The 143,235-nt window shown below is 47.1% G+C and overlaps 1 protein-coding gene across 6 annotated transcripts; it reads left to right on the top strand.

The window, feature by feature from the left end:
• Window positions 1-210: 210 nt before the first annotated feature.
• ADCK1 (aarF domain containing kinase 1) lies at window positions 211-82,220 on the top strand. Of its 6 annotated transcripts, XM_075711895.1 has the most exons (10): window positions 211-354; window positions 4,780-4,863; window positions 31,726-31,929; window positions 57,929-58,087; window positions 61,224-61,382; window positions 64,657-64,773; window positions 76,078-76,227; window positions 76,478-76,675; window positions 80,360-80,553; window positions 82,018-82,220. In XM_075711895.1, exons 1-10 carry the CDS (start codon window positions 229-231, stop codon window positions 82,187-82,189), a joined length of 1,563 nt encoding a protein of 520 aa, XP_075568010.1. In that variant the 5' UTR covers window positions 211-228; the 3' UTR covers window positions 82,190-82,220. The 6 variants fall into 6 exon arrangements, with proteins under 6 accessions (XP_075568010.1, XP_075568007.1, XP_075568004.1 ...); XM_075711892.1 differs by lacking the exon at window positions 76,478-76,675 and having other exon boundaries at window positions 229-354; XM_075711889.1 differs by lacking the exon at window positions 64,657-64,773 and having other exon boundaries at window positions 229-354.
• Window positions 82,221-143,235: the final 61,015 nt, after the last annotated feature.

The raw sequence follows: 143,235 nt of genomic DNA on the forward strand, positions 1-143,235 counted from the left end.
GCCTGTAGACACTGTTGAGTTAGGAGAAGCAATGGAGTCAGAACTTGCGTTTTGTTGCTGTGTGATTGCTTGAGCTCCTGGCTGCGGGCAGTGCTAGCAATGCATCATTAGCCAAGGAGCAATTTCAAACTTGGATTGTCAGGGGTCTTGGGGCTGTAGGCATTGGATCACTGTGTCCTTCTCAGATGTTACAGCTGATGTTTTGTGTCTCAGCAGGGTTCATCAGTCATGGCACGAAGGGCCTTGAAACTTGCCTCGTTGGCAGCAGCCACTTCTGGCATCTATCTGTATGGCAACAAGTTCCTGGATCCCAATGATTTTGGAGTTGTTCGTGTGGGCCGAGCCATTGCCACAGTAAGTTTCATCCTAGTAATGTGCAGGAAGATTCCTAGGTGGGTAAGGGAATTGGAGTTCACAAGAACTTGGGATTTCCTGCATTCCCTCTCTGCATTTCCACTTGGCAGCTGGCTCCAGGAGTCAGAGGTCAATAGGGAGCTCTTCCAGTTGTTGACACAGTGGGGAGAAAAGAGGTGAAAGCATAGAAGGAATAGAGCTGTCATTTGCACATTTTGAAGAAACAGAGATACTGGGCTGCAGAGAACTGTCTCTGCTTCCCTGGATAGGGTGGGACCTTCAGAGCAAGGGATCGCTTTGGGCCCATATCTTCATCAGCCACCCTTCAAGGCTAGTCACCTAGGTACAGTGTCCTGCTATCTTTCACAGTGACTTAGTTCAAACCATCTTGTCTGCATATGCCATTTTTTACATTGGAACATTTTGTTTTAAGGATCGTGGTTGTTGTATTGATATGCTACAGTAGCCATTGCCCTTTGACCGTTAGTATGAGAGATTTTGGGGAGAGGAGGGCAGGTGTTTTGAGGATCATTCTCAAAGCAACGGTAACGTGAGGATGGGAGATGATGTACTTCTGAGATTGGATTGGTTTCCAGATTCGTAAAATAAACTTTACATCTGCCTAGCATCACCGCTATTTCCACCCTTTGTGTTGATCACCGCTCCAGAAAACCTGAGAATGGAGACTGCCAGCCAAACAGGTTGCTGCCTTCTCCTTGAGGATATTCACTGATGAATCCATGAGCAGCCAGGAACAAGGAGAGCAGAGACTCTGGAGGCAGTATCAGTCTCCCTGTACCTCACTTGCATTATACATCTGTCACTTCAGGCCACGATCTCCATCATTTACAGATCCCCAGTGGTAAGCAGCTGTCTGTCTGCATATTCTATGACTTTTAAGCGCTTCATTAGTGAGTTTTGCAGGGAGTCAGCTCCTGAGGGCAGATGCAATGAGAAACAAGCTCTGAGAGTTGGCTCAGGTGGCGTGCTGTTCATATGTGCAAACTGCATCATGAACTATTGTGAAAAATTAGTGTTTATTTTGAAAGGGTGAGGGCAGAAATACAAACTGTAATCTTTCCTTCTTAGCAAATAAGTGCTAAGCTTCATGCTCTGTCCCTGACCATAAGGCAGTGCTGCGTCGTGGCAGGTAGCAGCTCTCTCCCTTCTGCACAGGAAACTGAGGCATGGAGAGGGAACACAGCTTACTGTGGCTGGAGAGAAATCTGCTATCCAGGCTGTTTGGGCTCTCCAATCTGCCCTTGAGTTCTGCCTGTTTGACCAGTGTTTCTCAATCTTACTTGACGCCAGTGTTTTTTGTGGCTATCTTATGTTTAAGACAAAAATAAGTGAGAACTTTGCAGTGATGAAGCTGTGCAGTTGGTCTGTGTTCTGAGTGATGGTTAGAGATTACTTTCCTGATTAATAGGAAGTAGGGGAAAGGAGGTTTTCTGTGCTTTAGATGCTGGCAAATCTAAAGACGTGCTTGACTTTCATGTCCTCTGCCTTCAGGGAAGTCACAAGTCAGGAGCTGTAAAGCACTTCACCGGCCCTGCTCTTAAATGCATTACAGGGTTCCGCACCCATAGCTGCAAGCAGTGACCCCCAAAACCATGCTGCCGATGTTCTGTGTTCTGTAGGTCATGGCAGCATGTGTTTGTATCTGTGTATCTGTATACTTTTCAAACACAAATTTTCTGTCTCTTTGAATTCTCTGTTCCCTCTACTATATAGGACTGCATATGGTTAGGTTGCTCCTTTAGTCCTGCTGCATCGGTGACCTCTGTCTTCCCAGCTTGGGGTCTGCTCCTTGTTGGAAAGGCAGAAGTCAGCTCTCATCTGAGCAGCTGAGACTGCTCTCATTCCTTAGCCATAAAGTGGGTGATGCCAATAGAGCAATTAGACATGTTCATTTCTAAGCTCAGCTTCTTGGGCTTACTCTTTTTGTAAATGAAAGCTGAGACTCTGTGGCAAGCAAGGCACTTTGGATATTGGTGGCATGTGTGTGGACCTAAAGCGTCTGCCCTTCAATCTAGCCCTGCCCAGGCTTCTTATCTGGATATGCTTGATTCAATCATTGGACCATAGCCAGGCAAAAGCAGGTTGTAATTAAGAGGCTGTAATCCTTAAAAGCTAAGTTCAGCAGCAGCAGACACAAAAATTCAAGACAAGTTATGGTGTGGCAAACAAAACAAAACAAAAGCCTGGAGAAAAGAGCACATGGAGGTCAAGAAACCTGACCTAGAACTACAGGACTCTGGACAGATGTCATCTGAGTTTGATTAGAGAGATTTGAGTCTGCTTGTATTTTAAGCATACTGGTTCAGTAGTCCTTTGCAGACTTTCCTAAGAAACTTCATGAAGTGCACTAGCAGAAAATGTCTTCTTGAGCCTCAGTTTAGGGAACTGACTCTTGCTTATGAGTGCGTAGACAACTATTCAGAGGGAACATTGTGCCATGACCTGGTGAGATCTGAGGATCGTCTCGGTGCGGTGGAATAGTGTAAGGTGTTGAGCATTCATTAATACAAAGTGGAAGTCCAAGTCTTTGGGACATTTAACACTGGACTGGATACAAGACCAGTTAAAGAAGTAATCTGGCATTTGTAAGGGGATGGACTGGCTGATCTTGTAGGTCTTTTTATGTCTCCAAGATTCAGTCTCACACATGAATGACAGCACTAGTCTTGGATGAGAATGAAGTCAGTGGTTTGGACAGCATCATGTTTCAGACAGTTTCTGTGTTCTGGTAAAATTAGAAACCTGCAGAGCAATTGTGCATTTGCCGTATTTCTTTGAGGGTATCCCAGTTGTTTTGGGTATATGGAAGGAACGTTCTGTGCAGTAGCTGGAATACATCTCAAGACACTAGCAGGGATTTGGCAATGTCAGGGTTGCCTATCAGGATCATCATAATACAAATTCAGTGTTTAAGATTATGATGTAATTAGCAACTGCTTTATTAATTCCCTCTTCCTCTGTAATACAGGCCAATCTGTTAGCTGCTTCTTTTCAAGTTGGAGGTGGTAATTATCCTCGTGGACGAGAGATAAAATAAGAACCAACTCAAGCCTTCATGCAAGGCTGATTTGAACCTCCCTCCACTTCAAAGTTGTTCTTTGAGGTTGGGAAGATGCTTTGAAAATTTTTCTTCTGAATGTGACTTTGTATAGCTGTGTGGCTCCTGAGTTCACCAGGGGCAAGAAAGCCTGAAAAAATCAATTTCCAGTCTGGAAAACAGGAAATGTGAGGAACCTAACCTCCACAAAGAAGGAGTGTGTCTGTCTGTAACTGATTCCCAAACTGATCCCCTCTTTGATGCATCTCTGAGATTTTGACTGTTTCCCTGTTGTCAGTTCCAGCAACTTTGTCTCAAACCAGATTTGATCCCCTTGCCTTCCTGGCTTTCACGTTACATCAACTGTGCTTTATGGCCTTACTAGGCGTATTTGCGGTGAAAGGGCGGGGATAGTATCCTGTCCCAGAATGGGATGCTACCTCTTCAGTAGGGGGGTTTGAGGAAATCTGGCTTTAGATCTGAGTTATGCAAATGGTTCTTTATGGCAAGGATCTTGACGTTCAAGTGACAGGTTAGTAGACATGTTCATCTAGGTATACATTCCCTTCTCTCCCCCTCAAGTAAACTTTGTGAATGTGACCTGTGTATTTCTGTTTTGTTTGCTTACTGTGGATAGAGAGGAACTTTAGTTGTACGATAAAATTGTGAAATACCCTAGATTCATTTTCAGAAATCATTAAGGCACTTAAGAGTCTAATTCCATTGTCTGTGGCTATGTCTGGCTAATAAGCTTTAGCTGGATCCCCATATTGTTTTGTAATTGGGTATCTGACCCTTCAGCCCTCTAGTCCTTTGTGCAGTTGAATAACCCCAAAAGTACTGCTGCTTGTGCTAATCGGTGAGCTTGTCTTCAGCTGCTCTGCTCCCTGCTGAACCATTTACCCAGACTGAGCTTACTGTGCACCAGTGTGCTTAGGCAGGTTGGAGGTGTGAAGATGAAGCATGGGATAACTGGTGGGGCACAAACAGGGTCTTTATGGCCTCTATTACTAGCTGCAGACCTTATTGTGGAAGCTGACAGAAAATGGGAGTCCATTGTGCAAAGTGCTGTACAGAGATTGTGAAAATGCTTTGAGCTTCTCAAATGGGAGATGATAGTATAGGAGTGCCAAGTGTTGGTTATTTTTAATAGCTATATGTCAATGAGGTCCCTGCACTGCTTTCTATAAATGTTCACTGAAATTTAAATCTTTTCATTTAATTTCTTATGAGTCTGTTACCGTAAACTCCACTGTGGAGCCAAAACTTTGGAACATAAGCTACATACATTCTCCATAACAGAAGGTTTGTTGTTGTGATCCAAGATAACTGCAGAGCTTGCTCAACGTTTCTGGTTTCATTTGCAGACAGCAGTTATTACCTATGACTACCTCACCTCCCTTCGGAGTGTCCCATACGGATCAGAGGAGTATGACTTCCTCAAATCCCAGGTAGGTGATAGCACTGGACTGTGTTCCTCGGAAACTGCAAGGCACGGGTGTGTTGCCAAAGCCATTGCTGTAAAGCAAACCATCAAGCTGTCGGCTTAATAATTCAATATGCCTTCTACCAAATTGGAAATGGCAGAGGCAAACCGTGCTGCATATTACATAAGATTCTTGCAGGACCTGCATCACCCAATGGAGAAGATCCCTCATCGAGAGTAGCTTCATGCAACCTGTGCTCACTTATATCCATTAGAGATTCAAGTTCTCAGTGTATGGGATAAGATGCGTTTGGGATCTGTCACCAGTTCTGTGCTGCCCAGACTGGTTATATGGAGGTCAGCTGCTGGGAGGGGACTGGTGGTGGTTTCTTAACCTGCTTATTGGTTGGTAATGGCCATAACATGAAGGCTGAGGGATTAAAGTAAAAGGAGTGTGTTGGAGGGGAAATAATACGGATGAATCAGGCTTGATCTCTGAAGAAATCAGAATTGGGCAAAGAAGGGTACATCTCATTGCAAAACATATTTTTGTGTTTTGATATTTAGTTAACTAATTAACATGAATAGAAAAAGCATTTCTAGTGAGAAGTAAGATAAGGACCCCTATTGCTCCTGTCAGTCCTGTGCTGCACCTTTCATTCCAGCCTACAGCCCTACAATAACTTGAGCTGTAAGTGACACTGAGTTTTAGCTGAGTGCATGTAGGGCCTCTTTGGAGTGAGAATAGCTTGTGCTGAATTAGGCCAGTCTGCATAGTGTGTTTGAAGTAAAGTCTTTAACCTCATTGTTCTTCATAGTGCATGTAGGATTTAGGCCACTGGTGTGGTTGTAATGCATGGGGTGGTGCTCTCCAGGGACTCTCAGGCTGGAGGGACTCTAAAGCTGGAAATGGCGTGGGCCATGTAGAAATCAGTGGCATTGGACTCCAGCATGCTTTAGTATTCCTCTGGCAGAAAATCCACATCATCATCAGTATGGTCTTAGAGAATAGAATAGAATCATTAAGGTTGGAAAAGACCTCTAAGATCATCCAGTCCGACAGGGTATTTGGGATAGTTTGCAGAGAGGCTTCCTTGGGTTTGTTCTCATCCTCTCTTGTCTAAAGATGCTAAGCTGTTCTGCTGTAGCTCCTCAGCCCAGGTGAGTGGCACTGATGCCCTGGCATAAACTGAAGATTGATGTGTTGGAGTCTGGAGCTTCACTTTCCATCTGCCCATGTCTCTGCTGCATGCCTTTGAAACCTGGTTTGCAGAAGGGCTGCTTGTAACTTTCTTGAGTGACACCCAAGTTATGGAGTTACCAGTGCTGTGGACAGCTTGTCATTTGGCAGCAGTTTGCAGCAGCCCTTGCAAATTCCTGACCTTTTGCCATGTCTCTCCATGGCTTCATTAACCTTGGTCATGCAGGTTTTGATGATTTGTCAATTCATGTCCCAGGCAGCCAGAAAGAGCCCTGTTTCCTGGTGCTGCACAGAGCTGTGCTCTCCCTGCTTGGCAGCCAAGACTAGCCGAGTCAACCTCTGTGTGTGGCAGAGGCAGTGGCAAGTGCATCTTGTCAGTGTGACACAAGAGGACTCCGTGGCATGGCCAGCACTAGCCTTTGGCTGCATGAAGAGGAATGAGTTGGGAGATAGAGAGGAGGAAGTAGGTGCAGGCATTACATGAATTAGCAAAACTTATTGGCCTGTGGAGGCCTGTCCTGCTGTTTGCAGGTGTTATGGAGGGCCACCACTGAGCCTGACAGTGACAGCCTTTGTGGGTTCCTCAGCAACATCCCTGCAGTGCTTGTGCTAGCAAAGCAGCAGCTTGGCAGGGGAGAATTTTTTGGGCCTGGGCAATTGCACACCAAATGCTTTATCTATTTATTGTATCAGAAATAGCGTGGCCAGCAGGGCTAGGAAAGTGATTGTCCCCCTGTACTTAGCACTGGTGAGGCTGCGCCTTGAATGCTGTGTTCAGTTTTGGGCCCCTCACTGCAAGAAAGACATTGAGGTGCTGGAGCATGTCCAAAGAAGAGCAGCGAAGCTGGTGAAGGGTCTAGAGCACAAGTCTTATGAGGAGCAGCTGGGGGAACTGGGGTTGTTTAGCCTGGAGAAAAGGAGGCCGAGGGGAGACCTTATTGCTCGCTACAACTACCTGAAAGGAGGTTGTAACGAGGTGGGTGTCAGTCTCTTTTCCCAAGTAACAAGCAATAGGGTGAGAGGAAATGGGCTCAAGTTGCACCAGGGGAGGTTTAGATTGGATATTAGGAAAAATTTCTTTACGGAAAGGGTTGTCAAGCATTGGAACCAGCTGCCCAGGGAAGTGGTTGAGTCGCCATGCCTGGAGGTATTTAAAAGACGTGTAGATGTGGTGCTTAGGGACATGGTTTAGTGGTGGACTTGGCAGTGTTAGGTTAATGGTTGGACTTGATGCTCTTAAAGGTCTTTTCCAACCTAAATGATTCTATGATTCTATCTCAGTGCAGCTCTAAGTGGATGGCAACCAAGGCTTTACCACCTTGCAGATCTTTTAACACTGTGGGAGCTGATTTTGTTGGTCTTGGACTAGCTCAGAATGACTTTTAAGAAGTTCCCTCGCTGGAGTTGGTACTAAAGGTTAGTCACTGGACAGGGCCAAGAGGATGTGAATGCCCCTCCCAAGTAAGTGTTGTGTGTGAAGGATACTTATCCAGATGTTCCTTCTACTTGCCTCTGTCCTGGATAGATCTCTGGTGCTCTCAGCTGTTCATTGTACCCTCTTGGCTTTCTGTCCTTTGAGTGAGGCCAGCTTAACCTCCTCTTCATATGCTGAGAGTTTGGAACTTTCTTTTAAGCATACGTATGCATTGGTTACTGATTTCCAGCCTCACTTTTGGTGCTGTGCTTAGAACAGAGATTCTGTGAGGCAGGGTTTTGGTGACCCTGGGACTGCAGATAGTGCCAGCAGATCTGGGTGCAGCTGCTGTGCCTCTGTCTCGGGTGAGGGGGTGCAGCTGCATGTGTGTCTGGGACAGGCTTGCAGCTGGGAGTAGAAAAACACTTTTTCTGTGCATCTCCTCCTGGTACTCAGCATATTGGTGGGTGCTACTCCAGTTGAAATGATAATGCTTAACTCGTTCTCCACGGATTCCCGGTCAGGCATTAAACGGGAGCCTCTGAATTACCCACAGCCTCAGATGAGAGATGGGAAGCCTCAGTGGCAGCACCAGTCCCTGAGCCTGTTGGGGCCAAACAGGGACATAGTCATTAGGAAACAATTAAATGCAAAGCAGATTAGGAAGGAAATGCGTTCCCTGGGGACTTTTAGCCAGGTTCCCACTTAGCTCCAAGGAATTCTCTTCAATCTTACTCTGCTTTTCTGTCTCTCATGGGCCACTTTTGATGCTAATGCTCTCAGCCACTCAGTTCTCAGCACCTTTTTATGGCCAGCAGTTGGGGGTGTATTTACTACTCTCCACGAGGCAGGAAGCAGTAGCTGGAAATTCACTGTGTGTCCCTGGGGTTGGTTTGCCTCTCTCTGGTTCTCCCATCATCCTGGCGATACAAGAATCCACCTTCCTGATGGCACTCACAGCCCTTCCTCAGCAGCAGTCAAGAGAAAAGATGTCTTACCTTTTCTATTCCTGCCCTTGCCTGTAGCAGGGATAAACCTGCTTAAGTGGTCAGGCTTTATGTCCATCCCTGTGGTTGCTTCATTTCACCACTGGTGACTGGACCACATAGGTAACTTGATCTTTTTCCTCAGTTAAGAGTCCTTTCCTGGGGTGTCTGCCCTTTTCCTGCCTATGATGATAATGCCAGTGTACTGATGTCAAGACCAGTGGTAGCCATGGTTAGCCCCAGCATATTAGTTGTCTGTAGGTCTAGTGTCAGGAGCATTAGGGGAGATACGAGCTTTCTTCACTTCATGTCTATTTCATTAAATGATTCTGGCCATCTTTGCACATTTAGGCTTTGGCATTTCTTCCTGTTTCTGCCCCTGCTTGTACTGGGTCAGAGGAGGAAGGAAGGCAGCCTGCTCAGTGCATTTCCTTATCTATTGCTTTCCCAAGAAACCATTTTATTCTCTAGAGGGCTGCATTTCTCTGACATTCTTCTGCCTCCTTGAGTGTTTGCCTCCTTGAGTGTTTGTCTCCTCAGTCTCAAGTCAGCCTACCCTGTGACATTTCCAGTGTGCCTCTCATCCTAGCATGGATGTCTTGGTTGACACTTCATATATTGCTGGCATCAATTTCTGTTGATCCTGCTGTCAGTCAGGAGGTATTTCACAACATGCAGTTTGTTTAAGGGCTGGCATCAATGGGCTTCTGAGCTATTGTCAGTGTACTAAGAGGATTGCAATGGGTTGGTCATCTTGCAGATTGCAATGGGTTGGTCATCTTGCAGATTTCAGCACTAGGTGGCCACAGTTGAAAATCTTGAGCAGAGCGTTTTTTTGTTGTTTTCCTGTGTAAGACAAAAAATTACTGCTGTGAATGTGGATACAGGTATTTTTTTAATAGAGAGGAGATAGCAAGGAGAGAAAGGATCTATGGTCAAGGTGTCTTGGGAGACAGTGGGAATCCATTCTTGAATTAACTTTGTTGGCTACAGAATTACTTTGTCAGGGAAAAGCCATTTGGGGAGGTTAATTAACTTTCCTCCTTTTGAGAGCAGAATGAGGATGTTCTCATTCAAACTCCTGGTTATTGGGCTGTCAGTATGTGGGCAAATATTTGGAAGGCATAACCTTGTGCCATCATTATACAGAATACGATTTCTTGCTCCTTGGAGGCTGTTCCTGGCATTTGTTGTGTTTGCTTCTCACAGTGAGGTGGGTGTTTTCAAAACCAGCTGTGTCTCATAGTGAAGTTGCCCAGCTGAAAGATCCTGGAAAGAAAATAAGAGGGTGTACAGGTGTGTGTGTTTTTAAAAAATAACCTACAGTTTCTGGATAGTTCAGACCAACAAAATAGCCTGTGTCTTTGGACTTCCCGCTTGATTCAGTAACACTGTGTGCCTTAAATAATAGGAAGTGATGTCCTAAAATAGTTTCTTTGTGGTGGAGGTGGACTGCATCTGCAGAGAGAAATCCCCAGGAGCTCTCCATGGCATTCCTTCAAAAAGGCAACTATGAATGGGGACTGTGGGCTGTTCTACACCACAGCCAGTGCATGTGGCTGTGGCTCTCTTTGCCTGTGCTTCAACCTGTGGTGAACTGGGATGAGAAGAAGCAAATGAACTTCCCTTGGAGGCACGGAATAGCCATTAGGTGGCAGTGACTTTCTGTCACCAAACTAAATGGGAACCAGTAATAGAGGTGAAGAGCTTCACAGCCCATCCACAGTCCCTGAGCTGATCATGTTAGGTTGCCCTATTATGTGCTCCCCAGGATATCTCTTAATCTAAAAGGCATGGTCGACACTAATGCAGTCTAAAAAAGCTACTAGCAGGGCCAGCTGGTGGCTTGATGACTCTACATTTGAGCACTGCTGTCTAGCAAACTTCCTGCCAACACATAAAGCATGAAAGCTTTGCGCTGAAAACACATAACAAGCTGTAAAATAAATCTTATAATTATAAGACACTTCCTTTTCCTCCTTCTGCCTTCTAGAGTGGTGTCAGCTGAACATTATGGCCACAGCATCTCTAGGTTTTAATTTTGTAACATTAGGAAGGTCCCTTTTTTTGGGGATGTGTGCCTATGAAACAGGATGTTCTTCAGTCCTCTGCAGTGATTTATTCAGAGAGATGGGCCATCTCACTGTGACATTTTTGGAGGAGAAAGGAGGAGAGAAGTGAGGGGAAAGAGGCAGTGCCTCATTTATTGCACTTTTTTCCTGGCTGTGCACCCTTGTCCCTGAAGTGCTCCACTCCAGGAGCATGAGCGTGAGGTATCAGGCACACCACTTGTCTAAGTGGTCCTGCATCTTTGTTGCACCTCCCCAGCAGGAGTGAAAGTGTGTGCCTTGGGACCATTTAGCCTTCTCTCCTCCAGGTGGGGCTATCTCTTTTCATTTGAATCCCTGAAGACCTCAATGCTTTGCTTCCTTGTAGCTGCTGAAGAGGTATGTTAACAGCCAGAGGAATATCTGAGGAACATCTCAACTGGTACAGTGAGGAAACCATTAGGAAGCCCTTGAAGGATGTAGGCTGCAAGGAGCCTGCACCATGAGGAGCACTATAAAAAGAGCAAATGGAAAGTGAAGAAATAATAATCTTGTTTTATTTAGTGTTTGGACTATGCCTTGAGTCCCAATGTGAAATGAACACTCAGCAGTGCAAAGTCAAGAGATGTAGCAAGAGATGGTGTCCTCTTTGAAGAGCTCAGGGTTGAGATTTATTTATTTGGCTGGATTTTCACCCTAGATGTGGGTGGTGCAAATAGATATGCGCATAGGATTTCTCAGAGGGTTGAAGGCCTGTGTGAAGAGGGAAGGAAACAAAAAGAAAGCAGGAATTACTTAGGATGCCACTGTAAGTAACTTAAGGCTGGTCCCATTGACTTTGGATCAGGCCCTAAGTACGGATGTTTTCTTAATGAAGGACTGTGTAGCCTTGAATTACTGGCCAGCTTATATGACTTGGTTGTTGGAGGCCACCTGTAAAATCAGTAGAGCTGACAGGTAGCCAGTGCTTTACCTATTTTAAAAATAGGAAGACAGCTGGCTTGAAAATGTAAATAATCTTATCTGAGACTAGGAAAAACAGATACCTAAAAGATTAATTTGGGGATAGACACACATCAGTACTTGCAATGGCAAACTGGGCTTCTCAAATGTTGTTTTGTTTGTCCTTTGAGTCCTTAGCAAGACCCATATTGTGGATTCTGTTCCCCTTTCTAAGGTTACTGTAGTCAGCTTGCAATGAAACACCAGCTTGAAGGACCCCAAATTAGGAGTACAGAGATTTAAAAACAGGAGTGAGAAGACTGGTGTGGCGTGCAGAGGATATTTCACATATCAGGCCAGGCTGGAATTTCAGAGCAGGACTGAATACTGTAGATTTGCTCTGCTAAACCAGTGACCTTATCACATTCTCCCCAAAGTGTATCTGATAAAAGAATATGCTGGAGGGTAGCACATGATTGTCTTACCTGTCAAGCCAGTGTCTTCATTTAGTCTGTTAAGTCAGTGTTGAGGGAACTGCTGTGGTGGTTGGTGTCTTGCAAACACTTCTCTGGACTTCTTGGCAACATTGAAGGTGTCTTAGTGGGTTCCAGGCAAAACCTTTTACCTATGTGGCGACCATCCTGTTTGCATCCTTGAGGGAAGGTGTCTCTGAAGGGAACTCTGCTGTGTTCCTCCACCTCCTGCCCCAGGGCCAGACAGGACTCTGCCAGGCTGAGGGGTCCCAAGCTGGGGACTAGGAAAAAAGGAAGCTATGTTTCTCCTGAGTTGGAGCAGTTGCTGATTTAGTCTAGGAACAAAACAAAATGTAAAGTTCAGAGCTAGGTTTGGAAGCTACTCTTTATTTTATTGACTAGCCCTGCCTAGAAATCTGCTGATGTAAGCACCTGTCTGCATTTTTGTACATCTGGACAGGCACATAGAATCATAGAATCGTTTAGGTTGGAAAAGACCTTTAAGATCATCCACTCCAACCATTAACCTAACATTATGAAGTCCACACTAAACCAATTAAGGGCAGACTAGTCTAAACCATGTCCCCAAGTGCCACATCTACCCATTTTTTGAACACTTCCAGGGATAGTGACTCCACCGCCTCTCTGGGCAGCCTGTTCCAATGCTTGGCTACTGCTTCCGTGAAGAAATTTTTCCTAATTTCTAGCCTAAACCTCCCCTGGCGCAACTTGAGCCCATTTCCTCTTGTCCTAGCGCTAACTACTTGGGAGAAGAGACTAGCACCCACCTCACTACAACCTCCTTTCAGGTAGTTGTAGAGAGCAATAAGGTCTCCCCTCAGCCTCCTCTTCTCCAGGCTAAACAACCCCAGTTCCCTCAGCCGCTCCTCATAAGGCCTGTGATCTAGACCCTTCACGAGCCTTGTTGCCCTTCTCTGAACATGCTCCAGCACCTCAATATCTTTCTTGTATTGAGGGGCCCAAAACTGGACACAGTATTCCAGGTGCGGCCTCACCAGCGCCAAGTACAGGGGCACAATCACCTCCCTGCTCCTGCTGGCCACACTATTCCTGACACAAGCCAGGATGCTGTTGGCCTTCTTGGCCACCAGGGCACACTGCTGGCTCATGTTCAGCCAGCTGTCAACCAGCACCCCCAGGTCCTTTTTGGCCAGGCAGCTTTCCAGCCACTCTTCCCCAAGCCTGTAGCATTGCATGGGGTTGTTGTGACCCAAGTGCAGGACCCGGCACTTGGCCTTGTTGAATCTCATACAGCTGGCCTCAGCCCATCGATCCAGCCTGTCCAGGTCCCTCTGCAGGGCCATCCTACCCTCCAGCAGATCAACACTCCCACCCAATTTGGTGTCATCTGCAAACTTACTGAGGGTGCACTCAATCCCCTCATGCAGATCATTGATAAAGATATTAAACAAGGCTGGCCCCAAAATGGAGCCCTGGGGAGCACCGCTTGTGACTGGCCGCCAACTGGACTTAACTCCATTCACCACTACTCTCTGGGCTTGGCTACCCAACCAGTTTTTTACCCAGTGAAGACTACGCCCATCCAAGCCATGAGCTGCCAGCTTCCCAAGGAGAATACTATGGGAGACTGTGTCAAAGGCTTTGCTGAAGTCCAGGTAAATGACATCCACAGCCTTTCCTTCATCCACCAGGCAGGTCACCTTGTCATAGAAGGAGATCAGGTTGGTCAAGCAGGACCTGTGTTTCATGAACCCATGCTGGCTGGGCCCGATCCCCCGGTTGACCTGCACATGCCTGTTGAGCACACTCAATATGAACTGCTCCATAATCTTTCCTGGCACTGAGGTCAGGCTGACAGGCCTGTAGTTCCCCGGGTCCTCCTTCCGGCCCTTCTTGTAGATGGGGGTCACATTGGCAAGCCTCCAGTCATCAGGGACCTCCCCTGTTAACCAGGACTGCTGATAGATGATGGAAAGAGGCTTGGCGAGCTCCTCTGCCAGCTCCCTCAATACTCTCGGATGGATCCCATCCAGCCCCATAGACTTGGGAGCATCCAGGTGGCATAGCAGGTCATTAACTGCTTCCTCCTGGATTATGGGGGTCCATTCTGCTCCCCATCCCTGTCTTGCAGCTCAGGGGTCTGAGTACCCTGGGGATGACTGGTCTGGCTATTAAACACAGAGGCAAAGGCGGCGTTAAGTACCTCAGCCTTTTCCTTGTCCTCGGTGACAATGTTCCCCGCCACATCCAGCAAAGGGTGGGGATTCTCCTTGGCTCTCCTTTTATTGTTGATGTACTTATAAAAACATTTTTTATTATCTTTTACAACAGTGGCCAGATTGAGTTCTAGCTGGGCTTTTGCTTTTCTAATTTCCTCCCTGCATGACCTAACAAGATCCCTGTACTCCTCCTGAGTTGCCCGCCCCTTCTTCCAAAGGTGGTAGACTCTCCTTTTTTCCCTGAGTTCCCGCAAAAGCTCCCTGTTCATCCAGGCCGGTCGTCTTCCCCGCCGGTTGGTCTTACGGCAGACGGGGACAGCCCGCTCCTGCGCCCTTAAGACTTCCTTCTTGAAGAATGCCCAGCCTTCCTGGACCCCTTTGCCTTTCAGGACTGCCTCCCAAGGGACTTTCCCAACCAGTGTCCTGAACAGGCCAAAGTCCTCCCTCTGGAAGTCCATGGTAATAGTTTTGCTGCCCCTCCTCTTTACATCACCAAGAATCGAGAACTCTATCATATCGTGGTTGCTAAGCCCAAGACGGCCTCCAACCACGACATCTCCCACAAGCCCTTCTCTGTTTGTAAACAGCAGGTCTGCCTGTAGACATGTGCCTGTGCGTTCAGATGTGAGTGCTTCTGTTGAAATAGCCGCTTCCAAGACAGAGTCAAAGGTTCAAAGATGGCTTTGGAGGAGTGAATCCAAGAAGGCAACTGCATTCACTGTTAAGCCTACTTCTGGTCCCATAGAATTGTGGGGGTTTTTGTTTGTTTTTCTTTTTTTTAACTTGAGAGTCCTGTCTCAGTGGCTGCAAATTCTGCTGGTGGTGCACCATTCAGAGCAGCTTGCTGCTCCTTCCTCTGCAGCAGCATCATCTTGGCAGGCCTGACACCAGTAACAACTTGTTTTTGTCAGTATACTGAGCTGATGTGACTTGGAAGGGGCCCACAGGGAGCAGATAAACATAGTGACAAGGGTCATCTTTATACAGCCTCCACTCTGTTCCTAGCTCCACTTTAACAATGAATCTGCATGTGAGCCTGTACATATACACACATGCACAGGGCTTTATGAAATGCCTCCTGCCAAGCCTGGATCCGTTCACTGTCTTGCCAGCTTTGCTGAATTTAGAAGTAAATTCACTGAAAAGGTCACTGGCAGAATTGCCTTTCAAAAAAAAACCCCAGGTCTTAAAATGTCTTTACTGCCCCTGCAGTCTCCGAAAATGTACTTGTTTTGAGTTGCCTGTGAACTCTGTAACTGTGCAGACTGTTTGTTATTGTAGGGTTGCTCTGAACACAAGCTGGTTTTTGCAGGATTGCTGAAGGGCAACAGGCTTTGCACTCCCATTTGTTTATTGTAGGACTGTTGTGTGAAGAGAAGTAGGGAAGATATACTTTCCTCCCTTAGGCCCTTTCTTCTGCGTTCACAGTCAGGCAGCACAGCTGGGCATTTCCAGAGCCCAGCAGGAGCTATTTCATTTCTGGAGTGCTCTGGTATCACCTGTTCTGTCTCTCCTCTTCCTCTGCAGGACAGCTTCCCTGCTTCTATTTCTTGCAGTAAGCCGAGGTTTTGCTGTGGCAGTCTGAATTGGGAGTTATTCACTGCCAATATATGGAGTGGTGATCCTTGACTGGGGAACATTGTTATAATGAAATGATGGCTCCTGAGCGATGGGGAGTGAGAAACAGCAAGGCTGTTAGCTGAAACTGTGCTTTCCTCGCCCTGAGCTGGTGCTTGTACTGGGCTGTGTGCTTGAAGACGAGAGCCGTCTGCAGCCTGATACATGTGAAGGGCTCCCAAGAGCTATATCAGCTCCTGCCTCTCTGACCGGCAGGGTTAGATCAGCTGCAACTTTCCTCGACCTCCACTGGCCCCAGAGGCCACAGGCTAGGGACTGAGTCTGTACCTGGAGTGAGGGCGATGTTTGATTCTTTTAAACCTGTGTTTTGATTTTAGGGTAGCAACTGCTTGGTAATGTGGCTCAGGACTGAGCAAAATGCATGCAGAAGCAGCTTCATGCATGCACCTCTGGTATATCCCCATCTGAATGCATGCAGCTTCCCTTGCTAGCCCTGCACAGCTGACCTCTCCGTTCACTTGTGCTCACATCCTGTACCAGGCCCGAATTAACTTTCTGCTCTCCTGATTCTCCTGAAGCCTGCCCCAGCTCTGCCCTTACCTCTCCCCACTGATGCCTCAGCCCTGGCTGCCACCTCCTTGGCCCCCACCGTGCCACTGTCAGGTTGGGTGCAGACTTACCTTACCAGGTCTTACATTCGTTAGCAACTCATGTGGCAAAGATTTGCCACAATCTTAGTTTTCTGAGAAAATCGAGACCCAGGCACTGGGTGGATTCATCACCAGCCCCAGGCAGGACAGCTCTCCCAGGCTGTGGCTTTGCACATCTGTGTCAATGGCAGCTGAGCCAACAGGTTTCCCCTTCCCAGTTCCTTTCTGGAGCAGGATTCCCAGCACTGGCAGAGCTTGGTCGTCACCTGGAGCGATGAGCTCCACACTATGCGTGCCTTAGCTTCGTTCCTGGAAATCTCACTCCAGAAACAGTCCGATGTCAGGTTCCATAATGTGCTGAAATCCGACAAGCTCACAGCCCAAGGAATTCTTCCATTTACAAACAGCCTGGAAAACCATTATATTTCATATTAGTATTGAAAGACTAATGCAAGCATGTGTTTTTTATTTGAAGGGGATGAAATTTAAATAAAGCAGCAACAAAGAAGTCAAGCTCTGTCTTTTTGCAAAATCTTTGAAATGGTGGGATGTGTAGCTGATGAAGAAATACTTTAAGTATTTTAAAAAAGTGTTCACGGCTTATAATTGTTGGATGTATGTGTAGTAAATTAAAGAAGCAGCAATGTATAGATAGGACCACTTTCCACACAACCCCCATCCTAGGGGCAGATGCCCCTCCTTCCACCTGTATTGCTCAACAAATTTCATCTCAAGAGGGGAAATGAATTCTCAATTGCAACATGCCTAGTAATTAACCGCACTGTAATTCTGATGTGCAGTGCTGTCACCCACCATCGGGTGGGAGTGGAAAGGCACTGCATTTTGTTGATGGTTGAACATTTGTTTTCCTCATCATTTTGACACCAGAGGTAATTGCCATTCCTGAAATATTCTCTTGCTACCATTACAAAGCAACTGTTAGGGACAAATTAATTATGAAGAATCTCATTATGACAGATTAATAGGCCAACAGAGGAGATTTCTTTTTCTTCTTTCAGGCAACTGAATAGTAAAATCTAACAGCTCACGTATGACTGCTAGAAACACGTGCTTCTCTGTAAGCCAGCACATATTTTGTTGGAGATGGGGGATTTGCAAAACTAGGACTACAGTATAAAGTGGGTTTCCAAGCTTGCTTTTACTGAGTTTTGGGTTCCCAATATCATGTGCCAAAATGAGCTTGAGTCTGGCCATTGCCATGTGGAGGGGAGGTCTTCATGGTTGGTATTGGACCAATGTCTTCTGTCTGGGTCATGGTTGAGCAGCATCATAAAGGCTTGGTAAGTGAGGAATGCTGGACTGGCGGATTTGATGGATTTTAGAACAAGACATAAAGTCATTATCCAGACTGCTTTATGGCCACTAAGGGTTGCCTATGTCAGGGAGGTCAGATCTGATGTGCTGGTTGAGTTCCAAGTGGCCAATGATGTTCTGCCTCCTTTTGTCCCCCTGGAAGTTGCAGACTACTCACCCCAAATTATTCCTGAGGGGTGCTCTTTGGGGACTGTTGTGATGTGGCCCATAGATGGCTGCCTTCCTGTAGTGCTGGTGATTGAGGCACCCTACCTCCCTGTGACTGAAGCGTTCTGTCAAAGCGCAGGGGAGGAGGAGTTTGAAATATCTGGATTGCTCATGGCTGTGTTTAGACGCTCACCAAACTTATGTGTAGTCAGGACAGCAATTTATGTAGACTTGGTAACTGTGCTTTCAAAGAGGCAGTTGGATATGTATCTCATAGTTGACTGGCTACTATGGGATGCTGGTGAATCCCAGGTGCTGGTGAGCACATGATTTAAAAGGAGTCTATTTTAGGCTCCAGAATAGGCATAATCTAGATTTAAATAAGCCTCCTGGAGGAGGCCTGTTCACGTTCTCAGCTTTACCTCCTCTGAAATCTCACTCAAGTTGTCAGGCAGACGTTTAAACAGAGTTTATCACCTCCAGTCAAGTGCTTGTACTTACAGCACTCTGTCCCTGCCCAGGAAAGGAACACATTTTTTGTGGTAATAAATGCCCAGCGCCCTTTTGTCCCATGATCTTCTTAAAGAGAGATTAGTGAAGTCCTGCTCTTTTCCAGAGACCAAACCAAGACCACATTTATCCCATCTTCCATCTTCCCCTACCTGCGGACATCAACTCCCTGTTTTACTGCGACTTCATCCTTCTTCATGGGATTTCTGTTTCTCTGTGTGGAGTATGTAAATGCTTTAATAAAATAATTATATGAGGCTAGAAGTCAGAGATAGTATTACTTTTGGATTACTAGCATCTGATTTCTTTTCATTGCTTTGCTTCACACCCATCTTGTGTAGTGCTAATTTTCTGTGGTCCTTTTTGGCGTGCAAATTTTGTTATTGGGACTGTCCACAGGGATTGTATTTTGCCAGTAAGGGCTGATTCTTTGGTGGGTCTTTGTCAATATTGTTTTTCTGTCAGGTTTTGTACTGATTGCCTTTGTGATAGGCCTTATGTCTTGACTTTACTATTTACCTTCTAGTCAACATTAGAAATTGGCTGTCTTTGACTAGTGTATTGGTGGAGACTCTCTTGCCTGTTATCTCTGCTACAGTGTCATCTTTTTTTTCTCTTGTCCAGTGTTAGCCTTTTACACCAGATTCTACCCCTTCTGACAAAGGAACCTTGACTCTTGCTCATGTGAGATTCAAACTGAAACCTCTGGATTCCTAGATGGTGCTTTCTTTTTTTAAAATGTGGCAAGCACTGCCCAATTTGTAGGGTTTTTTTTCTACAAAGAAGTTGTAACTGGGTAGTGATGGACCAGGCTTTCCTTACCCTGCCCCTTGGGGTAATTGCACAGGTAATCTGTGGTAATCAGCATCTCATATATCAAGAAAAAAATCCACCATAGATTTCCACCTGATAAAGCCCATTTCCTGCTATTTGTAGTTGCTTCTCTGGAAGGGTGGGGGATGAGGGTAGGGATATTCCTCCACAGGCAACTGAGCAGGAATCTATTTTATAATTTCCTAGGCCAAACCACTCTTAAAGACTATTGACAGGTCACTTTGATCCTGGATGGGGTAGGTAACCTGGAGGTGGAGGCTTTCTGCTCCTTTTCTTCTTGGCTGAACTCCCCATGCACTGATAATGTTTCCTGTTGCACCCAATTGCTTGTAAATAAAATAATGGGTGACAGTGAGTCTGGAGGTGGAAGGACACTCTGTTTTCTTAAAATTAGAATGAGCAAGGCATCCAACAGCTTTACTGATTATTTCACTTGAGGTTCTTATAATATGTTTGACATTTACAAATGCAGCATCCCTGCCTCATGGATGCTCATTCATCTCTTAGATGAGAGGGAAAACTCAACAACTGGCAATGGAAAGGGCGAATTGACTACGTAATTGTATATAAAGATGATCACAGTTTTATTCCCTTCACAACCTTGGTGAGCCGTAGCCAAGTGCAGGGGAGACACGTACAATGTTGTTCATTGTGATACCAGCTGCAATAAAGGCAATTGCCTCTGGTACTGCTGGGGGTAATTCCTTCTGCTTATTGTGGAGGCAAAAGTAATCTAGTCTGAATAATGAATAACCAACATGCGGCCTCACCTGGGCTCTCCTTTTGTTCATCTCAGTGTGGTGCCATGTCAAATATTCATATGTTTTACTTTATTAAACTGCTATCTCATGCTATTTTTAAGTGGCACCCTCAAAGCCAATAGATTCTCTCTGTTGTTTGTGTTCCTAGCAGCCGTAAAGATTCAGTAGATCAAATGCTACCTTCACTGGCACCCACATAAGCCCATTTTTTCTAAATTCTGCTTCCATTGGCACCTGCACAAACCTATTGTTTTCAGTGAGAAAGCAAAGGAGTGGCTGCAAAGAAGGATCTGACCTTCTAATTGCAGTTTAACAAGTCTATTGATTGTGCATGAATCAGAAGAGATACCAGCTCAGTCTCCCATAGTGGTGACATTGCTGGGATGCTAATAGACACCAGCTGCCTTTCTTGGTGTGGAGCTGTGTGGTGTTAACTGGATGAAAAAGCTGGAGTAATTTATATATATAGATATTTCACTGAAGTCAGCAACTCTGACTGATATCCAGAAGGGAACAGACCTGCTGAGTAACAAGGGGACATTTCTTCGTTTGTTGTGGTTTTTTTTTTTTTCTTCTCCACATAGGCACTTTTAAAAGTAGAACTGCACTTTGCCATTGATGATGACTTACTGGCACCACAGCTGCTCTGTATCTGTTGGATGTAGTGCTATGACAGTCACTGCAGTTTTTTGGAATTGACAGCATAATCCCATGGTTGTTATCTTTCCTGACTTCCTCGTCAATCCAATTTAATCACTTCTAGGTATTTAATGTGTTACTGTCTCTCTCCTCTTCAGGCATCCTGTTCCTATGGGAAGAGATCTGTACTTTAAAGGTCAGAGCTTCTCATATTAAAGAAGGGGAAAGGAATCTGCCTCTGTCAGTTTGGTAAGGGGATGTATTGAGATCTCTAGAGAGGCTGCAGTGGAAATCCTTCTTTCTGGGTTCTGTGACCAAGCTAAATGCTGGTGCCTGCCTGTGTGAATGTAAGAGGGGGAGCCTGCTTGCTCTGCTCCCCTGGCCATTGGAGTGACCTGCCAGGAGAGAAGTTGCATATGTACAAGGGGGAGAAGCTGCTGTTGCACGATTTAATCGCCTGACATTGACTCAGATAGGTCCTGACTGGAGGTCAGCTGTGACGTGCAGCTGGTAGGGTGGGATTCAACTGTTGGGAAGAGAAAAATGTCAGCCCAGATTCTTCGGCGTTGACAAAGTGAATGTGACGATTTCTTCCCTCCAGCTGCAACGGCTGCTTCTGTGCTACCTTCTTCCCTGCACACCCACACTAGGAGAGCAGACTGTGTGAAGCTACCCTGTCTTGACCCTTAGCTGCTGAACTAGATGAGATTTAGCTGAGCTTTCTCCATCTTTCTTTCTGTGCTTGGGCCATGCATCATGATAAACCTCACCTTTCAGTGTGTCTTTCAGTGTATCTTCTGTCTGTCAGTGCTTCCTGTGGACTCCTGGGCTTTTCCAGCTTCATTTTATTGCAGGATGGGGTGTGGGGACTAAGGGAGAAGACTATTAGATGACCATCCTCATCTCTGCTGCTAGGATCCTTCACTTTGCTTTGAAGGCCAGGAATATTCAGCACTGAACAGATTCCCTTGATACTCATTTCATCTCATCTTCCACCTCTTCACTAACCCTAGTAACACCCTGTATGTTTCCCTTCCCGTTTGGAGTGTCTGACCTCTTGAGTAGTTGGAAAATGTTACCAGGTCAGCCTTCTTGGCACCATCTAGTTTTATTATTGAGGACAAATCATGAAACTCTTTCTCATTTATACCATACTAGTTCACCTGTCTTGCAGTAGCTCCTGATGTACTTTTCCTTGTTTGTTTTGCTCTCTCTATCCGGGACTTTTTTTTAAGTGAAGAGACCATCTCTACAGCCCTCTCGCCGATGCAAAGCCTCCCTATGCATAGCCATAGCGGTTAACTGCATAAGCTTAAGTGACGGCTATTTACACCTATAGACATCACCTCCAGTGAACAAGGTTCTGCTCTTGAAGCTCTTTTACCCTGAGGGGAGCCCTCTCCAGAAGACAATACCTGTGTCTGCACAACAGGTCCTTCACACAGGCTCTCTTTTGGGACATGTACACTTATGTGAATGGTACTTACACATGAGGATAAGATCAGATCAATTCCTACTGTGGCCTTGGTTGAGCTCTTGCCCCCACTCTCCCCATGGCCCAGGACCAGCCCTCACTTCCCATGTTACTGCCTTCCCAGGTCTCCTTACATGGACATAGCTGTTTGGGGAGTGTTCTCCCTTCAGGTCATTTTTCTGCACAACATCACGTCTTGCTGTTCACTCAATAGTCTACGGTTTCTGTAGGGTGTGTCAGCAGCTCCTGTTTAGGGAACACTCCTGAACATAACACACATCTTGGTTGTTCTTGTTCCTTATAGCAACTGAAAATAGCAAATAAAACAGGGCTTAATATGACTGATGGCTGGGAGCCCCCACCACAGCTAAACACAAGATCATATAAGATGGTGTCTTTACAGCCCTCGGCTTGTTTTCACTGCCATCCCACGTGGTCTGATCCAAGCTGAGCTGAATTAATTTTGTTAGCAAGATTTTGAGAGATGCTGTGTCAAATTTATTATCATTTCACCTGCCTCCGTAACAGGAGCTGCAGGCACTGTGATCAATGGATCGAGACACGTGCCTAATTTCGCTGCTGCTTCTGTAAATGTCTCTCTGCCTTCTGTAGCCCTGCTGTTGAATGACTTCCTATCCTCCATGGGTGCTCTGCAACAAAGCACCCTCTTTGTATCTCTTTGTATACCAACCCTATCAGGACAACAAGGCACTGAGGGCACTTTGGGGAACCTGCTGACTTTGCAAGTGTTATACATCAGGGTATACATAGGTCTGGTCCTTCCTTCTCATGCAAATCTGATCTGATCTTATCCTCATGTGTAAGTACCATTCACATAAGTGTACATGTCCCAAAAGAGAGCCTGTGTGAAGGACCTGTTGTGCAGACACAGGTATTGTCTTCTGGAGAGGGCTCCCCTCAGGGTAAAAGAGCTTCAAGAGCAGAACCTTGTTCACTGGAGGTGATGTCTGTAGGTGTAAAGGACTCAGCTTGACTCTCAGATTCCATATTCAACAGTTTGATCTGAAACTGTTAGTGGGAGAGAATAGGCAGGTAATGCCATAGCCATAGAAGTGAAGTGCTATGTTGCAGTTATTTTAGCATGTTACTTTCCCCTTGCCTCTGACCATCCCTTCCCTGTGCTTCTTGTTCTCCCTGCTCAGGAGACTGAAACTGAATAGTACATTATAACACAGAGGTGTCTAGAGGGGAAACAGCTGCTCCCTTCTGATTTTCCTCCTGAACTGCCCCACAGATAACTAATTGCAGCTCAGTTGCTTCTATTAGCTATTTACCTAAAATTGAGCTGGCTAATGAAAATGTTTCTAATTAATACGAGGCAGATTAAAACTCATTACAGCAAGGTCGTCAGTAATGAGAGATAATCAGAGCACAAATGTCCGAGCTTGGAGCAAAATGAAGATGGAACACGGGCAGGCTATCGGCACTGGTTGTGCATGCACCAGCCAGCAAGGGCAGGGTTTAGCAAGGTGACTGCTGGTGCTCCACGCTGCCGTCGAGCAACACTGCTTCATCCTCTCAGAGCAGCTTAGGAAGTGAGTGGCTGAAGAGATGAGCCTCAGTCCAGCTGTTTCCCAAATCAAGTGGCATCTCAAACTAGGGGTTTGTTGCTAGGCCACCCCTTAGTCACCTGTACGGATTGTTAGGAACCATGTTGCGAATCAGGGTATCAGCGGGAAGAGCATGGGAGTATGTGTAGCGTAGGTGGGAGGTCAATGTCTGTGTGTGCTTGTGCGTGGAAATTCAGAGGCCTGATGGCTCAGAGGGCTGGAGCTTGCACATCTGTTCAGTGTGAAACGGGTTGGCCTACGTTTGGAAAAGTCCTTCCTCATCTCCAGAGAAGATTTGCACAAATCATGAAATGTGATTGCTTTAATTTCAGCTGCCTTAGCACTGGTGATACAAGGCCGCAGCACCAACACGAGATTTCAGCTGTCTGATGCAGGCTCACTGTGTATATTCTTCCATTTGTATAGAGTTCACTGGCCATCCTGCTAGTTGTGTGACTCCTCCTTCCCATGTTTGTGAAACTGAGAAGCTAAGAAATTGTCGCTTTAGCCTAGGGGATCATCTCTGTCCTTTATCCTTTGCAAGCTATAAAGCTCTCTTTCTCACTTTCTGGCTGCCCCCCTGGCAACCTACTGTTGTGCCAGAATTTCTGAAGGATTTTGGTATCTGCTAGGACTATTTTGAGCTGTGAAGTCAAAACTGAGAATTAGGGGGATGCCTTTTTAACCAGGGTTTACACCAAGGGGAACTAGCTAAAAAGTATAGGTCTGAAAAGGTAACAATGTACCTGACTCAGTGGGAACTTATGGAATGCCCTGCTTTCATATGGGGAGGCAGAGACCCATAGGTAAATGGGTCCTAGATTCTTTAGGAATGTTATACATAACGTACACAAATAATAAATTATTAGATAGTAGGGTACGTTGCTCCACAAGTTATTCCAATTCCAAAGACATGGATCTGTCTGTGATCAGCAGTGTGATCAGTTAGCATTGGTATAAGGAAGCATTTGAATGGGAAATATCTGACGTGCATAGGAACAAGATTTTGTAAAGGGTAGGCAGGAAAGATAGTACAAAAAGGAGGCAATAACAATTCCATTTAGAGTTGTGAGTCTCCTTGCAGCACCCCTGCTGTCAGCCAGTTTAATTACCATGCTGACAGTGTTAGTGAAGGCTATAGTAGTTTATATTAACTGTATGCTTATTCAGATTTGTTGAAAGAAGAGAAACAGTCCCTTGGATGCAACTACACTGTCATTGCAATGGGTTCTAGGTTTTCTATTGCTGTTTTTAAAGCACCCAAGTACCCTATTCACTTCACCAGTAGCTGTATCTTCCCTAAACATCTTCACAGATCTTTTGGCATGGCACTTGATTTCAGTCTCTCACTGTGTTAAATTGAGGTGGACATCCTTTCACTCCTCTCCAGTTTGTGATGTCCTGGGTCATCTAAAGCTGTTCCATAGTCTTACCAGTTGTGTGCATATGGCCCTGTCATTATCAAGGGTGGAAGAGAAAAGGTCTGTGGCCAGATGCCTTTCCTATCTTCTCTGACAAGTCTTTTCTTCCTCCCTGACTTACCATGTTTTGGGGATACCCACCACAGAGGTGTGATGACATCCTCACTTCCCTCTGTATGGAGTCCAAGGGACAGCCTGGCTCTTCCAGTCCAGTCTCCTGCTACTGCAGGCATCCCTGGAAGAGCTGTCTCGTCCAGGATGGCTGACAGCATATATGCCCAGGACACTCCCACACACTGTATGCCACAAGATACTTCCCAGCATCCCAGAGGCTTAATATGGAAGACCATGAGCAGTGATTCTGCTGTGCCATGGGAATAAAGCAAGAGTCCATCACCAATGTCTCGAGTCCTTGCAATGGCAGGTAATTTAGTAAATACAGAAGATCCTTGGAAGCAGGTTGAACCCCAGCAGAAGGGGTGGCCAATTTAACCGGAATGTGGGAGCTGGATACACCAAATAGGTTCTTTAAAGATTTTAATGATGCTGGGAGCATCAGTGCACCCTGTTTTCATTCTGTCTCTCACTGTTGCCAATCAATAGGGTAATTTTTGTCTTGATGCCTTGAGCAAGAGTGTTTAAAGCCCTTTAGACATTTTATTACACGTAATGTTCTTATGAGTCGGTAAAATGGGGGATAGCGATCCTGAGTTTTGTAAAGAGCTTTGTAAAAGCACTTTTAGAGATGAAAAGCTCCATATAAAATCAGGTATGGTTGTTTTATCATAAATGTCTAAAGCCTTTCTGAATTCCATTAAGCTCTTGGCTTCTCTATCCTCTGACAGTGAGTGCCACTGGTTAATGCTGTACTGTGCAAAATGGGATGTAAAAAAACTTTAAAAAGGTTGTTGCTTTGTGGAATGCCCTATTATTTGCTGTTTTGTGAGAGCTGGAAATAGGAATGGGAGATTTTCTTTTTATTATTTCATATAACACTTCTCTCTTATGCATCAACTCTCTCTAATCGAAACAGTCCCCTAACATTTCAGATCTCTTTTTTTTTATAGACTCTTTTCAAGTCCATGATCATTTTCCCCTGTCCTTCTCTGTCCTCTTCTTTTTCTTTTGTACCTCTTTTTATGATGGGATGTCCAGAATCCAAGGTGAGGTTGTGCTTTCAATTGATACAATGGCATTTTGGTATTTTTCATGTTTTTCTCTTTTCCTTTCTTAACACAGTCAAACAGCTTGTTTGGGTTTTCCTGACCCCCACTGTGCATTGAGCAGGTGCCTTCACTGAGCCGTCCACAACAATGTGATGCAAGTGTTGGGTGGTTACAGTTAATTTAGAGTCCATCAGTGTGTGTGGGCAGGATAAATTGCACCTTCCAATATGCGTAACCTTGCAGCCATCTATGTTGAGGGTGATCTGCCAGTCTATTGATTCTTCACCTGCCTTTAGTAGGGACTTGGCAGGGCTTATTTTTCCATAGTGGTGAATAATTTCTGTTGCATCTCACAGGATTTTTGTCACTGCACCATTCTCTCCTTTGCCAGATCACTAGCAGGGAAATCAACCCTTGGTGTAAGAATGGGTGTAATGGGACACTGCTGTTTGTTTTTGACAGTGATGTGGGTCAACCGATTTATAGTAGAGAGCCCCTTCTGCGTTGTGGGTGCTACCTGTACCTGTTTCCCTTTTCATCACATTTCTGAGTGTTTCCAGTGCTAGTTCAGCCTCACTGGAAGTAACAACATTGCAGGTGCTAATGTAGACAGGGCTTCTGCAGTATCACCTCGTCTGAAAGAATTCAGAGCAGGCTGACATGAAGCTGTGGTAAAAACATCACTAAATGTTGCAGCCTTGTCCTAACTAGAGAGTCCCCCACTGCTGCTGTCTGTAGTGCTGGGCTTGGTGTTCCAAAGAGGGAATTCTGAGCTGGGAATGGGATAAAATGAGCAAGTGTTGTAAAGGAGCATTCTTGCATCTTCTCCAAGAATTAGTCAGTTTTCTTTTCACTCTTTGTGAGGGAATTTATTGAAAGGCACTTGAAAGTCCCAATAAATATCTCCCTTTTCTCTTCTCTTGACCATTGCATTAATATGCTCAGAGTATTTTAGTGGACTGGTGAAGAATGATTTTTTTTCCTCTCAAAATCCCTGTTGGCTTTTTTCAATCATATCACATTTAGCTAGATGATTTTTAGTACTCTCTATAATTATTGTCTCAACTAATTTAGTTGATACAGAATAAAAGCTTGCAAGAATATAATTTCCCAGATTGCTCTGGATTTTTCTTAAATACAGGGCAATGTTTGTTCCCCTTCAGTCTTCTGGAAGCTAACGGTTTTAATGTGCAATCCCCTTTTTATTATGATTATTAGATCTCAGCTGCTTTTTGAATTAATCTGTAAGTTTTACATGATTGAAGTTTTCAAGGTATTTTCTGGAGACATCTTTCTTGAAATAATGTCCTGGAGAGCGTATCTCCATTGTAAGCAGTGTTGGGCAGGCTTCTCCTCAGCATCCTGCCCCATGCAGGGAATTGCCTGCAGCAGGAGAAGGCGCCTCCTTTCCCTTGCTCAGGTTGGGAGTAGGTGGGATGCGAGTGGGCACCACATAGCGTGGAGCTGTTCCTGCTCACCTGTACAAGAGTGCTCTCCGGTATGGAGGTGAGAGGAGGACCAGTCCTTCTAGCCCTGTCCTCTGGGCGCAATCCAGCCTGACGTCCTTGTGACATGTCTGTGTTCCCAGTGTTCCTGGAGGCAGCACTCATCACTAGGAATTTCTGGTGACTTGTTTGTTATGTCTTTGACTAATTGCATTTCAAATTTTCTCTCTGCATTCCTAATCCTCATTTCACATTTTGCCAGCTGTGAGTACGTCCTTCAGGGTTGGAATGACTTTTCTGAAGGATTTTTCATATGAGGAGTGGCTTCCACTACTTACCTTATGGTCTTTAGTGGCCTTTTTGAGCCCTTTTGTTACCAGGTCTGTCACCAGATACCAGATACCTAAGTTTTCACCAGTATATTTTAACTTTGGTATTTATTTTCTGCTAAATTAATTCCTGTATTTTTAAGACCAGATTGGCATCTGCAAATTTGTGATACCTTGCATGTCTGATGCTCTGAAGAGCAGTTCTTTGCCAAGGTCTCTGTGAGTAAAGGCTTCCTCAAAAGCATCAAAATTGCTTGAAAAGCCAGGTCTGCTTGTACATCGAGGGTAAATTAAAAAATGTCCTTTTGTAGCACTGCTTGCTGAGTGTGTGCTTCATCCCAGAGGTGCCTCCTTCTCCATACCTGACAGTTATTACTTCCATTATGGCCCATATGGACCAATTTTAATAATCAGTGTTAATACCAATCTACCCAGGGATTAAGTAAACCACAAGTCTGATAGCAATGCTGTGGGCCAATGGAGAATTTGTCACGCTGAAATTCGGGGAAGGGGTTTGAGTCAGAAAGAGATGCCCATGTGGACTGAGGAAAGAACCATATACATACTCAGCATTTGTGATCTGAAGTGCTTCCTGAGGGAGGCTTATTCTTGGTAATCCTTGGTACATGCAATACTTCCTTTCTCTGCAATGTGCTCCTAGGCATGATGCATACAAGCAGCTCCCTGTCTGACTAGCTGTTGTTCCCAGTTCTTTTCCCTGATAAGAAGAATCTTCAAGGTATTGCTTGTGCAACAAAGAGCAATATCTTGTGAGATTTCTCAGAGAAAAGCTCGGAGCCATTCTGGGGGTTTCCATTTACCCTGAAGTTTCTTCAAGGTGGGACAGAAATGTGGGTCAACAATATTGGACACAGTAGTAGGAATGTGGCACTCTTAGTTTGCCTATGCTTAGGAGAAGGTCATCTGTCAGAGAAACAAGTGCTGCATCTGGACTGTGACCTAGCTTGGGGAGATCCAGGCAATTAATAGGTAGTGTTATGAACATTTTTCTGCTAAAAATCCTGACCTGGTTGATAAGAAAAGAGAGCTTGGAAGCTGCATTCACAGACCTGCTTCATTCTCACTGTATTTCTGCCTCTAATGCAGACTGGAGTTTTGTAAAATGTAGGGCTACAGATAGATTTCCTTCTGAGACAAGTTGCCTGGTCGTCTTCTGTCTCTCTAGCAGGGGCAGGAGCTGGCATTCCCTGGTCCGGCCAGCCAGCCAGGGCAGCTGTCTCTTAGGAGTTTTAGCCAAGCCAGTTGTGAGAGCATGGTGGAGGTATGTTGTGCATGGGGGTTTTGTTCTGTAAGGATGCTTTCATCTCTCTTGGCCAGGACTGCTGTGTCTGTGAGGCCAGCCGGGTTCTCTACAGGGTGGGTAAGTTTCGGAGGGCCACGATTTCCTCTCTCCTCGTGCTAGAGGAGAGGGGCTATTTCTGCCTCCTTCTCAGCAGTTGACCGACATGAAGATACACCCAGTCTCCAAGTGTGTCTACAACCAGTTGCATTTTCAGCTACATGAGTTTTCCATCCTGTTTTTTCCATCTCCCTTGGCAATCAGGCAGGTGCATTGGAGCCAGCACCTCTACTCCGAGCTGGCTGCCGAGCCTCACGTCCAGCACTGTGCTACAGCCCCAGGGGTGCTGCTGCTCTGCCCTCAGCCGTGCTGCAGCCTGGAGTCATTTGATGGGCTCCTGCTGTGCCTGTGGGTGGTCGCAGGGCCCTGTGCTGGCCCATGCTCAGTGCTGGGGTTTTTGGAGCACATCTGCAAGGAGCCTTGCCACTGTTTCCCTCCTGTGGGGTGGGGAGTGGCTGGCTGGCCACTGCTCTGCTTTCCCTTTGCTGCTGGCAGGGGGTTTCCTCCACGGCTGGAGGCAGTGGGCAGAGGGCGATTATCGGAGCTGCATAAAAGCTGTTTCCCTGTAATGGGCTGCACTCCCAGTGCTGTGACAAACTACCCAGCTGCTCTGGCTCCCTCCCTCCCACTGCCTTTCTCTTTCATCCCATTACTCCCTCAGTGCTTTTCTTGCTCTCTTGTCCTCTTTCACAGCTTCCTTTCCTTGTCCCCTTTTGGCCTGCTTTTGCGCCTGCTGCACACAGGGAAGGAGAGGAGGGAAACAGCCAGGGCAGAGGCTTGCGTGTTACAGCACGAGCTTTAAAGCTGGTGTGTAAAATGCAGCACAATAACGTGGGAGACTTCAGGCATGCTTGTGAATGTTATTTTCTGCCCATGTATTTGTGAGTGCTTTTGAGCAGGCAATATGCTGGGGGAAACTCACTCTCCTAGCACAAGTTACGCTTGCCTGTGTGCGCCCACCTAGGAAAGTGTCTTTGTGTGTGTGTGCACGCATGTGTGCATCAAGCTATCACGTCTCACACGCTGAGTGTGAGACTTGCACATTAGGCTTTCTCCTCACACTCCCCTAGGCCTGTGTTTCGTGCACTTGCAGCTCAGCACCCAGTCTGTCCCTGATGGGTTCCCAAATGCGAGACACTCATCCTGTCCCGTGATGTGACACAGCACTGCTTTGCAAGGAGGGCAAAGATAGCCCCTAAATGGGGTGGGTGTGTGTGGTGTTCATACATGTTTGTGGTGTTCTTCCTTTCTGCCACGTACTTTGAGGCTTTTGGTGGAGTCCCTCACCACAGGATCTTGGGCAGATGAGGTCTGCAGACACAGGATTTGACCTTCAATGACTTCTGACAGAGAAGCCAGAGGAATTAGGAGCCTCCATGCAGATGGGTGTCAGGCATTAACAGGAGATGGGTGCAGAGTTATTTTTTGTCATTGATTTGCTTAGATATTATTAATGTATCAGGGTAAACTTATCTGAAGTTTATTAAAGAATATTGAGTATAGCTGTGTCCTTGGCAGGAGGCTTTTCTAGTGAGAGTAATAAAGGTAGAATAAATCATTGTCACTGAAGGATGTGCTGGCTGGTCTGTTCTTGAGAGACAGAATGAACCTCAGGAGCTGAAATCCAGACCAGGCAAGTGGTTGGTGATGGGTTTTGTCATTTGGTGGCTGCATTTTGGTCAGTGTGAGCAAAGCCGGCGAGTCTTCTAATTCTTAGTTTCTAAAACCACTGTCACTGCGGACTTTTTTGGCAACGTAAGCAGTAAGACCAAGACCTGGCTGGACTGGAGGGATGTAATTTCCCTTTGTGGTGTGTCAGAGTGAGCTGAGGAGGATGAAGGACTGCCCATGTACTGTCCTCCTCACTGCCAAATAGACATCTGTAGTTTTGATTTTTAACGGACTCTTCTTCCAAGTCCCTGGAAGTTTCTGGGATGGTACCTGTGGTTTTCTTTTCACTTTAATTCATTGCACTCACACTAAGAGTCTAACATACATGGTTGTGGTCCTGACTTCTGTCTTTTGACAAGGGGTTCCCAAACTGTGCGTCGTAGAGGTGGGTCACAGTGACAAACCAATGCTGGCCTATGGCTAGACATTTTATTCTGTGCACAGATGTAGCCCTGGACAGAGCCACAAGCTAATGTGCTGTCACTGATCATTGTGCCTGTGCAAACAAGTGTCGAAGCCCTTTGTACTCTGGAGCATCTTGTTCTGGTCTGGTTCAGGCCCTCTAAATCAAGCCAGAGTCCTAATACTTAGCTGACACATCAGATGATGATGCCCAACATCAAGAAGGGAAATTCCTGGTCTGTTTAAACACTGGACAAATAAAGGGTACGCGGGCTTGTGGATGTAACAGACAGCAAAAGGGCTTGGCTGATGTTCTGGTCTCTCTGCAGGTGCACCTGCGCTCTGCTGAGCGCCTCCGGGAGCTGTGCTGTGCCAACCGAGGCACATTCATCAAGGTGGGACAGCACCTGGGAGCACTTGACTACCTGTTGCCTGAGGAGTACACCCGCACCCTCAAAGTGCTGCACAGCCAGGCCCCGCAGAGCACCAGGCAGGAGATTGAGCAAGTCATCCGCGAGGATCTGGGCAAAGAGGTAGGGGTTGCCATAGTCTGTGTTGGCCTCTCAGGCCTCAACAAGACCTGAGCAGCTAAAAGAAGGAAAATGGAAGCAAGGGGGTCCCTGGTGGTTCTCAGTTGCAAGAGACACCAAGGGGACATATCTCCTCCTTGCCCTGGGAGAATGCCATGCGAATTATCCCTGTCCATTGATGGGCATTATTGGCAAGCTTAGGGAAGGAGAAGATAACAGAGGATTAAGGGTGTGAGGGCTCCCGGGTGGAAATGGCAGAGCTCAGCAGAGCAGTGTACCCCAGAGGTTATGCCAAGACTAACAGGGTTGCTGGAGGTCAGGATGGGGGCCAACTGCAACACTGAGGGGTGGGAACTGGAGATATTGATGTTCAGGATAAAGATATATTAGCAGGGCTCTGTGAGGGACGACTGCTCTCCCCTAGCTGCTCTAGACCAATTCCACCTCGCACTGACAGCCTTTTACTTTCTCGAGCCCCTAATTAACCCTCAAAGAAAATAATAGCATAAATCATTTCTGGTGCTTGCAGTCAGGTAATACAGTAGCCCAGGAGTCTGTGTCATCATTAACACTCAGCAGCCCACAGCACTGAGATCAGAGGTGGGTGCCTGTGTTCAGTAGATATAAGGGAAGTAAACGCAGCATTTAGAGAGGGCTTTCTGCTACTTTGCATCTTGCCCCTTAAAAGAAGAGGTCCCCTCACACTCCAGCCTAGGTTGAGGAGAGGCATTTCAAGGATCACAACTGACATGATGAGAGGGATGCAGGAGGCAACAGAGTACAAAGGCAATGGAAGAGAAGGTGGGTGTGAGGGGGAGGAAGACAGGAGGCTGAAGAATGGAAGCAGTGTGGATGTGTGTTTTGGGATGTTCTGGGATGTGTGACTGTGTGGTGAGGAGGTATGGGGGTAACATGATGGGGTAAGTGAAGTATTTGCACCTATATATTATGGGCAGATTCGGATGGGGTGGGTCTGCCTATGTATAGTTCTGGGGCCTAGGTATTGTCTAGTCAGGAATGACCACTAATATTTCCCTGCAGTTTCATGGCAGGGTTAATGTCAGCCCCTGACCTGCAAGATGCTCCCTCTCTCAGTGCTGCATCTTTGTAGCATGGTGGTACCAGCTGTGTTTCATAGCTCAGTGGATAGATGGAGCAGGGTAGGCTGGCTGCTCCCTGCAGACCCCTGCTGCTCCATGGGCCTCCATCCGGCAATCTCCCCTCTGCAGAAGCCATGGAAAGCCACCCTGAGGTTAGCCCCTGTTAAATGACCAGAGCCCTGGCTCAGTTTGTGTGGCATCTCTCAGGCTGAGCCAGGTGCTTGAAGGTCGGCCCTCTTCTTTTCTCTCAAGTGTATGTTCAGCTGCCACTGATACGCCCTGTTTTCTTTCAGCTTTTTGGGAGCTAGACGAGCCCTCCATACCTCATTGATTCCCAGCGAGGCAGCTCGAATCCAGTCTCCACAGCAGCCTTCCCTCTTAGCATTCACTTCACTCACATGGGCAGTGCTGGGCAATATTTAATTTTAAAGAGACAGAGAGAGGGAGGGGAAAAAGGTAGAAATGGGAAGAAAGGGATAGAGAGGAAATGCTAATGAGAGAAAGAGAGTGATGATAAAAGAAAAATGAAGAGAATGACATGTATAAAAATAAAGGAGCTGGTGAAACTGGGCAATATTAAAAGCAGACATAAATGCCCATTTCCATTAGTTATAAAGTACCAAATCAAGGTATTTAAAAGCAAAAAGGATTTGGGGAACCTAATGCACCAAAGTTGTCTTCTCTGGAGCTCAGAGGATTTAATAGGGTTACTTCAGGAACAAATTTAATTCCAGTGTAGCTACATCCTCAGTACATTTTAAATACAGTATACTTAGCTGAAATATAGATGGCAGAAGGACAAAGTGGAATGTCAGAGCAGAGGGGAGTGCAAAGGGGGATCCTGAAAACTTCCCCCTTGGGGCCAGCATCACACCTGGGAACTTGCAGATAAATTCAAATAGAAGAGAAAATGACAGTGAGGGAACCTTCCCAGGGGGCCTAGGCCTAACCCAGCTGCTCTCAAATTCAGTGGTAAGACTTCCAGTTCCCCCATCAGGCACAAGAGCAGGCTTCTTGGATGAATCTCAAGTGCAGGCAAGAAGTAATTACATACAGTTTGGATCAGTGCAGAACAAATGGGAGAAATAGCAACTGGAAATACAGAGATACCTAGGGAGGAATGTGAAAAGCTGACAAATTAGGCAAGAGCTTGCAAAAGGGCATGAAGATCAAAAAAAGTCAATTCGTTTATAGAAGCATTGTATCTTTAGTCAATTAGAAATAGTCTGTCTTCTGATGTGACCTACTCCCGAGAATCTTATAAGAGGCTTGGATGTTTGATAAATGGAGTGGTTTTATGGGAAAATGGCGTAAATGGTGAGCATGCCAGTGGGACTGATCTTTGATCTTTGTGAGGGGGGTTTACAGCAGTTCGACACGGCTCTGTTGTCACCACGCAGACTTGTGTGACCCCCTGCTGATGGGGGAGCTCCAATTCTAGGCCAGCATCATGGCTGGAGGCTGGGAGCTACAGCATGTAGCTCTGCTGCATGAGCTAATGGACTGATTTAAAGGCAAATGGTATGTGTGCTGATCTGACACAGAAGGAGAAACATCATATATGCTGACTAGTTGGTTGCCCTGTCAGACCTTGTTTTATGTCTAGGGTGAATCTGTGTACCTATCAGGGATCATTTGGGATAAAAATAATCAGTAGTGAGCAGATGCTGGCTTTCTAATCTCAGCCATAGTGGTTCGGCTGAGTGGTGGTGGGAGGTGATCATTCTCTTGAGTGTTGTATGCAAGAATGTATTGGGTCTGGCTGAGATGGAGTTAATCTTCCCCATAGCAGCCCTCATAGTGCTGTGCTTTGTATTGGTAGCTGGAAAGGTGTTGATAACACACCAGTGTTTTGGCTACTGCTGAGCAGTGCTCACACAGCATCAAGGCTGTCTCTCCAGTACTATCCCCCCCTCAGGAGTAGGCTGGGGGTGGGCAAGATCTTGGGAGGGGGAATAGCCAGGACAGCTGACCCAAACTGACCAAAGGGATATTCCATACCATATGACATCAGCTCAGCAATAAAAGCTAAGAGAAAGGAGGAGGAAGGGAGGGCATTCGTTATTTATGTTTGTCTTCCAGAGCAACCACTACACTTACGAAGCCCTGCTTCCCAGGAAGTGGCTGGACATGGCCTGCTGATGGGAAGTAGAAAATAAAATCTTTGTTTTCTTTTTGTGCTTCTGTGCACAGCCTTTGCTTTTGCTGTTTTATTAAACTGCCTTTATCTTAACCCATGAGGTTTTTTCCCATCTCATTTTCTGCCCACCTGTCCTGCTGAGGAGGGAAGTGATAGAGTGGCTTGGTGGCATCTGGCATCCAGTCAAGGTGAACCCACCACAAAGAGGTTGGGGTGGGAGTGGGATTCTTAGGACAACACGAGTAGTAGCAGTGGGAGAGGCTGCACAAACAAATCTTTACAGTGACTCCTGGAAATGCTCACCAGCAAGATCATAGAGTAAGAGTCTTTTGGGGAGACAGTGGAGATACCACAGGTAGGGCTTGTTCTGGATGTATTCCTTCGATCAGTTGGGAAAAGCTATGTGCATAAGAGTGGGTGAGGAGATATGAATCAAAGAGTCTCTCCTACCTCTATTCTCATCTTCCCGGCTTGAACAAGGTTCTGAAAGTGAAAAGGTGGCAGGCATGGAAAATGAATGCAAAATGAGCATGTTCCCTACCCCATAATTGTCTTTTTCTCTGCAGGGCTATTAATGACACAGGGAAAGATAGCTGGTTCAGCTAAGCTCTCTAACTCAACAAGGTGCATGCAGAGCCGAGCCAGGCAACTTCTTGTGAAATTTGAACACCAGACATTTAGGGAAAAAGACTGATGAGAGGCTCTGGAAGATGAATCTTTTGGAGTGACTGCACCTTAAAAGCGCAAAATTGTTGTGCTTAGAAACTAGAAATGATGGAAAAAATGTTTTGCCAGCACTGGGATTAGGGGCATTTCCTCCCTCTGGCAGGTCTGTTGGAAGAGACTGGCTTGTGGCCATGGGATATAGGGATACTGGGGAAGTGATGTCTGTTTGGTCCCAGAGCAGAGGTGAAGAACCCAGGGCATCTCTAAGTTTGGCCAAGCCAGTTCCACCTGACAGCCCTTCAGTGTCTGTCAGGAAGGCTTCCCGTAGGTCTTGTGTGATTTCCATGGACAAGGTGCTCAGAGATGCTTATTGCTCATTGCTAAGACTGATCGGACTATTGTGAAATGCTCCCGTTTCAAAAATAAATCTGCTTCTCTCTGCTCTGATCAACGCAATTCCAGAGCATCCCTCCTCATAGGACTGAGTGGCTGCAGAATGACTTGGCAGCTTTTACAACCCAGCTCTTCCAAATATCCTTGGTGTCTTTCTGTTGTCTGGCTCCAGTACTGTCTAGTGCAGACCCTAATACGGGTCTGTGGGTCTCATTCTCTGCCACTGTGCAGTAATAATGAGTTTCGATACTGTGACATCTCCTGACTTCACTGTGTACTCCTATCTATGCCAACACACTCTTACCTCTTTCTAGTCCTAAAATACCTCCTGGTTTGCAGTCACTCATCTGATCTGCACATCCCAGTAGGCCACAGCATAGCTCTACCCACTCAGCACCACTGTAATCCCTCTCCTGTGTACAGCAAGATGCCACTTTCCAGAGCCCATTGCTCATCAGCTTCCAGTCCATCCTCAGTCATCAGCATTTTATAATCAACTTTCTGACCTTTTCCCCAAGAGTCCTTATTCTCCCCCTCAGTGTGTGTCGTGGTTTAGCGACATACTAAATCCAAAACACAGCACTATGACTGCTACTAGGAAGAAAATTAACTATTCCAGCCAAAACCAGGACAGTATGTTTGTGTACTCTGTACTCTACCCAGGCTTTTACTCATGTTGGAGGTAATTTTTCTTGGTGGGAGACGTTCCCTCCCTACCCATCTCTCACCACTGTCCCTTCAGAAATATCCCAGTGCTCTTTATGGCATGTTCCTGTCAGGCTGGTCCTCTGGTCCCTGCTCCTATGTCTGGTCTGAGGTTGCGTGGTTGGGAGTTAGGGCAAGGATAAAGTTAGCACCCCCACAAGGCCAGCATCATCTCAGGTACAGTTTTTCCCATGCTGGTGGGGCTCCTGTGCTACACGGCTGCCCAGGTGCTCTGTGCCCAGGCTGCGTCTTTGTCTGCAAGGGTAGGGCACAGGGCCGGCCTCGCTTGTCGTGGGAGTGAGGGTCTCTCTTTCCTCCTTGCCCCTTGACTTACCCTCACATCTCTGGCCTCTTGCTAACAGTTCTTGAAGCTGTCACAGAGATGAGTGGAAATTTGTGAAGCTGAGTGGTCTCAGATGCTATTAAGAGAGGGGTCCCAAGCTCTCTGCTTGGACCCCAGGTATCCCCATCTGCACACACTCTTACACCATTGCTGGTGAGTTTGCTGCACTCCAGGAAGGCTAAGAGGCAAAACAGACTCCATAGGGAGAACATACCAGTGATTGGATGTATTGTTTCCAGTGCTTGCTTTGTTCAAAGCTGGGAGAAAGGTCTGGGGAGAGCCCAGAGGTCGAGGCTTGTCTCTGCTGAGCCAAATCGTATAAAGGGCTTAAACTGATGGAGACAGTCATTTGGAAGGATGTCAGTCCAGCTCTGCTTTGTGGGATTGCAGGTAATGGGAAGTAGTTTCTAATTGCTTGATTAGCCAGCACCTCCAAGGAGACCATCCTTTTCATCCACAGTTAATTGCAGCTTTTACCTGTTGTTCAAGGACTATTTTGCCATTTGCAAGAAGCCTCCTGCAGCCATACAATAATGGAGCTTGCTGATTGAGCAGGGCAGGATACATCAGCGAGTTGACTGTGATTTGTAAGCAAAACACATGTGGTAGAGGAACCTCCTGTGCTGTGGTTTGTGAAGCAGGATGCATTTTAACAGATAGCGATGCTTCGGGGACCCAGCCTTCTGTTAAGGGGCTTTGCTCTCCTTGGATTCCTACCCTTGTACGTGGCATGGCACCAGTGCTGTGCAGTAAGAAACAGATACTCCTCATCTAGAAGTCATTGTCCCTGCAGCAAAACTGTGGCTAAGAAGGATGCTGCCCTTTGTCCTTCTACCTTAAAATGCTCTCGAGGTTTCCAAAGTGTTTTCTAGGTTGGCTTTATTCATCCACTGTTGAAATGTACCCATATACACCTGGGACCATGGTCACTGCAATGATGTGCAGCAATGCCACATGGCCATTTGACAGGGAGGGACAAAAAATCGTATGCCCATGTGAACCTGCTGTGGGAAGGATTTAGAACGAGACCACCGCAAGGTGCTAACGCCCACAGCAAGAGACTTCCCTGCCCTCGAACTGTTGGAGTCTGAGAAAAGACAGAGGGAATAGAAGAGGCTCCTCTTCTTACTCCTATTTCTGTACGCACTCTTGGTACAGCATGGCAGCCTTTGCTGTGCCAGTGACAGGGAGAAGGATGGACTGATTCCTTTCCTTCTGGAACTGTTGATTAGCATTTTAAGCTCTGGCAAGACATATGCTTACTTCTGATTTGCAGAACTATTGAAGCAGTGCTCAGCCCTGTGGGAGAGGCAGCTAGGCCTTCAATAGGCTGTTGGGTGAAATCACTGCATGTCCTACAGCATCCAAGTTGTTCCCAAGGGAATATGAGCCACTTTCTGTAGCTGGCTCCATATGTTGCCCTAGAGAGGTTCATTTACCCTGCTAGATCGCAAGGTCTTCAGGTCACAATGCTGCAGATCCTGTTATGGCCCCAGGAAGCCTCTGCCCAGGCTGGCAGTGTTGTCTAACCCATCCAGGGTGCCAGGACACGTGCCTGCTTCCTCTGGTGGTGCACAGCCTTGTGGTTGAGTGTTCTGCCCGAAAGCACTGATGCGTGGCACAGTCAGTGCATGGTTGCTCTCATGGTTGCTTGGGGCTGTGGGACTGATGAAGAATGGCTCTGCTGAACACCCAGGTCTCCCTTAGCTTGTGAGTCTGATTCTGTCCTTAAGAACCCCGCTCCAGCAACCCACAGAGCCAGAGTGCTCTGTGAAGTTGGCCCTCGCGTACATCACTAACAGACATGGAGAAATTAGATTTAGGTCAGGAAGAGCCTCCTCTGCCTGCTGTGGGTGTTATGTCCATCACAGGAAATCTCGTCTTCCTGCATGATGTTACCCACCCTCCATCACCCACCAGAGTGGAGGCTGGGCTGTGGTGGCCATTACTCTGACAGTGTGAGGGGCTGGGAAGTGGGATGGGAGGATTTGGCCCTTCTCCCACCCCTCTGAGCCTCTCTCAGTAGGCCCGTCAGGGCTTCCAAGCAGCTGTCAATAAAAAACACATTTGTATTAAAACTATAATGAGGAATAAAAAAACTTCACATTTTTTTCAATAACTTGGGATATAAAAAAGAGATTTTTATCAATTATGAAAAGGATTTCGGCCATAAAAAGGTAATTTAAAGAGTCTGAGATGGATGGCGAATAGCATTAATGTCACCCAGAACAAATGGGCCCGCATTACTCAACTGAAAGGCAGGAGCGGCTGCCTGTGCGGGACCCGCTGCTGCTGCAGCCTCTGCTGTGCTCTCCCTGCCCTGTCCCTGGTAAGAGGCTGCGGTCGCTGGCAGATCTCAGTGCGGCTGCCTCTGCACCGAGCCCTCGTGTGGGCCACAGCTGTACAGAGCTGCTGCTCCACGGCCAAGTGCAGATGGGGAAAGCAAACAGGGAGCTTTGTGTCGCTTAGGTGCTCCACCTTGCTTTGTTCCTTGTGTCCCTGCTCGCTCCATTTGCAAGCTCCAGTGTTACTGACCCTTAGAGTCATGCCAAGGACAACCTGGTTATTGCTGGGGAGCTTTGGGACAGGGTACTCGCTCCTACCGTGGGTTTTCTCTCCACTCACAGCTCCTGGGAGAGGATCTGGTTGAGTCCTGCTCATGGCAGCCTCTTCCTGGGTGCTCTAAGCCTCATTGCCTAAGAGAGGGAAGGTTTTGTGGATAGATTAGAGGATAATCTCCTTTGGCTTCCTTCAAGTTAATAAGATTTACAATACAGGAGGTTGGACAGTGGATTTTCTGAAGGATTTTTTTGGGCAGGTCTTCTGCAAGGAAGTGAAAGATTTGAGATCAGAAAATGCAATGCGGAATGGCCTGGTAAGGAGTAGTTCTGATCTGCATGCTTAGTGACTTTTTTTTTCTTTAATTTACAAATTCTTTAGGTGCCTGGGGGTTAGTTTATGACATACCTGCATGGGATTTGTTGGCTCACAGTGTCTTGCGTGCAGATGGTATGCTCTCTTCAGTGTGGTTTTCTCAGAATTTTGATGACACCTGAAGTGTTGCTCTGATGCAAATAAATTTTGGCTGGGAATGGACACCACAGCTGTGTCGGACTGTCTGCAGTGTCCACGTTCTGCAGTGGTGGTGGATGTGCTGCACAGCAGTGCTCTAGCCATCGGCAGAAACCACCTCTCAGCACATCAGTAACCCTTCCAATTCCAAACAATCACTGGAAATTGCTATCTGTAACTGGGATTAATAGTCCTTATGTGGCCTCCTTGCATATGGAGCCTTTCTTTTCCAAACATGGTGTGTGTCTCATTTGCGCAGCAATCTCTCTACATTTATGACACAGCAGGATCTGGGCAGGGGCAGAAACACTGAGCTGCCATGTGGAGGGACTGGCTTCTGTTTCAAAGCCTGCTGCTGATACACAGAAATACTCCTACTTGATGCTCTGATCTAGACACAGGGTGGGTTTACTATGCCTGATTTTTCTCTGAGGGAGCAGGGAATCCTGTCATCTGCCTGCCCACTGATCTTTTAATAGCCTACTTGATTCTGCCTGGTTAGCGTCTCCTGTTTTCTTTCAGAATTTTATTTCTGCTCAGTTACTTGGCTTTTGACCCATCGGGAACATGAAAACATGATCGAGTGAGTCTGGCAACTTTCGGCAGTAAGTTATTTGTAGATGAAACAAATAACGTAAGATGAAATAAAGAGTCATAGGGCCCGACCTTGACATATCTGCATTTTCCTAACACACAGAATAGACATATAGCATTTTTATGCATTTTTAAGGTGTACATTGATCTAATAAGCTCTGTTTGGTGGCACTTCTGGGATCTGTCCGAGAGACAGCTCCTCATTCCATGGAAGGATGCTGAGTTATAAGCAGCACTTTAACCCTGCCTGCAGGTTTTCCTCCCTGTGAAAAAGCTGCTATGGGTGAGAACATTGGAAATTCTGATGGGAAGCCTCACACTCAACATGCTTTTGTGTTTTGAGAATTGAAGCAAAAATTGCGGTCTCGTGGGTCTCAAGGTTGTTCCACCATTAGTGAGCAAAGTGTGTCAGTCCCTAGTAGGCAGGCCAGCCTGAGAGAGAGGAAGTTTTCTCATGTTCCCTTTGGAAATCGAGTTATGTTTGTGAACATTAAGCACATTTTACACTTATGTTCTGTAAGCTTTGCAGTCTTTGGTTTTACAGGATGCATGGTTGAGAGCCAAACCTGTGAAGCTGTCTGTAACAACTGAAACAATAAACTCACATGACCTATTGCTTGTGCCAGGAGAGCTCAGCTGAAGCAAACCTGTGAGTTTCTCCCTTACAAAGCTCACATAAACCACTCCATCTCAAATTTGCAAGTTCTTGGAAGAGGCTGTTCAGCACCAACCCTTCCAAATTTCAAATAATTAGTAGAAAATATACAGTAGTTGTCTCATTTCAGATAATGAATGAAACTGAGGTGGTATCAGTTGTGAGTGGAGAACAAAGCTAGTTCTGCCAAACACCTTATTGGATGTAACTGATTGGTTCAGGTCTGTTAACTGTTATTCCCATTTATCAAGAAAGGCTAGAAGGAGGCTAGAGCAATGCAAATTACAAGGGCTTGTTAGGAGGGGTTATAATAAAGAAGCCTCTCCATGTAAGTTTTGCTGCCCTGTCCTTTGTGAACTGCTAGTGTCTTTGCTCTGGCTGCCAAGAAAGCTTCCAAGCCCACACCTCCTGTCCCAGTCTGTCTTTTGTCTTTTGGACTGTAACCTAATGTCTTCCTCCTCTTTTATTTTTTTTATTTTTGTTTGAAAGAGCTGTGAGGCTGGTTCTTAATGGGATATCCTGTCAAAGGCCTTTGCCAATCCCTTGCAATCATCAGGACCAGCTCAGGAATTACAGGTTGGCTGCTCCAAGCTAAACATGTGAGACACTGGGTGGTTCTCAGTGAGTGAGCAGGGAGGAAGGGAAGAGTATGGACTGTACTGGTTCTGCGGGCCTTATCTCTCCATTGACTACACAACTGTAGCACACTGATGACAGCGTGTCGGGTTTAGCATCTCCAGTGACTTAGGGTCCTGTACCTGATGAAGGAGGAGGTGGAACCTGACCAGCAGGCTCTGGGCTACTCTCTCCTGGCTCTGCTCTCCACGGGGCATGCCTGGAGTGGATCTGAATCCTCAGCCCTTCTTTGGTGAGGTGGCTCCCCAGGTTATGACGAGGTGTTTTTTGAGATGGGCGCCCCTGCTTACATTAGATACAATCCACCAAACTGCTTTACCTCATCCACAGGAGCACAATGATTTTGAACTATAGGAAACAGAGCTAGATACCAGTCAGTGTTTAGAGGCTCCCTGTCCTGTTCCTATTCCAGGGGCTAACTCTGTTGCTCCATCTGTTTTTGAGCTGCACCAGCCCTAGGGAGGGAAGTAGGGCAATTGGATTCTGGCTCTAGAACAGTGGGTTGCTGGATTGCTTGGAAATGCATGTGAATTAAACAAAATTAATCCCTACCTTTGTTTCCTTAGCACACTTTCCTCCTTGTAACAACCTCTAGCAGTACACCCTGGGGGTGCCAGAGGAGAACTTACATTTGAGGTGGAAGACAAACGAGCTGTTTCCCACTGCGCCCCGGACTGGCAGCCCTTCCCTTTGCAATGCTTGTCACCCTGCAGTGGCAACAGCAATGCTAGGCCTGTAAGTGTAGTTGATTTATGTTAACTGTTAAAACGATAATGTTTAATCTGTAAAGTGCTAATCTATTTTTTATGTTGATTATGAATAGGCCAGCTGTGCCTACTTTCCTATTCATAGAGTTTAGTGAACAAGCCCATTTCACAGGCTGGGTTTGGAGGGTGATTTACATGAGAGCAGACACTGCTTTAAGGAGAGCAAATCAGCTGAGTTACACCACTGAACCAGGGACCTGGCAGCCCAACAAGAAGATCTGGGGGCAAGGGAAAAAACATGGGAGGAAGAGGAGGAAGAGACAGATAATAAATAAACTGTAGAAGGAGCAGATGGATCAGAACAGAGACATGAAAATTAGGGGAAATATGGGCAGGAGAAGAAAGGAGAGGTTGATATTCAGAGGTGAGATTGATAAGAAGGAAGTGGAGATGACACGGCTGGCTTAGCATAGGACTTTACTCTCTGGATCAGCACAGAGAGCTCTGGGCTCCAGGGTTTGTATGACTGGTCATTAGGGGATGCACGGAACACCTTCCCCAGCATGGTGCCAGTGATGCTGTTGGCAGCATCAGTTGTGGATTTCATTTGCTGTGCAGTTGTCTCTCTTGAATGACTTTTCTGGATCTCTGTACACTTTTACTGTGAACAGGCTACAAACACCAGGGTCCCATCCAGATCTCTTTGTAAGTTATTCTACCTCAACTTCCTTTCAGTCCCTGCACTTTGTGGTTCGCACTGCTGTACAGCTCTGCCTCTTACATTGACTGGCCTGCCAGGTGTGCAGGCGTTTCAGTATCCCATCAAGGTACAGTCAGCACCAGTAACTGGTTTATGAGCCTGACATCTTCAGCAGGGCTTTACTACCTTTTTAGTATCTTTCTCCTAACGTAGCAACCTCATTATATCCCTTTCTTGATATGAATTCAATTCAGGCAGAGCTGCCCACATTTGCCAGGCTACATGTACTTCCATGTCCTGTTACTCTGGGGCAATGCTGTGCTTCAATAGAACTTTATCACACTTGCATCGATGTAATGATGACCAAAGCCTGAGGAAGGGATGTAGCTGGGCAGAATCTGGCTGGGACTGGGCTTTCCCCTCTGTGTGTTTTCATTGTACTGTGCCTGGTTCATCCTGGTGATAGGCAGCTGGATTATGCAATGCTGCTTCTGTCATTCCTGCTCTTTGTCCCAGGCCGAGAAACACTTTTCCCTCATCTCTTTCCGAGGAGACACATAAAAGCATTCCACATAGTACTCACAGGAGTATGCCTGCTTCTCACTGTTTTAGGAGCTGGGGTAGAAGGGTCCGTCAGTGTAGCATATACTCACACACATGCAGTGCTGTCCTGCCAGATAGAGAGTCATGGAATCACAGAATAGTTTGAGTTGGAAGGGACCTTTAAAGGTCATCTAGTCCAACCCCTCTGCAGTGAGCAGGGACATCTTCAACTAGATCAGGTTGCTCAGAGCCCTGTCCAGCCTGACCTTGAATGTTTCCAGGGATTGGTCATCCACAACCTCTCTGGGCAACCTGCTCCAGTGTTTTCACCACCCTCATTGTAAAAAATTTCTTCCTTATATCTAGTCTGAATCTATCCTCTTTTAGTTTAAAACAATTGCCCCTTGTCCTATCGCAACAGGCCCTGCTAAAATGTTTGTCCCCATCTTTCATATAAGCCCCCTTTAAGTACTGAAAGGCTTCCATAAGGTCTCCCCGGAGCCTTCTCTTCTCCAGGCTGAACAACCCCAACTCTCTCAGCCTGTCCCATAGGAGAGGTGCTCCATCCCTCTGATCATTTTTGTGGCCCTCCTCTGGATCTGCTCCAAGAGATCCATGTCTTTCCTGTGCTGAGGTCCCCAGAGCTGGACGCAGTACTCCAGGTGAGGTCTCAACAGAGCAGGGTAGAGGGGCAGAATCACCTCCCTCGACCTGCTGGCCACGCTGCTTTTGATGCAGCCCAGGATATGGTTGGCCTTCTGGGCTGCGAGTGTACATTGTAGACTCATGTCCAGCTTTTCATCCACCAGTACCCCCAAGTCCTTCTCCTCAGGGCTGTTCTCAATCCCTTGATGCCCCAGCCTGTATTGATACCAGGGTTTGCCCCGTCCCAGGTGCAGGACCTTGCATCTGGCCTTGTTGAACCTCATGAGGTTCACATGGGCCCACTTCTCAAGCTTGTCCAGGTCCCTCTGAATGGCATCCCATTCCCTCAGGTGTGTCAATGACACCATTCAGCTTGGTGCCATCTGCAAACTTGCTGAGGATGCACTCGATCCCACTGTCTATGTCATTGATGAATATAGATATTGAACAGTATTGGTCCCCATACAGACCCCTGAGGGACACCACTTGTCTCCCATCTCCATCTGGACATTGAGTCGTTGACCACTATCCTCTGGATGCGACTGTCTAACCAATTCCTCATCCACCAAACAGTACCCTGCAACGTATCCCTCCACTCCCCCTGCACACCCTGCCTCTGCACATACACACAAACACCTGTCCTGGCCCTGTTCTTCACTTGCCCCTCTGTGGATGGAGGATTTTGCCTACCATTTGCCACACAAGCTGTGCACACAAATGCACTGCCCCATGCCTTCTCCTTAACTCTCTGTGCAAGCCCTCGCACAGCTTTGCTTGCCGATCAGATGCCTGTAGCCCACCTCTTCCAAACATATACCCCCAGACATCCCCTCACCACAATTTGTACAGTCACATAAACTTGCCCATAGACATTCCCCCCCACACCCCTTCTCTCATACACTTCTCAAAGCCCCCAGGCTTTCAGAGCTGAATCAGAGGCATTTGAGATGAGGCACAGGTGATGTGTGTTCCCGAAGGTCCCTGTATATCCTCAGGCTCTGGCAGCTGGTTATTTCTCACAGGACTGCTGCTGTTGTGCAGGCTTACTGGTGACAGGGCCCTTGGGGTACCTCTGCAGTCCTTGGCAGAGCCTCCCTCTGCCTGGCTGTGACTAACATGGAGCCTGTTTGTTGTGGGTCCGTTGACCCTTTCCTACTCAGGTTTCAGCCAGTGCATGCCAGGGATGTGTTTATGCCTGGAGTCAAAATGGTCTTGGAAATTCATTTGCTTCTGGGTACTTTCTTAAATCTTACCTTCTTGCTTAATGTGTCAACTGGCCCTGTCTGTGTGGCATTTCTTCTGCTCTGTGATATAAGAAAGAAATTTTTTACACTCAGAACTATCAATCACAGAAACAACCTCCCCAGGGATGTGGTAGAATCCCCATCACTGGATGTTTTCAAGATGTGATAATCTCATCTAGGCTCCCTTTCCCATGAAAGGTTGGACCAGATGATCTTTTGAGGTCCCTTCCAACCTGGGCTGTTCTGTGATTTGACGTTTCTTTCCAAATGTGCTGTCTTTGCAGCAGGCTGCTGGCATCTGTAGGGATAATATGTCATTTGGGAATATGCCTGCAGGAATTCAATCAAGGGGTTCTGGGTACACTGGGGACCACCATGTGTCTTACTACGTGTGTGGCTCAAAAGAAGTGGGAACGTTGAGGGGGACAGGGAGAGAACAGTTGGATTGCTGTCACCTGTCACTTGCGAGCATTAGTACTTGATGTCTAGTAGTAGATTCAGAGCTGGCCTGGAAATGAGATCTGGAGGGAGGTCAATGTTCATGACAAGGCCAAGGCTGCAGGCATGCTTGACAGAATGTTGGTGATGTTGTCCATTGTGATGAGAAAGAAGACAGGAGGGATGGTTTGAATGAGAAGATTAGGAACCATGCTTTAGCTTTGTTGAATGTGAACAGAGAGATGACTATCTGAAAGAAGATGTCTGAGAGACAGGCTGAAACTTTAGTTTGGCTAGAAGCAGGCTGATCTAGGGTACATAGGTAGAACTACGAGTCACCAGAAAGGAGGTGGGAATTTTATGTGAGCTATTATCCAGATGTGCTGGGTGGGGTAGGGGCTGTGGGCAGAACGTCTCCAGAAAGCTGGGAAAGGGATAAGGAAGCTGCTCAGACACGCTAACAGAGCCGTTAGAAGAGAAGACGGCTGAGGAAACTGCTCACTTCCTTAGGAGCTATAAGGATGTTCCTGCTATGTTAGCACTTTCAGCTGTATTGCTTGGGAGCTGAAGAGCTGCAGAGAACACAGTAAGCCTCAAAGATCTCAGTAGAAAGGGGCCACTACTGCTGCTCCTGAACCATGGAGTAAGAGTCCCTTTGGGCAGGTGGGATGCAGAAGGAAGTTTATTGGCAGCAGAGAGTTGTCTTCTGCCCTGCTCTCACTGCACACTAGTATAAGAAGTCAGAGCCTCCTTTATTAGCAGGGGGAGAAAGAGAAGGAAAGAGAGAGAGTGCTTTCAATTAAAGCATAAAAAATAGCTGGGAGTGGAGAAGTTGTGTGCTCTTGAAGGACTGTGATTCCAATCTGTGTGAACGATTGACAAGTGTTGCTCCATCCTGACAGACAGGAGAGATGCAGGTGAACTAATATTTCTCCAAAAAGACAGAGAGAAAAGAGTGGATTTGAGCATTGTTCAAGTGGGAGACAGCTCAAGATGAAAGAGCAAATTAAGATAAAGGGAAGCATTTGTCTGTGCAAAGGGAGGATGGGGAACATGGGGCAGGTTGGAGCATCTGCCCCATAGCCTGCACTATTGGAGGGAATAAGTAGCTCCCAAGTCACTACTTTCTTTTTCAGCATGATGGAATGGAAGTGAACAGGAATATATATGTATGTAGAATCATAGAATCATAGAATCGTCTAGGTTGGAAAAGACCTTTAAGATCATCCAGTCCAACCATTAACCTACACTACCAAGCCCACCTAAACCAATCAAGGGTAGACTAGACTAAACCATATCCCGAAGTGCCACATCTACCTGTTTTTTGAACACTTCCAGGGATGGTGACTCCACCACCTCTCTGGGCAGCCTGTTCCAATGCTTGACCACCCTTTCCGTAAAGAAATTTTTCCTAATTTCCAGCCTAAACCTCCCCTGGCGCAGCTTGAGCCTATTTCCTCTTGTCCTATTGCTAGCTACTTGGGAGAAGAGACCAACACCCACCTCACTACTACCTCCTTTCAGGTAGTTGTAGAGAGCGATAAGGTCTCCCCTCAGCCTCCTCTTCTCCAGGCTAAACAACCCCAGTTCCCTCAGCCGCTCCTCATAAGACTTGTTCTCCAGACCCTTCACCAGCCTTGTTGCCCGTCTCTGAACACGCTCCAGCACCTCAATGTCTTTCTTGTATTGAGGGGCCCAAAACTGGACACAGTATTTGAGGTGCGGCCATGTATATACATGCCTCAGCTTTACTCTGCTTTGGTCTGTGCATTTTGCATAGACTATAAGACACTTATATCATGCAAAATAGAGTGCACAGTGACGCTATTTAGTGTGCACTTCGAGAGATTATCATTCCACCTTTTCTCTCTACACAAGCATAGTTGCTGGTAGACTGGCTGACTCTTTGGATCAGTAAACACTGGCTGCTGTTGGAGGCCAGTCACAGACAGACTGGGTTGTGGAAGTGGTTTAGGATAGCGGGAAGGTGACTAGCTGCACAAGATGTTTATTCTGAGGTGGAAAGAAGTGGGATGCTGAACAAGCCAGGTCATTGTGCCAATTAACTGCATCTGGAAACAGGAAATGAGCATTTTCCCAATGGCCACATCATGGTTAGAGGGACTGGTACTTTGTTATAACTCAGGGGGATCCTGAGGAAATAACTGATTTCAGTGGCGCAAGGTTCTTCCACCTTCCAGCTTCTCTATAGGGAAGTGAAATGGACTTACAGCTTAAAATTATGATGCAGCTTCCAACAGCAAAATCTTTCCTTTAGTAATGGACATTTTGGAAAGAAAGAGCTTCCTGGAATTTAATTCTAAGCATGGGATTACAGGCATGGGGGAAAGGTATCTGCATTGTCTGAAATGGAGTACTTTGACCAGGAGTAATGTTCACACCGGTGGATGGATTAGAGACTTGTTCTGAGACATCCCAGCTTTGCTGTTTCCTCTCTCTGGTCTGCCATATGTGCTTGTGCTACTGATGTTGTGCTAGTCCTGCAGGTAGTGTCTGGACTCTGCTTTCCTACTATCCAGCTTGATATCTGCCTTATGTCAGAAGTCTAATGTGCAGTCTCTCTGCTTTCAGAGTGCTTTGTGAAACCAGCACCTGGACAAAGAACAGCTGAATGAAGCTAAGTATGGAAGAGACTGTGGTGATGCTAGCAGAAAATGTGTAGGAACTCCAACTATTGAAAGCATTGACTCTCAGGGTGCTGAGCTAGTCTGTTAATCTTAGCATTCTGTGTCTCTGGAAGGTAGTAGGACAACCAATAGCTTAATTGACGGAAAACGTTTATCTCCTTGTGCCAGTCAGGACGGTGTTTCTGAGCCAGTTAGGTTCCAGTCTGGCCATGACAATCCTTGCTTTTATTGGACTGAATATTGTTTGTTTGCGGGAGCCATGGGTAAGTGGCTCACCTTTCAGAGAGATGAGGTCCACCTCACAGGTAGGGTCTCAGGAGACGTACATCTGCTCTGTTCGCTCCTTGCTGTTACTGCCTGTTGTAGGTGTTGCCACTGAGATTGGTTTCAATCTAGGATGAGTGATATTCTCAGACAGTTCTGCCTTGTCTTAAGGATCTGACTTTACTCAGGAAAATAAATGAAGCTACCATGTGTGTGTCTGAGCACAGACTATTAAGCAGGAGTCTTCAGGGATGGAATAAAAGGTGCAAGGTATGGTTCTATAATAATTAAAGGTACTATAGCAGGTAGACTGATATTGTTGATGTACAGCTCAGTGGATGGATGAGATGAAAGCAAGGGTGGCTTCATGTAGGCTTTCCCACTGCTTTTCTAGCCAGAAGAGACTACATAAAGAGGATGGTAGGTGAGCAGAATAGGGAATAGCCAGGATCCTAGGTACCAGGCAGTGAATGAGTGAGCCAACTTTGGTCTCCAGATGATGGGATCAAGGACTCCTCCTTTAGCAGAGTTCATTTTCTGTAACATTCATGTCTTGGTGACTGGGAAATGCTGTGGCAGGATCCCAGAGAAGATTCTCAGTGGTATAGCTGCTAGTGGGCTGCAGAGTACCAAAGTGGTACCAGGTAGAAATAACAAGAAGAGATGAACTTCATAACCCAGCTGGCTCACAGCCCTTTCCCAGAAGAAAGGCTGATGGTTGATGGACAGCCCTGGTTTTGTGCTATTGCAGTGCAATGTTAACAGTGATTAACCAAGCTAGCAGTGATCGGCATGCCAGGAGCAAATGTATACCATTGGCAGATGAAGTTACATGTCTGTGGCTGTGTGTGTAATAACTGCTGTATATGTATTATACAGACAGGTTTTTAGAAAGATATTAAAGTTACAAATTTGGTCCTGAGAAATTAGATAAGAGCAGATTTATAGCTGACTGGACAGCCCTAATTCTGCTCATCTATGCATGAACTCTGTGACATGGTGTGGTCCAGCATCACATGGGATATCAGGGAGAGCCAATGTTAGAGCTCAGCTCTTCCAAATTCTAGACAGGCACCTTAACGCACATCTCCCCTTGAAATGGATCACATTGCTGGGCCATCCTGTGCACTGAAAGATGCAGGGATTTTGTGTAACAAGCCATATGTAATTGTTTCAGTGCATCAGAATACACATATACCTTTTATGTGTATTCATCTGGATGCACTGTATACATCTATATTTGTGCATGCTTACATGTATATGTAATATGAACACCAGGGAATCCATTCAGAAGAAAACCACTATTCTGTATATATCTACAATATTATTAAAAATATTGAGTTAATAAATACATATTCTTGACAGATGCATTTAGGAACCATCAATTAGGCTTGGAATTCATTAAGTGGGGAGAAGTCCAATCAGATTTCACTGACTCAACAAAGCCACCTATAAATTGTGGGCTGTTTGTTCTGACGTTTGATGAATTATTCTTCATAATCCACTGTCTGCTGTGATAAATCTAATCTTTCAGTTTTTGCTGTCTTAATAATTCTCGGAGCAACACTGTGACATTTTGTTTTTGTAGAGGGGATAGAAAGGCTGGGACAATGGAAAAAACCCTCATTTGCTGTCTGGGAAGTAGATCGCTCTAGTCCAAGGTAACATTTTCTTGCGCCTAGAACTCTGGTCTTGCAGATTTGCAGGGATCAGTGAGTCCTTGGTGCCATGGAGAGTTACGTGTATGTTCTTGAAAAGACGACCAGCCTAGGGTGAGGTTTACATCCCTTAAACCTAGTCCAGGAAAGGCATTCAGACTTTTGAGAGCAATAGGATCCTAGCATCAATAAAGTGAATTCCAAAAGTTCTGGGAGCCACAAGCCTTACAAATGCCGTATCAGACAGAACTGAGTAACTCTTCAGCTGTTCTGCAATATGAAATAGAGGGACATTGTACTAGGCAGTATTAAGATGGCAGCTGCAGCCTCCAAAACTTCCCTGGGAAACCTGCTGTCTTCCCAGAGTTGTATTGTGTTGGTCTGTTTTCCAGCAAGCTCATGAATCCCATTATCAGAGTGCCCCGCGCTGTCTCGACTGGGAGGCTGCAGACAGCATGATCCCTGTGTAAATCTCAGAAAGCTCCTGCAGGCTGAGCTCACCTTAGCAAATTGCCATCCATGGAGCCATGATTAAGAGGGGACTGTTTGGTGCTGTCTCTGTCAGGAATGGAAAAAACAGATTAATTGAGTCACTTCGTCAAGGGAATTCCAGCTTGGAGAATCACAGCACAAGGAGGTGTGCAAAATTTACCTACCTTAATCACTTTCTTGCTGTCAGCTTCCACCATGGACCTGTGTCCCAACTGTATGATTCCTTTTGTCTTGAATGGATTTATACCACCATCCCCATGTGCATCTACCTGTGCTGCTGCATGGCATCAAAACGCCAGGAGACTGTGAGCTGCTCCTGGCCATCACAACACAATACTGTTGTTAATGGAGCTCTGTTGTATCATGGCCTGTGATGATGGAGGCAAGAAGTTCAAGTTAATCCCGTGTTGCCTAGTCAGCCCCTTCTGAAATAGCAGGACATCTTATAGATTGCTATCTCCAAATACAAAATGCAAGACTCAGGAGCAATTACAGTATGCTGTGATCAGAAGAGGAGATCTGCTGTGAAATTGTTGTTGAGGTTTTGAATGTTTCAGCTTGCATTGCTTTTTGGTGATAAGAGAATATCATCATCCCTCTTGCGCCCCTTTTTGTGAATTATTTTGAGAGGCGCCCCTTTTTGTGAATTATTTTGAGAGGCGCCCCTTTTTGTGAATTATTTTGAGAGGCTGTAATTGGTGAAGCTGTGGAGCACAGTGAAGTGTCTGGAGATGGCCTCTGTCTGAGATGGTCTCGGCTCCTACTGCATGTTCCCCAGATGTGCCAGACTCTGGCAGAGTCCCCTGACATGGGCATATTTACACTCAGTTCTGGCATATTTACTGTAATTTTAGTAACAGAAGCAACTTTATTGTCTGAAAGTTACCTGACAGACATTTCATGAGGATGCACTGTTACCAGAGCTCAGGCTTTAGCCTAGAGACTGGGCCATTTCCAGCTGTGGTTCCCTCATACCCTTTGCACTTGTGCTTGCAGAGTCTATCAGTAACTTTGTAGGCTGTCAAACAGCAGCTGAGTCCCAGGCTAGGAGCAGGTGAAACAACTCCTCCATTGTCCATCCTGCTATCATTGAGACTGGTCAGTCTGGTGGGAAGAGCTTCTGAAGAACATAAGGGTGACTGTACAGATCAGACCAAAAGCTGAAGCCCACCACTCTGCCTCCAACTGTAGCCAGTCTTGGCTAAGAGACAAAGGCTATAAAAGCATGGCAGGTATACAGCTAAACTTTACCTGGTATGATCTTCCTGCTTCCAGTAATCTGAGTTTTCCTGGGCCAGACATCATATCTTGGTGTTTAATAACTTGTGATGGTTTTTCTTCATTGACTTATCTACTCACCTGGACTTCTGGTATTCATATCATCCTGTGGCAGTGAGTTCCACAGCTTAATTGGTGTGGGGAAAAAATACTTCTTTTTGCTTGTTTCAATCCTGCCATCTGGTAATCTTGTGTGCTAGTCGGCAATTTGCTGCTCCCAAGTTCTTCTGTGGAGTGAACAAATGACAGAAATGATTTTACAGAGCTCTGTGACATTCCCTCCCCATTGTCTCTCTTTCCAGGCTGAAGAGTCCTTTGAAGTCCTGGGAAATATTTGAAGGCAGTTTTGAAATGCTTTGGTGAAGGAGTCGTTTCCCCTGGGAAATGCTGAGCATTTGAGAGTCTCCTCACTGACACCACCTGTACTGGACTGGTTCAGCTCTGGCAGAGCTGAGGAAAGGTTCCAAGTGGTTGTGGAAAACCAGAATTTTCAAAACTGTCCTGGGCTCTGCTGGAAACCTCCTGGATAGGACTTACAATGCAAAATATTCTCACTTAGGCCTCATAGTGGCCTCATTCTGGCTGCACCACGTACAGGGGTCTGGAGGACCATAGAATCATAGAATCATAGAATGCTTTGGGTTGGAAGGGACCTTTAGAGATCATCTAGCTCAACCCCCCTGCAGTGAGCAGGGACATCTTTAACTAGATCAGGTTGCTCAGAGCCCCATCCAACCTGACCTTGAAACCCACACCTAGAAGGGGTTCAGCCTACCAGCTAAACAGGGCTGGGCTCTTGAGACACCTTCTGTTAGTGATCCTGCATCCCACTGCACCCTAAATTTGCACCTGAACAGACTGCTGACACCTGGCCACCATTCATCTGCTGTGGTCACTATGGCAGAACAGAGCCGCCACATCCCTTTTTCAGGATGATGTTACATAGTGCTGGGCCAGGAAGGAGCTCCATGACTTCGGCTGCTGCTCCAGGGTACCATGTTAGCAGCCTTTGTCCACTCTGTGGAGTGGGCAAGTTGAAACCAGGTGGTAATATTTGAACATTTCCTGCAGCACATGGATATAAAAAGGTTGGGATTAAGAGGCAGTATATTTCAAAAGAAATTAGCTAGCAAGACATGCACATTCAGTGTTCATGGTTTGGAGATTAAGACATCAGGCTGGAACTTGGGATATCTGGGTTAAATCCCAGCTCTGTCGAAGACTTCTCAGAACATGCTGGGCAGGTCGTGTAAGGTAAGACTTTCAGAAAGGACTAAGGATTTGGGAGCTTAAATCCAATTGACTTCCAGTAACTTCCTAAGTGCTTAAGGACAGGATTCACAAAAAATACTGAGGCATTCTGATGCTCAGCATTGCGGCATCAGCTGCTGTGCGCCACAGACCTTGAGCAGAGCAGTGTGCGCTTTGGGAAGGCACTTCAGCATGTGAGGAGGCCTCTAGGTGACAACTGGGGGCTCCTGGAAAGTGTGAGTTTGTGCAGGGCCTGCGGCGGCTGTGCACCTCATACAGTGGCACTCTGGGCTTAATGATGGTCTCTAGGTGCAACCTCAGCACAAATACATACTAATAAGTGTCTAAGTAGATAGATCCTGTAAGAGCTTTTGTATCAGCTCCCTGAGGTGTGAATACTAATACCAACAGTCATGAAAAGATTTTGCATATTTAAAATTAAACGAGCTTTATTCTTTAGAATTAAACAGTCAGGGCTGTGTTTCCAGTCAGTGAAGTACAGTGACACATTCATTTGCTGGTTGAGCATGTGCCTGATGGGACCTGGCTGTGCAGAAGGCTAGTGAGGGAAACCACTGTGTGCAGGGACACCGCTCACATGTACAGCTGTAAACCTGCAGCTGGCTGTCCTGCTCCTTTGAAAGAGCAGCCCTAAAGGTCCTTTTCTCTTTTAAACCTTTATTAAGCCTGTCTGGAAACTATGCTTGTTTCATCTCCTGCCAGGATTACAGATGGTAACAGCCAGTTTGATAAGGCCCTTTGAGACCAGCTGTGGCCTGAAAGAAGCTCGAGAGTTCCTTAAGTACCATGTCAGGTGGGCTCTGAGACTGTCCCAGACCTTTGCTTGCTAATTATCCATCCTGGAAATGATGGTTAGAGTTTTTGCTAAGGGTGCTTATTAGCTGGGTGCTTGTGAGCAGTAAGAGCCTGCAGCCTGCTCCAAGAACTCCCTGCCTGCATGAAATGGGAGCAGCCGCCTTCCCTTGGGAAGGTCTCCGCTCTCCGGCAGGCAGTGTGGGAGCCTGGCTCACCTCTTCTCTGCTTCCATGTCATACAGCCTTGTGCTTGCTTTTGCCTGTCTGGGACACACAGCCTGCATCAGAGGCACTAGCTGCCTCCAGCGTGCTGCGAAAGGACAATTTCATAATGAATGAGGGTGATTTGCTAAGTGGGGGGTCCTGGAGCCCAGCCGTAATTGTGCTGCTGCTTTATCTCAGCCTCACACCTGCTCATGTAATGGCCTGGCTGTGATCCACTCCTCCCCCATGTGCATGCTCTACCCTTCTGCTCCTGGAGGAGCCATCAATTCTCTGGCCCTGTTGCAGTCCCTCGCCTTGCTGCCCTCGCCTGCAGCCTGTGGGTGCACACTAGTTCCGCCCTGAATTGCAGCAGGGCCACTGGGCTGGCTCTAATGGACATGACTGCTAACCTGGCTTTCATGTCCTAAATAACAAGTTTTTAAATCAAATCCTTCTGCCTAGAAGAACTCCTAGAGACAGCTTTCTTCAAATGATGTTTCCTTAGAAAACTTAGTCACACAAGAATATTGTATATATTATTCCTGCCAGAGGGAATATGTGCAGCCTTTTTTTTTTTCCCCTGCATGCATTCAATACTGGTGAAAATGGTTGGATTGACAGTGTAGGCAATTAAAAGTTTTTGAAATCCAGAGCAGATGGAATTTTATCCAATTTATGTATGGTCTTACTATAAATTTACCTTAGTGGATTCTGGCCACTGAACTCCCAATTCTGTGCTTTAACCTCTGGAGGATGTTACCACCCTTATGACAATTAGACTAGTAATATTGGCTGCTACTCTGTAAAGGGTACGTTCCTTTAATATGAGGATGTAGGGTAGTGAGAGAGGTGAAGAAAGCCTCAGCTCGACCTCATGTGAAAAGTTCTCTGTTTGCATTTTTTCCTTCCTTATGGGATCTTGTAGCCCAACATGCTCCTGGCCACTGTCAGTCTCTTCCCCTTAACAGGTTCTCTCTTCAGCTGATAGACAAACTTCACATAAAGGTAGAAGTTCCTGTGTCTTGAGCACATGTCCCCTGAGCCATCTGTTATCCTGTAGGTGCTTCTTTCTTTATACTAATCTGAAACGAGAATCTCAAAATCCAGAAGTGAGAGAGAAGAAATGGGGGCAGGGGGAAGAGAGAAAAACCTTTTTTCTCTTGAGACAGGAATGTCAATAGGTTTGAATTATGAACTTGCTGTAATTAAAAACACATAACTAGTTGTTTTTAAATGCAATTGTTTTACTTAATTGATTTTGCCTCCAGGACCAAAGGGAATTAATTAAATAAATAAAATGCACCTTCCTAGCGAATTACTGGCGGCAGCTGAGTCTCTGTTGGAATCTAATTGCTGCAAATGCTCCAGTTTGATGCTAGCAATAGTTCTGTGAAAGGGGCTGGGAGAGAAGGGATAGGGTGGGGGGTGGGGGGGCTCCTTCCCTGGCAGCTGCAGGAGGGAACAGGCTGCTCCTTGGATGGTATTTTTCTTCCTTGTCAGCAAAAAGAATATTCGTTTAACACTTTGCATGAAGACTTTGCTTAGAAGGTCTTTATTCACATATAATTACTAGCTCGCTGCAGCTCCCATCTTTAATTACCTTTTAAAAAGCAGGTTATAAAAATGCACTGACATTCTTTCTTTTGTGTTACTGCATAAATTACAGGCTTCTCAACTGCTCACCCGAAATCAGTCCAGCCTGCAGGAAGGGTGGGACAAGGTTCCCTTTGCTGACTTCTGGATACCTCAGACCTTGTCTGCACCTTGCTCTGCAGAGCGGGACAGAAACCCTTGACTAGTGTTACATGAACTAGCTCTGTGCCTGGAGCCACAAAAGCGCGTTGGCACTCCCTCTGAGCTAATTAACTGTGCAGAGGGGCCTGGCTAGTCAGGCAGGCTGATATCCCACTACCTTGGTAATAGTGTTTCCAGGGCCCAAGCTGCCTGGTGCTGCACTGAGGGTCTTCAGCAGGGTGCTGGGGCAGACGGGCCTTTGCCCATCTCCCATTGCCTCACCCATGTCTGTCTAGGATTTTGCTTCCTGGACATCCCCCTGGTGATTCTACTTCTTCATCTGCACCTTTCCTTACAGTCTAGTTCTGAGTTTCATACCCAGAGCTGCTAATACTTTTCTTTCAAGCCTGCATAGTGCTTTGCTGTCCCCACCTGGTGCTTTTTCTGAGCTGAGAGCACTGGTTACCTTTATTGGAGGCACGAGAAAGTCCATCACATAGAACATGTTTTCAGGCCAAGTTGTCAGAGGTGCAGACTACAATTTTTGTCCCCCTGCCCTGAATCGAGCCCTTACCACTGCTCCTGGTCATGTGCTGGTTTTCACCATGTAAGCTGGTTGATGCTGCTGTAATGCATGGGAACACACACTGTCAGGTTTCAGGGGGTGATGGTGGGTGGTATTAAATATCTGCAAAAGAATTACATGCAAAGGGATAGCTGTTGGCTTCTGCACCCAGTAATGGCCAAGGATGCTGACCGTAATTGCTCCAACCTGTTTTCAGGATAGCCTGGAGGGGTCACTCGCATGCTGTCTGGCCACTCCATGTCCTAGACAAAATGTGCTGCTGGGGCTCTGCTACACGTTTCCATAAGCAGAGTATCTCCAGGGCACTTTGGTACTTGGCAGGCTTCACTGGGAGGCCAAGTAGTGACAAGGCTCAGGCAGGAGACAGAGGAAGGATGAAAGCGCTGAGCCTGCCCAGCTTCGGCACATGCTGTCTCTGGCCTGTGGGCAGGGCTTTCCTTAGGATAGTCTCTGGCACCCCAAGCTGATGACTCTTTCTCTTCTCCTGGCAGATAAAAGAGCTCTTCGTGAGTTTTGAGGACACTCCCTTGGGAGCAGCATCACTAGCCCAGGTGCACAAGGCGGTGCTGCAGGATGGGAGAACGGTGGCAGTGAAAATTCAGCACCCAAAGGTCCAAGCTCAGAGCTCCAAGGATATTTTGCTCATGGAGGTAAAACTACCTGTTGACTTTGACTTACAGAGCAATTGCCATTGAAACATGTGGGGGCCACATTCACCCATGGTGTAAGCAGGTAGCTTTGAAACCTCCACAGAGATAGACGCTGCCTTACAGGAAGAATACGGAAAGTTGGTGAGGATTGCAACAACAACAATAATAATAGAATATACAAAGCAAGTGATGCACGATGCAATTGTTCACCACCCGCCAAGCAATGCCCAGCCAGTTCCCGAGCAGCAGTCACTGCCCCCTGGCCAATTCCCCCCAGTTTATATACTGGAGCATGATGTCATATGGTATGGAATAGCCGTTTGGCCAGTTTGGGTCAGCTGTCCTGGCTGTGCCCCCTCCCAGCTTCTTGTGCATCTGGCAGAGCATGGGAAGCTGAAAAGTCCTTGACAGTGTAAGCACTACATAGCAACAACTAAAACCTCTGTGTGTTATCAGCATTATTCTCATACCAAATCCAAAACACAGCCTAATTCCAGCTACTAGGAAGTAAATTAACTCTATTCCAGCCAAAACCAGGACAAGTGAAATCAATTTTTGGGTTCAATAAAGATATCCCAGTAAGATGGGATATGTCTGTTTCAGTGCTGGTTTGAGAACACAGAACTGTTTGAACTTGCTTTGGGTCCAGCTGTAGATCTGGATTTGGTTCAGGTGCTCTCCAGGACTGACTGCAGTGGTGTGCCTGATGAGTTTGCTTTTGTCAGTCATGACATGCACAGCAGTTCTCAGGGGCATCCTTCACTCCTACCCAGGACAGAATAGCAGAAACTAACCAGTCAAGGAAGAAGGATGTGCAAGGTAATGAAAGACTGTGAGACCAGGGCAATAAGAGGATTGTGTATGAATGAGCCAAGACCTAGATCCACCTTGGGACATTTGCCCTTTTAACAGTGGGTATAACAGAAAAAATTCCCCCTCACACTATTTTGCTGTGATTGCTGGTTATACTGGTAAGAGACATTTAAACAAACAATTTTAGAATGATTCCTGTCTTTTCTGTTTTTAGACTAATCCTCCTGGGAAACTTGAAACTAAAACAGTGTATTTCCTTTTGACTATTTAGTATTGTCCTTCCTCTACAGACAGTCTAGTTTGTCGTCCTCGAGATCTGTTGTGTACACACAGCTATGGAAAAGTAGCTCACGACATGACACATGCAGTTTTGTTTTTAAAGGGTCTCTTGTGGACTGTTGGCTTACACGCATCATCATATCCTTGTGTGGAACTGTTTTTGTGTAGGCTGCACTGAAAGCCAGATTATGTGCACTGAGGTTCTGATCCTTTAAGAATCAGTCATTGCAGCTAGGTAGGAGGTTGATTTAAATATTGATGGAGATGGTCTTATTTAGAGACTGATGCAAAGGAATCTGAATGGGAAAAGCTAGATGGCAAATTCCTAAATTCACTTGAGGTTTCATAGCATCAGTGCCGACTCTTTAAAAATCAGTACAGCATCTGATAAATCCAGAGAGAGATACCTCACTGCTCTTCTTATATCAATACCTGTTTCAAGACAATATGTTAGACAGATGTCAGAAAAGGGACAGGCCAAATACTTGTTAAGTATGTCCCTACTGATGGTTACGTTGGCAAGTTGATTCAAAAGAGCATTTAAAGAAAGCAAAAAACAATGCATTAATTTTCTCATATCAGGCACTGGTGAAATAATCCTGCAGTCCCTATAAAGTTTATGTACACATTCATGAAGATCGCTGGTTACATTTCATTTGGGTGACATAAATTTGAAAGGATTTATGCCTCTAGATATAACAGTAGAAAAATCATTCAATAGTGTCTGGAACCTGGTGATTACATTTTTAAAGGAACATTGAGTTTAGAACTGACATTTAGATAAGAGAAGTAGAGACAGGGTAGAGAACAAACGTTTTCACACAGCTGAACAGGAGCAGTTATGGTTCATAAATTTATTTTTTGTCATACATTTCAATGATGGCAGCTTTCTACGTGTGCTTTAAATGTTCATCCTGCAGTGCAGGAATTCCCACCTCAGTGGTGGAGATCTAGAAAGGGAAACTGTCCAGGAACACACACTGACAAATCTGTTTTCATTTTTAGATGGATGTACAGAACAAGTAAGATAAAGACAGCAAAATGGATTGCATTTGTATGTTTTATTCTTGTTTTATGACTCAAGTAGTTAAAAAAAGCCAAACAAATTATTTTCCATAAGACGTGGTCCAAATTGGCAGCTTGTGTAAATTTGTGACACTGGTTGAGAAACTGGCCCTTTGTTTGAACAGAAGTCATGACTGGCTGCTGTGCAGCTTTGATGATGCCATCAAATTGCATAATCTTGATTTTCTTCAGGAAGGATTGCCTATCACTCGCCCCTTAAATGTTGCTTTAAGCAAACATTTCCAGGAACTTTTTGGCTGCGCTTTTCAAGGCCCTATGCAGCTGAATACCTAAGCCCTTTAAGAAGAAGAGGATGCCAGGTGGTGGATATATGATACTTAGAAAACACCACCTCAGCATTGCTGAGGATGGCTGTGACTGACACTGAGGAGCATCTCGCCCTCTGACCCCCACCAGAAGTGTCCTTTAAAGATCTGTAGCCTAGTACTTGTATCCAGACTCCTCTGTATTCTCTGAACTGCCCAGTGGATTTTCTGTGCTAGCAAAATTCTTGCTCAGCAGTGGCAGAAGTAACACAGAGGTGACAAGTCTTACTTTAGATCTTCCTCTTCTGCATTATCTGAGGGCTGTTCAAATGAAGCCTAACAGTGACTTGTAGAATTATAGGACTCGGAAGAGTGACTACTCCCGGGCCATGCCCTTGGCGAGATCTGGCTCTTCTCCAGGGCTTTGTTCTCTTACTTCTAGGCAGCAAGCAGCTGGGCTTCCTTTGGTGTCTGTGCCATCATTTAACTCCTAGATGTGCCTGTGTGGAAGGGCAAGCCAAAATTTGTGTTGGATGACCAAGGCATGACACCATGTGTTGTGTTACGATACTGCAGAAACCCTACAGGCACTTGGGGTGCAGGGGTTTTTTTGTCTGTAAGTTACATCGTTCGATCCTGTCAAAACAGCGCTGTGTGCCGCTGCGTGGCTTTGGATCCAGGATGCAGCTGATTGTCTGTTTCCTTGTTCTCAGGTTCTCCTCTTGGTTGTGAAGAAGATCTTTCCAGATTTTGAGTTCATGTGGCTGGTGGAAGAAGCTAAGAAGAATCTGCCCTTGGAGCTGGATTTCCTCAATGAAGGCAGAAATGCTGAAAAGGTTGCTCATATGCTCAGGAACTTTGACTTCCTGAAGGTGAGGGAACACATATTTCCATGTATGTATGTGCATTAATAGTCTCACTTTATGCATCTTGTGCACCTCATTCACCACCTGGAGGAACCATACAGAGGGAGAATGGAGTTCAGTCCCTCTGCGTTGTTCATCCTAGACTGCTCTGCTGATATGGACGAGAAACTGCTCTGAGACATGCTTCCTCCTTGTCTGTTTCCTACTGTAGGCACCGTATATTGGATAAGGAGTGGTGGCTTGGGGCCAGCAGTCTCTGGAACCTGCTATTAATTTCCCCAAACACTGTTTCTGAACTTGTCCAGAGACCTGTGAATTTGCCATTCTTGCTGAGCCATCTGCTGGTACCCTTTCCTGGGCTTTATCTCAACTGAGGGCAAGAAATGGACATAAAACAGGAAAGCTAGACTGAAGCTGATGATGTCAAGTAGGATTTGGTACACTCTGTATCTCAGGAGGAAGCATTTTTCATACAAATCTTTCCTCCTGCAAAAAAGCACATTCTCACTCTGGAGTTGAGCATACATCTTGCATACACATCCATGACTAATGCCTTCATGTTACCTTCATACACAAACTCAGCTGCACCCATACTGTGCTCTTCCCCACTGACACTCTTACTCCACCTCCCCTGCTACACACTGACTGAAGTCACTGACAAATGTCTCAAGTACAACCAGACATGTACACAACCCCTTCTTTGTAGACATAAGCTCACATTTTCAAAGTAGCACGTGCACAAAACTTTTGCTGACGTACAAGAGACAGAAGCCTCCACTGTGTGCATTCTGGAAATACACAAGTATAGTCAAGCACACATAGTGCTGTGGGCACAGTCACTGATGTAACTGCATTTGCACATACACAAAGGCAGCAAAAAATGCACCCTCCTTTGAATCCCCTGCATACACACATCAAAATGAGGTTTTCGCCTCCTGCTTATGCAGAGATCCCAAGATGGAGGTGACAGATGTCTGAAACTAGGTGAGTTTTTGTTAGACTTTACAGGCTGATGCATCCATGTGTGATTTTCTCCTTGCTTCCTCCATGCAAGGGCTATAATTCCTTGTCACCTGACTCCAGTTTTGGGGCAGTCCTTTTGGAGCCCACTGGCAGCAGTGGCCTTCCCATTGGCACAGATAGCTAAAAGCCACCAGGGCTACAGAAGGCCAAAGGCCAATGATTTTGCTGAGTGGGCGCTTATCAGAAGTGATGCACCTTGGAGAGCTGTATCCGTTGCAGCTGTAACTAGGATACTGTGAACTAAATCCCCATGGAGACGGCCAATCACCTCCTCGCTGGGTTAAGGAGCTATCATGATATCAATATGTGTAACAATAACAAATGGCTTGAGATGGCTAAATAATGGATCTTCCCGTCTGACCTGCCAATTCAGAGACATGTTCATCACCCAAAGGCAACGGAAGAATTGGACTCCTGTATCATTAATTTTCCTAAACACGCTAGAAAGCTGAGAAGTAGATTTTGTGCTGTGAACCTGTTTGAGCTTTTAAAGCCAGAGATAAATTGTTTCCATGCACTAGCATTACAGCCAAACATCTGTGAGTAATTAAAAAAATCACTGAAGAATTTGGCTGTGAGTGAGAGAGGCATCTCCGAGAGCACAGATAGTGCTTTACAAGCCCACTGACTTGCCCCTGTAAATCTTGAGACAAGAATGAGTGTCATCTGAAATGACTGAAGGCAGCAGGGATCAGTGAGCTAGATGGGCTGGGGAACTGTTAGTTTTGGAGTTGGTTGCTTTCTCACCAATCTAACTGCAAAGAATGGACATCCAGATAAGCTGGAAAGGCTGTTGAGTAACTGAATCCCCGTTGCCCATAGTGGATCCCTGGCATCAAAGTCTATGCAAGGTTAATGTGCAAAGTACATCAGGAGTGTTGAACAGTGGGACTGAGGGACATTGGAATTGCTCAGCAAAGGAGTCTTTGATCTAAAGCGGCACACACGTGGTAACGTAGAAGTGGGTGACATTGGGAAAATGGTCTCTCTAGGACAGGAACAGTGGGGGAGGCAGACAGTTTGTGAGGGACTGAGACACTGTTAGTAGTTACAAGCAGAGTATAAAACAAATGCTGCTTGTTCAGGAGTTACGATGAGCTACAGTGGCCTGGATGGTTCCCCTGGCTTTGGTCGCATTAGATGGACAACACCTCTTAACTCTTCCCGTCCTGCCCCAAGGTGCCGGACCCTTGCAGTGTGCAAGTCTTGAGTCCATGGCCGAGTCAGGCAGGTGAGGAGAGGGCGCTGCACAGATGGCTCTCTTTACAGGATCCAAAATGTGTATCTCTGTATTGGGGCACAGTAATGGGAATCGGTGGAGTTCCCTTATATCTTTGGTAAAATGTACCTGTGTGGCTTCACCCACGTGCAAAGGCAAATCTGGAGAGCTTGGGAGATTGGTCAGCACAGTGACGTGAGCAATATCCAAAGGGAACTTCAGCAAAAGGACTCCTGACAGTAGGGGCTTCAGCATGGAAAGAATTTGGCTGGAGAGAGAGGCTGGAAAAGGGGGAGCCAGCCTGAGCAACGCCTTCGTCACTGCCTCCCTGGGTGACACCGGGCCTCTTACTGGTACCTCACTCAGCTTGATTTACTGCAGATTGAATGAGAAGTGCTTTGACATTTTACACTTGTTACTGTGTCATGTTGGCAATAAGATAGTTAAGAGTCTCCCAGGGTTTCTGTGACAAGCCCCTTATTTGTGACACTTGATTTTTCTCCCAGTTCAATTGCAGATGGCCTAAGTATGCAGGGTTTGTCAGCTCAAAGGCGTTTGTGTTCCAAGGGGCACTGCAGAGATACAATTTATGACGATGGCTTATCATTTTTAGAGCTGTATAAGTGGGCCCTGTGCGTAGCAAACAAGATGCAGTTCCTGTCTAAAGGAGCTGAGTGGATGATTCAGAAACTTGCAATAGGTGCTAGTTAAACAGCCCAGCTAGAGGAGCTGCAGAGCAGATAAGAAAGCTCTCAGACATCAGTGGGAGTGGGAGGTGGTCAAAATCTTGTAGAACGTGGCCAGAAATGTTGCAGGAGGACAGATCCTGCTGCTGTTGAATTGGTGTGTTGTCCTTGCACACATTGCTGCTGTCCTGGGGAAGAGACTGGAGATGGATTTACCTCCCTTGTGCTCAGGAAAAAAACAAGTCCTCACTTCAGCCTCTTCCATTTTTACTCCTTTTCTGGGTTGTGTGTGATATATTCTCCTTGCTTTCCCAGCCTGTTGTTTCACCTAACCCATCTGTTCCTGTTTCAGGTCCCAAGGATCTACTGGGAGCTCTCAACAAGGCGTGTCCTTCTCATGGAGTTTATGGAAGGGGGACAGGTGAATGACAGGGCCTACATGGAGAGGAATGGCATCAATGTCAATGAGGTAGTTTCTCAGCCATCTCTGAATTGGGCATGGTGGGCAATGCAAAACTGAAGTTGACATCAGCTGAGGTTAATACAAAATGGAGGCTGACAGGACAGGAGAAGGCAGAAAAGGGAGCACATACAGATGTGAACAGAGCAATCAATCAGAGAGATCTCAGTTCTTGTGCTTCTGGGGAAAGTACATAACCGCTTTTGGGGAACACTCTCCTGTAGGCTGCACAGCTAGAGAGATCTTCAGGGAGACAGATAGTGAAAGATGACCGTGCTTTTACATTACATACACCCATGGTTCGTTCTAAGATGGCAGTTCCTGTTATCCTAAAGGAACAACTTCAGCTTCTGATTCTTTTTGTCTCTCTTCTTTCCCTCTCTTTCTTCTGCATTAACTTTCTCCTGGACAAATGCATGGGATGTAAGCTTTTATATCCCAACAGCTATCACCTTGTACAGGAGATATAAATCATAGGTCTTACATGATCACAGTTATTAGAGTGCTGGAGCCTCGGCCATGGTGATTTGCATGATATTCTGACATGGGTTGTTTTCTTCTGCTTTCCAAAATCTCCCTTTTTCTTCTGGATGCAACAGTTTTCTTCTTTGCTTCCTGCTCCTGCATTATGGTGTAGTTTTGCAGTCCTTCATTAAACAGGTGACAGATTTCATCCCTACAGAGGGGCTACATTTCCCCGACAAGTGAAATAGTTCGTGTGGCACGAAGTTGGGAGAGCACTTTGGATTCTCTGTGGCTGAGAGATTCTTGAGGAAAGGAAGGTATTACTTCCCAGGAGGGCTGAGAAGATGCCATGGGAAAGGGTTTTGAGCCATTGGACAGTGTGTAAAGCCACCCCTCCCAGTCAGTGAGTGCTGATTGAGATACTGCTGCTTGCCTTTCCCCTTGTGCTCTATGGATGAGCCTCCAAGCTGCACTTGGTTGACTGGCTATCAAAGAGCTACGACATAAAATCAATTGTACTTAATCTGTCTGTCCACTTACCTCCAAAATCTGAAAACTTCCTCTCTCTCTGCTCTTCCTCCTCTCTGCTCCTTTTCTATCCATGGCAAAGTTCATGTGGCATCAGTTAGAGACATGCCAAAGACCTCTCAAGGGAGGGGAAATGTGAGTTTGGTATGCCCCACAAGGAGAGAATGTTAAGCATATCTCCTCAGCTGCCTCCCTAAGTCAGCATGCAGCTCTTTCTCTGCCTAAACTGCTCAGGCAAGGTACAGGTGGAGGACTGAGTAACATGCCCATTTCTCTGCCTGTTTCTCTTCACCTCTTCCTCTTGCACCCTGCAGAAGTCAATGAGATATTTTCTAGTAACGTCTGCAGGCAGAAAGGCAGGCACCTTTTCATGGGTTTCTCCACTGAAATACAGGAAAAGAAGCTCTGAGGTTAAAGTAGATTTTGAGACTGTCTTTCCATTGTAATTGTGACAAACAAGCCAAGGTCAATGGGTAATAGTGAATGATGCTTTCTTCCCTGCAAGAAGTCTGGTCCATTTTCATTCAAGGGACTCCTGAAATCAATACAACCTCACCCACAGATAGTGCAGTCTCTCTCCTTTCACATCTCTGTCAGGAAGAATTTGGAGCATTTGGGTCACTGGTTTTCCTCCTTGCTCTCATCAGGGCATCAGAGGTCATTGTCAGCTCATCAGAGATAGACACAATTCCTTCTCTGTGTCCATTTTGTGCTGATGATCTTTCTTTGTATTTACCAACATTAAGTGCCTCAGCGATGCATCTGGTCTGCAAAGAGCACCACAGTGTGACTCTTGAGAACATGGTAGCTCAGGGACTTTGCTATCAAGAGAGGTTTTAAAAGCCTTGTCCATGGCAGAACATGCAAGTCAGCTCCATTCACCTGGACAAGTCAACTGGTCAAAAGCGAGAGAGTCGTTTCTTTGAGTGATTTTATCCTATCCTTTTCTTCTGCTCTAAAGGCAGAGCTCAAATCTAGCCCACAGTGCTCAGATACAACAGTGAATATTCCTCATCTTGAAAAAATAGTCAGTCAGAAAGGCTTGTTTGGATGCATTAGCAGGAGGACTCTTGAGCAATATGTACATTCAGATTTTGAGCTGGGCTTCCTCACAGTTCTTGGACAGCAGATCCATTCTGAGATGGAGGTAGCTCCCTGGGACTTTGGTTGCTTCCTTGAATTTTCTCAAACTGCTGGAGATAGCAAAGTTGTCTGGAGAAGCCTAGGGAAAAACATTCTTTGCAAACTTCCATAGCTTTCTCCAGCCAGTCAGGGTGGAAAATTCAATGACTTCAGCCTTTCAAGTGGGATATTTTGCTGCCAGTATGTGCCAAAATAAAGTAGAGAAGCAGCTAATTTAATTTTTTTCTAACTTGCAGAGGCTTTTGCTTGTGATAGGAGAGATTTAGGGTGAAAATTCAGCTCATTTTTTTGTTCATCCATGCCTTTGGGAAGGTCAATTTGTGACGTCTTGGCACAATAGGTTCCATGCAGCAATGAAACAACATATTTTGCTGATTCTGAGCTGGTCTCTAAACGATGGCTAAGAAGTTAATTTTAAAAAAGTTGTCAACAGACTTCTACTACTGCAAAGTATAAGCCTCAGAGGTTTCTGGCAATCTGTCAGCTATAGGACGTTACTCAGCTCAGTGGCAGGACTGAGTTTCTGCAAACAGTGCCTGTGCTGAACTGTTATTTCTTACTTTTCTCTCTCCACCCCCCGAAATTAATGATTAACTTTTACTAATTGCTGAAAAAAGCCACAGTAGAAAGGAGGGAATACCAAGCCTGTCAGAATCATGTGATGGGGAATGAGGTCTGTTATTATGGCCGCAGTAAGATGAGGTAGGAGCAGTGCACACCCCAGACCTCTCCTCTGGCAAGGTGCGGCAGATGGGGACAAATATGACCAAGGTCCATTGTCAGCTGCTGCTGTTGATGCCCTGGGTAAAGAACTGCATGGCATGGTGGTGAAGTGAGCAAAAGGCAGCAGACACTGAAAGGAACATGAGGAGGGAGTGGCAACCCAGGTTTCAAAACTATGACATGGCTTATAATATACAGCAGTTCTGGCTTTCAAGAGATGCATTAGCTCCCTATAAATCACCTCAATCTATCTATTTATCAACCCCTCCATCATCTTACTCCATTTTGTTTTACTGGGCGGAGGAAGAGGAGTCTTCACTAAGCAGGATTTCTCTTGTGTGACAATGCAGCCTTGAAAAGCAGGCTGAGCCTCTCTCCTCTAAATGGAAAGGATCCCTGAGGTGAAAGCTCCCTTCAAACCAGGTTACTGACATTTACTTAATACCGTCTGTAGCAGGATTATCATTAAAGCTGCCCAAAAGCACATTAATCTCTCTGGATCCTTCCAAGCGCTGGATTGTAATGGCATTTAATCAGAGAAGGCTTTGATTTCTAAAGACAAGTGCAAACACTGAAATATCTGCCTGTGGAACAGTTACTTATTCATGTGCAAGTGTAGCTGAGGATGCGCATGCAGCTAGGATATTGACAGTGGGAGGGAAGCTTGGAGAGGGGAGTTATCAAGAAATGAGCTGGCATGAATTTTAAGGGAAGACCAGGCCATGGCAGGGTTACGAAGGGGACCGTGTGGGAACTGAGCTGTTCCTGTTCCAGGACACATGAGCATTTACAGTCTTGGTTGGGAAGATACATTTGGAAGAGTTCGGTCGAGTGGGGAAGGGAGGAAAAAGGCTGAGGGGCTCACAAGATGTTTGTAGCATACCATATACAGGAGGGAAGGAAGGACAGCAAGGCTACTTAGAGCATGGACTTTTAAAGAAGATCCCAAATGGCACAAATGCTCCTTTTGCACCCATTATGACTTCACCTGATTAATTTAGAGAGATCTTGTCTGTATACAAATCTTAACATTATCTCTGATCATCTGCATGGGTCCTCCCTGTCCCTCCTTGTGGATGCTCTGCCTGTCTCTGCAGAGGCTGCTGCATCGGCAGGCTGTGGGAGCTGTGGAGCTTACAGAGGCACTTGTGGCATATGCTGTATTGCTTCCAACTAACCAGCCAGCTCAGGTAGCCAAGTGGAGAGTCCCCCATGATCACCTTTGGTTTGGACTTGACTCAGGGAAAGGAAACCATGCCATATACTTCAGCTCACTAAGAGCCTGGTCATGAGCCGTGAATGATTCAGAAGTCAGGAAGGTGTTTTGTCCAGCTGAGAAGTGAAAGCAAACAGCTAAGGTACTTAAGATGAGCTACTGTGCACAATTATTGCCATCTGTCACCCCATCCTACTGTGGCTTTTTGCTTCCTTCTGTTACTAAATGGGTTCTGCACTGGAACGGTATCTCTTAGCTCGATAAAGAGCCCAGCTACCTTCTCATGTTTGACAGATTTGCAACTTGAAATATGCTTTCAGCGTGGGATTTACCCTTCTGCCAAGAGTCAGGAGCTGCTGCCTTGTAGCTGCTAAAATTTAAGTGGGATTTCCCAGGGTGGGATCCCTTTGTCAGCGCAAGTGTGGAAACCTCTCATGTCTCAAGTATTTGTGCTTGTAACACTCAAGTGTTAGATGAAATGGAGCATGGAGAAGAACACTGTTTCTGGGGAAAATGGCTAGTCTTGGTCTTGCACCTGCTGATTTAGTCTGGGGAGATGTTTCCTTGCAGCTTGTCCTACATTTCCTCTTGTCTGAAGCTTAATGAATATTCACAAGGCACTGGTAAGCAAGGACAGTGACCTCCATCATTTCCAGCTTTTGAACTGTGCAAAGACACGAGGTGAAAGAGTTAAATTACACATGAACCTGTTTCTTACTGAACTTCAGTCTCAAGCATCGTTGCCAATCAATTGCATAAGTCTCAGCAAGATGCTTTAGATTAAATCCAAAGAAATATGACTATATTTAAAGCCAAGGGAAAACGATCCCCGTGGCCACTTTGGGTCTGACAGAGATGCAAGAAACAATTAAATAAACAATGACTGGTCTTTACCTGAGTCCTTTTAAGAACCTGTAGAAACTTATCAGGTTAGTCCCTCAGTTCCCTGGGTGGATGAGGCAGAATATTTCTCCCCACTTAAATGCTGTGGCAGATGGGGCATTGAGCAGGAAAATAATTTCCTCCGTCCCCAGCAGAGAGTATGGGGCATGCTAGGGGTACATGCCAGGAGTCCTGAAAACTATTCCTGTATCTTAATGACATCATGTGTGTCCAGACATCGCCTTGCTGTGACGTGAGATCAGTGCATAGTGATAGTACTGCATTACCGAGCACTGTGTTTTGATCCTCACAACCGGATCACAGAGGGTAGAGTGTGAAATCGGATCTCTTGTGTGTGACCATCCTAATCTGCTATGGACAAGAGCCGTTTCAGAGCAGAGACACAGAGCAGGCTCCAAACTGTGGCTCTTCTCCATCCACACCCTTTGCTAATTTGACACCAGGTTAATTGGGCAGGATTGCCCTCGCAGGATTAAGCAAACCCTTAGATGATGTCTGTAATAACAACAACGAAAGAAAGCAAAAACCCAATACACTCTTCAATCCAATTAACCTTCGATTAAGGTTCCAAAATCAATGCTATTATTTTGGCCTGAGGAGGTAATATTGAGCCCTGAGAAATGAGCTGCGCAACGACCTTTACTTTTAATGAGATCAATAGAAGTTAGTGTCGCCATCTCTTAAAATAATTGGCAAATATTACAGCCAAATTAAGGCCAGAGACTAGTATCTGCTCCTGATCTAAAGACACAGTCACAGATGGAGGTGGGACAGGAAGGGATGGTGCCCTATCAGGCAGTTTCATCTGGGACTGACCAGGGGCAGGCGGTGAGATGAGCTCTACAGGGCCATGTCACAGGACTTTTTTCTTTGCCTTTCTTCTTCATGTCAGTTGGAGGCATGGAGCCAGGACCACTCCAGCTTGTTCACAAGGCCAGGAAAGTATCAGTGACTTTCCCTGGATAACCCAGACTGGTTTGTTACATTGCAGCTACCCATGAACATGATATATTGCTGTCTTTTTACTGCAGGGGTATTCATGGGCTCAAATTTGCATTCATTCTTTCCTTTCTGAGAGGTTTCTTGCTAACTATTGCATATTGGTGTTTCTGCAAATACTCATTTGTGATGGACTTTCCAGTATTTTGTTTTTGTCAGGTTGTTCTGTCAGCTGGGTGTGCTGATTAGTTAAGAGGAGAGTTGCATACAGGAGCTGGTGTGTGCCCAGGAGTTTGCTGCTACGGGGCTTTATGCAAGGGAATGTCATAACGGGTTCATCAAAAGCAGCTCCTGGTGGATCATGCAAGGGTAACAGGTTGTGTAGGCTTTCAGAATTAATGGCAGCAACAGTTTGCAGCTGTGTACGTACAAGAAGAAATATGTCACTGCTGCTACCCATACTACAGCTGGGGATCCTCTGAATTAGATGACAGAAATGCAGTAGGTGTACTTGGTAAAATACTTGCTACACTGGATATGAGTCGGTTAACTAGAAAAGGTGGGTATTAGTAGGGAAATTGCAAAGTAGGTGAGAAACTGATAGAGGCAATGGTGGAGAGAAACTACCGTAGTGGAGTTTTGTGAGGTTTGCTCTTCAAACTGTTCTTATTTAATAAATTCAGTGATGACCTCGACACAAACAGAACTGTGTGAAGGAGGTGGTTGATGACACCAAGCTGGGAGGTTCTGTCATTGTAGAGGAGGACCAGAGTAGCAATAGCGCTTGGTGGCCTTGAGGACTGAAGTGACAGAAAGGGATAAAAATGAGCAATACCAAGTGAAAAGCCATGCACCTAAAAACTAATAAGAAGAGTTTCTTAAATATGCTGGGAGTTTATCAGAGGGAAGTGACATATTAGAATTAACTTTGGGATATTAGTCAATCGCAGGGTAAGTGTGTATTTCCAGTGCAGTGCGACTGTGTAAAAGGCAGGTTGACTCCTAGGACACATCAGATAAAGGAGCATCCTGTAGAAATGGGGCAGTATTTATGCTGATAATTATCTTACTGGTGAACACATTGGAGTAGTAAATAGTGGAGAGGGAAGGAAGTAGTTAAACTCTAGGATTATGTTAGCTAAGGAAATGATTTAAACTGGACTTCATTAAAATTAGGCTGGGATTTAGGGGAAAGGTTCTGACCATCTAAAGAGTGAATTTTTGGAACAGCCTCAAGTCATGCTTTCTGTCTTACTTATTTCCACTGAACTTGACCAGTTTATAGAGAGACTGTGTGATAATGTACAATAACAATCCTTAATGTCTACACTGCATTCTTATTTTCTTCTGTATTGGCTTGTGACTCACATAGGATAGTTTGTGACATGTAGCATCCGTGCCATATTGAGTGCATAAAATGAACTTCATGTGCTTAGTTTGATGAAGAGTTACTCCAAGTCTGGCTGTTATACATGTATCTGTCACTCCATTGTTTTTGCCCAGGCTGCTGATTCTCCATTTTGTCATCTGCAATCTGCTTATTCCTCAGCTACATTTTTTTCAAAATGAAAACGTTGGGCTGAAAATGTGCGGTTTGCCTGACACAGTGTCATGGTCATGTCACGTAATGTGGCAATGGCAGGTTGCTATTTGCATTGACTGGTGAGGCCACAGGCTCACTTGGTGACTGTAGTCATCATGTTCTGCTGCAGCACAGACAAATTGAACTTCTTCTAGGCAATAACAGACCTTCTGGCAATAGGCAAGGACATGCCTCTGGCCAGAGCCAGAGTCTGGTGTCATCCTAACATATCAAGCTCAGCTCTGTTTGCTGACTACCATAGGTTTTTTTCTTATGTGTTACGCCTAAATTATGCCATTCTTGATCACACCCCCTTCTGCCTAGTTGTATTTCTTGCAGCACATCCAGTGCTACAAGTGCTTCTGCTTCCTTGCTAATTCAAGCCTTCTAACATCGGTAGACTGCCCCTCCTCTGCCATTCCTTAGCCAGCTTCGGAATCTTCAGCTCTTTTAATCTTTTTCTCAAGTAAATTCCTCCTGCATCCTGCTCATTTATTTGCTTTCTCTGAACTCACTCTGTGTAGTCTGCATCTCTCTGTTAATGAGGTGTCTGGAAGAGAACGCAGGATTCCAAGGGTGATTATTATTTTTTTACGATGTGCAGCAGAACAATGCTGGGGGACCCTTGTAATGATAAGGACCTTGTTGTGTTGGATGATAAACAGGGAAGGGAATGATGACCTCTCCATGTCCTAACAAAATGCCTGTGTGTTTACTTTGGTCTTTGCTTCCGTTAACCACTGCAACCTTTTGTCTAATTTGCGATGCACCTTCACCCCGAGGTCTTACACAGCCTAAATGCATGCTGAATTCCTCCGTTCTCCTAAGTAGAGGTTTTCACATGTTTGTTCTCTCATTTCACCTAACTGCATTCTTCCAAAGTGAATTCTGTATATGTTATTTCTACAGTGGCCTTCTCAATAAGGGTGGAATAAAGGCCCATACTGATGGGGCACAGTACTGGAGAGTTAATGTATATAAAGGTTTCATGTTCTTTTCCTAATCTTTTTCTCTGGAAACATGAACTACTTCTGTCTGAATTATGATAGGTCGCTATTCACATATTACACGCTAAGCCCTAGAAATATAACCTTCCTTTTTTGTTTAGAATTCAACAGTATTGTTGAATCTGTCTAACTTTCTATCTTAGTTTAATTTTTATCCTATTTTAGAGGTATGTCAACAGACAAAAAAATGTGAAAATACTTCAGTGTGCAGCACAGCTCCATCTCTTACACTGGGTAATTTTTTTTTTCCAAAAGTAAAGACTGTTTATATGCTTATATCATAAATCCCTGTAACATATCTTCCATATGCTAACTAAATTATACAGAACGCATTCCTCTTTCTTAAAGAAGCCATGAAGTCTAGTTTCAGTGAAATAACTACTTCAGATACTCAAGGTTGCATGCTGGAGAAGAGGTAAATATAAGTACAGCAGGGAAGGGACAGAGGATGGGGATCTTGCAGTGAAGATTGTCTTGTACCCATGACCCAGCCTGTGGGCCTGACCAGGTCTGTGACCCCTCTGTTTTCATGGTAAGACAGGAAGATGAATAGGAGCTTGTTTTGTGTTGCATTGTGGGCTGCAAAGGGCTATGACCACAGATCTGTTAGTAACCTGTCTGCTGATGGTGACTCAGGAGGGGAGACCTTCCCTGCACCTGGAACCTACCGCCATACCGTAAGATGCTGTTACAAGGCTGGTGTGGATAACTTGGTGAGAGGTGTTTTTGTAGGATCCTAGGATGTTTGAGATTGGAAGGGACCTCAGGAGGGCTCCTATCAAACCTCCTGCTAAGGCAGGGTCAGCTAACGAAGTCAGACCAGCTTACTCAGGGTGTTATCCAGTCAGGTCTTTAAAACCTCCAAGGGTGGAGATTGCACAACCTCTGTAGGCAACTTGTTTCACTGCTTGACTTTACCAACCTATGCCATTACTGCAGCACAGAAGGAGAATCTGTTCTCTTTGAAACAGCCCATACTCCAGTGCCCCAAATTAATAGCTTTCCAGGCTTTAGCCATGGCCAACCAACAGGTTTGCAGAACTGCTAGCCCCTATCTGGACTTGAGTTTAATGGGTATGAGGCATCCTGTTGTGCCCCAGATTGTCCCCAAGTCCTCATCTTCAATAATTCTGTGCTCTTCCAGGTCCCTGGAGGGCAAACAGCTGAGGCAGAGAGGGCAAAATGCTCTTTGCTTAGTGTAGCACAGGTGTCGTGGTTGATGCTATGATCAGTCATGATGTCCAAGTCCATTCCTCCTGGTGTGCTGGTCCCTGTGAGGCTGTGTGAATGAGTGACTGGCTTAAAACAGACTATCTGGCACGTCCTTGGACTGTCAGCAAGTGCTACTCAGCTCTTCTAGGAGGTCACAGCACCTGGTACTTTGGTCCTATCCAATTTTAGAGCTTGTTGATCTAGGAGGCCTATAAGGGTCACTTCATTGCTCCAGTGATCTCTGCTGCTGATTCAGAAGGGAAACATCATTCCCCTCAGCCAGTACTTACAGTAACACCAGTGTGGCATTAGGGGAACTGCACTACAGAGGACTGCAGGGCTGTGCTATGCCACCTGCGTGGGTGATTCGGCATGGAGGCAGCATTCTCCATGGTTCAGCAGTGGCTCCAGGTCCCACTTGAGGGATGGAGGGTTGTCCCACCTGGTCCTACAGCTGTCCATGCTGGTGTGCTGCAGGAAGGATTCCTGTTCTTTCTTCTCATTTGTAGTTACTTGGGCACTATTCATAATGAATGCTCTTCTCAGAGGTGGCCGCATTTCAGAGGTGGGTAAAGCAAGCCCTTCCCTGGCTGGCTGTTTTTCTGCAGGACGAGCTGTCGTTAGTATCCGCGCTACCTCTTCTACCACCTCTGCTTATAGGGACAGCTGCCTGTTTGCTGCTTATGTGGTGTGTCTGGGGACATGCTTGGAATCATTTATAACGATTGTCTTTTAATTGCTTGTTCAGCACTCTGCTGTGGAGCACCGTGCCAATCTCTGATGGCAGGGAGGGCCTGCGGTGGGATGTCAGGGTGAGGCTGCGGTGTTAGTGCATGGCGAGGGATTGATCCCAGGCCCTGGGAATGTTTGCTTGCTCCTAGGAGGTTTTTAACTTTAATAACATCTCTTGGTGATAAGGAACAGCAGCATGGAGGGACACAGCAGTGACAGGATGATTTAAATAGTCTTTCTGTGCTGCTTCATCTTCACAGACATTGCAAATGAGATTAGCATGGGTCTGAGGAAAGGAAGGGGGAAAGTGGGGGACAGTGTGATGGAGGGAGGGGAGGGGGAACCCATGTTCATTCTGGTAAGCAGAAGGACAGGCTGAGTCTCCCCACACCCCTTCTCCGCTGGGTCCCACTGCCATCCATGGATGGAAACACCTGAGTCTTCCTCCAAGCCGTCTCTCACCCACCCCAGCAGCTCTTTCTGCGCCATCTCTGTGAATGTCTGTCTGCCCCTATCCACTGTCTCACTTTCCTCCTCATTACTAGAAACCCCATTCCTACCCACAGGTATTTTCTCTTTTTTATGCCAGGCAAGTGTCCTTAAATAACCCCTGACCCCACAAATGCCTTCATGGTGCGCCCTGCATGGATCCTTCCTTGAAAGCCCTGGGTCACCCCGTGGTAGATGCCAGCAGCTGCCCTGTGCGTTTGTCAGTGTGAGGAGCTGCAAGAGGTCTGCATGGGGACATCGGCACGTACCAGACCCTCGCTCCCCGCAGTGTTGGCATGCGGGGGCTGCCTCTCCTCCCCAGCAGGCACCCTGCTGTGAGTGGCAGTGTGTGACCATCTCCTGTCTCCTCACAGATCTCTCGCAACCTAGGGAAGCTCTACAGCGAAATGATCTTTGTGAACGGCTTTGTGCACTGTGACCCGCACCCAGGCAACGTGCTAGTGAAGAAATGCCCAGCCTCTGGCAAGGCCCACATTATCCTCCTGGACCATGGGCTCTACCAGGTACATAGCTGTGGGGGGCTTCCAGGGCCTTGTGAGGCTGCCTGTGGGCGTCGGGCTGAAAGAGCACACCCAGCTGCAGCCTTGGCCCCCCTAAGCCCGTATGAATACATTTTTCCTATTACTCCCATAACCCTCCAAGGATATTTCCTGGCTCTGAAATGGAGGGTAGGGCAAAGCTAGGGGGCACAAGGCTTTCCCCCTCAGTTCCCTGTCCTCCGTGGGCCTCTGGGGGCCGTGTCTTCTTCCCCAGGTGCTGAGCGAGTCGTTCCGCATGGACTACTGCCGCCTTTGGCAGGCCCTCATCAAGGCCGATATGAAGAGGGTGCAGAAGTACAGCCAGCGGCTTGGGGCAGGGGATTTGTACCCTCTCTTCGCCTGCATGCTGACCGCCAGGTCCTGGGAGTCTGTCAACAGGGGCATTGACCGGTCTCCAGTCTCAGCCAGTGAGGTAGGTCCTGTGTGCCCTTCCCTATCGTGTGCTCTTCCTTCTCCTTGGGTACCTTTCTTTGTTGTAACCACTTGCACCACTGATACTGCAGCAATGCTGGGCAAGCCCTGGCAGCCCTGTAGCAAATTCTGCATTCATAGCTGAGCTAGAAAAAGCCAGGACTCCTTCTGCAATGTGTTTTATAGTGGCTAAACTTAATTTCCCAGTTTCATATGTCATGGTCTGCTTAAATTTTGTATAATATTTTAATGGCTAAGTGTTCACCAGTTCTGGCAGGGGAAACATTTGTAGATCAGCCTTTTCTTAAAAAAGTGTTGAATGCAGCTGTGCAGGGAACCATCAAGGAGGATAGGTTAAGGTAGAGGAGACATAAAGGCTTAGTGGGAAGACATGAGAAAGATAATGCATTATCACTATTCATGTAAATGACTATCAGCACTGATACAAACTCCTAAAAACCCTTGGAAATTACCTCCCAATCAGAAACCCTATTAACTTGGAGTCAGGGTTGCTTAACTGCAGATCCTGTCAACTCAATCACTACAAATCTAGGAAATTGCCACTTACATCCTCCATCCTTTCCTATCCACACATGCTGGGATCCTTCTCACGCCTCCGCGCACTCCTGACACGCACACACCGCCTTAAGAATAGTAGCAGCCCCTGCCAACTGTGCTGTTTTTAGAGATGAGCATATAGTGATGTGATTTCAGCCAATGGACTAGTGTCTGTAGGTAGAAACATGTTGTATCCTATGGTTTGGTTTTATCTGCACATATTTGTAGTAGAGAGGATGAAATTCATTTAAGTAGCGTTATAATATTGTCCTGTGAAATTCTCTTCTGGAAATTCCTTCGGGTTGGTGTTTCATTTTGATGGATGTGGCAGAATTTGCTGCACTGGCTTGCCATTATCCATAGCAATGAGTATGTCAGATACCTTGGGTAATGGACCCCCCCGCCCAGTAATTTGATTGCTTCCTACCTGAGTTAATTTTCTGCATATCAGAAATAATACAGTGACTGTCTAGCAGATCTGTGCTTGATCTGGTGAGTTCTTGAGCGGTAGCTCCAGAAAAAAATTCAGAGGCACCAAAGCAAATTGACACAGAGCTGGCTCTAGTACTGCAAGGCCAGTGTTGAATCTGAGCACTGTTTATGCTAAACTGGCTTGTGAAGGTTATGCCAGAGGTGTAACTGCAGCTGCATGGTGCCTTGTGTGGGCTAATGAACTTTGTCATTGAGTTGAATTGCGTGTATGGAGCCAGCTCTGTTGTCTTTGCCTACATGACACAATTAATGCTGAAACTGGATAATCCTGCAGCAGATAATGGGGAGCTGAGCAGATTTGCTGTGGCATTAGGAAATGAGCTGCTGCTTGCCCTTAGTTTAGAGGTGAATTTGAAAGATTGTATCAGCAGCAAGAGCCAAGCACTGTGTAGGCAGGTACCATCAGCACAGAACTCCAGAGAGTGTGCTTGAGGATGTATTGACATGAGAGTAGCCTGTGAGAAAAGGAAGCAACCCTCCTGAAACAAAATCTTAACTGTAATGCTGTGTCCAGTCTGGGGCACTGCATCTTGAGAAAGGTTTGATGAAACTCAGGTGAGTCCAGTAGGAAGCTACAAGGACTAGTGGTCAAGCAGATGCTACCCATGAGGTAAGTCTGAGCAAGTTAGGGCAGAAAAAGTCTAGAAAAGCGCGGGTCGAGAAGAACTGTGGTAGTGATTTTCAAATCTGTTAAAGACTCCTGCAAACAGGACAAGAAGTGATGGGTTTAAATTCAGCTAAGGAGATTGGGGTTAAACATGAGAAAAGCCGGATCTAATGGCAAGGCTGGTGAAATCCTGGTGCAGATGGTGTGGGGAGGCTGTGAGTCACATCACTGGAGAGTTTTAGGAGCAGGCGAGGCAAATGTGTGAGGATTGCTGTAGTTGTAGTTGTTCCTGCCTTAAGCCAAGGCCAGGCAGCTGACCGCTCAGGGTGGCCGCTAGCCTCAACTCATCTGATTTTATGATTGTGTTTTGCTGCATCCTGCAGCAGCCTCAGAGATTGCAGCCAAGGGACTTTTCTCAGGTCCTGTGGCATAGCTCATTTCTTCTTCTGCGCACAGGCTTCACCCTTGACAGAAAATGACAGTTCTGATGACAGATCATGTGGTTGTTTTGTGATGTGGACAAGCAGCTGGAGCTAAAAATAAAAAGAAAAGAAATAGAAAAGAAAACCTATGTGTAGAAAATAAAGTAGGCTCTGCAGTGATGCTGGCTAGGATAAAGGATAAAAGATAATCAGGGAGGAATTTTCTGCCAACAAATAATGGAACAAAACATTTAACATTTAGGAGAGCTAAGCGTCTTCTTGCTGAAGCTTTGTGTATTTGGTCAGTGACGGAGGCAGGAGGACACAAAGATTCCTTTGTCAGCAGCAAAGCAACCATGGTGGTTTGTGAGCTGTGTACATCTCTGACCATCACGACCTGCACACTTGATTTGTGCAGGTCTGGTCCTTTATAATAAGTCTGAAGTCCACCAAGAGTGAGTGTGAGATCCTATATCATGAAATTTAGACCGGCTGTCCCTCATTCCAGAGAAGAGAAGGTTTTCGAGCTGAACTTTCCCTTTCCCACAAAGGAGCCTCCTTCCTGTAAGTCATTTATTGCCCTCTGCATGTGTCCTCCTAGATTCTGGAGATTTCAGATGTTCCAGGGACTTCTATTTGGATTTGCTGATTCATGTTATGGCCTCTATAGGAAGAGGTAGGGACATGTTTATGGATATGGGAGCACCTCCACACCACACTGTCCTACATTTACTGGGATGGTAGGGGAACTTGCAGATCTAAACAGAGGCAGAAGGGTGGGGGCTGGCTGTCTTGCATGCTATAGTGGCTCATGTTTGGAGGGGAGCCCATCTTAAGTGGCTCAGGCTGCAGCCCATCAGTTATCACTGGGATCTTACCGTGGGCAGTGTATTTGTTGGAAGCTGGGGAATCAAGAACATGAAGGATCATTCTATGCCTGCCTTGGTCTTACGCTCTTTCCTTAAGTGTCTGCTACTGGCTGCTGCCAGACAGGATATGGGTCTAGATAGACCCTTAGTCTGACAGATGACAGTTTTTGATCTTTTGGGTTAGCATGATGCTTATCTGCATAATGCTTTCTCACATCTGCTGAGTTGTGTTGAGGACAGAGGACTAAACTAGGCCTCGGAAACAGCTTCATCAGTGTAGCATAAAGCCATCAGTTACATGGTACAGCAAGACAAGGAGCAGCGTGGTTGTCCTTGCAGCATGCCTCCACCTTCCTTAGCAGTCCTGTGCTACCTGCAGCTCTGCCAGCTCTGGGGCTGGTGAGGTGAGACACAGTCAGAAGGCTGCAAGGGCAGTAATGAGACACGGTTGCTGTGGGCTGCCTGGGGCCGAGAACCAAGATAGCAGCAAGTGCCCTGTTCTCCTGAGGGGCAGGTGGGGTATGGCAAGAGTGATCTGTGACTGTGCTGTGAGTGCTTGAGACAGCTAGGTGTCTGCAGGAAAGCAGGACAAGGAGCTCTTTAGCTTCTGGCCTAGAGTCATGGTCTAGAAAAACACTGTCTCCTCCTGCCAAATCTCAGCTGCATCTGGACCTGGGTTTCCCAAGCACTCTCAACTTCTCTCTCCTTTTTCTCTGACATGACCCGTCTGGCTGCAGGATGTGGAGATCCGGTCCAACGCTGCTGCTTACCTACCCCAGATCACCCAGCTCCTCAACAACGTCCCCCGGCAGATGCTGCTGCTGCTGAAGACCAATGACTTGTTAAGGGGGATCGAGTCAGCCCTGCACACGCGGGCCAGTGCCAGCTCCTTCCTCAACATGTCTCGCTGCTGCATCAGAGCTGTTTCCACGTGAGTCTCTTCTCCAGGGACGAGAAGACGGACATGGAGCAGGAGGGGCTGGCTGTTCCTGGGGGCCAGGAGCCGGGGGGGGGAATCCCAGGGGGAGCAGGCCAGCCAGGGCCCAGTCCCACAGTAGTTGACCAAGGCGAGCAGGGCAGACCCTGAGATGGTGGTCAGGTCCAATTGAAAGTCCGTGTCAATGCAGCATCATGGTAACAGGGCAGGTCCAAGGCCAAACCAGAAAGTCAATCGGTAGATTGGGTCCAGCGGTTGTCAGGCAGGTCCATGGTGACGAGACAGGGCTGATGTCAAGCCAAGAGGTCAGTATGTGAGCTGAGGTACGGGTCAAGGGGCTTCACAGCAGACCATAAGCTGGGGACCATTACTCTTCCAGTGTAGCTCAGACAGGGACTGAAGGTGCAGGCCTGAGATTAACTGGAGCTCCTGGGCCTATAAGCAGAGGGTAGGGGGAGGTCCCAGGCTAGTCAGGGCCATTAAGTCCTATTAGAGCCCCCCACTCAGGGCCCTGACAATGCCTAACTTGACCTCTTCACCTCTTACTCTTAGCTGTGGACCTCTCCCCCTCATTAGCACATCTGCTGTGGTCCTGCCCCTGCTCAGTTACATGTTCCAGCTGTGTAACTGTCTGTGCTGCTCTCATGCCCATCAGCCTCTCCAGAGGACAGGTCTGTCAGGGACAGGGATGGAGTTGGAGCCCTTAGGGTAAGGGTTTAGGGTTTGGCCCTCCAAAGGAGAGGAAGGGGCTTCCTGCCCATTGCAGGCATCACCACTGGGAAGTATTTGTAGGTAGGAAAGATCTGCAAGCTCACTGCTGCTAGTTTCTGCAGCCTGATTGAGGGGCTAGGGCTGACTGTGAAGATCAGACTGATGTTTAAAAGCCAGGAACAGGAGTCGTGCAAGTGATTTCCATCTGTGAGTCTTATGAGTCAATGCACTTCTGCCTCAGATTCCTCCTCCTTGCAGAAGCAATAACAGTTATTGCTCTGGCTGATGAGGGACGTACGAAGCCCAGTTAACCTTTGCTTCTAAAGAAAGGTGGAGAATTACTTTTCCTGGAATCAGTATGTCAGGATTGCTGGACTCTTACAAATGTGCTACCAGGAAGGGCTGTAGGGGTGTGCACGTGTCCCTGTTAGTTGAAGTGAAGCTGGGCATAGAAGCAGAGGATGCCATGGCCCCAGGTCACTACACACAGCAGGGAGAGAACCGGTCTCACAAGGGAGCAGGCTGTCTCTTCTGCCAGATTCATGCTAGGAAGGCAGTCCCCAGCTCCTCAGGAACATTACTTGGAGAAAATCCCCACTCCTAGGGGTTCCCGCTGATGGTGATTCTCCAGAGGTGGGACGTTCCTCTCCCCTGGGAAGGGTCAGTCGTACTGAAGATGTAGGACAGGCCTCCTTCCTGCCTGGCTGCATCCTGCTGGATCTAATGCACCTGTTTCTTTCATTCCAGGTACCAGAGGAGCAAGAGTCACTCGCTTTACAGAAGGGCCCAGATCTCACTCACAGAAGCCCTGAGCCTGTGGCAGATCAACTTGTATGAACTCTTCCTGTGGCTGAAGGGGTCCCAGCTGGGGAACTGGGTCATTGCTCTCCTGAGCCGGATGCACCATTCCATGTACTGACATGAACTGGTGGGAGAGGCCTGGGTGCTCCCTCCCTTCCTTCTGCTCTCCACGGCACATTTGCCTTTCTGACTGTTTCTGTCTATTCTGTGGGCTATTTTTGGATCTTGTTCCATGTTACACGCTGTGTTGTCCTTGCCTGTTACAGCATTAGGTTTCTCTGTGGCACTGGGAGGTGGAGTTGGTACTGGAGCTCTGCTGTTTCATGGTTTAAGAAAAGGAGGTGTGGGATACTGTGTGTCAGGAAGGGCTGGGTACCTTTCCCCATCTGAGCAGGGGAAATTCCACTCAGATTCCAGTGGGACTGCACTGGAAGCAAAAGCCTCTCGTTGGCTCTTTCTTAAACAATCTTACAGAATTTAAGAGAATTCCAACCCTGCCTATAATGCCCCAAAACATTTCTCAGACGCTCAGAGAGAGTTGGTTAAGTCCCTTTAAAATGCAATAGGGTTTATATTAGTTTTTGCAGTCTCCTTAGTCTGTTTTCTGTTCAGGTGTGCAGAGAGTTTCTCAGAGGAGTGAGACCTTGTGGAGAGCTGGCACTAGGGCTTTCTCTCCCAGCACCAGGGAAAGGGGACCCTAATGGTGAGAGTGGTGGACTGGGAGTCCGGCTTTCTGAGGTTTGTCTCCAGTCCTGTCAGCAAGTGCCTCTGTGTATTTGGACTTTTCCTGGCCTGTTTCCTTGCAGGTGAAATGGGGGAAGGGGACAGTGGTCCTGCCTCTTTTCCGAAATTCAGGGAAGGCAGGAGGAATGACAACTCAGGGCTCTGAAACTGCTGGTAATGTATGTGTACTGTACAGTACTGCCACACAGCAAAATAAATGTGTTGTATCAAAGACCTTTAGGGGAGGGGTGCCTAGCTGTGTACTTAGGGTGACATCTGGGCCTCTAACCTCAGTCCTGTTTCCATTTCTCCACTGAGTGAGTCATGCCAGGCGGTGCTGTTAACTGCTTGCAAGCCAAATGAAATGGCCTCTTGGTCTTTTCTCTTCCCAAGAGGTTTGTTCCACATCTGGGTCCTCTGGTGCTGCGTCAGATGTGTTTTGGGATGGGATAGAGGAGGAGGCGTCGTTCTGCTGGGAGGATGCGCCACTCCTTGCCACCCAGATCCACGCTGAGCCTGCCTCCTCCCTGCCTGCGGGAGCACACCGCAGCACATCTGTGAGATGTCACCGTCTCCATGCGACACGCTGAGCATTTCTCCTCATTGCTGCCTGTGACATTTCACTGCTCCTGCCTCAGATGAAAACCTGCCACTTGCTCGGTGGTGCAAGTGACAGGTCTGATGGCTCTGATTCTGCAGCTATGGGAAGGCTACCAGGAAGTCTCACCCAGAGGCCTCCTTTATGGGAGATGTATTTGGGATCCTGGGAGACATCCCTGCTGCTTGTGAGGATTTCTGTAGCCACGAAGGGTAGATGGAGGTGACTGCTCAGATCATTTCAGCTTTGTCATAAACTGTCTTGGTGAAAGGGGAGAGGAAGGACAGGATGGCAGTGTTCCTCTACTGCCAGCAAGCTTGCTAAGCTGAGGGTCGTTACCTAGGTATGAGGCTGTGCCTGAGAGCAAGCCACAAGAAGGGCATGTGCTCTTCTGGTTGCATGCAGTTTCCCAGCTTGCACGGGTGCAAGACCCCACCTTGCAGTGAGTCCATTTGCATGGGAAGGGAAGCAGGAGGTAGAGTGTGGGTGAGTGCTTGTGTCAGTGCTTGAGGAACCGGCTCTCTTGCTGGCTGTGTGAGGGAGGGAAGGGATGTAATCCGGAAAAGGTACCTAACTTCAGGTGTGCTTGGGCACGATGAGTTAGTGACTATGGAAGTGTGGCTTATGACAGTGACTGCGTGTGTGCGCAAGCATGTAGGCACAGCTGGCTGGCTCAGGACTGTCAAGAAGCGGTGTGTGACTGGCAGAGTTATCGATGGGGAATTACTGAACGTGGGTTTTTGGTCTCCTGTGCAGTCAATCGCCTGACCCTGGCATTAGCGCTCTCAGCCCTTCCTACTGTGCAGACAGCAGCAGGAATGATGCGCTCTCCCATCCTTGCTAAGAGCAAAAAAAGAAACCCTGGTAAGACTGAATGTCCTTGCAAAGCTTGTCCCCAACCTGTGCAATGACAGCTCACAGATTCTCCTGACTTCTGCATTGTGTGATGGTGTCAGGGAATGGAGTGGTGGTAATTGTGGTGACGAGAATTCTGAGTCGACAAGGAGTCATAGGGCCCTGGAGTATTGGTCCTGCAGCCTGTACATGAGTAATCTTTGCTCACATGAGCAGTCTGGCTGAACCAGTGCCTTGCTTAGGCACTTATAGCTTGTAGGCTGACCAGTGTGGGTGGGCCTGTCTTGTTCTCTTCAGACGTAGAGCTCTGCTCAAAAAATTGGCCTCGTGCACCCAGTGAAGCCCAGGAGACCCTCTGGCAGTGGTCACTGACTGCACATCCTCCTCTTGTAGCTGCCCCTGCAAATGCCTTTGCCTATCCATGTCTGCATATACCGACCACAGCACTGTTTGGGTCTCACCAACATCTGTGTGTGAAAGCTCATCCCACAGCAAGACCCCGGTTGTATCCCTCACTTCCAGAGGATCCCGCATCATGAAGAGGCTCCCCACAGCTGACGTTCGCATTGACTGCCAAGCCCCCAGCCTGCTCTCAGCCACCATGCACGTTCTTTCACCCCTCCGTAATCCAGCCGTGCGACTGCTAGTCCCGCTGCCTGAGGAAGGTGCTGGCTCTAAAAGTAGTAGGGAACCCGCAGCCCCTCAGACTGTCGTTTTTGGCAGCGTGCAGCAGGCAGAGAGCAGGGTGTGTTTGGAAGAGCTTTTGTCTATTGACATTAGTCTCTGCTGGGAGGCTGCGTGCTTCAGTGTTGGCAGTGGGACTCCTCCGTCAGTGGTGCTCAGCTCTCACCCTTCCCACAGTCAATCAATGAGGGTTTGCCTGAGGAAAGAACAAGCAAACACCCCGAGTTTGACCCTTTAACATTCCTGCCTTGTCGTTTTGCTGAAAGCTCTCAAAGGTGAATGTGTTAAAAGGGTTTTGAAAAGACACTTTCTCATCCCAATTTATGGTTGTCAAACATGGGTAACCTGGATCAGCTCTGTGCACTTGGCCTCTCCTTCCAACCTGCATTTATTGGTGTTTTCACCACCAGCAAACACAGCCTCTGGTGCTCTGCCTGCAGTCGGCTCACGAGTTGCTGTCCACCCAGCTTCAGCTGCAAGCTAACTGGAGTTTGGTGCTAAATGTCGGCCTTGCAGCAGATTCCTCAGCCCACCGATTCTTTCTCAAGACTGACAAGGAGGGGGGTTAGAGCTGGGGCCAGAGATGCAAAACTGACAGGGAACTTTCAGCTCCCGTAATATGAAATACTGTGCTGGTAGCCTTGCAGCATCTTCCTTCCTGAAGGCTCTCGGTGCTTTCAGACATGCTGGGGAACCAGCAGTCATTTCATCTAGCATTTAAATGTACCATCATTAGGTTGGCTGGAGGTGGAAAATGGGGCAGTCAGGGTAAATGATGTTGCTGTGCAAGAATTTAGGGTATGAAGTGAACAGGCTTTTTTCATATCCAGCTGAAGAAAAAGCCAGAGAGCACATTAGTCCAGGCTAAACACCATAGCCTTTACCTAGCACATCCAGTGAACTTTAATGATGACAAGTGGGTGGCATATAGATTTGCAGATCAAGGCTGCATGGTGCCCTCTGCCATTTCACAGGGGCGTATGAACCTCGTGCAGTCGCGGCGTAGAAGCTTGCCAAATGAATCACTCCCTGCTTCCTATAGCAAATGAACCGTGACCAGCACGCAGCCTGGCCAGCGCCAAAGTCATTCCCCTCCCAAATGACTCCCCTTGGGTCACCGGCGCTGCCTTCCAAAGCGTCGCTTGGCCAGGCTCTCCCCCAACTCTGCTGCATCTCTCCATATCCCCCCATCACCGCTCTGCCTGCTGTACCCTGAGTCTGAAAGGGTGCAGGGAGGCTGCCGGGTCCTGGAGCATGCAAGGAGCCATCGCCCACGGCAGGCTGTGCCAGGACACCTGGCATTCAGGTGGGAGCAGAGAGAGGGATATCTGGAGGGGTACAGCCCTCAGGGCAGCCGGTGCCTTCCCCCTTCATTCCCTGACAACTGGATGGTAGAAAGGGGGTGTGTGCTGGGCTGACCCTGGCTGGATGTCAGCTGCCCACCAAAGCCACTGTCGCTCCCCTCCTCACCTGGACAGGGGAGAGAAAACAGAATGAAAGGCTCGTGGGTCAAGATAAGGACAGGGAGAGATCATTCACCAATTACTGTCACAGGCAAAACAAACTTGACTTCGGGGGGGAAAAAAAAAATTATTGCCAGTCAGATCAGAGTAGGATAATGAAAAATAAAAACTAAATTTTAAAAACATCTTCCCCCCGCCCCTCCCTTCCTCCACTCCCAAATTCTCTACCTCCTCATTGCAGTCGGTTCATCACACGGTGTCTCTGCTGCTCCTTCCTCCTCAAGGGAGGACTCCTCACACTCTTCCCCTGCTCCAGCGTGGGGTCCTCCCATGGGAGACAGTTCTCCACAAACTTCTCCAACATGAGTCCTTCCCACGGACTGCAGTTCTTCACGAACTGCTCCAGCGTGGGTCCCTTCCACGGGGTGCAGTCCTTCAGGAGCAGACTGCTCCAGCGTGGGTCCCGCACAGGGTCACAAGTCCTGCCAGCAAACCTGCTCCAGCGTGGGCTCCTCTCTCTCCACAGGTCCACAGGTCCTGCCAGGAGCCTGCTCCAGCATGGGCTTCCCACAGGGTCACAGCCTCCTTTGGGCAGATCCACCTGCTCTGGCGTGGGATCCTCCCCGGGCTGCAGGTGGATATCCGCTCCACCGTGGACCTCCATGGGCTGCAGGGGCACAGCTGCCTCACCATGGGCTTCACCACGGGCTGCAGGGGAATCCCTGCTCCGGTGCCTGGAGCACCTCCTCCCCCTCCTTCTTCACTGACCTTGGTGTCTGCACAGTCATTCCTCTCACATATTCTCACTCCTCTCCGGCTGCAGTTTGTTGCCAGGTTGGGTTTTTTCCCCGCTTCTTAACTATGCTATCCCAGAGGTTCTACCACTGTCACTGATGGACTCGGCCTTGGCAGCGACAGGTCCTTCTTGGAGCTGTCTTTGCTTCTGTTGGACATAGGGGAAGCTTCTAGCAGCTTCTCACAGAAGCCACCCCTGTAGCCCCCCCGCCCCCCACTACCAAAACCTGGCCATGCAAACCCAATACAGGGGGACAGAAATTTCCTTCTCCTTGGCTCCTCTCTCGAGGCAAGAGGCTGGGGCTGGCCCCTGCCACTGGGTGATGGCGAGAGGGGGAAGAGGGCTGAGGGAAGGGAAGGGGAAGGGGAAGGGGAAGGGGAAGGGGAAGGGGAAGGGGAAGGGGAAGGGGAAGGGGAAGGGAAAGGGGAAAGGGGAAAGGAGTGTCGGCGTCCCCCCCCCCCCCTTTTGGGAGTAAATACCAAAATCCATCATGGTTCTAAACAGACTTGTGATCTCTAAACGCTTCTGGACTGCACTGTTTGCTTTGTTTCGCAGGTCACCCAGATGCTGTGGCAGGCGAGCTGCTGTGGCTGACACAACGAAGGCTTCCCCCTTGCTCCCACCACGGGGCTCCCACTGGCGTGGGGCTGCCCCTCTGTCAGCCCCACCAAGGTGCCTGCAGGGTGGGGTCATTCTCCTTCCTCCAGCAGTTACTCAAGTTCTGTCCAGAACTGTAAAAGAGCTGGACAGTGAGAGATTTACATTTGTAATTAATTACCCTTCTGAGAAAAATGATCCTTTCCAAGCATCATACAGGTGATAGTGACATCCCCTAACATCTTACTCCATGAGGTATGACGAGGACCTTTCAGCTGAAAAGAAAATCTACTGGTGGAGTAGCAGCTCTGCTGAAAAGGAGCAGGAAGGGGTTATGGGGGATCCCAGGTAAATATGAGCTCGCAGCAGAAACCACGTTCTGGGCTACATCAGGAGGAGTGGCTGGCGAGGCTACACGTTCTCCTCCTCTGCTTGGTGCTGCTGAGTCCACACCTGAAAGAGTGTCCTCTTTTGCTTCTCTCAGTTCAAGAGGAATGCTGAAAAACTGGATTGGGTCCAGTGGAAGGCATGTGACATGGTCAGAACCTACTGCCCCTCGCCTGCAAGGGAGATGGGCTTGTTTAATCTGGCAAGGAAGAAGCAAAGGGGTGAGCTGGTAATGGCCGGCAACTCTTTGAGTTAGAGGCACAATAGAGCCAAACGCCTTCTGGCAGTGCCAGACAACTTAGCAAGGGCTGATGGCCGCAAGTTCCAGCTTGCATAGTTAGATTGGGCACAGGGATGAACTTCTTCACCAGGAGGGTGGTGCAGAGCTAGGATATGTCACCCAGAGAGGGTCTGCATCCCGGGGTGCTTCAAGCACCTGGCCAGCCAAAGCGTGGCTCAGCTGGTCTCCTGTTGCTGAGTCTCCCTCGGAGCAGGAGGGCAGGCAGAGACAGACGCCCCGCGGCCCCTTCCAGCCAGCCTGCCTGCGAAGCCGTAGAGCCACGGCGCGGAGCAGGCAGGGCGCTGGCTCACATCGCCGCCGAGTCAGCGCTGGGGGATGAGGTTGGCTCTGGGTTTCGCCCTTCCCAGCTCTCCCTCTGTGCCAATGTCTGTGCTCAGACACGAGGTAACGCCCCAGCCCGGGGTTCGTCTTTGCTCTGAAGCCCAGGCCAGAGCTCGCCGGCTGTTTTCGTTTGGTTCAGTGGTGGAGCCAGGGCTGTGAGCCTGCCTGTCCCAGCAAATGCCAGCCTGAGGAGCTCTCCTTGCGGTTTTAATCAGCCAGCCGCCCCTCAGGTCCTTCTTGGGCAAAACCCACACGTGGCGGTGCCTTCCTGAGATGAGGCAGTGTGCGCCTTCCCAGCGTCCTGCTGTGGCTACCTCAGGCTTTAAACCAGGAGCAAATTCTACTCACATCCAGCTGAAGGCTTCCGGAGCAGGCTGGAGGGGTGGTAGGTGACCTCTGCGTGATGGCAATCAGGGCCCACAGCGACAGTGCTGAGCGTTTCCCTGGCAGCGGGCAGTCAGCGCACCGGGTGGTGGGAGCTACACCTGGGTGAGAGCTCTTCCCCACGCCAGCTTGGAAAGCTGCCGCTGCTTCTCTGCGGGCTGGCGAGCTGCGTCTCTGTCCCTGTCAGGGATCCAGTCTTGCGTGCACCCACGGCTGTGCCTGAGGGAGCCCTGGGGAGGACGTGACCGGACACTGACTTGCACGCAGGGCCTCCCGCCGACCCTGCGATATATTCGGCAGCGCCGGCCTCCCCCAAGAGTCCCCGTGCAGCTCAAGGTGACCTTGTCAAAGGGTAACAGCCTTTCTGGTTGGCTTGTGTGACCTGGAGAGCATCCCTCTGCTTGCCGTCCTCTGTGGCTCTCCAAATCGGCCACGGTGTCAGATCACAGGCTGCTCTTTGCACAGCTTGCCTTTTGAGTTGCTTGCTGTAACCCAGGTACTTTGATTTCTGGTGGTCTGCTAAAAACTGGGTAAAAACCCAGATTGCATGAGCAGTATGGACTATGGAGGAGCTTTGGTATTTTACTATTTTTTTTTTTAATTTTATTTTATTTTACTTTATTTTACTTTATTTTTATTTTCATTCGATTCAGATTCTTTTTTGCGGAGGCTACTTTTCCCTACTCTGATGAATATGAGCATAAATAACACTCATAAAGCCTCTTCCTGTAACCAGAGCGCTGCAAAGAAGGGAACAAGAATTAGGTCTGACCTAGTAGGACGTGTCTGCATGTAAAATGCACGTTAGCTGCTGGTGGTTTGCAGCCCTGCAGCTCTGGGCTCAGCGTGGATGTAAGCGAGTGAGCAAGCATCTCCCCAGGGTGGCTGCCCCGTGAGCCCTGCTCTCCTCTCAGCCCACAGCCTAACAGCGCCTCTAACTTTAATAAAGCAAAGATAGAAGAGATTACTAAATGGTAGCTAATAAACAAAGCGACATGCATGAAGCCTGGTAATATCATATTGCTCTTAAAGAAAATATGAAAAATAGTAATCATGGCCATTGTTATTACTATCTTGTCCTTCACCATCCCTAAACTATCCATCATGCCGATAAGGCTGAAAGGAAAACCCAGCGATATAAGATGCATATATCACAGGGCAGCCAGTCCCGTGGCCGCCTGTGCTGCACCCAGTCTGTGCTGGAACTGTGGTTGCTCCTCGGCATCGTGGGACCATCAGATAAATCAGAGAAGAACCAAAGCAGGCAGATCCTGTCAGCATAGCCACCGGCAGCAGAAGGGCAGCACGGAAATAGCTGCTCTGCAACAGCCGGCATTGAGACCTCAGAAATGAGGTGATGTGGGCTGGGGATTTATTTTGGAGTATCAACGCACCTAAAATGCATTGGTGTGAGCCAGGTGGAGCCCCAGAGGAAGACGGAGGGAGGGAAGCAGATTGATGTGGGGTGTGAAGTCAGCCACAAGCGTAGTACTGCTGGTAACTGCACGGCAGGCTGAACAGTTCCATGGGAGAGTTTCGCCCTGGAGAAATTATACTCAACTGTTCAACTGTGTACCAGAGAATTAACTTAGTGAAGCTGGGGAAGGGACGGAGAGCTGTGCAGGCTGCGCGAGGTCGCCTGAGCAGCCCTTGCTGGCTGAGGGCTGCTCCCTGCAGTTTGCTCTCAGCCCTGGCCCTGCCTGGCTTACACAGTTCCTGCAGCTCCTTTAGTTTGGAGACTGCTCCATGGTCTTACTCTTGGGATCTCCATCCCAGGTCTTCTCCCCGAGGTTTCTTTTGGTTGCTGTGTTTGTACTCTTCACCAAGCAGTCCTGGACGAGGGACTGGACCTGGGGAGCTCCTGCGGGAGGCCACAGGGCTGCAAAGCTGCGCGGGTGCTCCTGTGCCATGTATCCTGTCCCTGGCAGCACCTGGCACCTGAATTTTGCTATGGGAGTGGGTGCTGTTATGGCCCCTCTCCCCGAGCCTCCCACCTCCTGGAGCCTCCCAGAGCCACCCCGATGATGTGGGTGGCTCTGGGTGCCCTGCATAAGCTGCCTCTGCAGCCCGTCTTCTGCTGGCAAGGTTTATTTGCCATATTGTGCTACTGAGGGAAAAATCATGACTACACGTGTAGCAAGCAGGTGGCAGAGCACAGTGCTGGTTGTTATTATGGGCAGTTACCCCCTTCACTTGCTTAGGGGGCCTACGGACATTGGAGTGTGGCTGCTGAAATGAAATGTTGTTAAACCTGGGATATAAATCACGGGCAGCCACGGAGCGCTGCGTGAAGGCTTCCCCTGGGCTTAGCTCGGCCTCATCATGCTGGCACTGTAGCAGGAATGGTCTTCTGCCTGGGCACCCCCCTGGTCTGGGTCATGCTCTGTGTCCTGGGTAGCCCCATGCAAATGTGTCCTGTGGCAGCGGCAGCTGAGCAGAGCCCACAAAATGGCTCTCCGTCTCTTTCCCTTCCCTGCCTCTTTCCCTCCAGGCTAGGCTCCTTCGCTGCCCTGCCATAGCTGCAGCCAGCCCCGTCTCTGGCTGTTGTGGGGGATTTCAGGAGGAGATGGGGCACCTCCTAGGAGAGAGGCGTTTTGGACTGCAGTGGTGCACATCGATAAAAACCAAGGAAAATGTAAAGAAAGGCCTTGAGAATGGCCCAAAGCAAACTGTTGCATCGCGGTGCCCCTCAGATGGTGGCACAACAGTGCTGGATGATGCCAGGGTCATGGTGGGCTTGCAACCAGGATGGTGCCTATCCCAGGGCACAGCCGAGATGCCCAGGTTGGTCAGGAGCACAATGCCATGGAGCTGCCTTCTGACCTGTGATCCAGGGCACGGGGATGGGGTGGCAAGCCAGGGCAGGAGAGGGTCTTGCCAGGCTGCCCAGCTCCAGAAATCAGCGGCACTGCTATCTCTGGGGCTGCCTGTCACGAAAAGGAACATCACAAATGCCAAAAGCTGGCGCTATCCCCGGACAGCTCAGGCCAGGTTGTTTGCTCACACTCCCCAGCCCTCGCGTGTCCCTGTGCCCCATTTGTCATCTTGCTCCCATTCCTATAAGCTCCCAGCAGGCCCGTGGAGCTGTGGCCACGCCACAGACACAGGGACCCCGCTGCTGTCTGCGCAGCCCCGGGCCCCTCGTGGGGAGCACCGTGCCCCGCCGGAGCTGTCCCCACCGGGGTAGGTCCCCATCAGCTGCCACCAGCCGGCTCGGTCCACGCCTTTCTTCCCCATGCAGCAGGCTTTCGGCGCTGGCCGCCCCGGGGACACCCAGCCGGTCCCCCCCAGGCAGTGACAAAGGCAATTACCTTGCCGCCAAGCGCAATGAGCCCCGCCGAGCTCCCCCGGCCGGCTGCCGAGACACTTACCTGAAATTAGCTGCGGCCGGCGCGTTGCAGAGGTGAACGCGGCTGCGATTATGAATGCACTTCTTGTTTGTCTTTTCAGTGCCGAAATCCTGTCAGCGAGGAGAAGCGATAATAACATGCTATTAAGTTCTTTCTGGATAATGTAATTCAGGAGTCAGGAGGCAGTTTGGTCATTTATGCCTTTGAAAAGCTCAGAATAATTTTCAGTGTCATTATCTTCCATTTTAAAGAGCCCGTTTCAAACATCAATACTGAGAGCCCCTCTCCTTGCCGCCTCACCCTTGCTTGTGTGGTTTTTCTCCCACCTTTTGTTCCTGTTTTCTCCGAGTTTTCAGGGATTTGGGATTTGTTTCCAGTCATTCGTACACCCTGAAACACACACCGCACCCAATGCTTTCTTGCTCCCTTTCTCTTTTTATAGTGGTTTTGGGAATTTGCTGATATTTTATTTAGCATCTGTAAGTCGCGGTTGGTGAAACAGCAGCTCACGAGGCTGGGAAACACCGCTCGGGCCTCGGTGGCAGCGGGAGAAGGGTGGATGTGATGTGGATTTGGGTCCCCAGGGAAGGAGCAGGACCGCGGGGGCTCTCGGCAGTGCGTGTCCCCCTGGGGCCAGCCGGCAGGTGGGGAGAGCTGCCCGGAAAGCCCTGTCACCCTCGGGAATGGGGCTGCGTAGGGCACCACACACGCTGGAGATTTCGGCTGCGTTGCGATGCCCCAGGAGCGAGCTGTGCCGCCCAGGCCGTGGCGCAGGCGTGGCACTGGGGAGCCCGTGCAGCCCGGCCACCACGGCACAAGCAGCCACCCTGCTCCGGACCACCACGGGCACGGCCGCAGCTGATGAGTTATATGTGGAGCTTGGTGCATCATTATGTTCTTTGCCCATGCTTTTGTCAAGTGTGTGCTTCAGTGTAAGTGGTTAATGGATATTTTTGCCCTGAAATAGCCCCCAGGATAGGGAGCAGAGAGGCTCCTTAGCAGATGCAACTTCAACACCAGCTTACACTGCGGGCATGAAAACAGACAGATGTCTCCGAGTGAATGCAGCAAAAATTACTATCCAGAACTGGGGCAGGAAAACAATCCAGCTCCTCTCCTGCATGCACAGAGCATGGCTGAAGAGGAGGATTTTATTCATTAAGTTAATTGGCAACAATCCCTGAAATGTCAGCCTTGGCCTTAAGTTTGTTTCTAGGCTTGGAAAGGATCCTAGCCCTTCTGGTTTTAAAAGAGGAAGGTATATGTCTCCTTCCATTTTTTATGTGCTGGCACTGCCAATGTTTCAGTGTGAATAGGAGGGATAATGCCCTTCCATTTGCTGCCTTCTTCCTTCAGAAAGGGAAATGGGATCTCCCAAGCAGAGTACAGAAAATCTGCAGGGAGCAGGCAAGAGTCGCATCCGTCATTAAGCCTAGTTCATATTGTTCAGCAGCTTCTGAAGGAACTGGCAGGCACTCACGTGCCAGCAAAGTCAGCGGTGGAGTCAGGCTATGACCTGGCATGAGCTTATTTGCGGAGAGGGTGTGGGAAGACTTGCACAGAGAGCAGGCTCATTGGCCTCACTCTGCCTAGAGGATGCCGGAGCATTAGCGGCACGGCGTGGCCTTCACTACAGAGCTGGCCCAGCATAGTTAGCGTAGAGGATACAGTCTCCTTGGGACAGGTGTGACGAGGCACGAGGATGCTCTTTCCTTTGTGAGAGATGGAGAGGCCTTTTAAACACCTTTGGCAGTTCCAGACATTAATGCACAGTTCAGCACTAGCCAATGATGCCAGCAAGGGAACCCGCACCATAGCAGACCGGCTGCGACGGATGCGTCCGCTCCCAGACAGCCGTGCCCTCCGTCCGCGCAGAGGCCACGGGAACAGAAACCTGCCGCTGATCCAGCCATGATGGGCTGTGCCTGCCTCCATCGCCTGCTGACTCCCTGCTCCGTGTCCAGCGGCAAGTGCCCTTCTGAGCGCGGAGGCAGATTAAATGTGTTTCCGTGGCCAGGGGTATTTACATGGTTTCTTCCATGAAGGTTTTCTGGTGCTTGGTGTTTTAGCTCACACTGCAATCTCTCCCGCGGTGGGGACGCTCAGAGTCCTCTCTCCTCTCTCCACCTTTAGATTTTCATTAAATCTAAAGGACTTTCATTATCTCTGGGATATCTGTACCTCGTTCTTGGTTGAAACTGGAGAAGGATTTGAATAAACGCCTGTCAGTAGGGAACTAGTGAAGGGTCAGACAGCCCAGTCCCTCCTCTCAGGGCAGCTTGATGGGATAAGCTGTCTGCCCTTAAAAAACTCATTAAGAAGGGAAACTTAAAGGAAAGAAGGGCAAGTAAAGACAGTGAAAAGCAAAGGAAACTGGACTTCTTAAATGGCTTGCTATATCAGCCAGATCTCCATTCACTCCACCAGCAGCCTGGCCAGCTTAGCCCCACTCCCAGCAAGGAGCCTGCATCTCGCTGTTCAGCCTCTCTTCTCACATATTTGTCCCTCTTGCGACTGGTTTCTCAGCCTGATTTTTCCCCAGTTTCTGCTGCACTGACAGCCCATGTGCTATCACCTCATGGCACATCTGGCCGGTGCTAGGGGCACAGCAAACGGGGCACAGGGAGGGACTGCCAGCTGGCACGGGGCACACAGCTTCCCTCCGGTCTGTGCTTCAGCCACGAGGCAGATGTTGCCCCATCTCAGCTGCACGAAGCTGTTAGGGCTGTGCCCAGCTGCCCGGAGCAGACTGTGTGGTGCATCCACATGCTGAGTCATTTCCCTCTTGCTTTTCTTGCTGGACGCTGCCTTCAAAACCCACTCTGCAGGGATGTTTCTGTCACTCTTGGTTCGCCTCTCCGAGACATCTTGGTGGGCTGCAGGAGGCCTGGCTGTGGTTTGGGCCATCTCGTAAAGATGCTGATGTTGCTTATCAATGGTCCTTATTGCAGAGGGATGTTGGGTGCATTTTACATCACTCCAAAGATCAATACTTTGGTCTTAAATAGTGGCGTAACTCAGACCTCAGCTCAGCCTGGGCGGGTGGCTGGGACAGACACAGTAGTTGGGCTGGAGGCGTTTTGGCAGGGCTATGTGGAAAGCCAGGTCTGTAGTGATGTCACCGGGCCAGGAGGTGCCATCCTACACTTCATGAGAGGCTGGCCTGGGCTCTCTGTGCAGAAGGGCTGTTAGCAGGGGAAAGGAGATGCTGTGCTAACCACGGCAGGCTGGAGCCCGTCGGCCAGTCTGCAGGAGCACCAGCTCTGGCAGGGAGGTCTGGCAGCACTGCAAGAACAGGGCTTAAGGCACCCTGTGTGCTCACGGCATGGGCATGATGTTCAGCTCCAGTTCACTTTCTCATTTGCTTCACATAATGACACTGTGCAGGGTCCATAAGTCATCTGAAAACCCTACCCAGCTCTTGGTAAGGAGACTTCCCCCTTCTGACTTAAAGGCAGGTCTCTGCAGTGTGAGAGCAGGCAAGATGTCTTCTGATGGCTAGTTCATTCCTGGGCTCTTCTTCTGGCCAGCTCCTGAGATTCAGGGCTGTGGAGCTGCTCGTATGAGAATGCATATGTGTGCTCATGTTGATGTGTGCCTGTGTGGGCTGGAACACTAAACTCCAGCCTGTGCTGGTTTTGCTCCTGGTGCACTGCCTTCTCCATGCTCCACCAGCCGTGCAGAGGGAAAGACCTTCCAGCATGAGTGCCAAAGGCCTGTGTCAGACCTCTGGGTGGCAAATGGCCATTTGGTTGATGGATTATCCACTCCGAACATGAGACAATAATCTTCAGAGGAACAGACCCAGAGAAAGTGGCAGAGTTAATCACTTTGAGCATGGACAGTGGTCAGAGAGGGAGACTGTGGGCAACTGTAAGAGACAGCAGTGTGGTTTGGAGGGGAAGAGGAAGCAAAAGGAAAAATAAAAGCATAGAGCAAAATGTCAAGGGCTCTGGCTTGGCTAGGAGGAACAGAAGAGGACTGGGTGTTTTACAGCAGGACAGGACTCAGCCTCCACCAGCACCCTCATTTTGTCATTGTTTTCTTATGTGTTCGATGGAAAACAGCTGCCCAGGATCCCTCCACAGTGTGACAGTGCAGCCTCTGCCCAGAAATACCAGCCACATGGTTACAAATGGGAGAAGTAGAGAGTGCTGTTTAATCTCTGTTCCCATTGTCTGTACTGGGAGGGCAATGAGAAGTGCTCAGGCAGGTATTTTATGCCTTACAGATTCAAACAACAGATTCTGCTGGAGACTATACTTAGAAGCAGGAGAATTTAACTTACAAAGGCAGCTCTGTGTTACTACAGTATTCACAGAAAGATGTTTTTGAACTCCACACTACATTACTCCAGGGAAGCCATTCTGGGCTTCACACCAAACCCACTGCATGTTGGGCAGAGGGTTTTGTCACTTTCCTGTACATCTTCACCTGGGTCAATGAGTATATTAACCACTATTACCAAAACTTAACAGGTTATCTCTAGGCTCCTACCAGCCTACACAGTATCTCTTTCCCACAGAAGTGCTTTGATATATATGGATTAAAAGTGTTACAAGTGCTGTGTGTTAATGCCTCAGTTAAAATATATGTAACTACTGTCAAGAGACAGGACATGTTTCTATTGTTAAGGCATGTTGCCAATAGATGATCCCACTACACATAGTCTTTCAAGTTATTTTTCTTATGTTTGGTCATGGAAGAATGTGATGTGGCACAGGGGTTTTGCAAATTTTGGGGCAGAACCAGGAGCCCTAAAGAGTGAGCCTTGTAAGCTCTACTGTTCTACTTTGGTCTTTTATTAATGTCAGTTCAAGGGGAAATCCACACTGGCCCCAGGCTGAGGTCCCCAACAGAGCCCTTGCAGGCTCGCCACCACCTCTGCTCCAGGGTTGCACGTGTAGAGAAAATGTATAGAATATTTCCAGACACAAATCTCCCAGTTCTCCTTTGCTGGAAGGAGAAACCACATGCCCTGAGCACCTGGCATCACACAGACTGAAGGGCAATGGTGATGTCTGAATGGAAAAAAGTAATTAAAATATTAACACCAGTCAAACTTAAAAGCCACTATTTCTAACATTAAACTGGAATCTTAATGGCCAAATTAGACCAATGCTCCACCTAGTCCATACTGCAACCTCCAAAAGTAGTTCATGCTGACTGGCCCAGCGGGAGGTGGAAAAGCCACACGAATGGACAATACTTAACACTTGCCAATTGAAGAAGTTTCTTCCTACTCCATACTTCTGTTTATAGCAGGCCTAAACTTTTAACAAGAAAGTTTCTGTCTCTTCTGTTAACATATATAAATATATATATATATGTATGTATTTGCATATAATCCAACTGTGCCTGTTTTCAATAATTACTGAGTACCTCGAAACCTTTATCTTTATAACCAGTGCAGGGCACAGTGACTAAACAATTGACCATGTCTATCTGGGCCCAGCCATTCCTTGTGACACAACAGTGGCAAAGACTGAGTCACAGTGGTCACTGGGGTGTCCTGTCCAAGCCCTTCTCGTCATATGAGTCACCTGGCTCCGTCACATCACCAGATCATCTTGGGCACTTGAGTTATGTGGGCTGGAGTTGAATCACCAAGACCACCTGAGGCATCTCAGTTCCCAAGATCAGTTCAGTCGCTCGAGTAAACTGCAGGTAAACTCCAAAGATGGTCTTTAAAAATACAGTAAAGGTATGTTCCATCTTTAATATCTAATCAAAGTAATTAGTGTTTGAGTTTGTTTTCTTCTGCCCAAACTGATACTGCCTGTGACTGTCACATCAGTGCATCACAATATTAGGTTGTGTTATAAGGTAAGCTGGGCTTACCTTAACCTTTACCTTAACCTTTTCTTCCCCTCCCACACCTTAGCCTGGTTTAGTCTGGGCTGTAGAAAGACCTGTTGGGAAGCCAGAGAAAAGACATTGCTGGTAACTATGGAAGAAGGAATAGCTTGATGAGATTTGCTGCTGGCTGTCACGGCTTTTGGAGAAAGATTCAAGAATGAAGGCTGCAAGGGTTTTGGCTGAAGAATTTGGAGGAGGCAGAGTGGAGGGCCTTGAGGTGGAGGCAAATGGACAGGTGATGAAAGTGGAGGATTCTTCCATGGTATAATGTTCCAGAAATCAGATGTGGGCCTGCTGTGCTGGGGGAACGTGGACACTACCGAGGGGCCGGGTCTTGTGGGGACATCTGTGGTCCCAAGCTGAAAACTCTCAATGTGATTCAGAGAGCAGCCTTGCAGATACGCCACAAGACCACTCTGCAGGGGTCCTCCTTGGGATGACGGGACATTCCCTATCCTGGCCTATCTGCCCTTCTCCTGAAGCTGCCAGTGGGGAAGACATCTGGGGGAAGTGTGGCAGCACCTGATCTGTGTTTCTACCTTGGGAAACCCCATCCCTGTGATTACCGTGCAGTATTGACTACACATGCTTTTGTAAATACATATTTTGCAGTTTTCCTCTGCCAGTGAGATCACCTGACAGTATCCATTGCTTGAGGGGGATGACTTTTTGATAGGTAGAATACAATGGAAAAAGAGCATCCTGTTTCCAAGCACTTGTTAAAGGGTCTTAAAACCCCCAACAACAGCAGCCCTTGGGGCACGACACGACTCAGTGTCTTTGGCTGGTGTCTTTGGTGACATTGCTGGTGACTAAAGTTTTTTCCCAAGCAGCAGAAAGCTTAAGCTTTGACTTACAACAAGGGCTGATACGTTAATACCAGTAGTATTTCTCTTTTGCTGTTGTCAGGGTGCAGTACAGATTGGTGAAGAGTGACTATACTTCTTCCTGCTGGGCTGAGGGGAAGAGATACTTGGGGGATGCTAGAAGCAGTCCTGCCATTACAGATGGGACAAAACGGGAGGCCAGCCAGCTTGCACTCATAAAAATCAGGAGCTTGTTAAGGATTCTAATCAGGCAGAAATATTTTCCCGTCAGCTCATTACAAACTGCAACGAGGTTGCAGCTCTGGGTCATGGCTGCTTTTTCTCTTGCTGGAGGTAACGAGTGCCTCTGCTGAAGGCTTTGTCGCTCGTTTGGTGTGACATGTGGGCGATGAAGAGAAGGAAGGGAAGAAAGGGACAAGGGGCAGAGGCAGGTGCAGTGAGGCTGCTCCAGGGAGAGGGATGTTTTGCCTGGTGATGTGGAGAAAGGCAACTATTTCCCTGCTTCTCTGTCTGGGAGAAAGCCAAGGGAATGGTGGCTAGGGAAAGTCCTGCTCCTGGAGATGGTGGTGGCTTTTGAATGTGTGATAGTGTATCTCTCCTTGGAATTCTTTGCAAGCCTGACAATGGGTATGTGAGGGGACCTTCATCCTATCTTGTGCATAGGTTGTGGGCCCGGTGTGTGATGGCACCTGAGGACAGGTGGGAGAAGATGTGAGAAAAGCAAAGCAGTGCTGAGGCTTTTGGAGGGTGCTGTGTTCTGTGGAGGTCTTCATCTGCCTGTTTTGCTCCTCACCCCATGTCAATGAGGGGAGTTTTGACTTTGTGCACCAATGCATTGCTCGCACAGCCTCAAAACATTGCTGTCTGCTGGCTCACCAGCACCTCTATTTTGCTCCCTCGACTTTGAAGGGATTTGGCCACGTGAGGAGAAGCTTGCAGTAGAAAAGTCTCTGGGAGATTCAAAACATAAACCATGTTTTATTAAGCAGGAATTGACACTTTTGCTGCAGCTAATACTAGGTCTTACTGACTGACCAAAGCTACCAAGCCTATTGACCCTGAGAGGCTGCTCTTAAATATGGAGATCTGTGGCAGGCTGTATTTATTACAAAGATAACCCATGCTCTTGTTAATCCCCCCCCATGTCAGCTACTCAATAACTTCACAGATGCCTCTGGATCTGCCAAGCCATCTATCTGCTGAGACAAACATCCTCCTCTCCTACCATCAGTGGCAAAGGTCGTCATCAAGGTGGAAGCAAGGAGCTTTCATGAAGTGACAGAAACTTGTGGTAAAACTGTTTTTGGGGGAAGATGTAGTTCTGTAAATACACCACCTGTTTTGCTATCAAGAAGCTAAATAACAGCTTTTGCTTGTGCAGATCCTTCAAAGCAGTCTTCAATTTTTCAGGTTCTGTAGAAAGCCCATGCTGTGTCCTTCCTTCCTTCCCTGGGCTCCTCTGTGCCTAAAGCTGTGTGGCCACAAGCTGGAGATGCTGCAACAAACGGGACAGATGTTTCTTTTAGCTGCAAGGACCCTCTAGAAACTTGAGGAACAAGAAATGACAGAGGGGCAATGTCCAAGATGGAAGCAGTATAACCAAGGCTAGGAGGCTGCTAGCCAAGAAGATTTTGTAAATAGAAAGGAAGTGTTGAAGATAAGGTAGAAAAGCACACTTGGGCTCTATGGCTAGCTCTCCCTTCCTGCAGAGTCAGGAAATGAACTCGAGAAGCATCTGCTGGATGCTGTTAACATACAGTGGTGCGTCTCTCTGGGCTGTATAACCCTCCCAGTAGCCTTTGTTGAAGGCTGGATAACTATAGCAGTAGACAGACAGGACTGAAGGCACATTCTCTGTCTCTTGCGCTATTTTTCTGTCTATCTTCCTAGTTCACAACATGTAAGACAAAAGCCACTTAGGAGTTAAAATAATGCTATTCTGATACAGTATCTAGGTACCGGCTAGCAGGAGAAGCTTTCAAGGAAAAAGACACTCGGAATCTGTTTGTGTTGGGGCATTAAATTAGATTTACTTTAATTTGGACAGAATAATGTTAAGTACAAAAATTAAAACACACAAGTAATTAGCATCTGAGGTAGCAGGAAGAAATTCATTTAGTAATTCCACAGTGAGCTTGCTGAGTTTAAGGTTCTTGGGTGTGTTCTTAGTTTTTTTTTTGCTTCTGGCAGTCTTCCAACTGCTATCCCTATGCTACATTGCTTCACACCTGGACTGACCTGCCTTTATAATGTGTCCTTGACATCCAGTCAAGGTGGTTTTGTAGCCGAAACACTTCTATTAAAATGCTGGTGGGAAACCTGAGGCTCTCTTTCTAGTGCTAGTAACAGTGAGTTCACTAATGTGGCTGTGCCTTTGTGCTCCCACCTGAGCTCCTTCAGAGTGCCTGGATGTGCACACCCTTTGTGGAGGTCCTTGTTTGCAATACTGGGTGCATGTGTTGGAGCAAATGCAGAGGAGAGGCTCTAACAGGGATGGTGTGCAGCCTGAGTCTGGTGAAGGGCCTGAAGACTAGGAACCAAACCAGACTTTCTGGTAGCAATCCTGCTGCTTACCCTTATTCTCAGGCTACGTTTTCCTGTGAACAGTGCCATTTCTCCCCCAAGTGCAAGGAGGTAAAGAGCTTGGTGTGGTGACAATGGAAGCCTTGTGCGTGCTCAGGGATTTAGCCAGGAAGCTCTCTGGTACTAGTATGAATTCCCCTCTGCCTCATCTGGAGGGTACCCAAGGAGTCATGCGTCCAAGCCATGCTGAGATGGCTGCGCAGTACAGCTCTTCCAGCAGGCAGCCTGCGCAGGCTGTGGAAAGGAGCATGATGAGTAATTATGTGCTGTGTTACAACACAGCTACACAGGGAGGTTTAAATGGCTCTTTCCAGCTATTGCCTGATTGCTGCTGTGTTAACAGGAGCAAGGATCTTCTCTCTTGGCATTCAAACTCCCTTCCCCCACATGCACACTACAGCATTTGTAGCAGAGACTTAAGCTTTGAGCTAATTTTGCTGCTATTTTTTCAGTCTTCTACCCTCACTGTCATCTCTATCCTTCCTTTCCAAAACAGTGTCATGCCTGGTATCCATCCACCTATCGCAGTCCCTTGCCTCCCGCTCAGGATGTTGGCATTGGGGCATTAAAAGGCAAGGGCATTGCCTGGCATGCACAGTTTTTATAGCAGCAGATACAACAAGAGAAAGACATAGAAAAGGCACATTGGCTCAGTTTCTTTAATGCACTTGGCTTTAGGAAAGATGAGACTTATCTTGAAGCAAATGGCCTAAATCAGGCTACAGAGACGCTTCAAATGCATGGAGATCTTCAGGCTTTTAATTTCAGAACAACTACTACTGTGGACTACTTTTTCTTTTTCTCCCCCCACCCCCCCTATGCTTTAGAATGGTCACCAAAAGGGACTTGAAGGAAAAGCTAGGGTTTCACTTTGGACTGTAACCATCTCCCACCAATGTACTCAGTGCTTCCTTTCACTTCTGTATCAGCTGGGAAAAGGGGGGGGGGCAGGGGGGGGAATGGAGTAAGTTGGTAAGATAGCCTGGTTTGGTTTCTACATCAAGATCCTCTGTTTACTGAAGTATTACAGTAACCTTTTCCAGCATAAGTCACTGACTGCAGGTAGTGCATGTCCACTTAATAACCTGTGAGTGGCTGCCCATCTCAATGTCCTCATCCATCAGCTGAGCCTTGTAGCCAGCCTTTGCATCAGACTTATATCCTGTGGTGGGGGCGAGTAACTTGGAATTGACCTACCTATCTGGGACTAGGGTCCAGATGAGGAGGGAAAGACAGGATTAATATAATAAGTGAAAGAACAACCACTGAACGGTTAGCATAGAGCCTGTAGTTGGGCACGGGGTTAGGAAGATGGAGGCAGGGAAGAATCGATGTGTTTTTGGACATGCTAAATCCATCTTAACACAGGTCTAAGAAAGTGAAGTTGGATTGGGATTTTTTTCTGCAGGACTAACAGAGAATGCACAGCCTTGGAGAGGGCCAAGATCATACGGTATGGAAGTAAACACCTATTTTTGTTACAAAAAGGTTGAACAGTTCATCCCAGCCTTCTAGTCTCCTGGCAACAGTGAAGAACAGACCATACTGGGACCACTATTTTAATCAACCTAATTGCAGGTCCTTTCTCTCCTCCCCCAGCAATCAGCCTCCTGGGAGATGGAAAATCCTTTCAAGCACGTCATCTAAAGGACTTGGAGACTCTCTAGTTTGCCACGCTGCAGTTACATGTGCTCAGATCTGTGCAGGACTCTTGTGTTGTATTTCTTGCCTGGAAACAAGGCATTGCTTTTGGGGGTTGCATTTTTTCCCCAGTTATATTAAAATGAATTTGTTGCTCTTACTTCACTAAAAAGATTCCAGTTGGATATTACCTCAAAATAGGAATGCTTTACAGTTCTGACCTGTTTCCTTGACTACCTCTCTGCCTGCCCATGATGTTCAGACGGTCTCTCTACCTCTTGCTCCTGTCCATTCACTAGAAGTGCTTTCTTGCCTATGCAGATATGCAAACCAATAAATGTTTTGTGTACATACAATGATAAGAAACATCTACTCTGATCATGAGAAACATCCCCTATTTTCAGCCTTCTTTAAAAAAAAAAAAAAAGTCTATTCTTCTAATACTTTATCAGGGGTGTTAATTTAATCCTTACCTTCTCAAACTCCTGGACTTCCGCAGCCACCTGGGCCGCCCTTCCAGCATGGGCAATGAGAGAAATCAGCCCTAGCACTGAGTGGCAAAACATTGCACAGTGGCCATTCTGGCTTCTGGGATGATAATGTGAACAAGCTCAGAAGTGTGTGGCTACACTGACAAACTGTTGTAAGGGCTGGTGTGAAGGTGCTTCAGTTCAGTATCATATAATTGCTGTGCTTAGTGCAAAGGAACTAGGGCGTCTGCCCCTTGCTCTGTTTCTGTCTCTATCTATTGGCCCTAAAAGGCAAAAAAATCACACTGTTTTGTACTTTTCTCCTTGAAACTGTATACACTGTACTGGGTGAACAAAACCCACTGCTTTACTTCACTGCCCTGTGACAGTGTTATAACACTGGTCCCAGTGTCAGCTGGCAGGGCACATCAGAGGCTTCCCCTTCTTGCTTCCTCTTCTTTAGAGCACCTGAAAACACTTAGGAAGCCATTTCTGCCCAATTTTTTCTGGTTACACTTTTTTCCACTTTGTTCAAAGGATTGACCTCAAATCTATCCTGATCAGACACGTGACCTGAACTGCATGCTCACCTCCAGCAACGGCTCTTCCAGGGTCACCGCTGGAAAGACTCCACTCCCAGGCATGAAAAGAGACTTCTGTTTCCACAGCTGATACTGCAGCACCCCTGTCCCACAGGCAACCTGCCTGAGAAATGGGTAGGACCCAGCACTGAGAAGAGCAGGTGCTGGATGTTCATGGTGCCCATGCCCGTGTGGGTATCCTGCCGTGCTGGGAACACTGGGTGCCCAGAAAGCTCTCCTGCCCTTCTGCAAGTGAACTCTGAAGCACCGGGCAGTATCTTGAGCTCTGCTGTGAACCTTGATCGAGGCAATTTGGCAGGCACTGGGGGAGGCTGATGCAATTCTTTCATTTTTCCCCCACTCTGGTCTAGTGCTGTAGCTCAGCAAAGGTCTGCCTGTCAGAGCCGGGAGCAGCCAGCACGCAGCCTTCGCAGGGGCACTAAATAAAACAGCTGGTGCTGCTCAATGGCTTCTCAGTTCCCGTTGAACTGTTGTTACAGGAATCATACTTTCTTTCTTCATTTGTATCTTTGCCCTCCCTACCCCTTTTCTTTTTAAAAAATTCACTGAGTGATTAGATTTGCAAATGAACGGGCAGGGAAGTGACAACAAAAGGGAGCTGGAGCTGAGAAGCGCAGGTATAATTACTGTAATTAACTCAAGCAGCAGGGGCACAGCCAGCAATGGGAGCATCGCTCAGAGAAGCCATGGGCGAGAGATGGGAGAGAAAGGATGGCCAGCCACAGAGATTGTCCTCCGCCCCGCGGGTCCCTGCTGTCCGCCTGAGCGTGTTGGTAAGAAAAGCGTAGCTGTGCCTTGCCCCTGCAGCAGAGCCACTTGGACAGGCTGCAGGACCCTTCCCAGACAAGGTGCAGTGGGAGCTCGTTCTGTCTCATATCAAAATTACTCTGTGCTCTTCTTGGGCAGCCCCTAAGGGCTTCCCGTTGATCCCCAGGAGCATGGGGTGCTCGGTGGGGGGAAGGACTAGCCCCTTGCCAGGCAGACAGCCTGAGCGCAGGGAGGAAAACCCTGCAGCAGCTGAAGCCTCACAGGAGGAGCTGGGACAACAGGGGCCAGCTGACAGCTTCTCTCAAAGCTCTAGCATCAAAATACATTGCTTGTTGACTTTGCTAGCTGCTGGTCTGGAACTTTATGGTTGATCTAAGAAATGGCATTAATTATCCTCATCACTGGCAAACTGAATAAGGAGCACGAACTCCTCAATTTGGAGAGGGTTGCCATGGGTCCATATGCACACACGTCTATTGCATGGGAGGGGGTGTTTCATGCACTCTTGTTCATCTTAACAGCATAAAGGTTTTATGATCACTTAAGAAGGAAAGGATATGTCTTTGTCTGCCCTACTTCTGCTAATTAGAGTCCTGTGGTCACTTTTTCGCCTCTTGGTATTATACACACTCCTAACCTGTGTCCTGTTCAGCTGGGAGCACCACAGGGCACAGTGTTCCCAGCACATGCTCCCTCCCCATTTCCAAGGGCATGCTCTGCCCTCCAGCAGGACAGCATGGCATCTGCCTGTGCAACAGCTCTAGCTCTTGGCAGAAAGGCTTCTTCTATTCTCATAAAGAGATAGGGGTTGATTTCCAATATAGGTGTTGCAAACATTAGTTGCCATTGGTCCTATGCTTGGAGTCTGAGACTGATACTTGTTTTAGAGTTTTATAATCTTTTTAGACATAACCTTAGTTTATTGGGTGAGTGCATAAGATTTAATGTATGAGAAGTTTCCACAGGAAAACTTTAAAACAAGAAACCCCAAACCTCTTTATTTTTGGGACTGCACAGACCAGTGAGCCTGGGATGTAAACAATTTTCTTAGCCGGGGCTACTGAGTGAGGAAGGCATGTGCAGGGAGCAGAGGGCTCTGTGGCTCTGTTGTCACCCCAGGAACAGTTATGCAGGCTTGTTAGAAGAGGACTGTGTTTTTGTTGCTGAAAGATGAATGTCTCAAGCTCTGTTCCACATAGGGTTGAGAGTACCTAAATGTGTGTCTGGCATATTTAGAAAACAGATTTGCTGAAGCTGGGTGGGGACTGGTGTGTGTTTTGCTGCACTGTAAAAACTTCTAAACTCTCCCTTTTCATTGTGAAAAATATCTGAAACAATGTTTTTGTTTCAGAGGGGAGTGGAGAGTTCTGTGAACAGCTTCTCTTTAAACTTGCTACTACTGATCAAAAAAGCTATAGGAAATAGGATTGGAAGGGACTTGGGGAGATCATCTAGTCCACCTCCTTGCCCCAGGCATGTTCAGCTTCGCCTCCTTTGCCCTTGCCCATATTTTGCCTGAGGTCTGGGCAATCTATTCCAGCACTTCCCTATTCTTAACAGATTAACCCAAATCTTCCATGCTGAACTTGAACTTATTGCCTCTTATTCATCATGGGCACGGAAAACAGATTATTCTTTTCCTTGTAGCAGGTGTTCAGATATTTGAAAACTGTGACGGTGTCCTCTCTCAGTCATCTTTTCTTTATCTAGACATCCTCTGTCTGTTCTTTATGCTCTTGTTGGCCATGGATTCGAAATCTTTGGCCATTCCCCTCCTTCTTTCCTGGGCTCTCTCCAGTTGACCTCTGTCTCAGAGTGGGACACCCAGCACTGCACATAATCCTCCAGGGAAAAACCTACATCACAGGTCTGTCAGGCTAACCTACATGTCCCAATATGATACTTGCTTGTCCTGTGGTGGTGAGACATGGTTTTTACTACTTTTCAGCTTGTGATGTACAGTAACTTCCAGACCCCTTTCTGCAGAATTGCCACCTAGCTGGGTGTTCCTTTTTCTGTATTTATGAAGTTGATTATTCCCGCTTAAGTCTAATTATATGAATATGTCCTGGTTGAATTTCATCTTGTGTTCTCACATCATTTGTCCAATTCGCTGTGATTGTCTTGTATTCTATTTCTGTCCTCCAGTGTATTCAGTCCCTCCCAGCTTGATGTCATCTGCAGATTTAATAAGTATACTCTTTATTCCATTATCCGAGTCATTAACGGAAACATTGACTAGTGCTGGACCCTCCAACGAACACCTGTAGGATCCACTCAATACATCTTTCATTTGGCAATGAAATAATGATAACTATTTTCAAGAAATGTTTTTCTAACCAAATGTTATTATCCCACAGTAGGTACACCTAGACAATCTTTTCTTGAATATTGTAAGTCACATGTCAAAATGTCAAAAGCTTCACTAGAGTCAAGAAATAGCACCCGCTGCCTCCCAAGCCCTGTTACTCTGCTGGAAAAGGAAACTAGATCACTGTGACTAGAGACGCTCTTGCAAATCTGTATTGGCTGTTATGCTTCTCTTTAAGAATAACTGCTACTTTAGGTTCAGGGCCTGTTGTGTTGAAAGGGTGTGGCTCAGCACTTTAAACCAATAGCTTTCAGCAGCTTCAGTATACTCATAAAATCCACTTCATGCTTGGAGGCAGTTACTTACTAATTATATTATTTGCACTGAAGGGAAGGCTGAGTCCCCGGAAGGCCTGGTGACCTGAGCAGTCACACACAAAGAAGGTTGAACCTGAAAACTGACTGAAGAAAACTTGTCCCTAGGTCCTGGTCCAAAAATGTAACTCGGGTGAACCAGCATGCATGCCCTAATGCATGTGGGCAGCATGATCCTGCAGCAGCATCAGCAGCTTTCTTCAGAGATGCGGCCACCAAATGGGGCTGGTTGTGGTAGCCAAGCCTCATCAGGCTGAAGAGGCTCACAGCTTGGGTCTTCAGCTCCCCAGCCAACTGACCTGAGCACTGGACTACCTAACAGACACCATGTAGGGGCAGTGCTTAAAAGCAACAGAATAAGCATAGTCCCATATGTCTAAAGAAATAACTTACATCCTAATCCAGGAATGGGAATCAGGTTGTGCCTCCCAGTTGCTCAGAGGTGACCTGGTCTGATGGTTTGGGCAAGCACCTTGCTCCAGGCATGTCCTCCCTCCCTATGCATGCCCTGCTGAAGGCTTTGGTGGCCTATGGCCCCATTCCCTCTGCCTTGCCCAAGGGGGATGTGGGCACCATCTCTCTGCCTCAGGTGAGGAGTGGTACTTCAGACCACTGGCTCTCTGGGCTGAGCACTGGCACACCTGGGTGTGCTGCCCAGCACCCTCACTATGTGCTAACCCCAGCCCCAGTCTGCTTGATTGGGTTTCTCGCCGCCTTCTGCAAATACGGGCATTTAAATGCTGTATGTTCAACAGATAACTGTCAGGGAATCTCAATTTGCAGTTGTCTACCTCTCCTGTTGCTGGGATAATTGGATGGTAAAAAGCAGAAATGCTGATTCCCCCACCCCACCAATAAGTGCATTTAGGTATTTTTAGCAAGCAAATGTGCCAAAATGCAGAAGCTACTAAATATAGAAAGCCTCAGCTTTTTTTTTTTTGCCTTTTTTTTTTTTTTCCCCTTTTCTTGAAATCTTATTGATGAGAACTCTGCCTCATACTTAGGAAAGAAATGAAGCAATTCAACAGCAATACATAATTTTTTCTGGTTTGGGGAAAATTTTTTGTTCTGACCCATTAATTCCCAGCTGTATTCCAACACCACACTGGGCAGTGTTACCATGACTGAAGGGAGTCTTTAATTTTCAACTTAAGGTTTTCAGTTTCTCAGCTCTGCCAAGGAAAGACTCACCTGTCACTGCACCATGTTGTGAGTGGGTGAGAGCTGGATGGAAAACTCAGGAGAAAGGGAAGATAAAAAAATCATAACAACCAACACATAGAATGCTCTCTTAGTTATCCTGGGTTTTGTCCCCTTTGTGCCTGTCCCTTGCCCATTTTTATATCTGAAGCCCTGATGCTGAAGTCAAGTCTCCATGTATATGTGTAGGATCAAGGGGCTCAGACTGGAGCTTTTCAGGGCAATGATTCCCTAATTAGATGCTTGAAAAACTCATAGCACACTTTTAGAAATAATTAGAAAAATAAGGGATGATGCAAATTTGTGATAAAATGGTGTGACTCATCAAAATGTCATCAAATTACACGCACAAATGTTATTCTGTTGCTTCTTAAGGTGACTTTAAGGCCAGTAAATATCCTGTAAGTCATGGGTGTTACTGGAGCATACAATAGTGTGAGCAGAATTGGGATGCATGTTTGCTGCTACAATGGATCAGGTGGCCACAACATATCTACTTTTCTTGTGGCTTATACTATTAGAAATTGAGAGTACTTGTGAAGTAGAAAACAGGTGCTCTGCTATAAAGAGGAGAGTATCTGGCCATGGATACCAAAGACCTGCTTCCTTATGACTTATACTTTTTTTCCACAGAAGTTTCTGATGTTGGTATGTTGCTTACTTTAGTCAGAGCCCTTAAGACAAGGCTGGGGAATGGTATCTGAAAAGTGCGAAGCGTTGCCCTTTTTGGAGCTACCTGAATGTAGAAGGATCTTCTAAAGGTGCTTTTAGAAGAACAGGATTTCCCAGTTCACTAGGGATGTGGGAGCTGGTTGTGAGTGTGAGCAACTGAGCCTTATTTCCCTTCTGTTCTGAAAACATCTCCCCTGGCTGGGCATAGGCCTAGCAGCAGAGAACAAAAGATTAACTGGGAAATGTGGATAGCAGTAGAACCTCTCTCTTCCCTCACTGGCGTGGAGCATCCTGGCCACATGCAACCTCTTGGGCCATACCTCTGTCAGAGCTGCACCAATTCTTGATGCAATGCAAGATGATGCAGTAAAGGTCCTGCTGCCTGGGAAGCTCTGCATAGATTTCTGTAGAGATCCTCTGTAGGATGCAGCCATCTTCTGGTTGTGTGTGTGTGGGCTCACTGGTTGCAGGGCAGGGAGAGCTTCAAAGAAAATTATTGCTGAGCACTTGGGTTACTTGTTCTCAGCCAGGTTCAGCTTGCTGCCTTCTCTGATGTACACCTCAGAGGGGACATCTCTGGGGAATGGGCTCAAACAAAATCAGAGGAAGAGCAGGTATCAGCATGGAACAGAATCTGGGGGTCCATCTTCCTCAAATCATAGCGGCTTTGCACAATTGCTAGCCAAAAAACTACTATTCAGAGAGTTGGAGTTTGAACTTTGTTGTGACACTTATTCATAGCACCACTCTCCTGTTTGGGTTCTCTTCTGGGTGATAATACTGCTGAATTCACAGTTCAGCATGTCCCTTCATAGAAACTTGGCTTCTCTCCGCTATCCATTTGCCCGTTTTCATGAAACTTGTAAAAATGTAATACCAGATGGAGATGTAGCCGTGTCAAAGATTTAGCTGTAATTTGCCCACAAATTTAAAAGCTCTGGGGAGGTGGGGGAGGCAGGAGGAATGGCAGGCTGCTGTAATTGCAAGCAGTACATCTACATGAGCCTGGTTTTCCCAGGAAGCAGGCTCTGCAAAGCCTTAGTGCACTTAGCAGAAAGTCCCAAGCAGGCTCTTCCTTGCTCTTGCAGTTAGCTCCCAGAGCGTGCTTACAGCTTGCCTGCTTGGGAGACAGACCTTGGGGATAGAGTCTTCTGCCTTTCATGCTGTCAGCTCTTGCAGGGACTCCTGTCTCGACATACCTCCATGGTCTGCATGCTCCCCTTTCCCTCGTCATCCTCTTCCCTTCTTTCTTTTCTCCTTCCAACAGCCCCTTGTTCTTCTTTCCCTCTCTATCCCTTCTTGCAACTTCTTCTTCCCCTCTTACAAAAAGCTGGCTTGGGCAGCAGCAGAGAGCGTTAAGCCTGCAAGGTCTCACGGCTGCAGAAGCGTTGGTGGCCTCGTTCGTGGTAAAGTGCCTTTTTGGCATGCAGAGCTGTAAGCAGCCTCCCTCTCCCCCTTCTCCACCTCAGGCTCTGCGCCAGTGGGCAAGCATTTGCAAAGCAAAATTACAGAGCTCTCTGGGTAATGATCTGCCTGTTCCCGTACAGCAGGTGGCTGGAGGCTGAATCCACACCACTCCCTCTCAGCTTTATTCCCATGCGCATCAGGAAGAGACGGCTATTCCTCCCTTACAGCTGCTTCCAGCCAAGAGAGGCCAGGGGAGTCACCCTCCCAACAGGAGCACACCATGGGGGTGATCCTCTCTCTGCAAACAGCTGCAGTGGGCTCTGACCAGAAAGGTCAGACTCAAATGCCAGCCATGTGCATGGGCAGAAAGGAGATGGCATCTTCACTCTGACTTGTACAACATGGCTGTACAAGAGAGCAGCTTCATTTCCCACCTGCCTATTCCTCTCTGGCAGGGAGGGGCAGAGAGGGGGAATTGGGATGCATCGGACAGGACACTTCTAAAACCCTGTAAGTTAGATCCTGTGAGTCTTAGACTGACTGAAGGGACTCATCAAACTCTGCTAGCGTTGCTGGGGAGGGGTTTGGAGGCTGTCTTGACTTGCCTGCAAAGCTTCAGGATAGCCTACAGTGCTCACTTCTAATCACAACTGCTTAACCTGCTGCATTTATCTGTTTTTTTCTCTGCCATTTGCCTACCCAAAGAAAGGCTCAGCAGGTGTGTACACAGCCCCCAGGCTCACCAGTGAACAGGCTAATGCTAGCTGTGCTCCATCTATGCAATTCCCCCTCTCCCCTTCCCTCTGTACTGCTGCTGAAGGCTTCCTATATCAGTGCCATCCTGCTTTCCCCTCCAGCCCTGCCAAACCCTTCCTGTACCAGCAGGAATGATAGGGCAGCCTGTGGGATTCCCTTTCACTGTTTTGGGAAGCACAGTCATTTTACACCAGTAGGAGAGAAGTAGTGTCAGGCCCCAGGCAAAAAGCACAAGACCCCTAAGCATGTCAGATCCACTTTCTTTTGGCTGCTGGGGATAAACTGAGAATTAGGTTTATCTTTTACACTGTTAGAAAGGATGGGTGCTGTATGCTGTTCTGCATAAGAACCCAACCTGGATCTCTATATGCATTTTATCCTCTGAAACTCTTGACACTCTCCTCCCAGAAGGAACCCCGATAGGAGTCCCTTATCCACATTTATCTTGCAAAATAAATATTTAATAAACAAAGCCAAATACTGTTAAATGGCATTCTGAGACATTAACTTATTCCCCTAAGCAATAGAACAAACAAAGCAACTTCATTAGCAGTAATATATAATACAGTGCCTGAGTATCTCCCTTTGGGCAGAAGAACCTGGCTTACTCAGGTAAGCCAGGGTCTCTGGGGACTGGGATGGACCAAATTAACGCTCGCAGGGACGGAGACTCTCCTATGTCATGAAAGTGAAGCTCTCCTTGAGGGGGATTTCAGCCTGGTCCCTGCAGAAAACCTGTGTGGCCACAGAAGTAACAGATAAATCTGGGGTAGTCCCAGATTCATAGCTCTGTCGCAACTCCTAAAGGCAGTCAGTGCGTCTGGAGGAAAAGATGCGAAGATGCTGCCGTCCCTGTGTGGTTGCCTCTGGGACTTCATGTTATTTCTTATGCTTTTTGGCTTCTGCATGAAGACAAAACCCAGTGAGCAATAACTTCACAAAAGCAGACAGAGGAAGACAGGGTGAAATGGGGGACAACAGAAGTGTGGATTGAAGTGAAAGAGGAAGCAAGAGGGAAAAGAGACCATGTGGAGGGGACGTGTCTAGGGGGCAGAAACCTGTGAGTTATGGCCTCTTCCTAATTTCCCTCCAGAAGTTTAGTTCTTTTGAATGCAGTGTGGGTCCTGCAAGAAATAATGTATGATAGAGCATATCTTTATATGATTGATGCATGAATTACTTTAAAATTTGTTATAATCTGAAAAAATGTTACATATATTGCAATATTTTGCCTGTCTCTTGTATCTTCTCCCTGGTGATCTTAAAGTACATTGCAAGATTTCCATTCATTAAGTTTCCCAACATCTTTGTAGGTCAGGCTTATCTCTGGTTTACAGATAACAAAATTTAAACTAAAAGTTCAAATGGCTAAGCTGAGAAAATGATGCAGCATCCCAGGCCTCAGCAATGCTGGCTAACTCGAAGCCTGTCCATCCAGGCAGTCACCTGTACAGCTGTACGGGAGGGGCAGTGACTTGTGCAGAGCCCAGGGAAGAGCTGAGGAAGAGGAGGCTCGTGGTGCTCCCTGCTAGCAAACACTGCTACCTTCTATTTGCGCTGGCAGCTCATGGGAGAGCTTCATTCTCTGGTATGGGGCTGACTCCAGCGCAGACCCATCCACGTGAGCAGTCCCCAGAAGGAGCTGGTAAGCGTTTAGGACACAACCACTTTCGGGCTTTGAAGTCTGTGGCTGTGCTCAGGGCAGGTTCCTCATTGCTGGTGCCACCCGAACTGTGTCAGGCTCCTCTAGCCCTTCTCCAGTCCATTTGTTCCTGTCATCTCTGAATTGCTCAGCCCAGAAATGCTGCTGCCAGGGAGCGGGCCGCCTGTGCACGCTGCTGTGTTGGTGGCAGCAAGGCAAGGGGGCCTTGGCCGGTGCTTATTTTGCTCTTAGCTCACCCTGTGGAGAAAAAATTGCAGCACTGATGTAGAGATGTTGGTCTCCCTTGACACATGATGTACCTCCGGCAGATGAAAATTTATTACTTTCAACACAAGAGGAGGCAAAGCTGGGGATGGGTAATTCAGCCCCATTGGACCCCTCCCCTACCTCCATTTCTTTTTTGAGAGCAGTGGCTTCTCTGCCTCTCTTTGCTGCTGGACAGCCCTGTCACAGCCTGTTAAGTCAGCGGCATCTTGCAGCACTGTCCTGGCGCTCCCCATGCTCCCTTGTGCTGGCGGACTGTGTGAGTGTGTGCTGGAAAAGGACTGAGGGTACTCAGGCCAGATGCCTGTCCTGGGAGACTATTCCTGTCTAGCTTGGCCAGGCTGGGCCAACAGTGGTAGTTTGGTGGTGACCCCTGTGGGCAGCGAGTGGGTTGTTTGCAGTCCTGTTCCCTGGTCACCTCATCTCAGAGATTGCCACCTAGAGCCCCCCTCACCCCTTGCCTGAACTGCTCCCCTCATTGCTAGGCTACAAGTAGAGAGCAGCAATGTGGAGCTCGCTGCAAAAGTCGCTCCTGTGGTCCGAGATCAGGCAGGTTTCCTGCACCCAGGGAGCTCCTACTGCTGACTGGGGGCTCGGATCTTTTCTGTGCCCAAAGAGAGAAGGCAGGATCAGATTTTGATCCCAGATACAGCTGCACTGAGCCAGAACCATTGGTCTTTGGTAAACCAGAGCTGGCACAGGTCCTTAGGGCTATCAAAGCAATCCAATTTCACCAATATCAAATTCTCCTCAAAACTAAAGATGTTCCCACCCTCTGGGAGGGTGCACTGCAAAGCCAAGTCAGTCTGGCTTGGAAATGTGTACTCAGTCCGGATCCTGGTCCTCTCCTCTGACTGTTCTGCAGCACGCTCTCCTGAAAGTGATTCTTCTCAATCCCCTGCACATGTGCCACTGAATAAGGAACAGGAGATGCTGCCAGAGTTCACACTGAGTGCCACAGGGATCTAGAATAAATACTGCCATGTAATAGATTTTTATCCACTGCCTTGCCGTAATCCCCATCTGAATCCCTTCCAAATTGCAGTCAGGTGGCTGTTTGTACAAGTCAAACATTGATTCAGCTGCTCTCGAAAGGGATTTGGGGAGCGCAGACTGGAGGGAGTGCTAGCCAGGGAGCTGGAATAATGGGATTTATTTGTTATGTGCTGAAGGGTTAAACTCTTTTCACAGTGCCCAGCACCAGAGCATCTCCCCTTTCCACTCACAAGGAGGAGGTATTCACAGAAAGGATAATTGCTTAAGCAGTGAGCCTGGCACCTCGAGGAGCTCTCGTGTCTCTGCTCGGCAGGGCTGTGGAGGGCAGGATCGTGGCTGGCTTGCAGGGGCTGTGGGCTGGGAGATGTCCTTGCAATGCTGGGTAATCATCTGCTCCTCTGGGGTCAGAGCAAACCATGGTTTCCTCAGCATCCTGGATAGTGTGCATGGGGCTTTTCTTCTGGAGTGGTACCTGGAACTTCAAATATTCCCTGTCAATGCCCTTGGCTAGGATTGCTCTTCTTCCTAGGGGTGCTGGGTGGCAGGGGCATGGCCTGGTGCACAGCACACAGGGCCTCTCCCAGGTTTCCCTAGTCTATCTCAGAGCTCTTGTGTGAAGGGGAGGAGTCCAGAAAAAGTCCTAGGGTCCTGGGCAGTGACTACCAGCACCACTCTGCTCATGTTATCTGCCTTTCTCAGCATCTGCAAGGATTTTTCTCAGGGACAGACCTTTCAACCCTTCACCGCATTTTATTTCTACTTCATTTCCTGCCTCCTCAATGGGCTTTGGCATCATGCTCTTCTCTTTGCCTAGCACTTGTCTGTCAATGGCAGGGTCAAAGCACATGCCTGTCAGAGACATAGGAGGCCCTGGCCCTTGGGACTGAGATGGTTTCAGGCAACTCATGCAGGGGTACACGTGCTCTGGTGCAGGCCAGCTCCTCACACCAGCCTCCCAGCTGCCAGAATGATGGAGGGCCGTAGTGAATGCTGAGCAGCCAGGACCAGGACTGTTTTGCCCTACTAGTGGTGACTCCTGCAGGGCTCAGCCTCTTGCAGAGTGCTTCCTTCCCCATGCCATGCTCGAGCGCAAGGGAGGAAATCCAGCAGAGCCAGTTGCAGGTTTAATAAGCATATCCCTACTTCCATAGACTGGGACAGGATGGAAAGAAATGCTGTGGTGGATTATAGGTCAGTGGGGCCAAGACCAGTTCTTGGCCTGTGTTTTGTACAGCACTGAGTCCAGAATTTAGTCATTAGTAAGTAATTTTACAATTTCTCTTTCCTTTCTGCTTGCTCCAGATGGCCATGCCTGCTACTTACAAGGGTCCTGCTGGTGCTGGATTAGCTATGCAGCATCTCCAGCAGGTTATGAGCTGGGTGGAGGTGTTCTCCATGGTCCCCATGGTTCATACATGATTTGTGAGCACAAATTGCTTGGGGACCATGCTGTATGGTCCTAGGCACTAGTCCTAGGCACTGCAGCCTCAGGTCAGTGCCCAGCTACTGCTGCTGCCTGGAGTACAGCAAAATGAGCAAGGCAGAAGGTAAGCAGAAGGGAAAGATGCAAATTCCCTGAATGAGTGCTGAACATTGTTTTAGAAATGGGGGCTAGATAACTGGCAATGATGGTCTGCTGGAGCAGAGGAAAGAAATTTCCCTGGCTGTTGATCACTGACAGACAAATCAGAGAGGTTCAGTCTAATCAAAGCCAGATCTGAGCAAAACCTCAAGTTCAGCCAATGAGGAATGTTGAGCTACCTGTGAAATGGCTGAAGAGTTTCTGTGTGGGGTAATTAGGCTCATTTGCACACCTGCAGCAAACAAGCGGGATTATGGTGCCAGCCAGAGTGGCTGCAGCTCAGGGTCTGGGGCAGCCATGTGTAAGGGAGCAAGGGGCGTGCTGGCAGCATTTGGCTCCTAGGTGGCTTGAACTTTGCAGATCAAATTGAAATTCATTGAGGGAGAGGAAACAAATTAATCACCTGATTCATGGAGAATCCTGCTGCAACCAGACTGGCCACAGACTCAGGGTCATCTCAGGATGGGGAGGGAGAGGAATGGGGCTGTCCGCTCTCCAGGAGAGTGAGAGCAAGAGGCTTAAGGCTCCTCAGTGCTAGAGAAAGTAACCGAGTGCCCTGGAGCTCACAGCCCTGCTTGAAAATGATGGAGGCTGACAGATCTGGGATTAATCTAAAGGTTTCAGCTCTCTGAGCACCGAGTGGAAATTCGCCTGGAAACCACAGTGCAGGGGCTCAGCATGACGAAAGCACTAACTGGAAGGGGGGAGGCGGAGGCACGGTGGGTCAGATAGCTTGCCCCGCCTGATGATGCACAAAGACTAGAGCCCTTGTCTCCTGCTCTCCCAGCCATGTGTTTGGGTAGGGAGGGAAGGCATTCAGTGCTAATAAGAGCATTAAAAAATAGGCCACTTTTTTTTTTTTTTTTTGTATGTTAGGCAGACTCTGCTGCGGGTGTAACTTTGCATTGCTAATTAGATGTAAAGGCAAAGCTATACCCACAATGCTCAGCACTCATGATTGCACCTGGTCACGCTCTTGGAGCAGCCGGATGTTTGACTGGGTCAGGCAGCCTGCACAAATACCACAAGCTGTAGTTTTGCCTGTGCAGGTATTTGTAGGTGCTAGACTGTTTGTGTGGGATAGGAAGGGAAAGTGGGAGCCTCGCGAAGAGCTGGAGCTAAGGTGTGCTCTGCTGATGCAGACTTAGACTTCTCTTGCTCAGCTTGTCTAACTGCACAAGGGAAAGGCTACCTCCTGCTGTGTCTGTAGCTTTCCTGTGAGGCTAGGATGGTGATCTGTTGCTCAGTCCTGAATGTGGAAGACCAGGGCTCTCCTTTTCATCTGGCTCGGCATCCATTAAAACCGCTGTTGTAGCCCATAGGGTTATGGGGACATACCACCCTTCGTACTACATCCAGGTGCAGTCTGCAAGGAGGGATGTTATATGGGCATGCATATGCCCCCCTTGCCCTCAGACACCAATAGCCTTCAGCTGAGGCTGGTGAAAGTCTTTTCTCAGTGCAAGAAAACCACAAATTCTTGTACATCCTGCACTGTGCAAATCTCGAGTATTTGCACAGCTGTCACACTTAGCCACGTCTGCACGTTCATGCCTTCATATCCTATTCCAATACAACAACACCATCATCCCCATTGCTCACATCAAAGGACTGAATGCATCACAGTGCACAGTCTTAACTCCTTTCAATTAGCTTGCTCTATAAATACATAGCCCACAGTGAGTGGGCATGTGTAATATATATCTGTGTACGGTTCTGCTAAGTGCTGTGTATGGGATTGCTGATCTGATTATTTTAAAGTCACTGGGCTACATCTTCTGCAGTAGATATAAATTGGTGCAGCACAGTGGTGTTGCCAGTTTATGCTAGGTGAGGATCTGGCCCATAATGTTAATCTATAATAGAAACTTGTTTGTGTTTCTGAAAAGCAGAGATATTTTGAGTGTGCAATCAAATTGGCATTCTTACCCTGGCTTCTGCATGGTATAATTGTAATTTCAAGATTATAATGTTATTAAATTATTAAATAATGTAGCAGTGGAAAGTTAGTTTAAGCTTGTGGTGTGATTTTTATCTCTTTGATTTGATATTGTCGAACTGAAATCAGCATAGTGACATGTCCAAGTGCACAAACTGGATATGTAGCAGAGATGAATGAACACAGGCACGGTTTCAGACCAACCAGCCAAATCTGAACACATGTCCTCTTCTAAGAAGGGAGTTTAGGAGAAATAATTTTCAGCTCCATGATCCACACACCCAGTCATTATCACAGATATTATGATGGTCTCTCCCTGCTTGTGTTTTAGAAAAGCTCAAAGGCTGAATTGCAATACAGTCGTTGCTAATTCAGAGTAAGTGGGCGACACTGCAGCTGGTGTCTGTTTGCCCATCTGATATATGAATAGCAATCGATTTGGATTTTTTTCTCTAAACATGATGTGATATTGAGTATGAGATGATTGCCAAATCTCCATGAAGGATTATGCTTGGTTTCGCTAGAAGACTGAGGCAGCTTGGTCACCCTATTAATGGGTGAAGCATACAGTCCCCTCCATCCTGGGAGTTGTTTCGCCATGGGTATCTTCCTCTGTATTTAGCTTCAGAAACTGTAACAGCTTGTAGCAAATAAAGGAAACAAGTGCTCCAGTTCTGATTCCTGCACTAGATGAATTTCCAATAAATGTATGCTAATAGTCATTCTAGGTTTATTTTATGACCGTCTTTTTGTTCTTTTCCATTTAGATTCACCCTCCTATAATACCTTATCTCTTCTTCAGATAGTCTGCCAAGATTTGGAGATCATTGTCTTTTTATTCTGCTATCATATGGTTATTTTGTATAATATATGGTTAGTTAATGGTAATATTATTAATTGCTATCACAAATATCTTGTAGCATGGGTACACCAACGGAGCTTTACAGCTATTTCAAGCTCATTTTATTTTAACTTATAAATCAGCTCCTTCAGTCCCATCATCATTGATTGCTCTTTTCTGAAGTCTCTTCTAAGCTGTTAATCTCATTCTGGGACTGAGGTGTGGGGAGAAGCCCTTTTCACAATCAAGTTGACAGCAAGTCTGCTGCCTTGAGATCTTAGGAGACAAAGCACCACGTAAGTGCTACATACTGTTGGGAACATCAGAGAACTAACTCTGTGAAACAGCACTGTGGTTTGTGTTTATTCTCCCTCGGTGATGTCCGCATTAAAGCACTTCATTTACAAGTGATGACAAAGTTGTTCTCTTCTGCAAGCTGAGCCTGAAGGCAGGAGGCCAGTGTGTGATGGAAAAGACGGAGTTTCTCAGAGCGATACATTGCCTTTGCTTTCTCACAGCCCACAGTTTTGAGGAGAAAATTCTTTGGCTTGATGGTTAAGTACTGGAGACAGAGTCAGTGATGCTGGGAAGAATTCAGGGATGGGAGCAAGGTAAATGGGCTTGGATGAATCAACAACAAACTTGAACCTTTGATCAAAACATGAAGTGACATGCCTGCCTCCTTCCCCTCCCTGCTGCTGTCTGTGCCAGACTTGGATGAAGCTTGGGGAAGTTGGAGAGTTAACCAATCTTTTTTAGCAAGTGACTTTGCATCTCCACACTATCTCCACATATGGGGATATATTGTGCCAGTCCCTAGGACGACATGACGTGACAAGTGAAGAGACAAAAGACCTCCAAACCTCATGCAAGACAACATGTGCAATTTCTGTCTTTCTTTTCCAGCGTGTGTGGAGTGACCTGTACTGCAGACAGGCTCTCCAGCAGAGGAATGGCAGAGCTCAGGTCTGGCTGGGTCCTGTTTTCTTCTGTGCTTGCTGCACATTAGGTTGGAAAAAAGCTGGGCTGCTGAGACCTGAGTTTTGGTACTTTCCTTCAGCCCACTGCTGTTTCAATACCAGCCTTCCTTGCTTAGCTTCTGTGTCTCCCACCATGGGTGGTTAGAGCCCAACGCTGCTTCCCTGCCCTCTGCCAACCCTGATGCTCCATGGCAGGACTTCTGGTGCTGCTTCTTCCAGATGGAGTTGGAGATAGCAGCAATGTGTTGGCCCTTTCCCATCCAGTCCCTGCCACGGCAACAAATGCAGCACTTAGAGCAAACATTGGCTTTTGCAATACATGAAGCTCTGAAAAGTTGGGATGGTACTTGTCAGAAAAGCAGTAATGTGCATCGGAAGCAGAAAGAGCTGTCACCTCAGGCCCTTGCCTGGCTGGATGTCTACTTGTTGGTGTGAGGTCACTGTTGAATTTTGAAGACGTGGTTTTCCACACAAATTTGAGAGCTGCTATAATGCTCTAGCCTCCGAGTTTTGGCATTGTGCTACTAATGCCATGATTTTGCATCATCAGTGTGGCAGAAATTAATTTGTGACCTTTCAATGGAATTAAAAACAGAGAAGAAAGTGGGTGCAACCTAGCCCAGTGTACCTAGGTGACTTTTGAAAGCAGGCTTCAATTCGTGCAAGGCCCTGCTTGCAGTGGAAGCTCCCCTGGGCTTACACCTATCTCTGAGGCAAAGTCTGGAAATATTCCACTGAGGCAGTGAAAATAGCAGCAGTTTATACAGAGCTTGGGAAGGGATTTCCAGCTGTGGAAATGCTCTGGTGTTTGCAGTAAAAAATCTTGATGACTATAAGTTCCAGCTAAAACAGGTCAAGTTTGGATTCCCCAAATCTAACACTGTACTCTGAAGAAGTTTGAATTTAGCTTTATTTCAGCCCCAGGAGACCTAATCTCCAGGATGCCTTTGAGTCCATGCTGTGGCCCCAATCACTCCTTGCTGTGGGAGTACACTGAGGGAAGAAGCAATTTTCACAGTACTGCTTGTACCTCAGTGCCCTGTTCTGTCACCACCACTGCTCCTGTCTGGGCACCACTGGTGCAAGCCTGCAGTGGAGGCTTTTGTTGATTGATTGGAGGTGAGAAAAAATACTCCATCCCTGGCTGTGTAAGTGCATGAGGTGTCACCAGGTGGTCAGACAATAAATCACCTGCGTTTACTCCCTGGATGAGTCTGTAAAGCTGGAAGTACAACAGCAGGCTGTGTCAGTGATGGAGAGTCATGCACAAATATGGATGCAATGGGAGCACCATGTCAAAGTTTCTCCTTGAGCTGTAGTAACACCCAAGCCAACATATGGAAAGGTGCTAAATGGGGAGGAGAAGTTATCAATTGTGGCTGACACAGCTGGTGTCCCCGACATAGGTAATATAGTGGAGTTGGCTGTAGATAAGTTTCTCCAGAGTTTGACATGTTTGGCAGGTCTGAGTTTGCCTTCATGTTTGGAAAGCTCAGTGGAGGTGGCAGTGGTGCAGAGTGCAGGAACCACTGCTTGCAAGCCTGCCTTCTCAAGAGCCTTTGAAATTGAAGCCAATGAACCAAGCATCATATGAAAAAGAATAACATCTAGGACTTTTCATCTTCACAGCAGACCAGAAATATTACCCAAATAAATCTCCCTACATTGCTGGACTCCATGCTTGCCTCTGCTGTCAAATGGATATTTTCCCTCTGTGCCTGCCTTAGTTTCCCTATTTGTCCCATGGCGAGAATAAGACACTGCCTATTAGTGTGAAGGACTTTGAGATCCCTGTATTAAATGCTTAGCATTATTGTTATTTAGCAAGCGAGACTCTTCTGATGAAAGGCAGGGATGAAAATTAAGAGGATAAATATGACAATAAATGAGAAAAATTAAAACCCAGCCAACATTTTCACTTAATTAGCTCATGATACCTATGATGCAAGGGAAAGCAGCCTTTTCCAAAGGCCATTCACTTCTTGAGTAGAATTTCTTCCTGATATGTTGTAATACAGCCATACCCAGGCTGAAATCAGCTCCTTCTTCAGCTGATGTCTCATCTCCGGCCTTTCTGGAAAAATTTGTTGCCATTTATATTAATTTGGATAGTACAGTCAGCCTTTTGTGTTTATTAGAACTTAACCAATTTGGGCATTTCTATTTAACCAATGAGCATTGTTTTTCCTATTTACTTGGTGGGGAAACTGAGGCACAAAGTGGAGAAATGAGGCCCCCAGCATTACCCAGTGAGTCACTGCCACTGCTCTGATCTGCACTGTGGATTCTTCACCTTCCAAGTCAATAGAAAATTAATCCTTATTTTATACTCCACGCCAGTTTTGAGTTAGTGACATTCAGATGTTTATTTATGAAAGATCTGAGCAAGAATTTAGCAGAACACTGAAAGGCATTAGTTGCCTATCTGGATAATGAAAATAGTTGCAGTCACAGTATATTAAAAATATGCATTGGTTAGCTGTTGTTTGGTGTTAAGAAAGAATTTTCTGATAAGCAACATGCTAAATAGTTATTCTTTACTCGATGATTGAAGTTTCCTCTGAAGCATCTGGTACTTAAGAACATGGAAGATATGAATAATATGGACCAACAGACCCATTAAGGATGAAGATTCCTGTGTTTTCTTTAATGCAGAGGTGCTGCCTATAAAATGGACCTCTCCAACATGTAATATGTTGTCATGATTTTGGTCACTCTGCATACTACAGTCTTTGAAGCTTACAGTCTTGTATTAAAGATAAGAAAGATGGTTTCTGGTCCATTTTATATCGTTATGTGCTGTCCTGAGCCAGGGTTGCAGCCTTGCAATGGTGTAAGTATAGTCAGTTGTGCCTTGGGGCAGGGGGATGGATTATACAACCCTTGAAGTCTCCCTTCCAGACCTATTTTCTGTGATTGCAGTGCACATGCACCTTGGAGAAGTAACTGACCTGCAGCTCCACGGCACTCTCTCCACCAGCCCTTCCCCTGGTGCCTCCTTTCTAGATGCAAAGCCCTCATCCATTCTCTCCCCTTGTCTGCAGCTCTCTACTTCTCCATAAGTGGCTGCAAAACCACTGCCGTGGGAATAACCGCTGCCTCTTCCCATGGCAGCAGCGTAGCTGTGTCCCCTGCCCCATGGTGGGGCACCCCACTGCCAGAAGGAAGATGATCCAGAAGCAGCGTCAGCTTTTTTCTGCTGCTGAGTTGTGCTCCAGCCCCCCTTCCCTGGTTGCTGCCAGCGAGGTAGCAATTATGCTCCCATCGATCCCTCCCCTCCAGGAATCACCCTGTGCACACCGGCACACTGTCACAATCAATAGCCCAGCCTTCATGCAGAGATGGCGAGGGGGCCAAAGAGGCAATTTTCTCACTGGACAGGTTACGATGAAATAATATTGTGTCAGGAGGCGAAGCGGCAGAGCGGCTGGCACTAAAGATTTCCCTCTGTGGCCACAGGGGAAGCCAGGGCTCGATGAGGTTTAAAGTCAGGCTGGATAGCTGCTGCTTAGATCCTGCTGGAGATAAAGTGTAACTGAAAGAATGTGGGGAAATGATTGTTTAGGAAACAAAAAGTGATGTGGGCCTTTAAAACCATCACTTCAAAATCGTTCTCACTGGGAAGAAAAGGAGGAGGTAAAATACCTTTCATTTTCGACATCTAGCTGATAGGTATTAAACAGGGTTCATTGTGGACAAAACTCAGGGTTTCCAACAGCCAAGCTCAATCAATTAGCTTATTAGTAAAAGACAAATATTGCATTCAAAAAAAGGAGGCACTCGCCTTGACAGTCCCTGCTGTCATCCTGTGTTAGAGGCATATTACAAATTAGGCAATCAAAGGTACCACTTAGATTTTCTGCCAATTTTTGACAGACGAGGCAAGGGGAGTTTCAAGATTTCTCTCAAATGTTTTTATCTTGTTTTGAGTAGCCCCTTGATGTTGTATCTCAAATGAAATGAGTAAATAGCTTTATGCCTATTACTCCGTAACGCAAAGCTCGTTTGATACGTGATAGTCATCTCTCCCATGTAAAGTATATTACAGTCTTCAGCTTTGCTGACCATAAGCAGAGGGCACTGTGGGTGCTGCTTAGCTCAAGGGCCTTGGTGCCTGTACTACCCATTTGCACCCACAGCCCTCTTCCCAACATATATCAAATACTTAGAAATACATACAATTACTTAGAAACATAATACTGATTTCTATCTTGGAATCCATGTTAATATATTTAAATAGAATTAAAACAGAGGTTAGTGTAAGCATGGAAACCACTGATAGCAAGGTCTTCAGTCAAAGGTGGGTTCACAGGAAAAGAAAGCTTAGTGGTTAGACCTGGGAAACTGCCTGAAGACTGCTGCTGCTCCCAGCTACACCTCACACACACTTCGCCACCCCAGGCACATCATTTAGGCCAGATTTTTCCAAAGTGCCCTGTTATTTGGACTGCCTTATTAGCGATAACCCAAGTGCGGAGCACCTGCAGATGCCCCTCCATCAGCAGAACCTACCAAGGCTCTGCACATCTGCTCATCAAGTCAGCTTGCAGTTAGGCATCTTGCAGCTATAATGGAGGCTTTCTGCTTTCAGTGCCTCTCAGTTTCCACCTCTGTGAAATGGAGGCAACGCTGCAGGAGATAAACAGCTTAATGGGAAGCCTCCAAGACAGAATAGCCTGTTCACACTACATGGCAGCAGGGAAACCTTGGGTGACTTGGTACTACTAAGGAAACCTGGGTCTTAGGTGCTGTCACAGGCTGCTCACCCCAGCTGTGCAGCTAAGGCCCTGCAGTTTCCTGCAGCCTCCAGCCATCCCATGGTTTCTCTGGGGCAATGCTCTCAGGTCCAGCATAACAAACAGACCCCGGTGCTGCCATTGAGAAGGACCCTGGGTGTTGGAAAGCAGTCTGTGGCCAGTTCAAACAGGCTGCCCACAGGGTCCTGGATGCCTTCTGCTGGCTCTACGGCTTCCAGATGAATAGTGCTCCACAGTCATCCTGTGCAAATGCAAGACAAGGCTGCTTGCCCCTTTGTGAATAAATGGGGGCAGCATGTTTGAGCTGGGCCCGGCAATGCAAGGAGCAATTCCCTGGCACGCAGAAAGTGCCTGGCTTTCCCTCACTCTGCAGAGGGAGAGGGCAAAGCATGATCCACCCTCTCCGTGCTGTATAGCTCCCACCTCCGCCAGTCTAATGGTGCTTATTTGCAACCGCGGAAAGGAAAACCCAGCCATGTGCAAGCGTGACATCTGCTCGGCGGGCTGCCTCTGCTTGGCACTTGCCAGCATGCAGCACAACACTCTTTACTGGACCCCACGCCACTTGCCCTGGGTGCTTTGCAGCACTGGCCACAATGCAGTAAGGGTCAGGGGTGCATGTGCCTCCCGCCACCGGGCTCAGGACTGCCGCATCTGAACATAAAGCAAGGCCTCTGGGTGGCTGAGTAGGGATGTAAGCAGGGACTGGCAAGCTGAGGCCAGCGAGGCGCGTCTCCTCCCCATCTATAAGGGTTAGGAGGAGCTGGGTAGAGTGGGCTGGTAGTTGATGAGCATTTGGCTACATTCCCAAGGGCATGCTACAAGAATTTGGATGATGCCTCTCTCTTCTGTGGGGTAGCTCCTACCTGGAAATGCATTTAACAAGGCATTTGAAGATTTCTTAATTATTGTCCTTCTTTGCAGTGCAAATGGATCTGACTCAAATCCCTAAATGCCAACACTTTTTGAGTACTGATTCAGCTCTGGGACACTAATGTCTCCCCCTTTCTAAAATACTGTGGTTACGTTAAGCCACAGCATAGCCTTGCCTGGGGGCAAGGAGCAAAACGAATGGGTTCCTGTGCAAGGAAGGAAAGCTCTGCCCCAACCATGGGGCAGCATCAGCCCCCAAGATGCAGGGCTTTGGTGGGGAGCAGGTCTCCCCTGCTTGAACTGAAGATCCCATGCCTCTTATCTGTATTTGTGCAGTGATGAGGGCTTTCCACTAGAGAGAGACATGAGTACACACAGAAAACCTGTTTGCTATCTGTATCACACAGTCCACCTGGCCAACATGGTGCAAAAGGGAATGGCTGGAGCTGAGCATGAAATGAGCTTTTTCCCACACTAAAATTTTTACTTATCTTTTCTGACTGTCTTCAAGACTTTTGGGTTTTGACAAAGAAAATCCTCATTTTTTTTGTTCTTTCTTTAAAAAAAAAGATATTGTTTTTAGTTCTTTCGGTAGAGGCCAAAATATGTTCAAATATTGGATAGTCTTACAAAAAATTCAAGAAACTTGCCCAAACTATTTTTATTAGAAATATATTTCTAGAGAAAATTTTCAGCTGGCTGCTGTTTATCTAACAGGGAAGTGGATATTACCCAGGCAAAACCTGGTAATTCTTGTGTACCTTTTGTCTCTATAGACAAAAATCCAATTCAGTGACCTCTGAAATATGAACATCTGTGGGAGGACCCTGGCGACTATTGAACACAACACGTTTTAAGAGCAGAAGTAAAGAATAACTTTCTTAGTTGAAAATCCCAGGGAAATAGAAATGTGGCCAAGGACAGTGGTGTTAATATTTCTATATTTATGTGTCATGCCTTAATCCTTACAGGCAGCCAGGCCTGTGCTTTGCAGACTTTGCAGCAGTTTTGCTGAGAGCTGGTCCTCTCAGTTGTTTCTTACCAGAAGACCCGTGCAAGCCAGCAGAACCAAACCTTCTTAGTGTGGTGTTGGAGCAGCGCCCATTTGGAGGTAAGAGCACTGTTGAGTGAGATGCCTTTAGCACATGATGTATTGTTAGATGTATATAGTTTAAGTTTTCCTTTGGGGTCACTTGCAGCTATGAGTGTGGAGGGTGTGTAGCACCTAACGCCGCTTTGCCTGGGATTTCTGGTGAGCATACAACTCAGGGTGGCAGGGCTGTGAGTCACACAGTTTCTTCTATTTTTGGGTCCTGTTTTTGAATGCTTTCCCCTGTGGTATATGGGTGGTTGGAGGAAACACACACATGCACGCTTCACATACTGCAAATAGAAAGCCTGCATTTAAAGGCCTCCTATTGCTTTCTTGCAGACCCTGCCAAGCTTCAATCTGCTAGTCTTGATAAACACGCTCTCCTGAGGTGTTGCTCACTGGGAACAGATGGTCCCATGGGGGACAGATGGCCCCAGAGCTGGGAACTTCCAGGGGCTCGTGGTGGGAGATGGGATCCCACCCTTTACCTCAAAGGCCCATCCTAAAGGCACAGTGAGAGCATTCTCCTCTGGTACATTTCTAATTCCATGAAAAATCCCTCTTCATTGCCATCAGGTGTGAGTGGGTAGGTCACGGTCATAGCCCATGATCAAGCAGGGGGTTCAAACATACAGGCAGTGTCCTCCTTTTTGCTGGACATAGAAGAAATCTGAGGAGTGAAGAGGGAAATAGGTAAAACACGTAGACTCAAAGACCATGAAATAAGGGCCTTTTTCTTTGGTACCTCCCAAATGGCTTCTTGCCCCTACATATGCCTCCTGCACTACCCAGGGTAAGACCATCACATGGTAAGACCACATCATGACTGGAGACTGGGGTGTAAATCCATGGTTTTAAGAGTCTGTTGTGAGTCAACATGGATCTGAACAGGTCTCTCTTCAATATTTGCTCTTCAGTTACAGTCCCAGCTTTGCTCTATCTTATCATCTTGGGGAACAGAGGTGGAGGATTTAACTGATCCCTTCACCATCAGCAGCCATTCCTGGAAATGAATCACTGCCTCCAAGATCGTTTCCTGGATTCTTTCCATAGAACGTCTGATATCTCAAAGAGATGTCTTCTCCTTTTCTGTTTATCTGCCCTGGAGCTATTATGATCATAGTACCGTAACACCAGGGGCAGAAAGCCTGGCTGCACCCTGCCCAAGGCACCCCCTCTCCTCCTCTATGCTAGTTTCTTGCAGCCTTTTCTCAAAGTGTATGGCCTAGACCAAACAAGCTTGTTAAGCTCCCAGTTCCTATTTGTTCTTAATTTTCCCTTTGAAAACTAGCCCTTGGCAAGTGTGGCTTTGTCAAAAACTGCAATCCTTTGTTATACCAAGTTTTTGTTTGCTCCAGCATGAAGCCCAGCCTTCCTGTGGGGAGATAATACCACATATAGGGGACTAACCGTTGAGAGGTAATATAGTTGGGAATTTTTACCTCAGAGTCATGTTTTATTGTAGATCACTTTCTCCCTTTGTAATGCCCCTCTGGGCTTCCTAATAAACCCCTTTCCACTTGTTTATGGACTCTCATTCTGTTTCAGAAATCTGGTAAATGCAGAAGCCTTTAGACAGAAAATGTAGACTAAAAGCTGCTCTAAACCAATGTTTCTTCCGTCTTCTTTGTAAGCCCAGTGCGCATTAAATGAAACTTATATGCTTCTTGAAGCTGCCTGTATTATTATTGGAACTGATGCACATTCACTCCAACCAATCTATTTTTATTTGAACCACTTACGCTGTATGAAACCAAGCATAATAACTACAGTCAATATAGATATATTTGTTTTTATTTAAACTCCTAAGTGTGCTAAAAGCAATAAATGCTTCCCCCCCTGAAAACCAATATATACGTATAAAAGGGAGAAAATGTATGTATCAGTCAAAGCAGGAGTGACCGGTGGCCCAGGGGGCCGCTCCTGAAATCTATCGTGCTGTCACCCATGCAGGTGGCTGCGGGGGGCCGGGGGCTGCAGAGGCCTGAGGGGGAGGGAGGGGAGTGGGCCTGTGGGGGCCAGCAGCTCCCTGCCGGGACGCCCGGCGGGGCGGGAAAGGGAAGGGCAGCGCGGCCGTGGCCGGGGGCTCAGGAGACGGGCCCGCAGCAGCGGCACCTCTGCCCTGCGGCCTGCAGGCCCCTGCCCGGGCGTGCTCGGCTCGGTCGAGGCCATCCCCTGGGGTGTCGTGGGGCTGCAGGGCGCCCCCTCTGGGTGGAGGCCAGCGCTGCCCTGTACCGGTTCCAGCCGGTTCCAGCTGGTTCCAGCCGGTTCCAGCCAGCTCGCGGCTGCCCCAGCGCAGGACGAGGCTGGGTCCTCAGGGGAGGCGGCAGCGGCTCTGAGCCAGCCGGGGGAGTTTGTGGCACCTCTGTGAAAGCATATTTTGGAAAGGGCGTAAGCGCCGTGCTCAGGGAACAAGGAGGCCAGAGCAGGAGGGGAGACTGAAGGAGAGACAAAAACCGCACAGGAGCAGGCGGGGATAGGAGAGCGGCAGCCGAGGCAGCAGGCCGGGCTGGGGCTGGGACGTACGGCTCTGAAGGGGTGGCTTCTGCTGCTGTTGGAGGACACACAAGGCACTGACCCCGTTTTCCTGCATTGCCCCTGGGCTCAGGGGCAGTCCCTGTCAGGGGGGCAGAGTATAACATCTAGGGAGGGGATTGTGGAGCAGAAAGTGGGGAGGTTTGGGAGGGGCAAGGAGCGTTTTCCCTGTGTGGCTGTTTGTTTCACTACCAGAATCAGTAATTAGAACTTTGTTCATTGACAGTAAATTAAACTGTTTGAAAATCCCCTCAAATCAGTAGACTCTTTTTGCCCATGACACCAATGTGCCTCTACCACTGGATAGAAATTATCCACTTTGGGGATGGGTTTTTACCCTCAGACATGGGAAACAAGCAGGTAACAGGCATCCTCCTTCTGCTCTGATGGGATCTGCTCTTTTGCTTTTGTTTGCCAGGCAGCTTGTCACTTTTCATCATCAAGACATTAATACGTAGGAGAAAGAGTACTTCAAGAATGATCAAAATGGCTGACCAAGGTTGGAGGGAGTACTCAAGGTAAAACCCAGGGTGGTCTGTGTCTGTCCTGGTTGCTTTTGAAATGCAATGTCATATCTTCTAGCCTGACCACACACCTCATCAATTAATGCTTGTGCAAAGTACAAGCAACTGCTTTTTGTATCCTTCCTCCACAACTGTATAATATGTCAAATCTAGGAAATGCTATGATCTGATGAGTAACCATGGCTAGGTCTTCTGTGTTCTGCAGCTCCTCCTAGAGCTCACAGACTACCCCTGTGTTTCCCTACACTCACGTGTCTTTTCTATTAGTTGTCCCCTCTTCTTGTAACAACTTTGTTATGCTTACTCTTCTACAAAGAAGATTAAAAATCTCCAGTTTAGTTCTTCTGTTACCATGCCCCTAGGCAGCATCAGTGCTCATTACCAGGCCCTCATTAAACACGCTGAACTGTGAATGGCATGTTTCCAATTGTGTGGCCTTTGTTGGGCTTTTGAATAGTTGTTGTAGCAAGAAAGCTTTTGGGGCATTTCAGTTGGCCAACAGCTGTGGTGTCTATGTCCCAAATGCCACATGCTTTTGGTTTGTTATGTGACTTCTGTATTACCTGGAACTGCTTTCCTTATCCAGTGGCCCAGTTCAGACAGCTGATCTGTGGCATCAAGTAATACACCAATAGTTTTCATTCAATGCAGTTTCTAGCTTTCTTGCATCTACCAATATTTCTGAGACAGATGTGCATATTCAGCTGCTAGAAGAAAAAAAGCAGTGTTGCTGAGTGAGTCTGCAGATAGCATTCATGAGCTATATGACTGTAAGCACTAAATTTACACTTTGCCTGCTTCACCCATGCTTAGAAAACAATATGCAGTGCGCTGTCACTCCCAGTGGTCTGAGTTCCTGGAATGGATGGCTTGTGCAACATTCTGGCTTACAGAAAGCTGTTTGTTAGCTTTAAAAAGTGAAAGAGACTCATGTGCATGCTAGACAGGTTGATGCATAATTAGCATTCGGTAGCAATGAAAGACCTAGAGAGCATCAACATTAATGTAGATTTGGCTTGGATGAAGTCTTTTGTTTAGAGAGCAGGTTTGTTTAGATAGCAGTACCTATGCTGGCCTTGTACTTAATCTTTGGCCCTTTGTATAGCTGTTAAGTAGTATAAGTGCAAGTATACTTCCTTGTGGTGGACTGTTTTATTCTCTGTCATTAACCACCTCCTTTTATGTAGTTTGAGGCAAAATTATTTTCTGCTAGGGCTGATAGCATCATATGTGGGCACTTGGAGTGTGGAATATGCCAGCAGCCATAGCAGGCATCTGTGTATCTGACTTGCCATCATGGTGCAGAGACACTGTTCTCTTCCCTTTCCCTGAAAAGCTGAATTTCTGGTCTGTCACCCACCTTAACACAGAGTGAGACTGTGTGTTTAACCTAGTGGCTCTGGTGCGGGTTTCCATCCTTACTATGTCCCCAGAAGAAATATGGGCAGCATGGGCCAGGGCAAGCCTTGGCCCAGCTGTTATTGTAGGCTCCATCAGAATGAATGACTGATTCAGGAGTCAGCTGATTGAGTGGTGTCTCATCCCATTTGCAGTGTGTCAAAGCTCTCACAAACTGTAGTGCACTGTGGTAACAGCCTTGTCCATATTAGCAAAGATCAAGGGCTGAACAGATCTTGCTACTCATTCTGGAGGGCTTCCATTGCTATGAAGACAATTAGATAGTCTTTCCCACACTGCTCTTGGTCTACAGAGAAGGTTTCAAGTAGCAGAGGTCAGTGTACTGGCCATCTTTGGTCCTGGAACCAAAATGCGTCCCCTGCCTCTGCTGTTTGCTGCCAGTCTGTGTGGGAGTCTTTGAGGGCAGTTCTCTGCTGACCAGGGTGTAGGGCACAGAGCCACCACTGCCAGCCTGTGCTGCTTGGTCTGGGGCAGAGAAGAGCTCTGTGGAGAGCACGGCTCTACTTCAGCAGCAGGGTGCTGCAGCCCAGCTCATAAGCCATCCCAGCTGGCTGGACATAAGAACCAGTGCTCAGTGCCAGTGTGGACAAAGAGTTTTCTGGCTGTGCAAGGTGCTGTGGTATAGGGATGCCTTAGACTCTCTCTGCCTCAGGTGTCTCAGCTTTACAATGAACTAGACACTAATATAGATGGATAATATGACAATAACAACAACCGACAGGGGATGTTTGGAGGCTAAATTCATATCTGGAAAATGTGCTGTAAGGACCTAAAGATGGAAGAGCATTATTGCTATTATTGATATTGCACTAACATCTCAGAGGTCTCATTTTGGGACCTGAGTGCCACTGTGTTAAGCTCTCTGTATGCACATAAGAGAAAGATAGTCCCTGCCCCAAACACCTTTCAAAAGAGCAGTATGACAGTTCCCAGCGTGTGGCTATTAACCAGAAAATGGGGGAGAGGACAAGGTAAAAGTGAGATGATAAAATCTGGCATAATAATCTGCAGTCGTGACACACCCACTCCCTTGCCATTGCCATGTGTTAAAATCCTGCAGTGGTTCATAATATTACTGAGTAACTAGCTCCCTCTTACAGACCAGATGTTCTTCTCCCCTTCTGCCTTTCCTGAAAGGAAAGAGTTATACCTAGCATGCCTCTGGACCTATGCTGGACCCCCAGAAAGATTGGGAGGAACTCAGACCATTAGTGTTGGTACACAGAGCTGATTGATCCAGGAGCATCTATTCGGGCAGGCTTCAGATCCCAGTACCTCCCAGTTAATCCATTTAGCATTGTGTTTGCATGTTTGCTGAGGTATTCAAAGGGGCTTTATGAAAAGGAGGATTTCTCTGTAATGAACAGAAACAAACAAGATAAAAAGGCAGAGATAAGCAAACAGACAGGATTTCAATCCTAACCTGCATTTAAACTGAGTGGCTGTCAATACTAATAACATAAAAGCAGCAGTGAAGTGTGGCTGACACATGCCAGGTAGAGAATGCTCAGAGACATCTGAAAATCCCATCAGAAATTGCAACAGCAAACGTAATCAGCATGTCTGGAATTGTCTTAATTCATTGGTTTTACATTGCCTTGAGAAGCTGGCAGGCATCCTCTGCACGTAGCTTGTGCAGGCACAACTTTGCCCTTTTCCAGTCCTCTTACCCCTTCTTGGTACTCTGTAAATGGAAGTAGGGGGTGATGCTAATGCAAGATGTTCCTGCCCATGGCTGTATGTGTGAGGCACTTTCTCAGTGCATTCAGGATTCAGGACTTGTTGAAATTGCAGACCCTACATGTCAGTCCTGCATGCTAGATTTTGATCGTGATATGACTAAATGTGATGTGATGCAGGGCAGGGGACAGAGGCATTATCAGAGTGGTGCGGAGGCCTGTGGCTGGGCTGGCTGGAGGCAATGTAGGTTGGGAGAGCAGAGCTGTGTGGGGAGACACAGCAGAGAGGCAAGTGACACTGTTAGTCAAAACTGAAGGTGGTTGAAGTGACTGTGGGTTAGTGGTGCCTTTGTAGGACCATGCCCAAATGTAGATAGTGAGGAGTGGAAAACCAGCAGGCCGGGGGGTCAGTTACAAAGGAAGTCGATTTCAAAGGAAGTGCAGGAGCCCAAGCTGCAGTTTAGTATATCCACAAGTGCACATTTAACAGGCAGTGGTTGATGACAACATAGGGATCTGGGGGCTCCACAGTAAATTTCCAAAGCCATTTGCACAGTAGATGAGTGCGTGACCCAGGAAATCAATAGCCAAAAAGTGTGTTTTATGCTAAAGTTGGCAAACAGGTACAAGATCACAGTAAATGAATGCAGAATGACTACGCTCTCATGTCTGTATAAATACATCTGGTGGAATCGTGGGAGGGCTACAGTGCACTCAGCTACCTTTTTCTGATGGGACTTTGGCAATGGAGGCGGAGCTTCTGCTGGAATATTTGGCAGGATTTGAAGTAGTGGTAGTGGGAGTACCTTGTTAGCTCAGGGCGCAGCACAGCCTGCTTCCAGTGTCAATCAGGGTGCTGGCCCTATACAGGGAGGGCCAGCACCACAAAATATCAGCTGTAAGAAGACATAATTTGATTTAATGAACTCCTCCACAGAACTATGGGGCCAATATGATTCCTAAAAAACAAACACTACTGTGAAATCTATTAACAGTGACTAAAATAAAAGCTGAGCTGGGAGTGAATCGCAGACCCGGCTGTCAGAGCAGTGGTTCCCAGCTGCTAAGCCATGAGCGTAGTACACAGCACTCAAGTGAATGGGCATTGCTAACCCAGGGACTCCTGACTAGTTCTGGAGAGCATCTTCTATTTCCAGTGAGGTTTACTAGCTCAGTGTCAGCACTGCTGACACCACCTCCAGAGCTGGTAAAGAGGAGGCAGCACTGCAACACCGAGCCAGGTAGAGAAGCAAGGTGGGTGAATAGCACAGGTTGAAGGGGAAGGGAGAAGAGAAGATTCCTGTGACAATTGCTGAAGTAGAATAAAAGGGCTGAGGAGGTCAACCAAACAGATGCAGAGCATTACTTGATTTCTAAATGAAGCTCAGCTGTAAAAATGCTGTTCTTGAGCAAACAGGGGCTACTGCTGTAGCTGGGATTCACAGGCAAGGAGGACTGGTGAGAGTAGTGGGCAAAATGAGATTTGCTCTGAAATACCTAGGTGGAGCTGAAGACAAGCCCTGGATAAGCAAGGCCAGAAAGAAAGAGGCTGGAATAAGGAAAAGAAAATAAAATGGGATGCTGGCAAGAGACTGCAGACCATCTTTCCAGGTAATTTCTAGACCTGTGTTATCCATGGCCACGCTGGCATTACAGTATCAAGTGAACTGCTGGTCTTGCTTCCCTGGAAAATGGACAGAGCTGGAATAACTCAGCAGCCCTGTGTTGGTGGGTTTGTTTTCATTTCAAACAATAATGATAATATTTCCCTCTTCCTGCTGCCCTTTTTTCTTTAGAGTTGGTATTTCTGCTATAACTAGGTCAGGAAACCTAAGTAGGTCATGGTGACTCTCTAAACGTGGCAGATCTAGAAGTAAAGCTGGGAGGGAAGACCTGACTGTGTGTAAACAAAAGGTGGCAAACTGGGCCTAGTGGGAGGGACAACCCCAGAGTGAAGTGGGGAGAGCCTGAGAAACACCTGCATAGGAACTGAGGAGGGAAAGCAAGGTGTGGGGCAGGGAACAAGGGCTGAAGGAGCAAGAGGGTTGGGGAATGGAGTACAGAGGACAGAGAATGGGGTTACAGCTGTAGAGGTGAGGAGAGTGGAGAAAGGTTGTTAGGGTTAAAGGGTTAGAAAGAGAGGGGCTAAGGCTGAGGAGGGGGAGAGCAAGATGTGTAGGTGGGAGCAGCTGAGAAGGGTTGGGAATGGGTTTGCATGGAGGGCGGAAGGTGGCAAAAGGTGGGGAAAAGGCTGAGATGGTGAAGTGCTTCTGAGAGGGAAAGAGTGTGATAGGGAGAGCAGGGATGATGTTTAACCAGAGGGTGAAAAGTAGCAAATCAGGGAGAGAGGAAGGTGGTATTCATGTAGCGTGAAGCTACCAATCCCAGAAGGGCCATGGTGAAGCCTTCATTGTGTGCTTTCCCTCCTCTCTGGGAAGGCTGAGCATGTTGAAGGCAAAATTATAAAAGAAAAGGGGTGTGTGACTGTACCTGTGCTTCTCAGTTTTACCTCATTTTGCAGGGGCGTTGCTCACGTTGGTTTCAAAGCTCTGACTCCCATTCAAATTTTGGTGTTCTTCCACTGAAGTCATCAAAATCTGTTTCCCTCGAAAGCAAATAATAATGAAGCTGTAGCAACAGCAAGAGCTGTTTACACCGAAGAAAAAAACCCCATGATTTGAAAGTTAATCATTTTTATGTGCCTAATTTTGAGTCTTTGTCACACAATGCCTTGCACATTTGGGGTTGGCAGGTTGAAAATGATGCATGCTCCCCATGCTGCCCTGCGGGACCCCTCAAACTAATGTTCCATGGAAACGTGGAGACTTTGTTTCCCTATCTGCAGCATCTCCCTCCTTTTATCACAGTGCATGTGTGTTCATGGGTGCAAAATCAGTGTGTTCACGCAGGCTGCATCTGCTGTGAGGGGGCGTTCTGGGTCTGTTTCACAAGCTTGGGAACACTTCTTTCTGAAGTTGTATCTGGTGGCCTCTCAGGCAGTGTATACCTGCATTCAGCCTGGCTCCTGCAGCTCCTCCCTTGATAATGTTTATGCTGTCCCATTATGGTATGCACACTTGCTCAGAGGACAGTTAGAGGAGCAGCTTGCAGGGAGGGATTTCCCATTTTATTCTTATCATCAGTCATGGCTGTAAGATCCGCTGGGGTAATGTCTGCAGTGGGGCAACTGGAGCTGTCATTTGTGGCTTGTGCACAGAGATCTGCCACACCTGATCCCTTACCAACAGTTCTTACTCCCATAGTTGCCCTGCCAATACTGAAAGTATTTTAGTTTTCTTCTTCCATGGAGGTTATTAGTCCTGACCTAGCTGCTGACCAAGTTTTACTGGGTTTAGCTTTTTCTGTTTGTTTTGGATAGCTGTTACATTGGAGTCCTACAGAAATTTGCCTCTTAGGGCTGAGAGCAGTGGATTTGGAGGAGAAGAAAGAAGGACAAAAAGGAAATATTTTTTAAGGAGGGGGTGTGTTCCCTAATGATACCAGCCTGGTGAGCCTTTCTTCCCTTTCTCCCCTTTCTCATTAGCAGAGATGTTGCTGTGAAGGGGGTATGCAGCTTTGATTCTAGGAGCAAAATCCACGGATCACCTTTGGGCCATTGGAGGATCTTGTCTGTAAGATCTATAAAGTTGTCTGTGTACAGGCACTGTAAACATGTAATTGACTGGAGTCAGTGTGCAGTGGTTGTATAGAACTGAAAGGGATACAGTGCTGTGCTGCTGAGATATTAATAAAAATGTCTGAGATTATCTTCATGTACCAGCATATATGTCCTCTTAGAACAGGGCAAGAAAAGCTTTAGGGATATTGACTTTGTTTATGTTCTTTTTAACCAAAATCTCTATGTGAATGCAGGAGCAAGATAGGGCAGCAGCGTGTACTCTTCACTGGCAGTAAAGCAGAGTTCTGTCTATGAACATTCTGAAATATTTAGACGAGAAGAGAGGGTGAAGTCAGGTTCTTATACAGAACAGTTGGATGTCTCATCTGGGGATGCTCTTTAGGATGAATTAAGCTGTTGGGATGATCCTAACTTGATTGTATTTCCAAAGCTGTAATTTGATGACACCCTCTAGTGTCTGGGTTAAGAGTATTAAGCAACAGTTTAAAAAAAAGTCCAGGAACATAAAAACTTGGGTTTTCAGTTATTTCAGAGCAATAAATGCATTGTTTCAGGGTGAAATTTTTCCTCAATGCTTTAATTTACTAGGAAAATTGAACTACAGTTGTTAAAATCCCCTTTGGTCTATAATTTATAGCTATTTGATCTTTTTCTTTACTCCAGGTACTTTTCTTGACCATGAATGCTTATATTGCTTTAAAAGAACAAAACAAATACCCACTTATTTTGATGGTGGAGTGTGTCTGGAACAAAAATATTATAGTTAGAATTTTTTCCAAATATTTTGTCTGATGAAACACCATGAAATTATGTAGAAACTGGGACGCAATATAAAAAGCTGAGCCGCCCAGGTGAAGCTGGGGATTAATGACACAACTTTGTGACTTTAATTTTTTTTTGAATACAAGCACAAATGTTGTGAAATCAGTAGAAATTTGCCAGAACTGTGATGACAGCATTTGATTTATTATTATTACTCCAACTATTGTTATTATTATTTTTGTCAGAGTTAAGCTTTACCCATCTGCTTTCTTCTGTGGACACATTAAGAACAAGGGCCACTCTGGGAATTCACAGCAGAGTTCTGGCAGCAGCAAAGCAGTGTAGCTACATGCATTAGACATGAGGAAGATTCACTGCTGAGACGAGGCAGACACTTGGGGTTAGTGATGGGCAGGGCCCCTAAAATCCATCAGGGTACTGATACCTCCCCAAAAGCAGCACCAAAACCCAAGGAATTACACAATACTGTTGTGTTTTGCCTGGTTGTTCTAAATCAAAGATGGGGCTGGGACCCAGCTGGTGCAGGTATCCACATGGATGAGTTTCTTCCTTGCTCTCCACTGTTTCTTTTACCTTCCCCCCTCTCGGTGCTTTCAAAAGTACCTCCCCCCTGCCCAGTGCCACTTTCATAGCAGGTCAGGCCTGTGCTGCTGCCTGGCCATCTTCCTGACACCCTGTTGCTTTCCTAAGGAGACTTTATGGGTTACAGTGCCCCTACATTTCCACTCCAGTTCCATGGAGACAGTGGGAATATGTGTTGTGTCGCTCCTAGCTGGTAGTTACATGGGTCCTCCTTCTAGTGCTTTTTCAAGCTAAGATGATTGTTTCCTCTTGAAAGCCTTAGGGTAGAAAGCTTTTTAGGGAGAGATATGAAGAAAACATGTTACATGCATGGAAGGGGATAAATCTGATCATATAGATCAGTGGGAAGCATCTGCAAATGAAAGAAGAGAAACAAGGTTAAAAGAGGGTGCATAGCAGGAGTTTACATAGCAAGCAAGACAAGAAGGTGCAGAAACATAGTTATTAAACTGTAACCCTGACACAATCTGTAGTGCTACTAAAATCTTTAATCTGGTAACAAGCCATATGTTAAATTAGAAAGATAACTCCATGGCTGCATTTTGTGTCTTCTGCACACTAAACATGGTGTTGATGTCAGATCCTCCCCTGGACTAGTAGTATATCCAATACAAGAAACCTACAAGGGCATCTTTGCCTTATACAAGATGTTGAAAAGGCATTTCATAGCTCTTCAGGTAGATTCTGTGTTGCTTTCCTGTTTCCTGTATCTCTGATATTTACCTGATTCTTTGAAATTTATCCAATTCTTCCTACAGATAAACTGCACACAAGAAGTTCAGTTCATCTCCCGTAACACTCACATTCCTACAGAGTGCCTTATATGCTGGGATTCTGATCCCCAGTGTGCCAGCAGGGCAGAAAGATTTTGTGTTCTGGGCCTTGACCTGCAGCTCTGGAGATCTGCATTTAATTTTCAGCTCTGCCACATACTTCCCAAGTGACCTTGTGCAAGTCATTTATTCTCTCAGCATTTAATTATCACCCTTTTGCAGATGAGAAGTTGACACTTCTCTGCCTTCCAGAGAGTAATGTGAGGATAAATTCATCAACCTTCATGTTCTGCTGTGAACAATGGGAGTTCACTGAGGCAAAGCAAAGTCCAACAGGGGAGATGAGGCAACACAGGGAAACAAAGGAAGGATGAAGCCCATTTTAGCTAGTTAGAGAGCTATCCTGTATGAACAGAGTTTATGATGTCTTGCAGGATTTTACATCAATCCTATGAGTGTGCAGTGCTATGACTTTATTATCCTGTCCTTCCATATATTACAGTGACAAAACTGGGGAGTGGGGGGGATCACAAGGTTCCTTGCTCGCTTTTAGTAAGCCGTCATCAGATGGCTCATTCGCTTATGTCACTTCTTTATGTAGCTCCTGCCTTTTCATTTCTGTAGCTAGTCTGAGTCAAGCATGGAAAATGGTCATTTACTGAGATTATGGAATATGGGTTGTATTGCAAACAGGAAAAAAGGTGCAAAGCAGAAAAATGGTCTCTTGGAGAGAGAATGTTCCATATCAGTCTGTGTTGTCATTGTACTTTATTGTCCTAGAACAGCTGAGCATTTCTACTCTCACTGCCAAAGGACTGTGTGGGACATCTCCAGCATTTCCTAGGGAGATGGCTTTCACTTTAACAGGTGACAGCACTGGGTCTGGTCACATGAACAGGCATCTTGACCTGGGGGTGAAGTTATTAAAAAGTAGGTGCAATTCAGAGGAGTAGGACTTACTGCTGAGGTGTTGGAGTCAGCTGTCTATGTATCTCCTGAATCACTGTGGTTAGTCACTAGCAATATCTGTCTTCCAGTCACTAAGTGCATACCATAGACACTTAACAGTCCAGACAGTGCCTCCCTGGACTGGTTTCAGTTGGAGACTTCCAAGAGTCACAGAGGACTAGCTGCCCCTTCTTCCTTCGTAGCTGTTCCTTCAAGTAAGAAATTCAAACATTTTGATTGGTCTTTTGCAGCTGTTGCTCTGCCTATGTTCAGAAGGGTGGATTTCAAGTGCCTTTTTCATCTTGCTCCTTCAAGAGCAGGTGAGCATCCTTCTGTGTAGCTAGTGCATGAGCTCAAGCTTGAAGTCATTTGGGATGCCAAGTTACCTATGGCAGTTGGCTTCTTTTCAGGTATGGATGAAGGCAATTACTTGCCCCCAGTATAGCAAAATACTATCAGACAGCTCTGGTCTAATTTTTGTTTTGTTGCCCACAGCGTTTATTAAAGCTAAATGGAGCTGCAGGTTTTCAGCACTTTGGAATGTCACATTACAAGACAGACCTCTCTTCTCTTAATGGAGGTTACTGACTGTGTGGCTGGAAAACATATACAAGAACTAGACTTCATTATTTTTATTATTTTTTTCAGGTAGTGAAAAGCTACCTTTCCCACTTGCTCCTTAATGTTAGATTAAAAAAAAAAAAAAAGCCTTGATAATTGATTTAACTTCAGAATGAAGTTCTCCTGCTTTGCAGCTTCCTGGAAATATAGGTAGTCTGCTTGGATGTGTGCATTTGGGGATCTTTTGGAAGCCTTCTGCTTGTGAGTGTCAGGATTTTATAAGATGATATTGTATCTCGGTCCAGGATGTCCAGTGAAAAAGGGAATAGAGACTTTGGGGACCAGATTTTTTAATATTCAAGTGGCTGACTGTAATCTGTTTCAGCTTGAATAAGGTATCTGTATATCCTTAAGATTTGAGAGCTAGTTGGGGGAAGCAGGTTTGTTCTTTATTCTCCCCGCCCTGTCCCACTGGGATCTTAAAATCTCATGGATTCTCTGTTCTGGATTCCTGATCTGAGCAGACCCTAATCACCAATTGCCTTCCCAGCATTTCTAAGGTTAGGATTCATTCCAGGAAAATCAAGCAGCCTGTGAGAAGTAGATGCTGTCTTTGTTTCATCTTCATCCTGGCTTCTCTGGAGTAATGTTGGAAGGGTATAAAACATGTTTCCCGTTAGGAGAAAATGTGCTGTAAAGAAGGAAGCCTAAGTAAATATACAATAAGGAGATGTATAAAAGTGCCTGTGAGAGGCAATTCATGGCTCTGTTAGTATCACAAGGAGATTTTTGTTTTGGGTTTCTATAGGCCCTTGCTGTAGTAGGGAATGACTGTGATGCTGAAGTTTACCTTTAAACCCCATGCCAAAACGAAACAGCCAGCATGTTCTCAGCCTATTCAGCATCTCCCTTAAATAAGGGAGTATAAAGAGGTGTGCTGTGGGTATTAGAGGTTTGGCACACTCATGGTATTGCTGTCACTGGGAAAAGGGTATTTATAAAATGTGCTATGGAGCAAATATGGTATTGCTGCTAATAGTGAAACAGCCCTAGCAAAGTGCCTTTGGAACTCAGGTGAGGTATGAAAATGCAACAAGACCTTTCATCAGAAGATTTCAGAGTGGGGGATGAACTAAACCTTCCCCTTCCTGCAGTGCCAGTCAGGTCATATGGGTGGGTACAGCTGATACCTAGGCACACGTAACAAAACTTGGCAACAGGAAGTGAAGGGAAGTCACATGCTTAGCAGAAACTTCAAGGGCACACTCAGGAGACAGAATGTAATTACTCAATTTGGACTTTAGCCATGACACTGAGTTAACCCTCAGAGCAAGTATGATTTTATTTATCTCTCTTCCCCATCCTGAGAGTTCCTAAGATTAGAGGTAGGCACTGAGGACCCTGTGTGTCATTTTCTTGATAAGCTTTTTCTATGACCTGCATTCTTGTAATATCTGAGCCTTACGAATGAATTTAGTCTTCCCAGCCTCACAGAGGTGATATTAGTACTTCCCCACCTGACTTTTTGTGTGCAGAAGTTGTCCCTGAGAGAAGTACAAGATTGGGGAGGTTTGGTTTGTTCCTTGCACTGAGGATTACGCTTTTAGTTGCAGTCCTTTTCCACAGGGGCATAAATATCCAGTTTAGGAAACAATTGGTAATTTAATGAGCCTCAACAGACCTGGTGGGAAACAGGGCATTTTCCCTCACTGCTGTCCTTGCTCATGGTGAGTGCAGAGATCAGGCAGAACAAGGGGCCAATCACTCTATATTTCATGAACAAAAGATCAAGTTTGTTCTTGTATAGGGTATAGTATGTTCGGCAGATGGCCTGTCCCCTCTTCTTCCTGGCTGGCAGTAGGATTCTCTGATCAGGTAGGTTTTCCTGTTATGTGAGCCCTACCTGTGGTGTGCACATGGAAAGCCTGTGCTTACTTTCACCCAAGTGTTGCTTTTTGAAAGAGATGAGATGCATTTTCCCCCATTTTTCAGACTATTTCCTGCACAACAGCTGCACAGCTTTTCTGAGGCCTGCTGCTGGCCCAAGCCCCTGTGATCATAGAAATAACTAGATAGGTGGTGACCCAGAATAAAAAGAAAAGGCAGGTACATTGGGGACGCAGAGATCCCTCTCTGTGTCCGTCCCTGTCCCCCTGTCCCCCCCCCCCCCCCCAAGAAATATATATATATAGATATAATTTTGCAATCCAAAGGACACAGTTATTCCTCTTGCCTTTCCCTGTCATAGGAATGGACAATGATTAAGGCTTTAAGTAAGGCCACACTTCAGGGTGCATAAAGCTGTGTGCAAAGTGCTCCACAGCAGACTTCCATACCCAGAAAGATTTAGACCTGTGCAGGCACGGAACTCTTGTGACTTAAGTGGAAGGAAAGATGCCCATACCATCAAGTCTGGTGAGATCACAGATCAGTTATGACCTGAGCCGCCTCTCATCAGGGAGCGATCAGGCCGCTGAGTGAGGGTGGGCTGGGATACGCTATCGAGCAACAGAATCTAGACTCGAAGCTCAGGTTTGCCTGTTGAAATAATCCAACGACACACTGCAGAGTTATTGGCAGTATCTCTGCCATGCAGCCCAGCCAGTATACAACGTGGGGTAAATTCCAGTTACGGAAAGGGTACTGATGAGAGCCTGGCTGTTAAGATGGAGCCGCGGAGAGTGGCAGCCAGAAGCGCCCGGCGGCGCGGTGAGGGGCGCGGCAGAACCCGTTCGAATTCAGCACCACGGAGAGGGGCACTGACCGCCCGGCGGGACGCCGCGCTTCCTTCAGCCCCACACGC

The sequence above is a fragment of the Pelecanus crispus genome, chromosome 6 (genome assembly GCF_030463565.1).
Source record: "Pelecanus crispus isolate bPelCri1 chromosome 6, bPelCri1.pri, whole genome shotgun sequence".
In the NCBI taxonomy this organism is placed as follows: Eukaryota; Metazoa; Chordata; class Aves; order Pelecaniformes; family Pelecanidae; genus Pelecanus; species Pelecanus crispus.

What these genes read in the sequence shown, in the direction of transcription:
- ADCK1 (XM_075711895.1), top strand. Translation starts at nt 229, where the DNA reads ATGGCACGAAGGGCCTTGAAACTTGCCTCGTTGGCAGCAGCCACTTCT. An exon ending in ATGGCATCAATGTCAATGAG is followed by an intron (nt 64,774 to 76,077) that starts GTAGTTTCTCAG and finishes GTCTCCTCACAG; the next exon opens with ATCTCTCGCAACCTAGGGAA. An exon ending in TGGACCATGGGCTCTACCAG is followed by an intron (nt 76,228 to 76,477) that starts GTACATAGCTGT and finishes CTTCTTCCCCAG; the next exon opens with GTGCTGAGCGAGTCGTTCCG.